General features: G+C 50.8%; 1 protein-coding gene and 1 long non-coding RNA gene across 8 annotated transcripts; one reads left to right on the forward strand and one right to left on the reverse strand.

The window, feature by feature from the left end:
• Positions 1–36326: 36326 nt before the first annotated feature.
• KIAA0232 (KIAA0232 ortholog) lies at positions 36327–117633 on the forward strand. Of its 7 annotated transcripts, XM_061420915.1 has the most exons (10): positions 36328–36486; positions 46868–46987; positions 67559–68057; positions 83464–83601; positions 94140–94206; positions 95421–95502; positions 98291–101600; positions 108128–108236; positions 112572–112669; positions 115079–117633. In XM_061420915.1, the coding sequence occupies exons 3-10, from the start codon at positions 67827–67829 to the stop codon at positions 115256–115258; spliced, it is 4215 nt and encodes a 1404-aa protein (XP_061276899.1). In that variant the 5' UTR covers positions 36328–36486; positions 46868–46987; positions 67559–67826; the 3' UTR covers positions 115259–117633. The 7 variants fall into 7 exon arrangements, with proteins under 7 accessions (XP_061276898.1, XP_061276903.1, XP_061276902.1 ...); XM_061420914.1 differs by lacking the exon at positions 46868–46987 and having other exon boundaries at positions 36327–36486; positions 108125–108236; XM_061420919.1 differs by lacking the exon at positions 46868–46987 and having other exon boundaries at positions 36327–36486; positions 67559–67620; positions 108125–108236.
• On the reverse strand, positions 71153–76513 carry LOC133249898 (uncharacterized). Its single transcript, XR_009737159.1, has 2 exons — positions 71906–76513; positions 71153–71361 (listed from the first exon to the last, which is right to left on the reverse strand). It is a non-coding gene; the product is annotated as an uncharacterized LOC133249898 (long non-coding RNA).
• Positions 117634–138784: the final 21151 nt, after the last annotated feature.

A 138784-nucleotide genomic window follows, 5' to 3' on the forward strand; every position in this document is an offset into this window, starting at 1 on the left:
TTCTCCAGGCAAGAATACTGGAGTGGGTAGCCATTCTCTTCTCCAGGGGGTCGTCCCCACCCAGGGATGGAACCCGCGTCTCTGGTGTCTCCTGCATGGCAGGCAGATGCTTCACCTCCGGCACCGAGACTCCATGGGGCCCTGCTGATTGTGCCTGAGGATGGTGAGGATCTGGGAAGTGCGCCCCAGCGGGAGGGGGACTCCAGGTGGGAGGCGGAGTGGAAGCAAAGGAAGGCGGCTGGACAGTGGGCAGCAGAGGGACAGCCCAGGGCCGAGGTGCCCCTCCTCTGGGGGCTGTGCTGGGAGCCCTGGGGCGGGCGGGGGGAGGGGAGGAGGTGACAAATGGCAGTCAGGCTGGCAAGCCCTGGGCATGCTGCTCGGTGCGGGATGCCTGATCTGACGGCTGCCCCAGGAGTTTCCTGGCCTGTCAGCCGGTCAAACCCACCTGGCTGCACAGGTCCAAAGCAGAAACACCCACGGGTCCCAGCTGAGAACTTCTGTCCTTTGCTTTTAGAATCACTTTCTCTCTGAATATAAGAGTGATACACTGGGGACTTCCCTGGTGGTGCCGTGAGCAGCAGAGGCTCTGCGTTCCCAATGCAGGGGGCCTGAGTTCCATCCGTGATCAGGGAACTAGATCCCACATGCCACAGCTAAAGATCCCACGTGCTGCGACGGAGCTCGAAGATCCCGAGTGCCAGAACGAAGACCTGGCATGCCCAACTAAATCCATAAAAATAAATATTTTCCAAAGAAGGGTTTCCGTGGTGGCTCAATAGTAAAGAGTCCACCTACGAGACAGGAGACACAGGCGAATCAGGTTCAATCTCTGGGTGGGGAAGGTCCCCTGGAGAAGGAAATGGCAACTGACTCCAGCGTTCTCGCCTGGAGAATTCCAAGGACCGAGGAGCCCAGCAGGCTGCAGTCCATAGGGTCACAGTCAGACACGACTGAGCAGACACACACGCGTTAAAAAAAAGGAGGGACACTTGTTTGATGTCAAACTTAAGTTGGAAAAGCTAGAAAGACACCAAACGCATCCAAAAAATCATGTAACCACTTGATCCGGCCGTCTAGTGACAAACCACATGAATATGTGGACAGTCAGCACCGTGGGCATTTCCTGTACAATTTTCAACATAGTGGGGATCACGCTGTACCTGGAATTTTGTGTTCAGCTCTTCTCACATAACATATAACATGCTATCATCTAAAATCATTACAGCTTCTTCCCGATCACAAAATTGCCACCTGCTCATGGCAAAAACAAACAAATCAGGCACCATCAGAGATGTGGAACAGAGAAAGTCCATGGGAAACGAGAAAGTGGAAGTGCCCCCACAGTCTCCAGCCAGGAGGTGACTACCTGGAAGTCACAACAGACAGCTGCGCACACTCCCCCCACCAGCGCAGGCCAGCGCCAGCTTCAGGATCAGGGCGGCTGGCTTCAGATCCCTCTGCCACAGGCAGCTGACCTCTCTGGGCGCACTGTTTTGTAAAGTGGACTTGTTCAGAGAGATCTACCCCATAAGTTTGCTGGAGGAATTAACGAACGAACGAAAAGCATCTCCATAAATGACTGAAAATAGGTAAGTGCTTAGAAGAGTACACAGTAAGCGCTCAATCAATGTCAGGTTGTACAGCAAACACCCAGCAGGCGCTGTGGTTCGCTGTCGCGGCATGCCAGGCAATAACTTCACATCCATAACTCATTTTGTCTTCCCAGAACCCACACACAGTAGATACGTTAAAAATTTTTTTAATTGAGATATAGTTGCTGTAGAATATTATGTAAGTCTCAGGTGTGTGATGTAGTGACTCACAATTTTCAAACGTGTACTGCGTTTATAGTTATTATGAAATACTGCCTACATTCCTTGTGTTGCACAATATACTATGTAGCTTATGCCTTGTGTGTGTGTGTGTTAGTCGCTCAGTCGTGTCCGACTCTTTGCAACCCCATGGACTGTAGTCCCAGATCAAAGCAACTAAGACGATTCTCCTGTGGGACCCACTTTTAGTCCACACCACAGAGCCCTTGGTTTATCAAGATTTACACCCATCACCCTGACCCCGACTTCTAGAAGCAGAGTCACGGGGTAACAGGTGCAGAGTGACGCATTTGGGGACGGAGCTTCACCCCGTGTGGGCACCTGGGTGGGCTGGAGCGAGGGCCACCGGCCTGGACTCCAAGAGCTCGGCCAGCGAGGGTGGTCCCAGAGCCAGGAGGGTAGAGGACGGGCTGGCCCTCTGGCCTGCACGTTCCGGTGAAGCCAGGGCTCTGGACACTCGACTCCTATCTGCCAGGGTTGTCTCTAACCCTGCTCTTGTCCAGAAACCAGGACTTGAGGACAGGGTGGCCTCTCACTGCCCATAGAGTCCCACATGGTTAGTCAGGACGTGGAGTTGCCTCTGGTCGCCGTGAGAACTCACATCCTCACTGTGCTTTGCTGGGCATAGGTTCCCCCTCTGAAAATCGAGGTAACAGTAACTCAACCATAGGAAGGTTTCAGTGGGATTCAGACAATTCTGGAAAAGGTCACGAAAAATGTTCTTTTTTTTTTTTTTTTTTTGGCTACACCACTCTGCATGCACCGTCTCAGTTCCCTGACCCCTGACCAGAGATCAACCCACACCCCCATAGTGTGAAGCCTAGAGTCCCATCCTTCTGCAATATCTTGAAGAGCTGGTTATGGATGAGGGAATATGTCTGAGAGATGTTCATTGATAAGAGTAAGCAAGCACCGTCATTGAGCCTGGACCTGAGGAATGCACGCAACAAGTGGCAGCTGTTGTTATCATTTGTGCCTGTCCACTCAGTCATGTCTGACTCTGTGACCCCAGGGACTATCGCCCGCCAGGCTCCTCTGTCCATGGAATTTCCCAGGCAGGAATACTGGAGTGGGTTGCCATGTCCTTCTCCAGAAGATCTTCCTGTCCCGTGGATCAAACCCGCATCTCTTGCGTCTTCTGAATCGGCAAGCGGACTCTTTACCACTGAGCCCTTTGGGCTTTTAACGTTTTGCCCACACAGGTTTCCACGAACATAGAGCATTTCTGGACGGCTACACAAGAAACTGTGGACGCCACGTACTTCCTTCTAGAATGAGCAGGGAAGGAGGCTTTGCACCCAATACCTTTCTGTTCTCTGGAAAGTTTTCATCGGGAGCTTGCGTTATGTTTTCTGTTTGTTTTTGCTGCACTGGGTTTTCATTGCTGTGCTCAGGCTTTCTCAGGCTGCAGCAAGCAGGGGCTGCTCTGCAGGTGTGGTGCTCAGGCTTCTCACTACAGTGCCTTCTCTTGCTGGGGACCACAGGCCCTAGGTTGCACAGGCTCACTAGCTGTGGTGCTCAGGCTTAGTTGCCCCGAGGCATGTGGGATCTTCCCTGATCAGGGACCGAACCCATACCGCCTGCACCGTCGGGTGGGCTGTTTACCACTGGGCCACCAGGGAAGTCCACGTATGACGTTTATGATACAAGAGTTTGAAATTTTAAAATTCTCCAAATTTTAAAAATGGTAGTTATTTTAGCCTTCTCAATTAACAGAAGAGGAAAATGGTGCCCCAAACTCACCTCCTCCAAGAAGTCCTCCTGGTGTCCAGGCACGCTGCCTCTCAGGAGGCAGGAACCCACTGCCTGTCACTGTCTGTGTCCTTGGCGGCCTCTCCCGTGAGACTGGGAGGACCTGCAGGGGAGGGCCTGTGTGACTCACGCCTGCGTCCCCAGGGCCCAAACTTGAGTACAGCTGAGTGAAGGGCTGAGGCTCTGAAAGGTTAAGGCATCTGCCCGAGATGACACAGCGACTGGTTTTGTCAGTGACCCAGGCCTCTGGACTTGGGCTCCACCACACACACACTCTCACGTCTCTGGGACAGGCCTCATCCTCCAGGTTGTAGGAACGCAGTTCCTGCCCACTCACCGTAAATTTCCCAAAGAGGACGCCTGGGAATCGTCCAAATGGCTGCCAGCCCTGGTGCAGCTGCTACGGGATTTGGGATTGGGAGGAAAGGTTGCTCAGGCTCCAAGAGGCACCTGGGGATGCCCCGGACGTGGGAAATGCCAGAATTCGCTCCCAGCAGAGCCGAGTAGAAAAGCCACAGAAACAAGGCTGGTCTGTCCTCCTATGCTGTATTATCTGACACTTCAAAACTGAGGTTTCAGCCTTCTAAATTTAGGCACAGACTTTGCATTTGTTTACCTGGCTGTGCTGGGTCTTAGTTGAATGCAGGGTCTTTACCTATGGCAATGCATAGGTAAAGATCTTCGGTCGTGGCGTACGAACACGTGGGATCTAGCTCCCCAGCCAGGGATCAGGCCCAGGGCCCCTGCACTGGGAGTGCAGAGTCTTCGCCACTGGACCACCAGGGAAGTCTCAGCTCAAGCTTTTCTGATTTAGCAGAGTCCTTCCTTGGGTTTCCCTGGTGGCTCAGTTGGTAACGCATCTGACTGCAATGCAGGAGACCTGGGATTGATCCCTGGGTCAGGAAGATCCCCCTGGAGAAGTGAATGGCAACGCACTCCAGCATTCTTACCTGGAGAATCCCCATGGACAGAGGAGACTGGCAGGCTACAGTTCATGGGATCACAGAGTCAGACACGACTGAGCGACTAACACTTTCACCTCACTTTTTCCCTTTCACGTCCTAGGCAGAGACGTTGCCCTAGCCTGGACCATTTTGCTGATGAGGAAACCGAGGCAGAGAGGCTTAATGCCTCACTTGAAGATCACAGAGTTGTAAGTAGAGGAGAAAAGACCCTTCGGAGTCCAGGACATGTGTGGGTTCACGCTGGCACCTGATACACAGTGTCCCTGGAGCTGAGCTGTCTGGGTCTCCAATCACTCCTCACTTACAGGCTTTGGGAGGATTCGATACACCCACCCCGCCGGTGGCTGTGGGTGCAGAGACAGAAGCTTGGGGTCCGTGCGTCCTTCCTGGTGATCTTTGCAGCATCTGCTCATCTGCCCTTTGGGAAAATTGACATTTCACCCCCCCATCGCAGTGAGAGTTGGGAAAGTGAAAGTCACTCAGTCGTGTCCGACTCTTTTCAACCCCAAGGACTGTACAGTCCATGGAATTCTCCAGGCCAGAATACTGGAGTGGGTAGCCCTTCCCTTCTCCAGGGGATCTTCCCAAACCCAGGGATCAAACCCAGATCTCCCGAATTGCAGGCAGATTCTTTCCCAGATGAGCCACACCAGCCTCCAGCTCTGCCCAGGAGGGCTGGGGGCCTCCAGGAGCTCTGCCCATCTCAGGAGCAGCGCCTGGCCTGGCTGCCGTCCTTAGCTCCTGCTGGCGACTGGCCTGCCTGCCCAAAGGCCAACAGCTGGCCCCTGGTCCATCGGCGCTGCCAGAGAGCCAGGCCTGTCCAGAGCAGGCTGACTTCAGCCTCCCAGTGTGCTTAGCAAACGTGTTCCCAGCGGACTGTCTCCCACCAGCAGGCGTCATCTGCCCCCACCGCCCCGACTTTTTTTTTATTTGGCTGCTCCGGGTCTAAGTTAAGGTATTCAGATTTTTAGTTGTCTGCATGAGAACTCAGTTGCCGCGTGTGGGGTTCAGTTCCCCGATCAGGGATCACACCTGGGTCCCCTGCATTGGGAGCACAGACTCTTAGCCACTGGGCCACCAGGGAAGTCCCTTATCTGGGTGCTTTAAAACAGAGACCCGTGAAACATGGATCACAGTCTGGACTGAAGAGATTTCAAGAAAATAAGTTCATCCTTCTGTGGTCGACTTTTGAAGAGTTTTCCTTTGAGTCGTGATTTAATTTTTTTTTCTTTTTGCTCATATAAAGCCTTAAAAAATTTGGAGGAGGGACACCCCCCTTCAATGTCCTCCTTTGTAAACTTGACTCTCAATTTTCTAGTCTTCAATTTACAAATAATGTAACTTCCAAAGTGTTGACAATATTGACATTTTAAAATTTGTTGCATCACTCAAATATAAACCATGGACTCTAAATTCCATAATTCTTTGATACCCACTTATCATCCACTTAAAAATTTGCGACAAGCTCTTTGACAATCAAATATATAGCATTGTTTCTTTTCCTCTGTGACTTTATATTTTCATCCTACTCCCTCCAGAATGTTATCCTAATTTAATAGAAGGTATTTGCATGCTTAGAGTAATTTACAGTTATCCAATCATTATTTTTTTCTAACAAAAAATCCTTATATAAATTGAAATTAATTTCCTTTCACTACAAAACTCTATGGCCTTAAAAAAAAAAAAAACTTACTTTTGGGTTGAGTTATCAATACCAAAATGCTTAATAAAAATGTCTTATGTGATACATTTTGATAAATAATTACTGAACATAAAAGTAAAATTTTGCTTTAAATTTGCTAAGGCTGAATTAGCTCATGATATCCATGGGTGAATATTACTTACAGTTAAAGTGGGACATGGTTCAAGGTAGGTTTTATTTCTCTTTTTTGAATTTATAGATATAAGCCTGGAAATGAGGAAAGCTGTGACAAAACTAGACAGTGTATTAAAAAGCAAAGACATCACTTTGCCAACAAAGGCCCATATAGTCATAACTATGGTCTTTCCAGTAGTCATGTATGGATGTGAGAGTTGGACTACAAAGAAAGCTGAGCACCAAAGAATTGATATTCTCGAACTGTGGTGTTGGAGAAGACTCTTGAGAATCCCTTGAACTGCAAGGAAATCAAACCAGTCAATCCTAAAAGAAATCAGTCCTGAATATTCATTGGAAGGACTGATGCTGGAGCTGCAGCTCCAATACTTTGGCCACCTGATGGGAAGAGTCAACTTATTGGAAAAGACCCAGATGTGGTGAAAGATTGAGGGCAGGAAGAGAAGGGGGCGACGGAGGATGAGATGGTTGGGTGGCATCACCGACTCAATGGACATGAGTTTGAGGAAAGTCCGGGAGATGGACTGGCATGCTGCAGTCCATGGGGTCGCAAAAGTCGGACACAACTGAGCAACTGAACAGCAATAGCCATCTGTGCTCTGGTCCTGCCTGCCCCCAGCTCCCGCCTCGCGCTGCACACGCCCTGCAACTGGGTGTGAGCTCACCCTCAGTGTGCGTCTGTAAAATGGGGTGAGAGCACATGCGTCCATCATCGGGTTGCTGTTAGAGCTGAGTAAGTGGGACATCCCTGGTGGTCCAGCAGCTAAGACTCTGTGCTCCCAACGCAAGAGGCCTGGGTTCGATCCCTGGTCAGGGAACTAGACCTCACACGCCACAACTAAGAGTTCACGTGCCACAGCTGGAAATTCTGCACGTTGCAACTAAAGATCCCAGAGCCGCAACTGAGACCCGGTGCAGCTAAATAAATACATGTATTGTTTCTTTTTAAAGAATTGAGTACATGCCCACAGTGCTTCCCTGGTAGCTCACCTGGTAAAGAATCTGCCTGCAATGCAGGGGACCCCGGGTCGATTCCTGGGTCAGGAAGATCCACTGGAGAAAGGATAGGCTACCCACTCCAGTGTTTTTGGGCTTCCCTGGTGGCTCAGCTGGTAAAGAATCCACCTGCAATGCATAAGACCTGGGTTCAGTCCCTGGGTTGGGAAGATCCCCTGGAGAAGGGAATGGCTACCCACTCCAGTATTCTGGCCTGGAGAATTCCATGGACTCTGTAGTCCATGGGGTCGCAAAGAGTCGGACACGACTGAGCGACTTCCGTGTTCACTTTCACTTTTCAGAGTGCTGGGAGACAAGGAACTCCCTGGTCAGAGTTCACACCCTCCTTCCCACCCTACCAACCCCTGCTTAGAGCCTTGAATGGATGGGCTGGTAAAAAGGAAGACAATTTACACGACACAAGGTCACTGAGGGACCAGACCCAATGTATGGCAGCCTGGACTGGACCCCTGAAACCACTGCTGTGTGAGTCCAGAAAAGACTTTTCTCTCTGGAGACCTCAGCTTACCCTTTTCAAAAGCAGAATTATTGCGGTTCAGTCACTCAGTTGTGCCTGACTCTTAGAAGCCATGAACTGCAGCATGCCAGGCTTCCCAGACTTTGCTCAAACTCCTGTCCATTGAGTCGGTGATGCCATCCAACCATCTCATCCTCTGTCACCCCCTTCTCCTCCTGCTCTCAATCTTTCCCAGCATCAGGGTCTTTTCTAATGAGTCAGCCCTTCGAATCAGGTGGCCAAAATATTGGAGCTTCAGCATCAGTCCTTCCAGTGAATATTCAGGACTGATTTCCTTTAGGATTGACTGGTTGGATCTCCTTGCAGTCCAAGGGACTCTCAAGAGTCTTCCCCAATGCCACAGTTCAAAAGCATCAATTCTTCGGTGCTCAGCTTTCTTTATAGTCCAACTCTCACATCCATATAAGACCACTGGAAAAACCATAGCCTTGATGAGATGGACCTTTGTTGGCAAAGTAATGTCTCTGCTCTTTAATACGCTCTCCAGGTTTGTCATTGCTTTTCTTCCAAAAAGCAAGTGTCTTTAAATTTCATGGCTAAATAGGGAGTCTGGGGTAGATGATGCTGGATATACCTAAGTATGGCTCAAGAGCTCTCCACCCACACCCACTCCTAGGCGTGCCTAGATGGCTGTGACTCCTTGTCACTGGCCTGCCTGTGACTAGGTAACTCCCTGTGGCTAGTGTTAGTGGGTCGTAACCTCCCTGTGGTTCTTGCCACCCCACTGTCCCCACCCTCTCCACTTTTGGAACAGGGAAACGCCACCCTGATCTGCACCCTGTCCTCCAGCCTCCGAGGGGCGGCACCTCCTGGCAGGCCAAGGACACAGGCAGCTCTGTCCCCCAGCCCAGTGGCTCCTCGGCTTCACTGCGCAGCCCTGACCTCTCACCACCCGGCCCCCACTTCCCACCTCTGGGCCTCGAGGCTGGGCTGAGCCTCGAACTCCGGCTGCTGATCCATTTCCTGCATCAGGAATGCACCAAGAGCCTTCAGAGTCTTCCGAGCCGGGCCTGGCAGGCAGCGGCGAGAGGGACCAGGAGGGGGACATACAGGCTGGCGGCTTGAGGCTCTGACTCATCAAGAGCTGGGCAGCCCACCCAGAACAGAGTGTCCTGCAGGGCAGGGCTGGGCTGGGCTGAGCTGGGCGGCCCCGGACACAGGCACACGTGGGGACTAGAAGGTTCCTCAAACACTATGTCACCATGACCAGCATGTCCAGTAGAGGAAGCGCAGTTCCTGTCATTTTTCAAAAATAATTGTACTCGTTTGTTTATTTTTGGCTGTGCTGCTGGGTCTTCGTTGCTTCACGGGCTTCTCGCTAGCTGTGGAGACCGGGGTCTGCTCTCCAGTTGCCCTGAACTGGCTTTCTCACTGCAGTGGCTTCTCTTTCTGCTGTGGATCGCAGGCTCTAGAGCACAGGCTCAGAAGTTGTGGCTCACGAGCTTAGTGGCTCCTCCGAACGTGGGATTCTCCCAAACCAGGGATCAAATCCATGTCTCCTGAGGCTCCTGCATCAGCAGGTGGATTCTTTACCACCGAGCCACCAGGGAAGCCCAGCTCCTGTAATTTGTATATGCATGATTTTACTTTTATATCTGTTTACTTTAAGTATAGTTGATTTACAGTATTATACTAATTTCAGGTGTGCAGCATAGTGATTCAGCATTTTTGCAGATTTTACCCTAATTGCATTTATTTATTTTAAATGTCAAATATAAATGTACATTTTATATCACATGATCTGTGTAAGTAGATTTAGCCCAGGGCCTGCCTCTGAGTGAGCAGGCAGTACAATTGTAGATATTTTTTCAGCAATCTAATATACAGTAGGGCTTCCCTGGTGGCTCAGAGGATAAAGTGTATTGAAGGTGGGAGGAGAAGGGGATGATAGAGGATGAGATGGTTGGATGGCATCACCGACTCAACGGACATGAGTTTGAGCAGACTCCGGGAGTTGGTGATGGACGGGGAGGCCTAGCGTGCTGCAGTCCATGGGGTCTCGAAGAGTCAGACACGACTGACAGATGGAACAGAACTGAAGCGTGGGTCAGCGCCAGGCTCAACAGGCATCCCCCTGGGATCCTGCCCTGTAGTGTCCACAGGCAGGGCTGCCCGTGCCCCTCCCTGCTCCTCACCCACACTTACCCACACCCCTTTTCCTGCCTCCTATGGGAACAACGGATGAGATGTTGGATGGCATCAGCGACTGAAAGGGCATGAATTTGAGCAAACTCTGGGGGATGGGAAGGACAGGGAAGCCTGGCAGGCTGCAGTCCGTGGGGTCGCAAACAGACACGACTGAGTGACTGAACGACAACGACCAGGAAACAACCCTTACACACACACACACCTTCTCCTACAATCAACTGTTCAATGAATCTTCACTGAGCGTGTGTGAGCACTGGGGCAAGCTCCGCCTGGACACATCTGACCTCGAGTGGGGGACACAGGTGTTCAAAAAAAAAAAATGAACACAGTGATATCATCACGATTGTGCCAAGGGCCCTGAAGGAAAGTTCTGGGTGCGGGGAGCATACAGCAGCCTGCGGGCGGTCAGGGGACGCTTCCCAGAGAGAAAGTGGGGCAGTGTGCTTGCGGAGGCCAGGAGCCCGGCTGGCAGGGAGGCAGAGGCGTGATCTGGACACGCAGTCCTGGGGGAGCCCGGCCTGAAGGATGCACTGGGCAGGCCGCGCGGTGCCCTTGGCTGACCATCCCTGACCGCAGCCCTTCCGCAGACACCCCACTGTTCCCCGTGGCTTTGGCCAGGAAACAAAAGAAGAGCCAGCCTGCATCCATGCATATGAAGTTCAGAAACAGACAAAACCAAACCCATGGGGCGGGAATCGGAACAGGGGTGGCTTTTGGAAAAGGAGGGTAGTCCATTAGAAGGGGTGTGAGGGCAATGGATTCATTCAGGTGGTGGAAACACTCTTTCTCTTAGGAGCGGAGGTTACAGAGTGCATATGTTTGGAGAGACTCATCAAGTAGTTAAGTTCTGTGCATTTTACTTGGAGAAGGCAATGGCACCCCACTCCAGTACTCTTGCCTGGAAAATCCCATGGATGGAGGAGCCTGGCGGGCTGCAGTCCATGGGGTCGTGAAGAATTGGACATGACTGAGCGACTTCACTTTCACATTTTACTGCATGAAATTATTCCTACAAAAAGAGAGAGCGGGGTGGGAGGTCGGGGGGAGGTTCAGGAGGGAGGGGACATATGTACACCTATGGCTGAATCATGTTGATGTGTGGCAGAAATCAACACAACAGTATAAAGCAACTATCCTCTAAGTAAACATGAATTAATTAAAAGCAAAATAAAAGGGAGAGAGATGGAAGCGGAGAGGGCGAAGGATGGGAGGGAGAAAGGAAAGAGAGACGGAAAGTAGGAGGGAAGGAAGAAAAAGGTAGTAATAAGAAAATGTGAGATGAAATATCAGAAAAATGAAATAGGGGCCTCCGTGGTGGCTCAGGAGTTAAGACTCCACCTGCCGATGCAGGAGACATGGGTTCAATCCTGGACCTAGAAAGATCCCACATGGCATGGAGCACCTAAGCCCGTGGGCCACAACTATTGAGCCTGTGTCCTAGAGCCCGGGAGCCTCAGATACCGAGTCCACACCCCACGACTACTAAAGCCCGAGTGCCTGGAGCCTGCGCTCGCAGCAAGAGAGGCCACCACATTGAGAAGCCTGCATAGCTCAGCCAGAGAGTAAGCCCCGCTTCTCTCCAGCTAGAGGAGGGTTCCGGCAGCAACGAAGACCCAGCACAGCCAAAATAGAAAAATAAATAAAAGAGAAAGAAATGGAAGGAGTCAGCCTCGTGACCTCAACTAGGCCATTTAGCCTCTCTGCACCCCAGCTGCTACATCCGTAAGACCTGATCCCTGCACAGAGTCTGGTGCCCAGGGCTCCTCCCGGGCCCTTCTGGACTCTCCCTCCCCTCCTCTCTGAACCACACCCTCCTCACCATGAATGGACGAGGGGCTGATGGCAGCTTAGAGAGGCCCCTGCGACTCCGCAAGGATCATCTGCCCCAAACCAGCTTCGCATCCCGCCGCCTGCCCCAGACACATCAACCCGGAGAACGATCCTTGTTCGCGCTCCACCTGCGCATTGCAGTTCACAGCTACCTGCAGCTGAGCCGTGTTCAGCTCCTGGGACCGTGCAGCCAGCAGCTCCTCCTTGGTCCAGGGCTCGTGGCTCGGTCATCCACTCCCATCACTCAGAGTCCTCTGCTTCCATCTGCAAGGGGGCGGGGGGAGGACCCCAAGGGGACCGTGGTGACAACTCCCCCACAGTGAACAGAACTGCTTCTTCCACATCACCAATAACCCGGGGCGCGTGCACTCCCTAGAAAGCACCTCCACACTGTTCCTTCTGTAACTTTGGCCTTGGCCTGCTGCCAGTGCCGGGTCAGGACACTGAAGATAACATGGAGTAACCGCACGGGACTTTCACCTGGGGATGAAAATCAGGCCCGGGGACAAGAAAAGTCCTAGGGAGAGGTGGAGCATGGCAGCAGAAGCCCGCCAGTGAAGGGCTTGCAGCTCTGAGCAAGAAGTCTGAATTTTGCATGTTCACACGAAGGGCAGGGGGGATGGTTCAGCCAGGGAGTGAGAAGGCTGTGGGAGAAAGACAGTGTTGCAGAGATGGCTGCATCCTTCTTCTCCATTCCAATGAAACCCTGATTTAAATCTGTCCCACCAAAGACTACATTTCCCAGCTTCCCTTGCATCCAGGTGTGTGGCCTGTGACCTAGTTCTGACCAGTGAGCCATAGAAGAATTTGGTCAGAACTCTGCAGAAAGCTCATTGAAAAGGGGACGGAGAGCTGGTAAAGGCTTATTTTGCCCATCCCCTCTTTCTCCTGCTTCACACCTGGGATGACGTGATGGTTGGCGTTCCAAGAGCTATTTTGGACCCTGAGGTGACACCCAGGCTAGAGGCCAGGACTCAGGCAAGCAGAGCAAAGAGACATGTCAGTTGTTCCTGATCCCAAGCCAGTGGCCAGCAGTCCAAGGCTGTTGGGCAGAGTGGTGGCTTAACCCTTCATCTGCCTCAAGCAGAAAAGCATTCAGCTTTGCCCAGCTTATTCAGAACTCTTGATGCCAGTCTCATATCCCCTCATACCCTCCCCATCTCTGTCAATGTACCGTCATCCCTCAGTTTCTTGTGACAGAAACAGGTGGCATCCTCCACTGCTCTTTCTCATCTATAAGCCCCTCAAGCAGTCCTGTTAATAAATCTCTAATGCAACCACTTCTCTTCTTTCCCGTCATTGTTCATCTGACCAGGTCGCAGCTCCTCCCCCCTGGGATGCGACAGGTCTCTTAGCTGCTCACCTGGCTTCCGCTTACCTCCCGGCAGCCTCAGTGCTGCTTTACAAACATTAATCAGATCGTGTCTCTGCCTTGTGACTTCTCGCTGACCTTGGGAAAGAACCTGCATGCCTTACCTTGACCTCAAGCTGATCTTGGGCTTCCCTGGTGGCTCAGCTGGTAAAGAATCCTCCCGCAATGCGGGAGACCTGGGTTCGGTCCCTGAGTTGGGAAGATCCCCTGGAGAAAGGCTACCCACTCCAGTATTCTGGCCTGGAGAATTTCATGGACTGTATAGTTCATGGAGTTGCAAAGAGTTGGACATAACCGAGTGACTTTCACTTTCTTTCTTTCAAGCTGATCTTTCCACTCTCAGCTCCTGCCATTCTCGCCCAGGTTTCAGTCGAGGAAGCTGGGTGTGATGATGAGACCAAGGTCACCTAGCTTAGCATAGCTCCGCTGGGCACCGCAGGCTCCCTGCCCCTGCCAGGAGCCTCCAGTCTGGAGGGAAATGCAGATGAGAGAGACGGTGACGAGACAAGGAAGCTATTTCTCGTCTCAGGGTCTCCTCGCGTGCTGTTCCCTCTGCCCAGTTGCCCTTCCCTTCGCTCCCCACCTAGTTTAGTCCCAGTTAGCCTTCGGGCCTCACTCAGATGTCAGTCACTCTGAGAAGCCTTCCTTGAGTCCCCCAGCCCCTAATCTAAGTTGGTCCCTTGTCGTATTCTTACAGTCAGCGTTGCACCTGTGAGCAGGCAGGACAGGGGCCGGGTGGGAGAAGCCCTAATTTGCACCACCTGACAATGTCTGTGGTGCAAATACTCGTTCAGTCAGGAAGTCGTGTCTGACTCTTTGTGACCCCATGGACTTCAGCAGCCCAGGTTGCCCTGTCCTTCACCATCTCCTGGAATTTGCACAAATTCACCTCCACTGAGTCCATGGTGTCATCCCACCATCTCATCCTCTGTCGCCTCCCCTTCTCCTCCTGCCTTCAGTCTTTCCCAGCATCAGGGTCTTTTCCATTGAGTCCGGCTCTCCATATTAGGTGGCCAAAATATTGGAGCGTCAGTCCTTCCAATGAACGTTCAGGGTTGGTTTCCTTTAGGATTGACTGGTTTGATCTCCTTGCTGTCCAAGACACTCTCAAGAGTCTTCTACAGCACCACAGTTAGAAAGCATCAGAGCAAACCGCAAAGTTTCTATAAATGACCTCATCCTCCACAGAAAGGATATCGAGAGCCCACCACAATATCTGCTCAGAAATGGGGTCCACTGTGTATTAGGGTTGTGTGGTTAATATGATTTTAGTCTTATCTGCTGGATGCTTTTACCTGTACCATCTGATTTTGCCCTGCCCACAACCCGTACAGTAGATTTTATTAATTGCATCTTGCAGGTGAGGAACTGAGACTCAGAGAGGTTAAGCAGCTTGCCCAATGTCACACAGCTGGTAAATGAGACAACTTGAATTCACAGAAGTCCGGGACATCCTATTGTGGAGGGAACACGATGTTACAGGATTTAAACACTCTTAGAGTTCTTATTTTATGAGTTTAAGGTTCAAATCAGCAATACCTAATGTTAGGGGAGTAGGAGAATTCTTTCGTGCACCCATCCAGCCTGGTTCTAGGCCCCGTCCCAGGAGTCCTGGCATGGGCAGGGTGGGGATGGGTACCCACCATGAGGAATAAGCTGTGGGTGGCCCTGCCTTCCAGAAGTTTAGGGTTTAATAAGGGCACCTTAGATGGGAACCAGAGTCCCAGTGATGCTTTGGGGGTGCTCTGATAAGGCATGGGTGAACACCTTTCCATACTGGTGTTGATTAAACACTTCCCGTATGACAGGGCTGTTCAGGGCCTGCCCTGCAACCTAGTTCTGGGCTTGTCATTCCCTTGCTATGTGACTTGGGGCGAGGCTTTGTCATCGCTGGACGTTTGGGCACCACAGGGTGTGGGCTGCCTGGCATGGGGCCCTCCAGCCCGACACTGGTGACTTCAGGAGGAAGGTGGGGCCCATTGGATGTGTGGGTGGCTGGGCAGACACATTCCTCCCTAAAGCTTGTCCAGAGACGTGGGGCCCTCACAGGGACAGCCTGGGTGTGCCTGACACTCTTGGAGCCTGGGACACTTGCCTGGAGCCGGGTCACCAGAAGCCAAGTGGCTCTGAGCACTAGGTTTTGGAGTCAAAAACCAGGGCTGATTCCTGGCTCTGCCATCAGCCAGCTGTGTGACTGTGTCAAGTCACCCAGCCTCCCTGAGCCTCCGTTTCCTCATCCATAAAACGGGAATATTTTCAGGGAACCCAGCACAGTGCCTGGTAGGTGCTCAGTCCATAAAGAGTAGTTGACACTGACAATCCTGAAGCTGGTGATGTCAGAGGGTGAAGCATCAAAGCTAACATTTACGAGCACAACTGTGTGCCAAAGCGTGTGGCAAAGAATAGCTGCTCCAGTAACGAGGCGTGCGCGTCGCTGCTGTTCAGTCGCTCCGTCGTGTTCAGCTCTGTGACCCCAAGGACTGCAGCACCCCAGACTTCCCTGTCCTTCACCATCTCTCAGAGTTTGCTCAAACTCATGTCCATTAAGTCGGTGATGCCATCCAATCATCTCGTCCTCTGTCGTCCCCTTCTCCTCCTGCCTTCAATCCTTCCCAGCTTCAGGGTCTTTTCTAAGGAGTCAGTTCTGTGTATCAGGTGGCCAAAGTATTGGAGCTTCAGCTTCAGCATCAGTCCTTCCAATGAATACCCAGGATTGATTTCCTTTAGGACTAACTGGTTCTATCTCCTTGTAGTCCAAGGGACTCTTAAGAGTCTTCTCTAGCTCCCCAGTTGGGGCTTGTTTACCTGTGTATAGAGATAAACATGTGGATTCTCATAACAACTCTGACTCACTCTCTCTGTCTCTTTTTCCCCCTCTTTTAGGCCACGTGGTGCAACATGTGGGATCTTATTTCTGCAACCGAGGATCGAACCCTTGTCCCCTGCAGTGGAAGTGCAGAGTCTTAACCACTGGACCACCGAGGAAGTCCTTCTCTGCGCCTTTCTATCTGTCTACCTATCTATAGTTCTCTATCTAACTATATCTGTATATCTATAGAGAGACAGAGAGAAAAGGAGAGAGGGAGAAAGGGAAAGAGGACTTTAGGGAAGGTAGCTGTGTGTCTGGGCACAAGGTCTGGACTTGGGAGTAAATAGCCCTTTCTATATTTTGAATTTTGAATCATGTGACCATTTTGCCTATTTAAAGTCTCATTCAAATTAGACGTATCTGTTTATCATTCTGTCCTCCGGATGACCTGCAAGAGAGAGAGAGCAGCTAGGCTCCCGCCCACCTGGCAGAGGAGGGCGGTGCCGTGACTTGCTCAAGGTCACTCAGAGAGGGCATGGCTAATCCAGGCCCCGAACCCAGCTCCCTGTTACAGGACTCTCCTGGGGCCTCGGGTCGGCGGCTCGGAGCCTTCAGTCTCCGGGTTGCTTGCGGTCGCTCCGTCCCGGGAGGGGCCTCCCCGGCGGAGGGAGCAGCGTCTTCGCCGGGTCCAGCAGGTCTCGCGGGTTCTGTTTGAGAACCTGCCCCGCCGGCCTCAGCTCTGCAGGGGAAGAAGTAAAAATAGCCGGGCCGAGCGGCCAGCCACCGGGCTGCGGGCAGCAAGGCATGCCTTTCCCATGACTTGGGTTCTGCAGAGCAGAGTCCTTCCTCGAGGCCGCTGTGTGCCAGGCCCCAGGGCCGCGCTGAGTCAGGCCCAGCTGCCCGGGGGCGGGCCACGTCCGGGGCAGCGCCCTAGGGTGGGGCGGGGGCCCGGGAGGGGCCGGCATTGGCCGGGGCAGCAGACTGTGCAAGAGAGGCCTCTGGCCCAGCCCCGGGGGTGGGGCGGGAAGGCTTCCAGAAGTAGGTCATGTGGGTGAACGCGGGGATTAAGGAGAGGTGTGTGGACGGGAGGCGGGGAGGCGGTGGGGTGCGGAGGGCGCGTTCCAGGCAGTGGGAACAGCGTCTGCAAAGGCCAGAAGTGCTCTTAGCCACAAGATCTAGAGGGTGGAGGGCCTGCTGGGGGTGGGGCCCCACGACAGGGACCAAACGGGACTGTGGGGAGTAGGGAGCCTCGGGAGGACGTGCAGCCAGGGGAGGAGACGTCAGATCAGCATCTTAGAAAGGCTGTGAGTTCAGTGAGGCAGCTTCACAGAGGCTGAGACTCCAGTGTCCCCTACCCGTCCCTGGTGTACCTGCCCCAGGGTCTACGGAGGCCTCTTCTGGTTCCTGGCACCTGCAGCTCTTGAGGCTTCCCGGGTGGGACCAGTGGTAAAGAAGCCGCCTGCCAATGCAGGAGACAGACACGGGTTCGATCCCTGGGTTGGGAAGATCCCCTGGAGAAGGGCATGGCAGCCCCCTCCAGTGTTCTTGCCTGGGAAATGCCTGGGACAGAGGAGCCTGGCAGACTGCAGTCCATGGGGACACAAAGGGTCTGACACGACTGAGCCACTCACACTTTCACTTTCTTTCAGAGGCTTCCTGAATTCCTTGCCTCGTGGCCCCTCCCTCCATCATCAAAGCCAGCGGGTCAAGTTCCTCTCACTGACCCACTCTTCTGTCTTCCTTCTTCCACTTTTTAAAGGAAATATTCATTTTTATCTATTTCTTTGGCTGCCGCAGGGTCCTAGCTGCAGCATGCAGAATCTTCCAGCTTCGTTGCAGCACACGGGATCTTTCTTTGTAGCATGCAAACTCTTAGTTGTGGCACATGGGATCTAGTTCCCTGACCAGGGATTGAACCCAGGGCCCCTGCATTGGGAGCTCGGGAGTCTTAAACACAGCACCACCAGGGAAACCCCCTCCCTCTGGCACTATTTTAGGACTCATGTGATTAGGTTATTGGCCAGATAATTCAGGATAATCTCCCCCTCTCAAGGTCCACACTATATTCACATCTGCAAAGTTCCTTTTGTCGTGAAACCTAACACATTCGTAGGTTCCTGGGAGGAGCAAGTGGACACCTTTGGGAGCCATTATTCTACTGACCCATCTCGATACTAAGCCACTTGCACTTAAACCCCTGCCCCAAGGTCTGAAATGGGGGCCCTCAACTAAGGATCCCAAACTTTACTTGTGGGCCCCTGGCCCCCTTCCTCATACCCCAGCTCTAGTCGGCATTGCTCCCCCTTCTCTGAGAATCTTGGCAGTTCAGCTCCAACAGACACTGGGTTTAGCTGACCTTTCACCATGAATTGCCTCCTCCAAGTCCACACCCCCCTGACCAAGGCCTCGGCCACAGCCCTTGGAGGCTCTCTTAATCTAGGACAACCGAGGTGAAAAGCCAGGCAGAGAATTGGAGTCACACCTGGGATGAGAAAAGGGCTCAGGGCTGGTCACTGCCAGCTGTCGTGTAGTGGCTAAGTCGTGCCTGACTCTTTTGCAACCCCATGGGCTGTAGTCCTCCAGGCTCCTCTGTCCGTGGGATTTCCCAGGCAAGAATACTGGAGTGGGTTGCCATTTCCTCTTCCAGGGGTCTTCCCGACCCAGGGCTTGAACCCATGTCCCCTACATTGCCAGTGGATTCTTTCCCACTACCAGAGCTGGGTTCAAATACTGCCTCTGCAGCTTCCTTGCCCTGTGGCCTTGGGAGAGTCACTGGTCCTCACCAGGCAAAGGAGGGAGGGGTCTCAAGGGGTCACTAAGTAGATTAGAGAGTGGAAAGTGCCTAGGGCACAGCGGGCTCTCAGGAAACAAGAGCTGTTGTCAGGGACCAGGTGGTTCTAGACCTAGGTGGTTACTTTCTCCTTTACAGAAAATAGCAATGATAAATAAGCAACTGCTTTGCTACCATCCTGAACTGCCAATCCGATTAGGGGCCTGAAGAAGTGTGTTAGTTTCCTGGGTGCCAAGAACCAGCTGATTTCTCCAAGCTTGGTGCAACTGGCAATTATCCCAGAACAGATCAGAAGGTAGCTGAAATGTTGGGCTAACACAGGAGAAGGAGAGGGCTCTTCAGAGGACCCACAAGCACCTTTGCCCTAAAAGTGGGCCCTGTGCCAGCCAGCAGGGTAATTAGGCCAGATGCTGTTGAGGGAGGAATCCCAAGCCTCTTCTGCTGTATGGAGCCCCAAATGGGAAGGATGTCTGACTGTACAACAACTTTCCCCTTCAGGTGAGTCGTCCCTGGAAACGTGTGCTCTTCCTCCCATTTGACAGTGGAAATAAAGTTAGATGATAGGGTATTATGTTTCTTGGCATTAAATTAATGTGCTGTTCCCTAAGAATATTGTTAGATATTCCCCTTGATGATGTCAACTAGATGGAATGTGGTTTTTAGCCTTTTATTCCAAGGAGCTGTATGAAATAGGAGTTTCTACAGGATTCTGGAATGTGTTTTGTTGTTGTTTTGGTTTTCAAAAGCTGGGTTGAGGGACTTCCTGGTGGTCGAGTGGCTAAGACCCTGCACTTCCAACACAAGGGGGGAAGGTTCAACCCCTCGTGGGGGAATTGAGATCCCACATGCCACGTGGCATGGCAAAAAAATTCTTTTTAATTTTAATTTAGAAGAAAACTTGGGTTAAAGGAATATCTTAATGTCTTCTGCTTCTGTCAGCTCCATACCACTTCTACTTTTAGGAACATCTGGGTGTGTTTCTGCTGACTAGATGGTCCACAGAGACCTCTGGTGCTTTTCCCCATCTTCCTTCCCAGGACTGACCCCCTCAGTGACTTGCTCCCGCCACCAGGAATGCTTGGGATGCGTCAGGGAGTCAGCAGCCAGGGGTCATGAGGACAGTTCCCTGTGAGTTTGTGAGCACACTGCCTTTAGGCACCTCGGACAGGAAAACCTAGTCACGTGGGAGAATACGTAATTGACAGATACCTGACTTTGGAGCCTGTGACTTTCTGTCTCAGTTCTGCCACTTCCTTGCTGCAACCTTGGGCAAGGTCACTGCTTCTCTCTGCTTCGGTAAAATGGGATAACAGGGGCACCTGCCTTGCAGGGTTGTGAGAATTTGATGAGTCAACACACGTAAAGTCCAGAAGGGCACCGGGTAGGCAGAGAGTACTTGGCAAATACAAGCATTTTTACCCCATTTATGAGACCTCCGTGGCTTATTAAGCAAATGTCGAGGAAATTAATTCATCTAAAATATCAGGACAGGGACACCATTTTCCAAACGAGGAAAGAGGCTTAAAAAGAAATGAACCACTATTCACAGTAGCCAAAAGCGGGGAGCAGCCCAAGGGTCCATTGAGCTGTTTGTTGTTCAGTTGCTTAGTGGTGTCCGACTCTTTGCCACCCCATGGGCAGCATGCCAGGCTTCCCTGTCCTTCACTATCTCCCAGAATTTGCTCAAGCTCATGTCCATCGAGTTGTTAATGCCATCCAACCATCTCATCCTCTGTCATCCACTTCTCCTCCTGCCTTCAATCTTTCCCAGCATCAGGGTCTTTTCCAATGAATCAGTTCTTTGCATTAGGAAGCCAAAATATTGGAGCTTCAGCTTCAGTCCTTCCAATGAATATTCAGGGTTGATTTTCTTTAGGATGGACTGGTTGGATCTCCTTGCAGTCCAAGGGACTCTCAAAGGTCTTCTCTAACACCACAGTTAAAAAAGCATCAATTCTTCAGCTCTCAGCCTTCTCTATGGTCCAACTCTCACATCTGTACATGACTACTGGAAAAGCCATAGCTTTGACTGTATGGACCTTTGTCAGCAAAGTGATGTCTTTGTTTTTTAATACTCTCTCTAGAATTGTCATAACTTTTCTGCCAAGGAGAACCCCATCAACAGTCCGTTGAGGATGAATGGATAAACAAAGCGGATCCGTACAATGGAATGCTACAGAACCTTAAAAAGGAGGGAAGTTCTGACACTCGCTCCATGGATGGACCTTGAGGCCATTTTGCTAACTGAAATAATCCAGTCCCCCAAAGAGAAACTATGATTTCACTTCCACGAGGTCCCTAGAGTAGTCACCCTCATAGAAACAGAAAGTGGGATGGCTGCCAAGGGCTCAGGGGCCAGGGGCGGGGGATGGAAGTTATTGTTTAATGCATGCAGTTTCGGTTTTGCAAGGTGAAGATTATGGAGATGGTTGGTGGTGAAGGTTGCACAACATTATGAACGTATTTAATGCCACTGAACTGTGTATTTAGAAATGGTTAAGACAGTATAATTTACGTTATGTGTATTTTACTACAGTTAAAATTATTTGTAAAACTGTACCTCGCCTGGCTCCTCTGTCCATGGGATTTCTCTGGCACTAATACTGGAGTGGGTTGCCATTCCCTCCTCCAGAGGACCTCCCCGACCCAGGGATTGAACCCAGGTCTCCCACATTGCAAGCAGCTGCTTTACCATCTGAGCCTCCAGACTTAAAAAAAAAAAAAAAAAGAAATGACCCAACTTTCCCAGGTCCCTTCCTCTTCTGAGAAGTGTGAGAGGCAGGGTTTGGACTCAGGACAGAGTGACCCCCTACCCAGCCAGTGGCTCCCCAACACAAAACCTCCCTGCCTTATGTCTGATCAGTGGGTACAATTCAGGGGAAGAGAGTGGTGCCCAGACAGACTGCTGAATATATTACTGAGGTAAGACAAGAAAAAGGCGACCTGGGAGAGAGGAGCGGTCAGGGGGCATGACATCAGGAGGGTGGGGTGTCAGGCGACTTCTGCGTGAGCTTGGGCACACCCCTCACCCTCTCTGTGCTCCTGGATGAGGGTTAGGTCAGAGGGCATCCTGATGTGTCCAGCTCTAAGGTCTAGGGAGGAGTGAGATGAGACACCCAGGGACATGCTGACAGATCCAGCAGGCCTGAGTGCCCACCCCACCTGAAGGTCCTTGCTGGGTGCCGGAGACTGCCTTCCCCCCTGGGCACCTACCATGCATTAATACCAAGCACCATTCTGGGCCAGGTCCCTGCCCTGGGGCTGATGTCCTATTGCGGAGGACAGGTGCTAGAAAACAAATAAACAGAAATCGAGGCTATGAAAAATAAAGATGAATAAGACGGCAGGTGTCTTCATTGGCGGGGCCAGCAGAGCTCCTGGGGAGGGAAGTGGCCCTCCCTAGGCCCCAGGGAGGCGTTCAGGAGGAGATGGCATTTGGGCCCCCAACTTTGAACCCGGTTCCACAAGCCCATACTGAGCACAGACTGTGCCAGCCAACTGGACGTGCAAGAGATAAAGACGTCGGGGCCCAGTGTTGCGGGGCAGACAGACATGGCAACAGACACATTCCCGCTGCGGGGTGGGAATGGGGGAGGCAGGAATGGGGGGAGGCGGGAATGGGGGAGGCGGCAGACCACCTGATGGGAGAGCTTCCTGGGCAAACGGACACTTGAGCTGAGCTTTGGAGGATGGATGTGCTCATCAGAGCTGAGAAGTGCCTGCCTCCCCAAAGGCTTGGGGTCAGGACAGGCAGGGCTGGTGGACCTCCTGCTACCGAGGTCTCCCAGGTTGAGCGGAAGGGGCCTAGGGGATCTGCCGCCCAGTCCAACTTGTCCACGTGGGAAGCAGAGGCTCTGAGATGCAGAGCCTCCCCCCGCCTCTGGCGGCTTGCTCTGTGGCAGGCTCTGTGCCAAGCGCCTTACCTGACGTGTCTTCTCACCTCAGGTCACCACTTTCTGGAAGATGCCAGCTTCTGCTAAGGGTACTTAAGCATTGTCATCAGACTGTGACATAATTATGGCACACAAGCCGTTAATATTGTATCCATTTTAATAGGCATCAATTACACCTGTTTCCCCTGTAAACACCATAGTATCATGGGCTGTGAGGGATTGACCCGAACTGGTCTGTAAATCTTTGGCATCCTCTGATCTTTATTTATTCACTCAACTGGTATTTATTTTGAGCACCTGCTGTGTGGGAGGCCCTTGGCTAGGGGCTGGGAATGTAGTTGTGCTCAACATAGACAGAGCCCTGGGGACTTCCCTGGAGGTACCGTGGTGAGGGCTCCATGCAGCCCTACAGGGGCATGGTTCAGTCCCCGGTCAGGGAACTAAGATCCCCATGAGCCAGTCAAAAATTTAAAAACAAAACAAAGAAAAAAAGCGAGAGACACACGTATCCATATGCAGGAAAGCACATGTGATTAGCGCTGTGAAGAACAAAACCAGAAACACACCTGGAAGGAAAAGGGGCTGTGCTATTTTGTGACCATGAAGCATTTTTAGGGCCATAGTGTAGTGGGTTCAATGGTGCCCCCCAAAGATATGTCCATCTGGAACCTGTGAATATGACTGTCTTTGGAAAAAGGGTCTTTGCCAATGGAATTAAATTAGTAATACAAATATCAAGATGAGTTCATCCTGGTTTATCCAGGTGGGCCCTAAAGCTAATAACAAGTGTCCTTATAAGAAGAAGAAAAGACAGAAAAGGCCATGTGAAGGCCCCATGTGACCACAAAGGCAGAGACTGGAGCAATGTGGCCACAGGCCAAGGGATGCCTGGAGCCCCCAGAAGCTGGAAGAGACAAGGCACTTGTCCTCAGAGGCCTTGGAGGGGGCATGGCCCCCGATGACACCTTGACTTTGGACTTCTGGCTTCTGGAACTGTGGGAGAACCAATTTCTGCTGTTTAAAGCCACCCCATTTGTGATCATTTGTCACAGCAGCCACAGGAAATAAACACACATCATTTCTCTTCTTTTCCTTAGAATTTTTTTCTTTACTGAGCTGTAGTTGATCTGTAAAGTTGTGTTAGCTTCAGGTGTGCAACAAAGCGATTCAGTCGTGTACACTTGTGTGTGTGCGCATATGTTCTCATGCAATTAACTCTCGTTTTTTCAACCTTTCATTTGATATTGGCATTTAGCCAATTAACCACGTTGTGATAGCTTTAGGTAAATAGCAAAGGGTCTCAGCCATACACATACATGCATCCGTTCTCCCCCAAACTCCTCTCCCATTCAGGCTATGACAGTGAGCAGAGTTCCCTGCTCAGTGGGGACCTAAGGACAGTAGGACCTTGTTGGTTATCCACTTCAAACACAGCAGAGGGACACACATAATTTCTGACTGAGGCTCAAAAGCAATGAGGAAGTAATCACACAAGTGTGGGGAAGGAAAGTATTACAGGTCAAAGGAAGAGCAAGTGCGAAGGCCCTAAGGCTGACTGTGCAGAATCAGGGAACAGCAAAAAGCTGATATGGCCACAGCAGAGGGCGTGGGGGGTGCGGGGGGGACGTCAGAGCAGGTCAAAAGCGGCCTGGTGGGGAAAGGACTGAGATTTACTGTGTGACGTGAGAAACTGCTGGGGAGTTCCGGGTAGGAGGGGTAACATGACCTGGTATGATTTGTAATCAGACCACTCTAGCAGCTGAGATGGCAGTAGACTGAGGGAGTGGGGCTGTGGAAGCCCCCTTGACATGAGCTCCAAGTCAAACACAACTCCAAAAGCATCGCAAGGCCTTATGGCTTACGGAAGGTTTGATGGGAAAACAGGGCAGTTACACGGCACAGCGTCCAGCAAGGCTCCTGCTTTCCTCCTTATGCTTCCCAGTTCCCTTCTGAGCTTCCCTGACAAACTACTGAATCTCCCTCTCTCCAAAGTCTCTTACGGCCAAACAAAGCCTCCTGCAAACCCTGGGAAATGACCCCAGCCTTCCCGCGTATCATTGTCCTCGTTACCTGCTTATGGTTCCGACGGGGAGCCAGACCACGAACAGGCAGTTAGTAGATGATCTGTCTCCCTCCAAACTCATAACACCCTAGAAGTGGAAACAACAGTCCTCATACCTATTTTACAGATGAGAAAGCTAAGGCTCGGAGAGGGCCAGGGACTCTGCCCGAGGCCATGCATCTGACAAAGACAGGAGTCAGCCCTTTGAACTTGGGCGAGAGTGTCAATTTAGCTTCAACTGGACAGAGGCGGGGAAGCATCGATACGTATTTGCACAGGCGTGAACTGGCAAAGGCGTCCGCCCGCCACCCTTTTCACTGAGTTTTCACGGTGGCTTTGGAAGTGACCAAGTGCAGCCGGGAGACTCGACAGTGGCCTCTCTGATGTCAGAAGTTTCCAGGCCTCCGGCTATATCCCAGTTGACTGGGACTCAGGCCTCCAGACTCCAGCTGTAACCACCACCCTCTCTGCCTCCTCCCCAGGCTGTAGCTTAATTGACGCTCTCTTTAGCCAGTCTTCAACCCTATTGTCCCAAACTTGGCAGGATTGAAGGAGCCCTTGGAGCTCATTCAGCCCAGACCCCGTACCAAATTCTCCTCCTGTAGGATCTCAGCTGAGTGATAAGACCACACACAGATACTCCACTTAGAAGCTTCTCACCAATCCTCAGAAGCTCAGTCCCATCTTGGGACACCCATGCTGTTTTTTTCTGTGTTTTGTTTTCTGGCTGTGCTGGGTCTGAGGTACAGCATGCAGGATCTTTGGCTGTGGTACGCAGGATATAGTTCCTGACCAGGGATCAAACCTGGGCCCTCTGCATTGGAAGCATGGAGTTTTAGCCGTTGGACGACCAGGGAAGTCCCCCATGGCTATTTAAAGTGAATGGAACGCCAGGAGGGGGAAGACGGGTTATGATGCTTGGTCCAGTCACCTGGGACCAGTCACTTCATTTTTCTGAGCCTCACTGTCCTCTCCTGTAAAATGGGGCTTTCGTGGGGCAGTGGGTGAGACTGAAAGGAAATAGCGCAGTCGAACGGTCTTTGCACAGACCGTGCACATGGTAGGTGCTCAGTAAAAGCATCCATTGCCAACAATCCAAATATGTACAGCCTTCCTGGAGGTAATTCCAGGCGTAGCAAGCCTTCTGAATGCTCGTTCTCTGCACCAGGCACGTATTATTAAGCCTCTCTTACAGAAGAGGAAACTGAGGCTCAGTGGTCACCCAGACAGCATTGGCCACAGTCTGGCCCTTGGCATGACACAAACTTGCCACTTCATGTGAATCTGAGATACGGTTAGAAGTCAAGGGCAGGGGGTCACTGAGAGGAAGCTTTTCTTTCTCTTTCAGAGGTTCTAGGAACACACACTCCACAGACAGCTCTGCAAGGGAGGAGGTAGGAGCCCCAGGAAGGGACATAACTCATCCAGGATCACCAGCAGGTGAGACTCGGAAACCTGGCTCTTTTTCCCAATGCACAGCTCCTGAATGGTGGCCTTGTCTTGGGGGCATTTTTGAACTGATACTTGAACTGGCATCTGGGAGAGCAGAAACTCCTCACAAACCCAGGAACTAGTCTTTCTCTGCTTTAAACCCCCCATAGCACGAAGCATATAACATGGGCTCAATCTGAACGCGTTGAAAAGGTGAATGAATTATTCCATAGCACACTCATCACAGAGTCATGCACTATGAATAAATTCCAAACTCTTTGCCATAGCTTACAAGGCCAGGTTTGACCTGCACTCCCTTCATACACACACACACACACACACACACACACACACACACACCTCCAGTGTCTTCTGGAATCCTCCAGCCATGCCAAACTGCTTTCACTCTCTCATTGCTCTATGACCTGCCCTGCATCATGACCTTTGTATTTGCTATTCCTCTTCCTGGAATGCTCCCTTCAACCTACCTTCCCATACTGATCACAAAGAAAGACCTGGGTCCTCTTCATTTTCCAAACCTCAAACTATATACCACTTCCTCATAGAAGCCTCTTGCTGATAAAAGGCTAAGTAGATTGCCCCTATTGGTCTCTTCTTGTTGCATTTATCATGTTGTTGCTGTTGTTCACTTGCTTAGTCGTGTCTGACCCTTTGCGACCCCATGGACTGCAGCACACCAGGCTTCCCTGTCCTTCACCATCTCCCAGAGCTTGCTCAAACTCATGTCCATTGAGTCAGTGATGTTATCTAACCATCTCATCCTCTGTCGTCCCCTTCTCCTCCTGCCCTCAATCTTTCCAGCATCAGTGTCTTTTCCAATGAGTCGGCTCTTCACATCAAGTGGCCAAAGTATTGGAGCTTTCGCTTCAGCATCAGTCCTTCCAATGGACATTCAGGATTGATTTCCTTTAGAACTGACTAGTTTGATCTCCTTGGAGTTCAGGGGACTTCCAAGAGTCTTCTCCAGCACCATAGTTTGAAGGCATCAATTCTTCAGCCCTCAGCCTTTTCTACTGTCCAGGTTAGTAATGGTATATTCATGAATTTTTCTTTTATAGTTGGTTTATCTCCGTCCTTAGATTGTAGGCTTCATGGAGCCATGCTCGCCTTACTTACCAGTGTCTGCCATCAATGCCTGCCAGGCTTGCTGACTCAGTGGACAGAAAGATGAGAGGGAAGAGAACTAGATTTGGGTTGATGGGGACCTACTGTTTCCTGGTCCTGAATCTGAACCAGTGGACCAGTAAACTGGTGAGAATTACTTCAGTTCCCTGAGCCTCAGTTTCCCCATCTGTAAAACAAAGATAATAATAGTTCTTCCTTTCTTATGAGAATTAAATGTGATAGTATGTGGAATGGGCTTCCCAGGCGGCACAGTGGTAGAGAATCTGCCTGCAATGCAGGAGCCACAGGAGATGTGGGTTCCATCTCCTGTGGGTCGGGAAGATCCCCTGGAGAAGGAAATGGCAACCCACTCCAGCATTCTTGCCTGGAGAATCCCATGGACGGAGGAACCTGGCGGGCTACAGTCCATGGGGTCCCAGAGAGTTGGACACGCCTGAGCATGCACACATGCCCGGTGCGTGTAACACACAAGTCCATGTTATGCGTTGAAGTGTGTTCCCTAAAAAAGATAAGTTGAGATCCTGATCCTCAGCCCCTCAGGGACCTTGTTTGGAAGTAGTCTTTTCAGATATAATTAGTAAAGATGAGCTCATACTGGAGCAGGCTGGGGCCCTACTCTAATACGATTGGCATCCTTATAAGAAGAGAGAGACGTGGAGAAGATGGCCACATGATGTCCAAAGCAGACACTGGATTGTTGGGTCTGCAAGCCACAGAACACCAAGAATGGCTGGACAACAACAGCAGCTGGAGGAGGCAAGAGAGGATTCTCCCCCAGGGCCTTTGGAGGGACACAGGCCTGCTGACACCTCGATTTCAGACTTCCAGCTTCCACTGCTGCAAGACAACCGATTTCTGCTGTGCTTTTTACAGCAGCACTAGGAAATGGACACAGTAGGCGCTCACCCAGCGTCAGGTCAGCGTGCCCTCCTCCTTTTTCTCTCTGTCATGTTCTGGTACGTACACGGAGGCCCAGAGAGAGGGTGCAGTCCTCAAAGCGTCTTAGTGTCTGATCCTCGTCACGGGGCTCTGACCCCAGAGTTAGGAAGTGGGAGTCAAGCACACCAGTGCCCTCGTAAGGGCCCTGTGCCCTGAGTGCTGGGAGGTCAAGGGCCCATGTCCTGTTGGGCTTGCCTGGCTGGGAACCACCTCCCCATTGTGCACTGACAAGAACGGTGCCGAGCTGGGCCGGCCCAAGACCTGGAGGTAAACGGAGAAAATCTGGGTTTGCCCAGACTTCCCAGGGGTGGGACCTGCTCTTCTGAACAGCATCCTCTCTTATGACTTCCCAGACTCTCCCCCTGGGACAGCAGCTGGGGAGCCCCTCTGATGAGATGACTACCTTCCTGCTCACCTGCTCCAGGCTCTTAAATATCACCTGGATGGAGCATCCTCTCCTATAGAAGGCCTGGGTGCTGGCAAGCTGCGGTAGGCTATCCTCACAGTTTAATTGCTGTTTAGTCGCTAAGTCGTGTCTGACTCTTTGCAACCTCATAGCCTGTAGCCCGCCAGGCTCCTCTGTCCATGGAATTCTCCAGGCAAGAATGCTGAAGTGGGTAGCCAATTTCCTTCTCCAGAGGAGCTTCCTGACCCAGGGATCGAACCCAGGTCTCCTGCATCGCAGGCAGATTCCTAACTGCTGAGCTAATCCCTTGATTAAGAATCACCCCCAAGCCCTTTGCGTCTCAGTCGCCCAGATGCAGGGTCCTGCTGAGCATGGAAGAGCAAACCAGTGTAGAAGCAGCCCCCATTATTAATAACAATAACCTTATTATTACTGTGCTGAGGCTGGGAGTGCAGTCAGTGTCCAGCCTCCAAGCTGCTGGAGAGGGATATCAGCCTTTCTTTTCCTAGACTCACAAGGTGGGGGGTTCCCCAATCTCAGGATGGGCTTCAGATCCCGGGCAGCCCCATCAAGAGACTGGTGCTTGCTCCTGGAGTGTGCTTCTATTTTTGAGGTTTGAAAGCCAGCTCAGAGAGAGGAAGTAACTCACTTAGGGTTGCATCGTGGCCAAACGGCAGCATTGGGCTCCCACTCTGGTCTGCTGGACCTCGGAGCTGGACTGCAAGGGCATTGCCAGAGCAAATTTAATAGGACTGTGACAGGCTGGGGGAAGAGGCACTGGTTGACTGGGGAAGGCGATGAGTCAGCCGCGGACACGCTGGGGTGGGGGGGCCCCACCGGCCAGGCGACAAGTGCAGGGTGCAAGTCTGAGGCCTCAGGCAGAGATCAGGGTGAGGAGAGAGACACACGAGTCCTTCATCTGCATAAAACTGCCCCAGGGGTGTGCTGAGCCTTGGCGTGAAGCAGTAGGTGGGGCAGGGGCGGGCAGAGAAAGAAGAGGCCAGAGCTGGGACAGGCTGGCAGCAAGTGAAAGGGCCGGTGTGGGCATTGTTTCCTGTGCTCCAGGCACTATCCTGACCCTCTCCATGGATTCGCGCATCCCCCACACAACAGCCCTCCCAATTGGGTATTTTATTACGAGACCATTTTGCAGATGAGCAAATTGGTGAGGCTAAACAGCTCATGCATGTCAGAAAACTCCACTAAGCGGTGGAGCACAGCTTCAACCCAGTCGGCTTAATCATTGTGGTCCCCGACATCTGCACTGGACGGTCCCTGGTACCGCTGCTGAGGTTCCCTGTGGATTGGGGCAGAGGGGCGGGAATGAGGGAAAAGCCAGCAGCCATTGGACCAAATTTGGAAGCATATGGACTTGACATTTGTACGGTATCTTAGAGTCTGCAGAGGACACCACATCATGGATTCTGTTTGGCTTTGAACATAACCAACAGCTGAGCAGGGCACGTCCATCTTCTCACAGAAATGGAAGCCCTGTGAAGTCCGTGGGCTCCGCAAGGTCGTACCAGGAGGCTGCGTCAGAGGCTTAATCTCAACTCTTCAGACGCTGGAAGGGTGTCTGCCACCTCTAAGAGGAATGCAGGGCCACTCAGAGGAGGGATGGCTGGTCGGGAGGGGCTGTAGGCCCAGCGGGCCTCCTTGACTGACAGCGTCCGAGCTGCAAATCTTATAGGAAGGAAAGGAACACAAGGGGGAGTCCACGGGGAGCTTCTCTGGTCAGAGATCATTCAGTCAAAAGCTGACTCTGTGGACTCCCCTAGTGGTCCAGTGGCTAAGACTCTGCACTCCCAATGCAGGAGGCCCCAGGTTCGATCCCTCGTCGGGTAACTAGATCCTGGATGTTGCAACTAAGAAATTGAACTAAAAAAATAAATAAAAGCTGGCTTGGGGTGGACTCACAGGACAGAGTGAAGTGCAAGGCAAAGAGCAGGCTACAGTCAAATTCCAGCGCTCGCCACACAGCAGCAGCGTGACCGGGGGCCACCTAACCCCTCCACAGCCCACGCGTCTCTAATTGTGTCTTCCTCTGCCGGCTGGGGTGGGGGTCGGAATGCTGTGAGGAAGGTACCTGACACATGGCTGGGGGTGGGGAGGCGTGTCAGCGAAGGGACCGCTGGTGTCAGGGTTGCACCCAGCTGAAGTGTGTACACATTCTTTTATTTTTCAAACCAGGCTTTATTTCCTAGAGCAATTTAAGGTTCAGAGCAAAATTGAGCGGGAAGGTCAGAAATTTCCCATACACCTCCGGCCACTGCTCCCCAGCCTCCCGCTTTCATCAAAGTGGTAGCTTGGCTGAAATTTTCCAAAAGTGAAAGTCACTCAGTCCTGTCTGACTCTTTGCAACCCCATGGACTATACAGTCCATGGAGTTCTCCAGGCCAGAATACTGGAGTGGATAGCCTTTCCCTTCTCCAGGGGATCTTCCCAATCCAGGAATTGAACCCAGGTCTCCCGTGTTGCAGGCGGATTCTTTACCAGCTGAGCCACGACGGAAGCCCTTGTTTCCAAAGTTCACAGGAAAAAGTTTTAAAAAAAGGAGACTTTTGAAATCTTCTTGCGTAAGTCCCCTTGGGAAGGGGAAACTGAGGCCCAGAGCAGGAGATTACACACCCAAGGTCACAGAGCCGAGGAGGACCGGCCCCTGCTCTCTGTCTGTCAGCATGGGGCAGCAGAGCATCACCAGGTACTCTGGGCTCAGCCTGGTCCCCACACAGGCTGCAGAACCACTGCACCAGCTGGCATCCTTGGGAATCCTTGCTGGCATCCCGAACATCTAAGTCAGAGGGCACTTGGAGTTGTCACATTCCACTCTTGCTGACTTGTCCTCACGCAGGGGTCAGAGAGCCCAGGCAGGAGGTTTTGAGCCTGGTGAAATGAATGATGGCAGCCAGACACAGAGGCCTGCATCGGGACCACTCCGTCTCCACACCAACTGTGCATTAATGCCAGAGTCCTCGGCCCCCCTCTGCACTCCCTGGGGACCTCAGCCCACAAGAGCAGAGAAGCCACGGTAATCCCCAGTCTGTCCAGGCTGATTTCTACCCAGGGGCTGTAAGGAATGTCCAGGGCGGGCTGGCACACTAGAGTGTGGGTTCGTGCTTGGGAACACGGTTCCCGACCACACCCGTGAACACAGAGCTGTTTTCTCACCTGTGTCTGCTTGGACCACATTACAGATAATCACTTAGTCCTTCATCTACAAACTGGCAGAGCCGGTGGCGGGTCGGTGAGCACCACGGACAAGCTAACTGCTCTCTGAGGATACGAGGATACGGGTCTTGGGCAGAAGGGAGGCTGAGCTTAAGGACTAAACACACATACAACCAAGATAGTTTCAGATACTGACCAGCGCTGTGAGAAAACACCAACACGAAACATCGTGACTGGGGAGCTGGGTTCTCTAAACTAGGGAACAGGGAAGGTGTTTCTGAGCAGGTGACATTGTAGCTGAGCCTTGAGCAAGGAGGAGAGAGGACGGATTTTTGAAGAGGAAGCATCAAGTATAAAGGCCCAGGTGACACTGTAGCTGAGCCTTGAGCAAGGAGGAGCCAGCTGTGCAAACATCTGGGGAGAGAGCGTTCTGTGAAGAGGAATCAGCAAGTGTTAAGGTCCAAGGCTGGAGTCACCCAAGTCTTCTAGGACTTTTATTAAAACAAATAATCTGAAGGCACGGGGGCACTTCTGTTAAGGAAAAAATAAACAAGATGCTTTCATTTTCTCACCTGTAATCTTCCCCTGCCACCTCAAAATCATACTTAGTCCTAGTTCATTCCTGCTGCGGCTGCTGCTAAGTCGCTTCAGTCGTGTCCGACTCTTAGCGACCCCGTGGACTGCAGCCTACCAGGCTCCTCCATCCATGGGATTTGCCAGGCAAGAGTACTGGAGTAGGGTGCCATTGCCTTCTCCAAGTTCATTACTCAGCTTAAACACCTTTTCCACCAAAGAAGACTTCTGGTTCTACTAGTTCGTGGTTTATAAAAATTTGTCTGTGGCAAAATGAGAAAAATGTCAGTAAACCCTGTGTGTGTGTGTGTGTGTGTGTACAAAGTTGCCAACCATGTTGCCTTTCTTCTGAGAACCTCTGAGATTTATTGTTACTACCGTCATCCCTCTGTTCAGCCACGGTTGGTTCCAGGACCCTTTCGATACCCAAACTGGAGGATACTCAAGTTCCTTATATAAAATGGCACAGTATTTGCATATAACCCATGCATATTCCCCTCCTCCATACTGTAAATCATCTCTGCTGCTGCTAAGTCGCTTCAGTTGTGTCCAACTCTGTGCGACCCCATCGACGGCAGCCCATTAGGCTCCTCTGTCCCTGGGATTCTCCAGGCAAGAGTACTGGAGTGGGTTGCCATTTCCTTCTCCAATGCATGAAAGTGAAAAGTGAAAGTGAAGTCGCTCAGTCGTGTCCGACTCTGTGCGACCCCATGGACTGCAGCCTACCAGGCTCCTCCGTCCATGGATTTTCCAGGCAAGAGTACTGGAGTGGGGTGCCATTGCCTTCATTACCTATAACCCTTAAGGCAATGTAAATAGTTATTACAATGTAAATGTTATGTAAATAGTTGTGGCAAATTCAAATCTTTTTTTTTTTTTAGAACAATTTATTTATTTATTTATTTTATTTTTAAACTTTACATAATTGTATTAGTTTTGCCAAATATCAAAATGAATCCGCCACAGGTATACCTGTGTTCCCCATCCTGAACCCTCCTCCCTCCTCCCTCCCCATACCATCCCTCTGGGTCGTCCCAGTGCACTGGCCCCAAGCATCCAGTATCGTGCATCGAACCTTGACTGGCATCTCGTTTCATACATGATATTTTACATGTTTCAATGCCATTCTCCCAAATCTTCCCACCCTCTCCCTCTCCCACAGAGTCCATAAGACTGTTCTATACACCAGTGTCTCTTTTGCTGTCTCGTACACAGGGTTATTGTTACCATCTTTCTAAATTCCATATATATGCATTAGTATACTGTATTGGTGTTTTTCCTTCTGGCTTACTTCACTCTGTATAATAGGCTCCAGTTTCATCCACCTCATTAGAACTGATTCAAATGTATTCTTTTTAATGGCTGAGTAATACTCCATTGTGTATATGTACCACAGCTTTCTTATCCATTCATCTGCTGATGGACATCTAGGTTGCTTCCATGTCCTGGCTATTATAAACAGTGCTTTGATGAACATTGGGGTACACGTGTCTCTTTCCCTTCTGAATTTCACAATTTGTATGGAAATACAAAAAACCTCGAATAGCCAAAGCGATCTTGAGAAAGAAGAATGGAACTGGAGGAATCAACCTACCTGACTTCAGGCTCTACTACAAAGCCACAGTTATCAAGACAGTATGGTACTGGCACAAAGACAGAAACATAGATCAATGGAACAAAATAGAGAGCCCAGAGACAAATCTTGCTTTTTGAAACTTTTTGGGAAATTTTTTTTGACCCATTGTTGGTTGAATGTGTAGAGGCAGACCAATGGATACAGAGGGCCGACGGTATTTTTATTTTTTACTGTTAACAAGTCCTTTTCACTAAATACTGAAGATGTCGTTGTTGTTCAGCTGCTGAGTCATGTCCAATTCTGCGACCCCATGGACTGCAGCATGCCAGGCTCCCCTGTTCTCCACTATCTCCCGGAGTATGCTCAGATTCATGTCCACTGAATTGATGATAATAAGTATAGATGACAACAAAGTTAACAATGTGGCAAAAATTAAAAGCTGACCACTCTGCCAATCCCTTATATTGGTAGGGAATTTCAGAGGTCTGTGAAATCCCAGGTCTGGGGGCACCTAAAAACTAGACTCCATTATTTGCCCTTTCTTTGCACCCAAGTCATCCTGGATTTCATACACCCTTTCATCCTCTCCCTCTTTCCAGAGTTTGATTTCCAAGAGGGCAGAGCCACCCGGGCTTGGCCTCCAGCCAGACCCAGAATAGGTGCTCAGAAGATACTGGCTGAATGCACTGTGATTCATGTTGACACACTCAACTGAAATAAAAGGGTGAGCAAGCTGATGAAGGGAGAGAGCTGTGTAAAGGAGCAGACAGACCCCAGACCTTAGAGCCAGGCACCTGGGTTCAAATCCCGCAACAGACTGCAGTTCAGGGGAGCCAGAAGACCTCATCTAGTCAGAAACAGTAAAAGTGAGAGTCGCTCAGCCGTGTCCGACTCTTTGGGACCCCATGGATTATACAGTCCATGGAACTCTCCAGGCCAAAATACTGGAGTGGGTAACCTTTCCCTTCTCCAGGGGATCTTCCTAACCCAGGGATCGAACCCAGCTCTCCCACATTGCTGGTGTATTGGTTACCAGCTGAGCCACCAAGGAAACCCAAGAACACTGGAGTGGGTAACCATCCCTTCTCTAGCGGATCTTCCCAACCCAGGAAACGCAACGGGGGTCTCCTGCATCGCAGGCAGATTCTTTACCAACTGAGCTATCAGGGAAGCCAGAAGTTGAGGTGGAATCCTTTACTTTCTCAGAGCCTCAGGTTGAAGGATGATCATGCTTGATCCAGCATTCTTCTCAAGAACACAAGACAGGTGTACAGAGAAGGACTTGGTAGATACTTTGCAGATATCAGTAGCTCATGGTCACTTCTCCAGCACCTGCAGCGCATAGTGTCCAGTTTCGCGTCCCAGCCCGCAGGTCAGCTTCTCCCCCAAGGAGCTGGTTTGGGAACCTGGCCTTGTAAGTTCTGAACAGTAAAGCTCAGAGCCCGGCACCCAGTAGGCGCTCAACAAATCCATCAGGGCACCATAACATCTAGGCAGGTCACCCTCCCTCCGAACTTAAGTAGGTAACCTCTCAGGCTCCTTCCTGTCTGGTGCCTTTTTTCAGGACAGGTCTAGGAATCACATTTAGGAAAAGTAGGTGGGTGTGAAGAGAGTCTGCTTCAAAGGTTAGTGCCTATTTTTGGTTCCCACTTCCGAATCTTCCAGAATTTATTTTTGCCTCCTTAATAAAAAGAGCCCTGTAGCATTTCCTTAGCTTGTCTTCTGGATTTTTTCTTTTCTTTTTTTTTAAACCGGTATTTTAAACCGCCCACTGCAGCCATCCCAGGACGCGGAGAGGAGGTGGGGGGAGAGGGGGGTGCACAGACAGGTGGAGCGTGTGCCCGCGAGGGCGGGGACCCGGGCGGCGGCAGCCCGGGGGCGGGGAGGGGCGGTGACGGAGTTCAGGAGCCCCACGAGCCCCTGCACCCGGGGGCGGGGGGAGGGTGTGCATCTCCGCTCCGACGCCCCGCACACCGGGGGTGGTGGTGGTGGGGGGGCTCCCGCCTGCGACCCCAGCACCCACCCGCGGCTGCCTCGCTCCCACCCGGGAGAAGGCCCCTCAGCGCGCGCCCGCGCGCGCCCCCAGAGGCGCCCCTGAGTCGGCCGGAGGGGCGGGGCCGGGGCGGGGCGGCAGCGCTGATGTAATCCCGGCGCCTGGGCGGAAGGATATGGAGCACGGCCGGCTGGCGGGGCGCTGAGGCCGGTTGCCGGGTAACGGAGCGGAGCGGCCGCGGTGCACCGCCCCCCCCCCCCCCCGCCCTCCGCCGAGTGGCGCCGCCGCCGCTGCCGCCGCCGCCGCCGCCGCCGCTTTACGTCAGGCGCCCGCCCCGGCCCGCCCGGCGCTCGGCAGCCGCTCGGAGCCCGCGGAGCGAGGAGGCGCCCCCGCCGCGGCCGCCGCGCCGCCCGGCCGCTCGCTCGGCAGGTACCGCGGGCTGGGCCGGGGCCGGGGCCGGGCCGGGGTTGGGCCGGGGCGGGCGGGGCCAGGCCCCCGGCGTGCGGTGCGCTCCGGGCGCGGGGACCCCGGCGCCTGGGGGGCGCGGGCGGCGGCGGCGGCGGCGCGCGGGCCGGACGATGAGTGCGCACAATGGGCCGCGCTGGGAGCGGCTCTCCGGGGAGGCGAGGCGGGGCGCGCGGGGCCCGGCGGGCCGGGCCGGGCCGGCGGGGTGGGCACTCGCGGCGGCGCGGCCCCCTCCCGTCCTGCATTGTCCTTTAGGGGCTCTCCCCCGACCCCGGGAAGGGAAGCGGCCGGCGGGGGCGGGCGGGCGCGCGGGCCTGTGGCTCTTTGCGCGTGCGGGGCGGGCCCTGCGGCGCCAGGTCCGGCGAAGGTTATACGGCCGCGCGCGCGCGCGCTCCGGAGGGCCGGAGCCGGCCTCCTGCGCTGGCCTCCAGCGCGAGCGTACCCCCCGGCGCCACCGAGGAGCGGGCTGGTCGCCGGGGAGAGATGCCTGCGCCCCGGGACCCCCCGGCGCCCCGAGCAGCGGGGTGGTCACCGGAGAGAGAGATGCCTGCGCCCCGGGACGGAGCGGGGCGGCGCGCGGTTGTACTCGGGCCTGCCCCGGCTCCTGGAGCAGACCACCGAAATCGTGGCAGAACCCGGGTTTTCGATTTCTCTCCTTCGCCACCTTTCAGTTTGTGTCCTCTAGAGGCAAGCTCAGGAGAGCCAACCCCCCTAGCCAAAAAAAAAAAAAAAAAAACTAGGAGATTTAGCGGGTTGGGGGGACAGAACTAAATATGGTTTCTGCTAATCACTTGCGGGTGGATGCTTGGATGTCTAGCCCGTGCGTGTGTGCTGTGATCAGTCGTGTTCTGACTCTTTGCGACTCCCCATGGACTGTATGTAGCCCGCCAGGCTCCTCTGTCCATGGGGATTCTGCAGGCGAGAATACTTGGATGGCGTTGACATGCCCTCCTCCAAGGGATCTTCCCGACCTAGGGATCGAAACCGGGTATCCCGCATTGCAGGGCGATTCTTTACGGACTGAGCCACCAGGGAAGCCCCCTGGATGCCTAGGATAGTTGGATATCGGATACTTGGTCCAGGTACCTAAGAGTGAGTCTGGGTCTTTGCTTGTTTAAAACAAAAAAAGTGGTAGGAGATCGGTGAAGAGTTGGGGGCAAGCAGTTTTGATAATAGGTGATGTCCGGGGTAAAACTAACTATACAGTCAAATCCTAGAGCTAGCTAGGTGCCAGAGCACCTTGACCATTTCATAAGACTTTGAATCCGATGTGGGGAGTTCTCCCACTTTGCAGCCTGAAGGTCAAATATTCTTCCATCGGTTATTGTGGGTTGATCCATTCATAAGTGCCTTTTAGGCTCTTGATGACATTTCTTTGTGATAGAAATGATTCCTGAAATTGTGTCTTTACATGCCTATATGTGTGCGTAGGTATACCCTATTGGGGCTTCCCTGGTGGCTCAGTGGTAAAGAATCTGCCTGCAATGCAGGAGACCTGGTTCGATCCGTGGGTCCGAAAGGTCCCCTGGAGAAGGTAATGGCTACTCATTCCAGTATTCTTTCCTGGAGAATCCCATGGACAAGAGGAGCATGGTGGGCTGCAGTCCTTGGGGTCCGAAATTGGACCTGACTGAACGACTAACATTTATACTTACATGCAAGCTTCTTGCAATGAATGCTTATTGTGTTCTATAGTCAGTTACTGTACTTGCTAAATAATTTTTAGTAATTCAAAAAATATTTACTGTTTCAGTTTGGGCACATGTATAACAGTTTTTACGTAAGCCTGTGTCATCTAGTTTGGCCACTGAAACATTGAAGGAAGTAGAGAGTATTGCTCTTAAATATTTAATATTGCAAAAGATAGAAGTAGAGGTACAGATGCATTGTTTTTCAGGAAAAGTACAGGTCTTTACCATGAGGCTAACACAAGGCAAATCTGTAACTATTTTAAGGGTAATTAGCTTATTTGTTACACAAGTTGCAACCATTTAAGAAAAGTAAATGGAATTTTAGCAACTCTTAAAGATGTCATAGATCACTCTGTGCTTTATTTTGCAGTAGCGTTTTCGAAAGCAGTAAGATTGTTTTTATTTTGCTTTGTGTGGAGCAGTGGGGAGCCTAGGTTCTCCCTGTTGTAGCAGCATTTGACTTGGAGCAGTTAATGGCCCTCTGAGCCAATTTTCTCATCTGTAAAATGGGGAGAGTAATGATACCTGTCTCACAGGATGGTTGGAATGATCAGGTGAGGGGAGATGTGAAGTCGTTCTGTCAAGATTCAGTCCCGTTTAAAATATTAGTTGGTGCTAATGTGTCAGGGCTTCCGATTCCTCTTCTGGCTTACAGCTTTCTTAGGCTCCTCCCTGACCCTTCCTACCTGCACTTTGCCCGGCTGTCAGGCCATGTCTCCTAAACACAGATTGGATCTTGTCAGTGTCTGGCTCAGAAAGCTTCTAAGCCTGCCTGTTGTGTGGAGACCGGAATCCAGACCCGGCAGCACCGCGTTTCAGGCCCCCGCAGTCTGGCCCCAGCTGCTCTGAACCTCACCTGTCCTCTTGGTTCCCTTCTCACACTGCCCCTCGAGAGGGCTCTCGGTTCTCGAATCAGCCTAGCCGCTTCATCCCTCTTGTAATCTTTTTCTCCGGTTGGAATGCCCTGTCTCACTTCCACCCACTCCACTTTTTTAAAAGTCCACATCTGATTTTAGGTCCTCTCTGGAGCCCTTTGGAAACCCTATCAAAGTGAATTATTCATTTCTGCAGTCACAGTCCTCTATTTTTACTTTCATTATTGCCTGTGTCACGTGTTGTGCTTGTTAAACTCTGGCTGTGGTGACCGTGTCATTGTTTTATCACCTACCTGAAAATGTCTAAATGTTTGCTGAATAAAGCCAAAGTCTGTAATCCACCTTATGAAGAATATTATTATTATAAAGTATTTTAATAACAAACATCAGTACCAACCACGGCACTGGGAATCTGGGAATGAGGTTTTAGGATGTTGAAGATACTGAGCATATTGCTTTTCAATTATTTTTGATCTCTCATAAAACACCAAGTGGTATTTTTATACAAAAATAACAGCCACTTCTGCCCTGTGTGTTGAAACTTTGAGGGTTCACAAAGCCAGCACTGCCGACTGAAGCCAGTCTCTTGGGAGAGGGGATCGGAGCACACGTTTTAAGACATTCCTTACCTTTGAAATAAAATTGCATTCCCAGCAGATTACCAGCTTTTTGTTTAAAACATTTTTGGTGGGTTTATTTTTTGGAGATTTTTATATTCATAAAAAGTAAACTGCTTTTGAGTGTGCTTGTTTAGAGTCCGTCAGGTCCGGATTTGGAAGACTCAGGTTTGTGTCAGCTCATCCCTCACCCCTGGGTCACTGTAGGCAAGTTAGCTGAATCTCTCTTGAACTTCTGTTTCTTTATTTCGTGAGAAGTCTGTGCTATTCTTGCTTTGCAGTGTCACTTAGGGTGGCTGTTCTTTGTGTACCGTGTGGCCTCGTTCAGATAAAAGGTAAGAGGATGGCATAATTCACAGAACGTTCGTCCTCCTCGTCCCCCAGCCTGCAAACTTTCTTGAGTCTTCTTTTTCTTGACCAGATTTTTACCAAGTCTGCCTCCGTGTGCCTTTTCCATCAACCTTTTTTTTTCCTTCCCCCAGTAGTTCCTCTGTCCCTGCCGTCCCTGGCTCTTGTCTGTCCTTGTGGAGGTTGTTCCTGTAGGTAGGCCTGCTGACCGGCCTCCCTTTCTTGAGTCCTCCTGTGTTCTGTTACCAGAATTATTCAATATGTAAAATCAGGTCATATCATACCTGCCTCCCCCCAACCCCGCCCCAGGCATATAGCAGAGGTTCTTAACATTTCCCTCCATTCCATCACACCTGAGGGTTATGACCTAGTTCTGTTGGTAGGCTTACTCCCACAAAGATTTTCACCTTGGAGGCATCACCACCTGGCCAGCTGAGAATTAGTGTTAAAGGGTTAGGAAATCATTGAGACCTGTGCCATCTGGCACCATTGTAACTTTCAGCTTCATCTCTCACCACCTGGTATTTCGACACTTAGACCTCTGGCCACTTCCATGATTATTTGTCCGACTTCTTTACTCTGGAATGGCTTTTCTGCCTTTTTTTTTCTTCTTAGCAGAATCCTTGATACCGAAGGCTTGACTTCAGTGCCGCTGCGTCTATGAAAGAAGCTTCCTCTGACTTTCAGAATCAGCTCCTCACTGTCTGCTCACACGGTGCTTGAGGCTGCCCCACTCAGCTGTTTTTTCTTTCCGACTTTTTAGTTTATTCGTTCCATGGATTACAAACTCCTTAAGGAAAGAGAGGAAGTTCTTGGCCGTGGCTGACTCTCCCTCTACTGTGTCATGCCGTCTCTCACACAGTTCTTGCTGGTTAGAATGCTGGGTTGAGTGCACGCGAGCAGGCTCTGTTCCCTGAACTAGGCAGAAGGGGCGTGGGGTTGGGATGGCTGCACGTGCGAGCCTCATGGATCCACGTGACACTCGGAGCAGGGCCCAGCGCGTGGTCAGTGCTCAGGGAGTGGCAGCCTTCACCTGGTAATTGCAGCAGGTATAGTGGTTGGGTAGGTGTGTCGATTGAGTGTATACATTGGTTACTGTAACAGTGTTCCCAGATTTAGTTCTGGCTCCTGTGTAAAGGAAAAATAATAATCATCCGGTCTCCCCACCTTCACTCTTCCATTGGTTTTGGGAAGAAGCGAAACAGTGAGTGTTGGGTTGGAGGGCGCTTTTACAGAAGCAGATGCATGGTGGTGGTCCGGAGTCGCTCTGAAGACCGAGTACGTCTTTCTGTCGGTGAGCTTAAGAGAGTGGAAGAGGGATTGCCGTGTTTTCTCCTCTGTTGTTCTTTGGTGTTTTTGTTGTAATCTGGCAGTAGAATCTTACACCTATGTTTCTGTTTTCCTCTGCGGCTGCGCGGGGTCTGGTTGCAGCACGTGGGGCCACTCCGGTCGCAGTGCCCAGGTGTCTCCCCAGTGGGGCTCCTGCTGCGGAGCGTGGGCTCGAGGACTGCGGCTTTGGCCTGTGTGGTGCCCAGGTTTATCTGCCCCTCAGCATGTGGACTCTTCGCAGACCAAGGGTTGAACCCACGGCCCCTGCACCACGGGCAGCTTTTTAACCACTGAACCAGAGGGCCGTCCTCCTTCTGCAGTATCTGTCATCACTTGAAATGGTGTTGCTGCCATCACCTCCGAAGCGCCTTCCTGTCCCTGGGGCTTCTCCGTAGTTCTCTGTCGCTTCCTGTGTCTGCTCAGCAGTCTTGCTCCCGGGCTGGAGAGGGAGAAGCTTGGTGCTGAAAGCCAGCTGTAATTCTGAAACTTTTAATTAAACATTTAGTTACTGTTTTTAAGATTATACGTATTACTGCTTGACAGGTTGTATCCAGCGTGGTGTCTTTGATTCTAACGTAATATGAAATTCCCTAAACTTGCAGCAGCATAAGAGTGTGTGTCGATTGCTACTTTACTTACGTTGACCTTACTTATGATTATGAACTTAAAAAAAAAGAATCATTGGAAATCTATATATTCCTAATCAGTCTCTCTTAAAACCCGCCCCAGAGAGTTGAGGGCGACAGGCCTATCCCAGGGGAGGAGCCTAGCGTGAGTTAGAACTAAAAGCAGTGGGACAGTTTAGAAGGTGAATGATCGCAAAACCGTCTGCAGGCGTGTGGCTTTGTGTCCGTGCTCTTCGTTAAGGGAGTGGTGGGAGAATGTGCGTTCTGTGAGCGCGGGCTGTGTGTGTGTGCGTGTGTATCTGCATGTGGTTATGTGACAGGAAGCAAGGCCGGGCTCCGTGTGTGTGTGTGTGTGTGTGGTCTCTAGTACCGGCACAGGCAGTGGTCACTCCGCCCAGTGCACCCCCTGAGCCAGTCACGTGTGGAGGCGGCGGCGGGCCTCGGCACGTCTTCAGATTTCTTTTTCGGTGATAAGCGTTGCTAACCTCAGTAACGGGGTGAGGTAGAGAGCAGACAGGGATTTGTTTTCCCTTCCAGCCAGGGGTCTGTTTCTAGCCCAGTTACATTTCCCAAAGTACCTGTGGTGTCTTAATCCCAGGACGCAGGACTGTTTCACAACTGTTTGCCCAAGTTTGGGCATCTAGTCAGACTTCTATTTATCTATTTTTCCTTCGGTTACTAGCCTTTTCTTAGGTGTCTGATAACCTTTTGCTCCTCGTTAGCATCTTCCTTGAAGATTTTCACAGTGAGAAAGTTGAAAACAATACTTCATTGAAGTATAGTCTACTTACAAAACTGGATTAGGTTTGGTCTCACGACATACTGATTCAGTTATTTTTACACATCGACAGAATGTCACCAGGAGAAAGCGGAAATTGAATAGACGCGTTTGTGGCCCTTTATTTGGCGATGGTGGTGGTGGTGACTTGCCACTACTTCCTTTGATTACCACCCTAGATAATGATTACTGATCATATTGTTAATTTTTTGTTAGTATTATCAAAGCTGTTTCTTATTTTTGTAAAATATAAAACTTAATTTATTAAAACTGTATTTTGTATGGTTTACCAAAACACTGTTTTGAATACGCGTGTGTGCTCAGTCACTATGTCGAGTCTGACTCTGCGACCCCATGGACTGTAGCCCGCCAGGCTCCCCTGTCCATGGGATTCTCCAGGCAAGAGGACTGGAATGGATTGCCATGCCCTCCTCCAGATCTTCCCGACCCAGGGATTGAACCTACAGTCTCCTGCTTATCCTGCCTTGCAGGTGGATTCTTTACTCACTGAGCCACCTGGGAAGCCCCTGTTTTGAATACAGGCAACTCTTTTAAAACCTGTTTATTTATTTATTTTTTTAAGCCAATTTTTTTTTTTTTTTTTAAGTACATGTTGCAAGGCGATCCAACCAGTCCATTCTAAAGGAGATCAGCCCTGGGTGTTCTTTGGAAGGAATGATGCTAAAGCTGAAACTCTAGTACTTTGGCCACTTCATGGGAAGAGTTGACTCATTGGAAAAGACTCTGATGCTGGGAGGGATTGGTGGCAGGAGGAAAAGGGGACGACAGAGGATGAGATGGCTGGATGGCATCACCAACTCGATGGACATGAGTTTGGGTGAACTCTGGGAGTTGGTGATGAACAGGGAGGCCTGGCGTGCTGCTATTCACGGGGTCGCAAACAGACACGACTGAGCAACTGAACTGAACTGAAATCTAAAAAAGCAGTAAGTTTCAGTTGATTAGACAAGCCTCCTCTTTCACTCCCTGCCCATCCTGTACTCATCTTAAAGAATGACTGATCAACTTCTTGGATGTCATAGAAGAAAAATTATGTCTCTACTTGTAACTTGTGGAGTCATAGTGGAGAGTGTGATGTGCAAACAAACACTTTGTATCTGGAGTGCTTTCCGTGTCAGCATCTGTATCTTTACTGCTTGTGTAGATCCACTTCACTGTTTTCTTTGATGTGCCTGGTTTTCTGTGGTATGGATGTGCCAGAATTTAGTTGATGGAGCAGACTTCCAAGTTGTTATTGTAACACAATAACAACATTTTTGTACATAATATTTTGGTGAACTTTCATGAGAAACCCCCTTACTCTAGGCAGCCTAAAAAAAGAAAAATGAACCAGCAAGTTTCTAATTTCTTTAAATTATCATTGATAATGATTATGATCATATTAATAATTGTCATAATCATAGTATTAATGATTGCAATCAATTGATCAATTAATGTGCTCGATTAAATGATGATATTAAACATTTTCTTGGTGGCTTTATTAGTTTTAATAATTTTAGGACATCAGCCTGGGCATTTTCTTCTTTAAAGTAGTCATGAGGATTCAGTTCGGTTCATTCGCTCAGTTGTGTCTGACTCTTTGCAATCCCAGGGACTGCAGCACGCCAGGCTTCCCTGTCCATCACCAAACTCCTGGAACTTGCTCACACTCATGTCCATCGAGTCAGTGATGCCATCCAACCATCTCATCCTCTGTCATCCCCTTCTCCTCCCACCTTCGATCCTTCCCAGCATCAGGGTCTTTTCCAAGAGTCAGCTCTTCACATCAGGTGGCCAAGTATTGGACCTTCAGCTTCAGCATCAGTCCGTCCAATGAATATTCAGGACTGATCTCCTTTAGGATGGACTGGTTGGATCTCCTTGCAGCCCGAGGGACTCTTAAGAGTCTTTTCCAAAACCACAGTTCAAAAGCATCAATTCTTTGGTGCTCAGCTTTCTTTATAATCCAGCTCTCACATCCATGCATGACTACTGGAAAAACCATAGTTTCAAGTAGATGGACTTTTGTGGGCAAAGTAATGTCTCTGCTTTTTAATATGCTGTCTAGGTTGGTCATAGCTTTTCTTCCAAGCAGCAAGCATCTTTTTATTTCATGGCTGTAGTCACCATCTGCAGTGATTTTGGAGCCCAAGAAAATAAAGTCTGTCACTGAGGATGACAGTCCTTAGGGTACTTACGGTCATTTGGGGCTTTATTTAATTTACAAGTGGTCAGAGTTGGTGGTGAAGGAGGAAGGCGAGGGATTCTTAGAAGCAGCTACAGAGGAGAGTGAGCTCACGCTTGTTAAAGCACTTCCTCCACATGAGGCCTCTTGTTGGGGACCTTAGGTGAACCGTCTGTTGTACTCCTCCTGACAGCTCTTGAGAGAGGTGGTGGCGTCTTCATTTTACAGATGAGGAAGCTGGAGCCCAGAGGTCTCAGGACACTTCCCTAAAGTTAACACACGACACATGGCAGAGGAGGAGCCCCAGCGACTGTCTCTGTAACTTAAAAATGGATGTCCTGTCCACGGCCTGGCTCTTCTGGAGATTCATTCATTTCCACAGTACTTGGCTGTGCTCACAGTGTCCCAGGCGTAGATGCCGAGATGGTTAGACGTGTGGGAGACTTCCACGAGGGGCCGAGGGAGGGAGTGGGGTGCTGGGAGGAGCCCTCGGCTTCCCCCTGACGCCATCCTGCTCATGCAGGAAGGAGCGGTGGCAGAGGGCTGGGCAGTCTGGAGACAGCCTCGGCCAGGCTTTGGGCTCTGTTGGAAGATGAGGGCTGGCACCCCCTCTTGGTCAGCACTGCTGGGAGCAAGCAGCCCGAGGGACACGTGGCCTGATGTCTTGGCCCTGGAGACGCTGCATGTGCAGCGGCCGGAGGCTCTGGTCAGCTGGGCTGCCCATGGCAGGCGGTCTCAGGGGGCTGTCTGACCACCCGTGGCCCCCCACACCATCCTGTGCCAGTGGGTGGGGGTGGGGGAGAGTCAGCAGATGGACACACGAGCCATGTGAAGACGTAAGGCCAGAGGGCTGCTGTGTGTTTAGGGTGGACAGGGAACGGCTCCCTGGTGAGAAGACCCTCGAGCGGAAACCTGGGGGAAACGAGACAGATGGAGAGCCATCTGAGAGGCAGAGCAGCGCTCGGGAGGGCAGAGCAAGTAGAAGACCCCCATCCTGGGTCATCATGAAGGCAGGACCAGGAGGACTTGCTGATGGGTTGGATGGTGTGCAATGTGAGAGGGACCGGAGGAGTCCAGGCTGATTCCAGAGCCTTTGGCTTGAATAGCAGGAGCATGGACTTGCCCTTGATTGATGTTGGGAAGGTCATGGCAAGGATGCTGGTGGTGGTGGTGAGAATGTGTGGGTTTTTATTTTTTTTATTTTTAAGAGACGTGAGTTGAGATACTGATTAGACACCTGTCTGGTAGCTTGATGGCTCTATAATTTTGGGATTCAAGAGAGAGGAGGAGGTGAGAGGAAGTGCGGAGTGATCTCTTTGTAGACATATTTACAGTCATGAGAGTGGAGGTCAGCTAGGCCTAGCTGTTTAGTAAGGTAGCCGCCTGAGCCACATGCAGCTTCAGAGTGCATGAAATGGGGCTAGATTGACTTGAGATGTTCTGTGTCAAATATGCACCAGATTTCAAAGACTTAGTATGGGGGGAAGAAAGTAAAATAAGTCAGTAATGACTTGTACCTTGGTTATATTTGGAGTGATATTTGGGGTCTCAAGTTATAAATATATTATCAAAATGAATTTCATCTGTTTTTCTTCTTTAATATGGCTGCTAGGAACTTTTAAATTACATTGGTGTGACTTGGGTTTTGCTGCTGGATCGTGCCAAAGGAGGAAGTGAGTGTAAATAGAGAAGTGCCAGTGAGGCCAGGGCAGAGGAGGGGTGGGGTGGGGGTGGGCATGGTTGTAGTCTCTGCAGCTTGAGGGAAAGAAAAGTGCCAGGGACCAGGGAACCCTGAGCCCCTCTCCCAGACGGGCGTGATTCCAGGAGGGAGCAAGGCTTGGAGCTGGGCTGTCGAGTGGGCTCTCCCACTACCTTGTTTTGTTTTTGTGTTTTAAGTGTGTCTCATCAGAACAAGAAGGCACCTTTCCCACAAGAGCTATAACATAGCCTCTGCGGACGCAGCCCTCGGCAGCAGGGAGGAGCCCACATTCAGAGGACTGGACGCAGTTCACACAGGCAAGTGACTGTAACCCTCAAAGCCTTGCTCCCGAGGCTTCCCCTCATCTTGCAACCTTCCCCTGATGAAACGACCGTGAGAATTCGTTGCCTTCCTTTTCCCGTTCTCAGCCCCGGAGTGAACCTTGCTACCGTGTTACCGTCCGCTGCCTAAACCTCTGTTTGGTTTTCTGGTTTACAGGTAGCTCGGGTGGTTGGTACCTACTCGGCGTGATTTCCACCCAGCCCCATTCCCCGCCCCCAAGCCCACTTGTGGCCTGCCCAGGGCTCTGGGGCTGCAGGCGTGCCTGGGCCTTGGCTGGCAGCATGTGGCCCGGGGGTGCCTGGTGCCGCTCGGGGCTGCTGTTTAGCGTGTCAGGAAGTGGACCAGGCGTCCCTGGTGGCTCGGGGTCAGCATCTGCCTGCAAGTGCAGGGGACCTGGGGTCAGTCCTTGCGTCAGGAAGATCCCCTGGAGAAGGGAGTGGCAACCCTCTCTAGTGTTCTTGCCTGGAGAATTCCATGGACAGAGGAGCCTGGCTTGTAGCGTTGTACAGGAGGCAGTGACCAAAACCATCCGAAAGGAAAAAAAATGCAAGAAGGTAAAGTGGTGTTCTGAGGAGGAGTCAGACACGACTGAGCAAGTGAACTGAAGTGAGGAGGCTTTACAAATAATTGAGAAAAGAGAAGCAAAAAGCAAGGGAGAAGGGGAAAGATATAGCCAACTGAACGCAGAGTTCTAGAGAATAGCAAGGAGAGATAAGAAAGCCTTCTTAAGTGAACAGTGCAAAGAAATAGAGGAAAACAAGAGAATGGGAAAGAGTGCAGATCCCTTCAAGAAAATTGGAGGTATCAAGGAAACTTAACGCAAAGACGGGTATAATAAAGGACAGAAACAGTAAGGACCCAACAGAAACAGAGGAGGTTACGAAGAGGCGGCAAGAATACATGAAGAGTTATGCAGAAAAGGTCTTAGTGACCCGGGTAGCACGACGGTGTGGACACGCAGCTAGAGCGGACATCCTGGACGGTGAAGTCAGTGGGCCTTAGGAGCATCGCGGCAAACACAGCTAGTGCAGGTGATGGAATTCCAGCTGAGCGATTTCAAGTCCTAAAAGATGATGCTGTGAAAGTGCTGCACTCAATATGCCAGCAAATTTGGAAAACTCAGCAGTGGCCACAGGACTGGAAAAGGTCAGTTTTCATCCCAGTCCCAAAGAAGGAAGGTGCCAAAGGATGTTCAAACTACCGCACAATTGCACTCATCTCACGTGTTAGTAAGGTTATGTTCAAAATCCTTCAAGCTAGGTTTCAACAGTTTGTGGACCAAGAGCTTCCATATGAACAGGCTGGGTTTAGAAAAGGCAGAAGAATCAGAGACCAAATTGCCAACATCCACTGGTTCATTGAGAAAGCAAGGGAATTCCAGGAAAACACCTGCTTCACTGACTACGCTAAAGCCTTTGACTGTAGATCACGACGAACTGGAAAATTCTTAAAGATGGGAATACTAGACCACCTTACCTGTCTACTGAGAAACCTGTATGCAGGATAAGAAGCAACAGTTAGAACCGGACATGGAAGAACGGACTGGTTCAAAATTGGGAGAGGAGTACGTCAAAGCTGCGTACTGGCACCCTGTTTATTTAACTTCCATGCAGAGGACATCATGCAGAATGCCAGGCTGGATGACTCACAAGCGGGAATCAAGATTGCTAGGAGAAAGGGCAACAACCTCAGATATGCAGGTGACACCACTCTAATGGCAGCAAGTGAAGAGGAACCGAAGAGCCTGTTGATGCGGATGAAGGAAGAGAGTGAAAAAGCTGGCTTAAAACTCAGCGTTCAAAAGACGGAAGATGATGGCATCTGGTCCTAAATTCATGGCAAATAGATGGGGAAAAAGGAGAAGCAGTGACAGATTTTATTTTCTTGAGCTCCAAAATCACTGTGCACGGTGACTTCAGCCATGAAATTAAAAGACACTTGCTCCTTGGAAGGAAAGTTATTGACAAACCGAGACAGCCGTATAGTCAAAGCTATGGTTTTACCAGTAGTCACGTGTGGATGTGAGAGTTGGACCGTAAAGAAGGCTGAGAGCTGAAAAATTGATGCTTTCAAACTGTGGTGCTAGAGAAGACTCTTGAAAGCCCCTTGGACTGCAAGGAGATCAAACCAATCAATCCAGAAGAAATCAACTCTGAATATTAATTAGAAGGACTGAGGTTTCAGCTCCAGTATTTTGGCCACCTGGTGCAAGGAGCCAGTTCATTGGAAAAGATCCTGATTTGGGGAAAGCTTGAGGGCAGGAGGAGAAGGGGGCAACAGAGGATGAGATGGTTGGGTGCCATCACTAACTCAGTTAACATGAGTTTGAGCAAGCTCCGGGAGATTGGTAAAAGACAGAGAGGCCCGGTGTGCTGCAGTCCATGGGGTCGCCAAGAGTCGGACACGACTTAGCAACTAAATAACAACCTATATCAGGTGAATGTTTGTGCTCTTAGATGTTATACGTTTTTTTCCCCTTCATTTCATTCTCTTGTTTCCAGAAAAACACACTTGCAAATCGAAGAACAGTATTTCTAAGCTTTTTCACTGACCATGTGATAGACACTGTCACAGAACTGAAACGCGTCTGAAGTGGAACGTATCCGGGCCCTGCCTGTGCAGGCCGGTGGTAGCCTTGAAAGGGCTCAGGGAGCGCCCTGCCATCTCTGTGGCTGCACTGGAGCAGGGCCCATCTCACTTTCTCTCCGGCTCGGGCCTCAGGTCTCCCAGCTTCTCAAGATGCCTCCAGACCTGTGGGGACAGTGAACCGTATCCAGAAACCACGATTAAGAAAGATATGCTGGGGGTGGGGTGGGGTAAGAATCTGCCTACCCACACAGGGGACACAGGTTCGATCCCTGGTCCAGGAAGATCACACCTGCCTTGGAGCAGGTAAGCCTGTTCACCGCCACTAGCTCAGCGTAGTCCTGGAGCCTGTGCTCTGCAACCAGAGAAGCTGCTGCAGCGAGAGACCTGGGCACCGCAGCTGGAGAGGAGCCCTCGCTTGGCTCAGCTTAGAGAAAGCCCAGGCGCGACAGTGAAGATCCAGCACAACCAGATGAGCAGATTAATAAAAAGAAGGATGTGCTAGATGTGAAGCAAAACGGCTTGTCTTTGACTTCAAAATCGTATGCCAGCAAGGCTGCAAGTCAGATGAGGGGTGAGCGGTATGGCAGAGAGGGCACAGCTTTGGACCTGGGCCCACAGTGACCCCATCCTGACCCGGGACCTTGAGTGCTCGCTTCAGTTTCGTAACCCGTAAGATGAGGAGGTTTGGCTGAACTCAGTGCTTGTTGATGGCTGTGAAGGCAGGATCTGCACAACTTAGGGGCCCAAACGTTTGCTGAATGAATGAATGGGGAGAAGAATTCTTAGCCCAGGGGACTTACTGCATGAGGCAGTGGGTGGGGTGACGGGCAGGCCCCCCACCCCTCCCTTGCCTGTGCCCCTTCAGCCCCTCTCAGATTTAGTCCTGGGATCTACCACTTGATAGCTCACATGGTAAAGAATCCGCCTGCAATGCAGGCGATTCCGGGTCGATTCCTGGGTTGGGAAGATTCCCCTGGAGAAGGGCTAGGCTACCCACTCCAATATTCTTGGGCTTCCCTGGTGGCTCAGCTGGTAAAGAATCCGCCCGCAATGCAGGAGACCTGGGTTCGATCCCTGGGTTGGGAAGATCCCCTGGAGAAGGGAAAGGCTACCCACTCCAGTATTCTGGCCTGGAGAATCCCATGGACTGTGTAGTCCGTGGGGTTGCAAAGAGTCGGGCACAACTGAGCGACTCTTCCTTTCACTTTCTACCACTTGGAGAAATGTTTGAACAACCCTGGGTTAGGTGACCCCTCTCTGAACGTGAAGATGGTGTGCTTCCAAGGCTTCCCCTGTCACTTCCCTGGACACCTTTTACCAGGATAGAAGTTGCAGGAGAATAAACGCAGTTGAAGTCACACGTAGGGTGGGCTGTGCCGCAGACATGTTGTTTCCTGGCGCAGCTGAAATAGGGTCCCACTGCCCCGGCGGCTGTGAACCACAGATGTTTGTGCTCGGTCCTGGAGTCAGCAGTCCCCTGTTGTCGGCAGGATTGGCTCCTGGAGACTCTGCAGGACGACCCTCTTCGTGCCCCTCTCCTAACCTCTGGGACTGCATTTCTCGGTCTGCAGGCACACCAGTCTGGTCTCTGCCTCTATCTTCGTGTGACGCCCTTGAGTGTGTCTGCCCAGATTTCCTCTTCCTTCTGAGGGCATCAGTAGCTGACACAGGGTCTAAACAGGTAGATCGAATAATGAATAGTGGTTGGTGGGAGAATGAAGAGGAGTTACTAACGGAAAGTGATTACGTTGCCTAGAACTTTGGTTAGCGCACTCGAGTTCTTAAACATAAAACAGCGTTTCCATAGAGCGGAATCGTGGATTCTGCCTCTTCTGCAGAGCGAACGATGTGCAAGCACGATCGTTCCGTGCATGTGCTGAAGTCACGCTCTCTGAGCTTTTAAACCACTGGGCAGCACGCCACCACTGCCTTCCCGGTGAAGCCGCCTGTGCCCCCCACGGTGTCCTGCACGAAGTAGACTCACCCCAAGTGGCGGCTGTTTCTGATGTTTCAGCTGAGGGACCTGTGACTCCGATGGGGCCTTCGATTCCTTTGTGAGTCCTTTGGTGGGCGGGTGCTCTGGAAAGCAGGAGCAGACAGTTCAGCATGCAGAGTGGGGATTCGGACCTGCCCGAGGGGGCCGCACCTGCACGCGGGAGGGAGCCGTCGGGCTGCCAGGCAGGCCCCAGCCCAGCCTTGCTCCCCTCCCACCACGGGGAGCCGTGTATGCGCGCCAGTCAGTCAACGCTTGTGGGGCAGTCCTGGGGAGGGGCACAGTGCGGCCAGTGGGGTGGCGTTTTTCTTAGAATGTTTTTTGAGTGACTTGGTTTACTGGTTGACCTTCTGGAGAAATGCAGGATAGGGCTGTTCCCCTTTGTCTCTGACTCCACTCAACTCTGCCCCCCCACCGTCTGTGTGACATGTACATATGTGTGTAGGGGGGTGACACCCCCTGTGTATGTAATGTGTACGTGCGTGTGTGTGGGAGTGACTCCCCTCACTGTGTGTGTAACATGTACATGTGTGTGGGGGGAGACAACCTGCATGTGTGTAACATGTACATGTGTGGGGTGACACCCCCACTGTGTATGTAATATGTATGTGTGGGGAGGGACACCCCACCATGTATGCAACATGTACGTGTGTGGGAGTGACTCCCCTCACTGTGTGTGTAACATGTACATGTGTGTGGGGAGACAACCCGCATGTGTGTAACATGTATGTGTGTGGGAGTGACTCCCCTCACCGTGTGTGTAATGTGCATGTGTGAGGGGGGGTTGGGTGGTGAACAGAGTGATGGTTCACATTAAGCTTTTCTTTCCCAGATTAAACACACTGGCTTCCTGAAACTTACATTATTTCACGTGTTATCTATGCTGACCCACTGTTTTCTTGGTGTGGTCTAGACTTCCTTGATTTTCTGCGTGTTTTCAGATATTTATCAGTCGCATGGAGATCCTTGGAGCAACAGCTTCTCAAAAATTTGAAACCGTGTATGCTTCTGCTGCTGCTAAGTCGCTTCAGTCGTGTCCGACTCTGTGCGACCCCAGAGACGGCAGCCCACCAGACTCCCCCATGCCTGGGATTCTCTAGGCAAGAACACTGGAGTGGGTTGCTATTTCCTTCTCCAATACATGAAAGTGAAAAGTGAAAGTGAAGTTGCTCAGTCGTGTCTGACTCTTAGCGACCCCATGGACTGCAGCCCACCAGGCTCCTCCGTCCATGGGATTTTCCAGGCAAGAGTACTGGAGTGGGGTGCCATTGCTTTCTCCAGAAACCCTGTATAATGTGGATTAAACTCTCATCTCATTTAATCCTGCCTCTCTCTTTCCCCTGCTGGTTCAGCCGCTTTGATGATCATTGGGTCTCTTATAGAACCTGTGGTCCACTTGTGCTGTGTTCATGCAGGACGGGATCCCTGGAAAGCCAGACTTAGATGCAGACCAGCGCCTGAGGTCACCCCCTTTGGGGCCAGAGGACCCTCTTGGGTTGTTGTGAGTCCTTACAGGATGGTCTGCATCGGTGAGGAGCTTGACTGACTCTGGCGTCAGCTCAGCCTGCTTTCAAATCCCAGCTCTTCCTCTTTTTTTCTGGGGAAATTCATCTTCTCAGTTTCAGTTTCTTCATCTGTAAAAAGGGGACGCTTAGGTGGTAAGGCTTAAGTAAGCATAAGCTGCTTCTGCTGTTGCTAGAAGAAAACCATAGCTTCTGCTATAAGGAAGAAAGGATCTTTGCTCACTCATTCTGGATACAGGTGACTGAGCTGTATCTATGATCTTAGATGTCAAGTAGCAGGAAATGTGCTTAACCAATAAAGAATGTTTGTGGAAAACCTAGACAGACATCCTTCTTAGTGAGGAAGTGTGGAAACGTTTCCTGAATAATCACGTACATGACACAGGACGCCCCGCTGGGGCTGCTGCCCTTCTCCGAGCTCCGCAGCCCAGACCATGCGTCAGTGGGGGCGGGATGCGGGGAACAGAGCCGCCGGCCTGCGCAGATGACGGCCGTGGAGAGGACCTAGGAGCATCTGGAACCTGGTATCTGGGAATAAAGCTAACAGCCATGGTCCATGTAAAAAACTTAACGATTTGAACACATCCATGAAATCTTAAGGTTTTGACCTGTATTGGGGCTCTTTATATAAATCATTTCACTCTGTCTTTTGAGGGAAGGAGTTACTTGGTTTTGTTTTTTACATTTAAAAAGAAAATTTTTTTTGGCTACCCCTTGTGGCTTGTGGGATCTTAGTTCCCCAACCAAGGATCCAACCCACGCCCCCTGCATTGGAAGCATGAGTCTTAACCTCTGGGCCACCAAGGAAATCCCAGAGAGTTTTAATTAGTGTCAAATTCCAATCCAAAATGTATCACCTTTGTTGAGTACAGTATTTTAAATACATATTTTTAGGAATGTTGTACTGTTAGTCTGTCTTTAAAGTACTTACATTTGGGGGGTTTTGGAAAAGTATATCTGTTTCACTGATCTAAGGAGAATTACATAAGACAAGTAGGAACTTGGGCTCCAAGTATCATCGGGCCTCTCAGGGTGTTTCCCAGGTTCAGGAGTGCCTCGAAGCACACTGAGTCAGTAGCATTTCTGAGGTTTTCCACACATTTGTTGGATCAGGTACTGTACTTCTAGCCCGCGTCTCCACCAGCCCCAGAGTGTACCCTCTGAGAATCATCCTTTTTCCTCCAGTGTGGATCCACTGGCCAGCTGGATCACTCTTGGCATCGTGTGTTAACATCAGGTGCCTGCCTTGATCCCCTGAAAAATAGCTTGGTGGTTGTGTGAAATAGAAGCAGACCCGAGACCGTCTCAGTGGCTGTGGGCACTCCCACGGTGTTCAGGTGCCTGCCTGCCTGCTGTGCTTGTCTTCTGCGCCAGTAGATAGTCACAGCGCGGAGGATTCGGGCATCAGCTGGTGGCCTCTACGTGTATGTCATCAAAGATAATAAATGAGGACCCAGGCATGCCTGGGGAACAGGGAGACTCTGGAAGTTTCCGATACCACAAAGGGGTGCTGATTGATTTTACTAAATAGAATAGTACAATTTATGCAGATTATTTATAGAAAAGGAGAAGGATACACCTAATGATCTCATTCCTAAATTAATCTTCAGTTTTCTTTTTAAAAATTTTTTTAAATTGGAAACTCTTGAAAATTATTGTTTTGGCTGCGCTGAGTCCTTGTGGCTGCTTCCTCTGGGTGCAGAGAGCGGGGACTGCCCTGCACTTGTGTTGCGGGGGCTTCTCATCGCGAGGGCTTCTCCTGTTGCAAAGCACAGGCCCTGGAGCGCTCGGGCTTCAGTAGGTGTGGTGCACAGACTTAACTGTCCCGCAACATGTGGGAGCATCCCAGACCGGGGATCGAACCCTTGTCCCCTCCACTGGCAGGTGGATTCCTAACCACTGGACCGCCAGGGAAGTCGCAGGTTAACTTTTCAGCCCTCTGGAAACTGAGGCTGTAAGGACCTTAGGTGATCTGTGTCTTGCTTACAATGTGGGCCTTAGAGAAAGTGTTAATTCTTTGTGGTTAGAAGATTATGTTTACCAAAGCACATTCTGAGGAACACAGAACCAGTCGGTCTTCAGCAAGCGTGGAGATGCAGCTTTGTCTCCTTCCTGGAGGCGCCACAGGCCTATTACTCCCATAGTAAAAGTTTCAAGGTGTCCTAAAATTAAAAAAGAAAACACTGCTTTTATTTCAGCCCTGGTATTTTCCTAACTCATGCAGAAAGGAAGTAGTTCCATAACAGAGGTGATACATTTTTATGCCACCTAGCAGGCTCTCTCTTAAACCTTGACACTGTTCATTTAAATAGCTTCCTAGGGGCTACACTATGGTGTCTCAAGAGTCGCATCTAAACCTTGGTTTAACCTTTGAAGCATGTGATCAGTGGGCGCAGAATGGAAGTGTGTATAGCAGCCCTGTTCTGAGTTCTCAAATCTATATCACTTTGCAAAATCAAATAGACAGTTTTATTTTGATTCTTTAAAATTTCTGACTAGTAAGATACGAGTCAGATAATCTGTATAAAATTTTTATACTGAATTAGGTATCTCTCATTGACAGACCTAAAACATTACCAAATATTGTTTATTACCTAGGTTCATTTTAGAGAACTGTAATATGTATTAGTACTACTGTTCATGGGGTTCTCTCGGCAAGAATCCTGGAGTGATTTGCTGTTTCCTCCTCCGGTGGGCCACATTTTGTCAGAACTCTTCACTGTGACCTGTCCATCTTGGGTGGCCCTGCACGGCGTATTTCATAGCTTCGTTCAGTTAACACAAGCCCTTCTTCCATAACAAGTCTGTGATCCATGACAGGGGAGCCTGGCATCTGCATTCCACGGGGTCACACAGAGTTGGATGTGACTTAGTGACGGAACAACAACAATACGTATTGAGTAATACAGTGGCTTTTAATAGTAACTACCAAAAAATTGGCTCACTTGTCTTACTCTTAGTGAGTTGTAGGATTTCCGGCCATTTTTCTCCCACTCATTGAAACTCAAGATAGATGACTTTGTAGTTTTGAGATGAGTAGTTGAAAGCTGTAAAATTTCTGTACATAGACATTTTGACAAGCAGCAAGTATTTGAAAATTTACTGTAATACACAGTGATCTGCTCTTTTACTTGATAGAATGTTTCATCCTTGACAGAGTAGTTTTCACTATGTTGGAGCTTTTTGCATTTTTAAAAATTCCAAAAATCTGCCTTTTTTTTTGTTTGTTTTGTTTCCAAATAAACTTGCTTTTGAAACTTCACCGGGGTCTAGTGGTTAGGAATCTGCACCCCACTGCAGGGGCACAGTTGCCATCCCTGGTCAGGGAAGATCCCTGTGAAAACAAAACTAATAAAATCACTTTAGGTTTGTGAAAATATGCATTTCTTAGAGTAAGATCAATTTAACTTGCTCCTAACTGAAGTTTTTAGGTTCCTAAAATTTAGTTTGTCTCTTTTCCAACATTTTTTCTAAAAGCTGTCTAGAATTTCATAGTAGTGAACTTTGTTTGAATTTTGGGGTTTTCTTTGATAGCTGCTTTGTAATCTTTGAGACTACTTCTTCACTTCATATATATTTCCATCTCCCTTCCCTGGTGGCTCAGACGGTAAAGCGTCTGCCCGAAATGTGGGAGACCCGGGTTCAATCCCTGCGGTGGGACGATCTCCTGGAGAAGGAAATGGCACCCCACTCCAGTACTCTTGCCTGGAAAATCCCATGGACAGAGGATCCTGGTGGGCTACAGTCCATGGGGTTGCAAAGAGTCAGACATGACTGAGCAACTGCACTTTCCTTTTGACCCAGATGGCTTCATGTATGTTTTTTAATCCTAGGAACTGTATGACATGAAATTTGCCCCTTTTAGGGGAAAAGGGGGCATTTTTCTAAATCTCTATAAAGACTTTTTTAAAGGCATAAAAACTACCATTTTACAGCCCTGCTAAAGAATTCTGATGTCTAAGCTAAATACCTCATTGGTTACTGTACTGTGACAACCTGCAAATAAATTATAATCCTTGAAAAAGCAGTTCAACTTTTCAGACCGGAAGTATTAAGTGGTGAGTAGTGAATCAGCAAGTAACTGCCAGTCAGGTCAACACTTAGAAACAAAGCAGGGTTACTTGATGTAAGCAGTTCATCTCCTTCATATTTAGCCCAGGTAAAGCTATCAGAACATAAAGGCTGGTCTGGACTTTGGTTTCTACAAGCATTTGACAACAGCACGGTCAGTAGAGAAGAATCCCCCCAAGTTGGACAGTTCTTGCCTTTTATTCATTCCCATGTCACACTTGATCTGCGCCTCGTCTGTTTGCTTTAATGGGAGTCTGTTCGGTGCTTCTGGTTCTTACGCAGAGCGGAGCGCTTTCACCTGTACCTTACCTTCATGTAGTCGGTTCTTCCTCTTAAACAGACACTAACCAGGGTCTGCTACGAGCAGCAGTCTATTCAGGCATTTGCTGGTTACTTTTGCTATCAGGTGGTAGTCTTATTTTACCCCACTCCAGTACTCTCGCCTGGAAAATCCCATGGATGGAGGAGCCTGGTGGGCTGCAGTCCATGGGGTCGCTAAGAGTCGGACACGACTGAGGGACTTCACTTTCACTTTTCACTTTCATGCATTGGAAAAGGAAATGGCAACCCACTCCAGTGTTCTTGCCTGGAGAATCCCAGGGACGGGGAGCCTGGTGGGCTGCCGTCTACGGGGTCGCACAGAGTCGGACACGACTGAAGCAACTTAGCAGCAGCAGTAGTAGTCTTATTTATAAGAACTATCTTACATTCATGAAAAAATTCATTTTGTTTGTCCCTGAAGAATCTACACTGATCATTTCTGGTTACCTGGCTAGTAAAAGTGGAATTTCTTAATCTATTATGCAGTTCTTCCTGTTTGCACAGAAGGAACTCATGTCCTGCACTAGATTTGTTGATTGCGTTATTTTATAATGGAACCTTATTTCCTAGGTCTGGACACACTTCTAGATGGGAAAGAGACTGTAGATCTGATTGTCCATTTCTATGTAGTTTTCTAGTTACATGGCTGAATAGGTGTACATGACCAGCTTTTAGCCCCTGATCCTGTCCTCAGTGACAGAGCTGTGGGGTAGAATCCATAGATTCTCTGTGGGTTTTCCCTTCTAGCCATACATTGGCTCTGGAGCCAGGCTACCTACTAAAGAGAATAAGCTGTACCTTGTGTTCCAAATCTGTGCACTGAGATATGAAAATAATTGGCAAGGATTAGATGTATATGCTTAACTCACGCATTATATGAGTGCCCTCTCTGGTTTCCTGGCAAAAGTTATTTAGGAATTTTGTGAAAGTGGTAGAATATGAAGAGTCAGTGTTTCAGACGTCTATCTCTTTATTCTCGTTTCTGTGTTCTTTTTTCTATTTTATACCCTTTACCCTTCCCCTTCAAAGGCTTTTCAATCCTTTGGACACCCAAATTGAAAAATTATGAAAAGATAGTCTCAGGTAATATAGGCCCCTTTGATGAATACTGAGCACTTTTTAACAATTTTTTGATGAAACTGGTAGTGAAAAGGACCAGTTAAAAATAGAGTGAAGGCATGAATTACCCCATACTAGGCCACAGGGAGGGCAGTGGGCTCGGTGGGGAGAAGTCTGCACCATGCCTGAGACGCGGTGAGCCCCTGGGAGGCGTGTGTGCTTGGGGCTTCCCAGGTGCCCCTGAACACCCCCTCCCATGCCAGTGTATGAATATTGTTTTCTCTCCCAGACTCTCTCCCTCAGAATTCATTCCCCCAGTTAGATTGGGGAGTATTTGGCCAGACAGTTTTGATCACCTGCCAAAGGGCTCAGCACTCTGCTGTATAGCACCTGGACCATGTCAGGCTAGGCCCTGAAGACCAACCTCATTTGGAGGGAACCCCCGCACAGGAGGCGCTTGCAGAAGCATGTGAATGGGGGGTCCCTGAAGGACGAGGCTGCTGAGGACAGTGAGAGGCCTCAGTGTCGCCAGAGAGCACAGATCGCCCTGTGCGGAGAAGGCTGCTTAGGGGCCCAGGGCGGGACTCCACCGCATTACCGCCTAGCTGCTCTTATCTTTGCAGTGTTCATGCCTGCCAGAAACCTTCCTGAGTGTTAAAATGAGTCTCTTGTATGGATTCTTTTTGCAATGTTTTAATTCATCCTTGGCTTTGAATATTCCATCTGAATATTTACCAGATGGCTGGGGTCAATGTTTGGAGAAGGCAATGGCACCCCACTCCAGTACTCTTGCCTGGAAAATCCCATGGATGGAGGAGCCTGGAAGGCTGCTGTCCATGGGGTCGCTGAGGGTTGGACACAACTGAGCGACTTCACTTTCACTTTTCACTTTCGTGCATTGGAGAAGCAAATGGCAACCCACTCCAGTGTTCTTGCCTGGAGAATCCCAGGGACAGGGGAGCCTGGTGGGCTGCCGTCTTTGGGGTCGCACAGAGTCAGACACAACTGAAGTGACTTAGCAGCAGCAGCAGCTGGGGTCAACGTTAGACTTACCATGTCAGACTGTAGAGTTGTTTCTTGTCGAGCCCCCTATTTGTTGCCCCTTGAAGTAACAGTGAGGACTGGGGCTGTTGACGCCTGTTGCTGCCCGCCCTTCTCCTCCCTGGCACCCCCACCCACCCACCCACACCCCTTGTGTAAATGAAGTGAGCCCCTGAAACTTGGGTTGGTTGATGAGGTGGGAGTGACTCGCTCCAGGAGAAGCTTTCAGAGCTCGGGTACACACTTGGGTTCAGATAGTCTGTTTTTTCTCTCACTTCTGGACTGGCGGGGTTCAGGGCTGGCGGCCAGGGTCGTCCTGTGTCCCAGAGTGGTTCTGCTCAGTGATCGTGCCAGGCACCCGTGCCTGTCCAGGACGGACACGTAGCATGAGCAGGATACTGGCACTGGTGTTCGTCTCCAGCCATTGGGAGTGGTTTCTGCAGCACACCCACTCCTGGACTAAATAACCTTCCTCCCAGATGTTGCCCTTGGCCCCCCTGTCCTGTGTATCCTCAGCTTTCTTTTGTCTTTTATTTTTGCTCTGTTCAGTTCAGTCGCTCAGTCTGTTTGCGACCCCAGGGACTGCATCCCGGAGCCTGCTGAAACGCATGTCCATCACGTCACTGATGCCATCCAACCATCTCATCCTCTGTCGTCCCCTTCTCCTCCTGCCTTCAATTGTTCCCAGCATCAGGGTCTTTCCCAGTGAGTAGGTTCTTCACATCAGGTGGCCAGAGTATTGGAGTTGCAGTTTCAGCATCAGTCCTTCCAATGAATATTCAGGACTGATTTCCTTTAGAATGGATGGTTGGATCTCCTTGCAGTCCAAGGGACTCTCAAGGGTCTTCTTCAGCACCACAGTTCACTGCATCTCTTACCATTCTCTACAGTCTGGCTTTGTTGTTCCATAATCATAACTGTGTGCGTATGTTCTGCTGTAATGGAGTCTGACTTGTTGAGATGTTTGAGGCCTCTCAGACCTAAGGGTGACGCTTTGCCAGGTCCCTCACACAGCTCCTCTGGGACGCAGGTAGGCACCCCATCTTCTGGTACAAGGAGGAGTGTCAGTGCAGTTTGCAGGCACGTGAGGGGCGTGGGAACTCTAGAAAAAAGAGCTGACGGTTCTCATTTAGCCCAACAGAGTCATCTGCTGGAGAGCGTCAGAGCCAACCTTGTCAAGTAGAACTTCTGTGATGAGAGAAATGTCCTGTGTTCCGTATTCACAGGGTCACCGCTAGCCACATGTGGCTGTAAGAGCACTTGAAATGTGGCTGAGGAACTGATTTTTTTATTTAAATAGCCAGTGTGACTAGGAGCCACTATTAGACAACGTAGTAAGGCTCTGGAGCAACACTGGGGTGACATAATGTTAGGTGAAAAATGCAGAATATGAAAGTACATATTCATATTTAATAAGTAGAAGTGATGAAAGCTTTTAAGTTCTGTGTGAAAATAGTCACACAAACACTGACAATCATACCAGTATACTAACAGTGAACTACACTAGAGTGGAGAAATTGTGTATGTCTGCCCTTCCGCTTCCATATTTTAAAAAAATCCTTTAAAAAACCTGTACAGTAAGAATTACAGTGTATTATAAACTTGCACATAAAGAAAAGGGCTCCGAGACCCTAAAAGAATGCTTCAGCAAGTGAATATTTGCTTGAGCAGAGCTTCAAAAGATTTACACCTGACCCAAAGAAGCCACGTTTACGACTGGTCATGGTCCAGTGCTCTCTGCGATCGGCTGTGCTGTGACACAGCTAAGTTGAGAAGACAGCCCACAAGTAACATGTATGTTCCGTGTCAGAAAGAGAGTGTGCTTTTTGAAATAATTTTTATGAGTCTTCGAGCAAACCTAAAAATATGTGTGTCACCAAAAAAGAAGTGGGGGGGAGCACCTTAGTATGTTTTAGTTTCTGCCGCGTGTCTTTTCCACTTGAGCACTAAGGAAGCTGAGCTGCAGAGAGTGTCTCCTGTAGATTTGAGAACACTGATGGGAACTGCCGTTTGAATTCTTTTCATCACTGTTTGTGGTGCTGCAAAGAGTGTAAGAGGAGGGCACTGTGTTTCTTACAACATTGTTACACAGGGGAGGAAAATTTGAAAGGTCAGTGGACTTCTTCAGAACCCCCCATCAGCACCCCCAGCCCTGCAGGAAAAAAACCGAAACTGCTTCATCATTAAATTACTCATTTGAAGATTGTGGCATTACCATGTTTTGTCTGGCAGTTTGCTGAAAAAATTCTTACGTAATGACTTAGGTACTTAGACGTGTTTTCTTTTCTTCTAGATAGAGAAATCATTTGGGACTAATTGTATCACTCTGAAAACATGTGGACCAGATAATTAAAGAATTAAATGCTTTCATGTTTAGGATTCAGTTTGTGGTTCTGGTTCCCTGTCTGATCGTAATGTGTCACAGGCCCCAGGGCCCTGACTGCTGGAGACGGAGGGTGACGTGGGGTTTCTTGTGTGGGGGGCGGCGGCGACGTGGGAGTGAGCAAGGCTTGACGGACGCTACCCCCCCTGCCCCCCACTCCACCAGGCTCACAGTAATAACTTGGCCTGGAGGCTCTCTTCAACCCCCAAGTGTTCGCGGGGTGATGTTCATTCACTGCCAAGACTATTTTTAATTCTAGAGCCCTTGAAACACGTGGAAATGGTACAGTGGGCCGCACAAGGAAAGTGCTGTGTGCTGAGCGCCCGCGTCTGTATTACTGGGGACAGTGTGGCCTAACAGTGCATCTGCGCATGGTCCAGACCACGGGAACCGGGCCGAGGGGTCCTCGGTGCGCCTGCGGATGCGCGCGGTCCAGAACACGGGAAACGGATCCAAGGGGCCCATGGCGGTTCTGCGGCTGCGCACAGCCCGGAGCACGGGAAACGCGGCCGAGGGGTCCATGGCGCTTCTGCGTCCATCCTCTGCACTCCACCACTTGAGCTCTTCACAGTCCCATTGGAACTTGTGCTAGAGACAAGACTATTCCTCACAAAAGCAAAGACTCTGCTATGACTAGAACTAGGTTATTGTAAACGAAGGTGATTTCATAGTTTTTTTTTTTAAGGATAGTGAGGTAATTGAGTATTTTTTGTACTAAAAGCTTAACGTATTGTACATAATTACTGTTCTTCAGATAATCTTATTAGTGAAGAATCCTGTAAGAGTAAGCAGACAGTTGACAAGGGGAGTTTACAATAATACCCCCTTCCACGGGTGTGACATTTGGTGAAATGCAGAGGCCACAGATACTTGGAGGCGTTTCTCGATTGCTCATTTGCAGCAGCCTTGTGAGAAGTTGAGGGGTCGGGAGAGCAAGGATTTACTATTCTCTTTTCCAGATAAGTTACGGGCACCAAACCTAGGTTGGTGCGCTTTCCACTCGTCTGTCTTGCCTACATGAATTAAAGAAGGCGCATCCTTCCATGGGCATTTGATTAGCTATATATGTATTTTTTGGTTTCAAACCATTTAAAATTTAAAGTAAAGACAAATTCTAAAATGAGTATTATTGTTGGACCTTTAAAATGATCATTTATGCAGCTCACTCTTTAGGATGGTTTGGGTTAATTTTGCATGGGAGAAGGATGCTCAAGATAATTTGAAGGCCCTTTTTTCTCAGTGTAAACCTTTGTAGAAGAAAAAGTTGGAAAAATGGGACAAAACAGCCTGTGAATATATATGGTTGTGCTTTTTCTCCTGGAGAACTTTAACTAAATGCAGTTTACCTTCATGCTAACTAAACTTCATGTTCTGAAATGAGTGTGAAGGCAAATAGACAGAGTTTGGCATTTTGGTGTTTGCCAGCTGTGTTCTTGAACTTGCCAGGTGAATAATAAGTGGGTTTTGCATATGCTTGTTGCTGCTGCTGCTAAGTCGCTTCAGTCATGTCCGACTCTGTGTGACCCCAGAGACAGCAGCCCACCAGGCTCCCCCATCCCTGGGATTCTCTAGGCAAGAACACTGGAGTGGGTTGCCATTTCCTTTTCCAGTGCATGAAAGTGAAAAGTGAAAGTGAAGTCGCTCAGTCGTGTCCGACTCTTCGCAACCCCATGGACTGCAGCCTACCAGGCTCCTCCGCCCATGGGATTTTCCAGGCAAGAGTACTGGAGTGGGGTGCCACTGCCTTCTCCAATATGCTTGTTAGATCCTGGCATTGTTTTGGCCAAGTGGTTAAGCAGGTAACTCTCAGTTCAGAACTAGAATATAAAGGCTTCCATTGGGTCAAATGTTTGCTCCTTTGCCAAAGGCTTGCAGCTTAGGAGAAGGGAAGCTTAGTTAACAGCCCACTGTTTATCGCTGGGTCACCTGTTAACAGTTCAGGTTCACAGCGAGGAGCTTCAGGAACGTTTAGACCTGTCACTGTGGTACTGGAGTGCTGTCTCAGACCCTTGGTGTTAGGGTCCTCTCCCCGGCACTGCTCCGCTGACCACGTAGTCTGATGCCCCTCCTCCCTGACACACTGGCCTTTCCTCTCTTTCCTCCAGTCCTCTGAGTCTGTTCTGTGTGGACAGTAAAAGCAAACTATAACCCCTAATGACTATAAGGATACGGGCAATTTAAAATTTATATGAAATTGACTATGAACACATTACGGCAAGACTCTCTCAGGGGTAATGATGCAAGATTTTAACTGGCTTTGATGAGATTATGGGCACTCGGTGTGTTTGGCTTTATTTTGTCTCTCACCTACTTCTTGGATCCTTTCCCTTGGCTAAATCTCTTAATGACAACAGAGAGAATCCCACAACCATTTTAAAATAAACATAGTACACTAAATAGTTTTTGTTTTGTTTTGTTTTAATCAGTCTTTACAGTGAACCGAGTCTGTTGTGTGAATTTTTAAAGTCTTTATGCATTTAAAAAATGGAGAAAAGCCTTCCACTAAGTTGCTCGAAGTGAAACAGATTTGTAGACGTTCTCTGGCCAAGACAATTAACATCCCCTTCATTAATGGTGTTTTTCTGATTCCACTGTACTCTGGATCTGACGTATATTGTTGGATTCGGGTTCCTAAACTTTTGTTTAGAATTTTTTGCATCTGTGTTCATGAGCCATCAGTTCAGTTCAGTCGCTCAGTCGTATCCGACTCTTTGCGACCCCATGAATCGCAGTACGCCAGGCCTCCCTGTCCATCACCAACTCCCGGAGTTCACTCAGACTCACGTCCATCGAGTCAGTGATGCCATCCAACCACCTCATCCTCTGTCGTCCCCTTCTCCTCCTGCCCCCAATCCCTCCCAGCATCAGAGTCTTTTCCAATGAGTCGACGCTTCGAATGAGGTGGCCAAAGTACTGGAGTTTCAGCTTCAGCATCATTCCTTCCAATGAACACCCAGGACTGATCTCCTTTAGAATGGACTGGTTGGATCTCCTTGCAGTCCAAGGGACTCTCAAGAGTCTTCTCCAACACCACAGTTCAAAAGCATCAATTCTTCGGCGTTCAGCTTTCTTCACAGTCCAACTCTCACATCCATACATGACCACTGGAAAACCCATAGCCTTGACTAGACGAACCTTTGTTGGCAAAGTAATGTCTCTGCTTTTGAGTATGCTATCTAGGTTGGTCATAACTTTCCTTCCAAGGAGTAAGCGTCTTTTAATTACATGGCCACAGTCACCATCTGCAGTGATTTTGGATCCCAAAAAAATAAAGTCTCTCACTGTTTCCCTATCTATTTCCCTTGAAGTGATGGGACCGGATGCCATGATCTTCGTTTTCTGAATGTTGAGCTTTAAGCCAACTTTTTCACTCTCCTCTTTCACTTCCATCAAGAAGCTTTTTAGTTCCTCTTCACTTTCTGCCACAAGGGTGGTGTCATCTGTATATCTGAGGTTATTGATATTTCTCTCGGCAATCTTGATTCCAGCTTGTGCTTCTTCCAGCCCAGCGTTTCTTATGATGTACTCTGCATAGAAGTTAAATAAACAATATACAGCCTTGACGTACTCCTTTTCGTATTTGGAACCAGTCTGTTGTTCCGTGTCCAGTTCTAACTGTTGCTTCCTGACCTGCATGCAGGTTTCTCAAGAGGCAGGTCAGGTGGTCTGGTATGCCGATAGTTGCATCCTATATTTTTAATCTCAGACATTGTAGTTTTCATCTTTAGATATTTGATTTTTATTATCTTTTTTGAACTTATGGAATATAGTCATAATTGCTGTTTTAAAGTCTTTTTCTCCTCCTTCTAACTTTTGTGTCAATTCTGGATTGGTTTCAGTTCATTTTTCTCCTCATTTCCACTCCCTTTGTGTTCCATTTCTTTGCATGCCTCCTAATTTTTTAATTTTTTTGGCCACACTGTGCAGCTTGTTGGATCTTAGTTCCCTGACCAAGGACTGAACCCAGACCCTCAGCAGTGAGAGTGCAGACCCTAACCCCTGGACCGCCAGGGAGTTCCCACATATCTGCTAATTTTGATTAGGTGCCAAATGTGGTAAATTTTATCTTCTTGGGCGGTGGATATTTTTGCATTCCTGTAAATTTCTTGAACTTTGTTTGGGGGCCTTAGTGAAAATAGTTGGAAGCAGTGTGGCCTGTGGGGCCTTGAATTTTAAGATGTACTAGGCAAGTCCAGAGCAGTGTTTACTGTAGGGCTAGTGACTGCCCATTACAGCGTCGAGACCCACTGAGCCCTCTGCCTGATGTGGCCGGAACTGTGAGGTTTTCCAGCCCCGACTGGCGGCAGCAAGCAGTGCCCCCGGCCGTGCTGAGCCCTGGGCCCATCTCCGCCTGTGCTCTGTGATGACCCTCTCCTGTGTACTGGCCGGGTCCTCGCCTGCGTGCCCCGATCAACACTCTGTGGAAGGTGCAGGAGCAGCCCTTGCCAGTGTCTGCTGATTTCCTCTGGGCAGCTTTCCCCTCCTGGTACATTTTCCCTGTGATCTTCAGCTGCCTTACCTTCTCTCACCTCCTAGAGCCCCTGCTTCAGGTCCCCGCCTCGTCGTGGGGCGCCGTCATTGGATGAGCACTGCCTCGTCTACCTGCTTCAAGTGGTGTCCTGATTGAATGTATTGTTTAATTGGTGATCCTCCTGGCATCCTGAGATCCACACATGTTAAAACAATTTCGGAATATGTTTTAATTTTGAGAGTCAGCTGGAAGAGTTTAGCAAGTAAAAACAGAAAATCTTTGCTTTGATTTATCTAGTTTTTATAATTCAGAAAAGACAGTATGGTAAGGAAGATTTTAGAAAGTAGCAGAAGCCATATGACTGTGTTTGCATGGTCAGTCGTGTCCAACTCTTTCTGACCCCATGGACTGAAGCCTGCTAGGCTCCTCTGTCCATGGAATTTTCCAGGGAAGAATACTGGAGTGGGTTATTATTTCCTACTCTAGAGGATCTTCCCGACCCAGAGATCAAACCTGCCTCTCTTGTGTCTCCTGTGTTGGCAGGTGGGTTCTTTACCACTGTGCCACCTGGGAAGCCCAGAATACATTAACCTAGTAATACATTAATCTAGTGATATCGTCCTGGGGTGGATTTAAACCTGTATGTAACATCTAATGTGTAGTTTGAGATGAAATGCAGGAAGCTGAGTCTTAAATTTTTGGTAAGGAGGGTCTGTCTTTCTGGCTTGATGCTCTTACTAGAAATAACTATTGATACATTTTTTAAAAGTCATTTTTGGTAGCCCTCTGATTGTCTGCCAAAATTCCTATAAAAGCTGATCCAATGAGATTTACCTATTACTGTTAGTCTTCATTTTCTAGTGGCATAAATTAATCAGAACTCTAGCATAAAGCATATTATGACTTAATAAAGCCATTGTTAGATTAGTTTGACATGTTGAAAGGGTTAATTTAGTGAGAAAAGCTATTAAAAGAGTGGCCTGTATCACAAGTGATCAGAGAGTCAAACAGGAATCGTTTATTTGGATTTTTTTCAAAAGATCAATAATTTATATCTGTACATAATGCTACCTTTTTTCTCTCTTATTTTTGTAGGTTCTGCTGGAGACTTACATTTGACCTCGATGTGAAATTAAAGTAGAACATCGTATCTAAATGTATGTTAATATCAGGATGTTGATTCATTGGTCATGCCTGCAGAGGGAAATTCAGTTGTAGATGGCTGACTGCCAGCAGAAATAAATGTTTACCCTAGATGTCCAGCATCTCTCCTTTTTACTGGAGTGAAAATCCCCTCCAGACACCAACAGAACGTCACTGCAGAAAATGCTTCGCATCTTAAGGATGTCAGCCACCTCAGTTCATGCGCCCTGTCTGTGCAGTTGCTGTGGACGATTTACCATCTGAAAGCTCCTCCAGCTCTTACCCAGGCCCCGTATCTGTCTCTGAAATGTCTCTGCTTCATGCTCTGGGTCCCGTGCAGACCTGGCTGGGACAAGAGCTAGAGAAATGTGGCATTGATGCCATGATTTATACTCGATACGTCCTCAGTCTTCTGCTGCATGACAGCTATGACTACGACCTGCAGGAACAGGTATTTACGTGCTGTGAATGTTTTGTGAAAGCTCATGATTGTGTCTGCATGTCTGCATTTTCCTCCCGAGAGTGCTTTCGTACTCTGGAGCAGGTAGACGGCTGTGGTCCAGAAACTTTTAAGCTGATGAGCCAAGTCACCGAGCATACTGGTGCAGTCACTGTCTCTGAGACTTGATCGACGTTCTGGCAGACTCTGGATCTTCTCATGGATGGTAGTAGTTAGGTGACCTGCTGCCTTGGAGTAGCACTGCTCCAGAATGTTGGTTTAGGAAAATGAGACATGATGATAACAAGTTTTAATCATTGTGTCTATTAATACTGCTTAACGTTTCAAACTTGAATATTTCATCTCCAACAGTGATGATAAGCTGCTTATTAATCCAAGTGTGTGTTTTGAATCAGGAGAGTTAAAATTTTGATAAAGCATATAACTTTAAATACTCAGTGGATATGAATTTGAGGAAACTCTGGGACATAGTGGTGGACAAAGAGCCTGGCATGCTGCAGTCCCTGGAGTCGCAAAGAGTTGGACACGATTTTGCGACTGAACGATAACCAAATGACCTTAAATGAGCCATTATACATATTACTTGACTTAGGTGCGTAGGTGAATAAAGCAAACAAATCTGTGTTCTTGACAAAGATCTCAACTTTGGTCTCACTCACCAGGAGAAGCTGCTGAGTATGAGGCTTGCTGAAAGGGAAGCAGAGCTCTCAGCACCGAGCGGGTGGTTTCTGAGTGACTGCGGGGCACAGATTTCACCTAAAAGGGAGTGGTTGGGGACTTCCCTGGTGTTCCGGTGGTTAGGACTCTGCGCTTCCATTGCAGAGGCCGCAGGTTCAATCCCTGGTTGGGGAACTAAGATCCCACATGTGGCGAGGCGCAGACAAGCCAAAAAAAAGAGTTGAGTGTTTTGTGGGCAGTTCTTAGTTGTTGTTTTAAACCATTGTTAGGAACACTGAAAGCAGGAACAGACTTTCATTGACACCAGAAACTGGCTTTGACGTTCCGAACCGCAGAGGAGTCTCATAAACACGGGGGCTTCACGGCAAGCCCCGCCCATCACGCGTTGCTGGTGCAGCGTGCTCTTCACTGCTGGGGTTTGCTCGTTCTTTCCACATTTTCCTCGCTTCCAGATTGGCTACTGGCCTGTCTGGTGACAGTTGGGTCAAGTAAGGTTTTGAGGGAGTTGACGTGTAAAAACCTAATCATCAGAAAATGTGTTATTTTGGTGGTCAATAGTTTGTATGATTTTCTTGCCGAAGCTCTATTATTTTCCATCATCTTTCCAGTAAATGTAAATATACTTTTTTAGGGGCAAGTAAAATGTTAAATCCACCAAATAGACTAGAGATCTGTTCAAGAAAATTAGAGATACCAAGGGAACATTTCATGCAGAGGTGAGCACAATAAAGGACAGAAACTGTATGATTCTAACAAAAGGAGAAGGTATTAAGATGTGGCAAGAATACACAGAAAAACTGTAGCAAAATGGTCTTAATGACCTGGATAACTGTGATGGTGTGATCACTCACCTAGAGCCAGACATCCTGAATGTGAAGTCAAGTGGGCCTTAGCATGACTATGAACAAAGCTAATAGAGGTGATGGAATTCCAGCTGAGCGATTTCAAATCCTAAAAGATGATGCTGTGAAAGTGCTGCACTCAATATGCCAGCAAATTTGGAAAACTCAGCAGTGGCCACAGGACTGGAAAAGATAAGTTTTCATCCCAGTCCCAAAAAGCACTGCACAGTTGTACATATTTCACATGCTAACAAGGTAATGCTCAAAATCCTTCAAGCTAGGCTTCAACAGTATGTGAACCAAGAACTTCCAGATGTACAAACTTGATTTAGAAAAGGCAGAGGAACCAGAGATCAAATTGCCAACATCTGTTGGATCATAGGAAAAAAACAGATAATTCCAGAGAAACATCTACTTCTGCTTCATTGACTTCACTAAAGCCTTTGACTGTATAGATCACAACAAACTGTGGAAAATTCTGAAAGAGATGGGAATACCAGACCACCTTACTTGCCTCCTGAGAAACTTGTATGCAAGTCAAGAAGCAACAGTTAGAACTGGACATGGAACAACAGACTGGTTCATAATTGGGAAAGGAGTACATCAAGGCTATATATTGTCACCCTGATTATTTAACATCTATGCTGAGTACATCATGCGAAATGCCGGGCTGGATGAAGCACAAGCTGGAATCAAGATTGCAGGGAAAAACATCAATAACCTCAGATATGCAGATGACACCGCCTTATGGCAGAAAGTGAAGAACTAAAGAGCCTCTTGATGAAGGTGAAAGAGGAGACTGAAAAAGCTGGCTTAAAGCTCAACATTCAGAAAACTAAGATCATAGCATCTGGTCCCATCACTTCATGACAAACAGATGGTGAAACAATGGAAACAGTGACAGACTTTATATTCTTGGGCTTCAGAATCACTGTGGATGGTGACTGCAGCCATGAAATTAAAAGATGCTTGCTCCTTGGAAGAAAAAGCTATAACAAACCTAGGCAGCATATTTAAAAGCAGAGACATTGCTTTGCTGACAAAGGTCCGTCTAGTCAAAGCTATGGTTTTTTCAGTAGGCATGTATGGACGTGAGAGTTGGACCATAAAAAAGGCTGAGCACCAAAGAATTGATGCTTCCGAACAGTGGTGTTGGAGAAGACTCTTGAGAGTCCCTTGTATGGCAAGGAGATCCAACCAGTCAATCCTAAAGGAAATCAACCCTGAATATTCACCGGTAGGACTGATGTTGATGCCGAAGCTCCAGTACTTTGGCCACTTGATGTGAAGAATCAACTTATTGGAAAAGACCCTGATGCTGGTAAAAATTGAAGGCAGGAGGAGAAGGGGTTGACAGAGAATGATATGGTTGGATGACATTATTGACTCATGAGTTTGGGCAAACTCCTGGAGACAGTGAAGGACAGGGAAGCCTGGCGTGTCACAAAGAGTCAGAACTGACTGAGCGACTGAACAACGAGCAACAACCAAAGTACAAGAATTAATATTTCCAGAAATGAGGAAGGTGTTTCTGTTAACTTAGAAATCATATACTTCAGTTGTAAATATATACTCATGAAACAAGTCAGAAGTATTTAAGTGTTAGATGCTGTAGGACATTGAAAGGGAAAAAACGCAGGACTGCTGCTGAGATTCCAGTTGAACACTTAGGTGATCAGAGTTGTCTGTGAACTCCTGAGTTCTTTCTTCACTGTAGGAAGCTGGGGACGGGTCCTGGCCGCCATCAGCACGCTCCGTGTTTGCTCCTCCCTGTTCTGGTTCATGTTTAGGACACAGGACAGATAAAGGTCAGTGGAAACAGAGCATGCCGAGAATCACAAGGAGAATCCACTGGGAACCAGAAGGATCCTGAAATCCTTTTCTGCTTGTCCCAGGCTAGCACGGTGCCAATAAGTCTCATGCTGATGGGGAAGGTCATATTGGAAATGTCCTTTCATAGGAGAGGACCCAAGGGTCAGCCAGCCCCTCGGTAACTTTTCCGATCCTCAAGGAGGAGGAGGATATGCTCAGAGTCAGGGCAGGGAGCCACGGAAGGCGCTGAGCTGACCTCCTGTGGCTCAGTCTCCGGCCAGCAGGTGTGCTCGGGAGCCCGCTGTAGGCGACGAGGCATGCCACCTCCCTGGTCCCTGGGTCACACCCACGGTGGCCTCACCCCCCCACCCCCGCCCTGTCCATTGGAGGTCAGGTGACTCCGCCTTGGGGGTGTTTGTTTTCTCACATCTTTTCTCATCCCTCAGTCCTTGAATTAGCCTGACCTTGAAGACGACTAGTTTTAAGGTCATGGCTGCAACTACTGACCGTATTTGTCATGATGAATTCATGGCTTTCTCAGTTTTGGTTAAAAGAAACAGAGCTCCTGAGGTCTAAGAAACAGGTCTGTGCTTGTCCCACCCTCCCTGGACCACCGGGGAGGAAGTGCAGCTGATCAGGCCCTCATCTAGGTCGAGGCTGACAGGCAGCCAGGGTTTTAAGTGTGACCCTCTGATCTGGGCGGGGCTGGGAGTACATTGTGGCATCAGCTGATGCCTGTGTAGTCCTGGGCAACAACCGCCTTCTAATGTGTAGATACTGTAGTTGGGTCACAGTAATTTTACTTCCACAAGGTTTTCTTCGTTTTTTTTTTCCTTTTTGGTTACGATTACCATATTCTGATAAACGTATGCTCAGCTAAACCAGGTATTCAGTATAAACTACTTTTAGCTGTAAATATAAACCACTTTTCTAATGCATCCTTTCGAGGCCCAGATCACCTTTCTGTGAATGCACTTCTGACAGCTCCTGACGAAAACAGTGTCTTCCAAACTTGACCAGGTTTCTGCTCTTCATTATGGTTATTTGAATGTCTCTCCCAGTAATTTATACGGTGTTTAATGGCAGAAATCATATAATCATCTTAAAAATTTTTTGAAATGATTTCAAACATCCGAAGAATTGGAAGAATAGAGCAAAGACTTTCAGTCAGCCCCTTATTGCTAACACGTTCCCACTTTTGCTTATTTCTCCCCTCTGCTTTTGATGCCCATCTCTCCTACATGAATCAGCCTATTATTTGTTGGTTGCATTTTCTCTAAGCCACAGGACAATTATAAAATCCAGGAAATTCACTCCAGCACGTTATGGCCTAGTACACTGCTGATGCTCAGTGATGTCCTCCACTGTAGTTTTTTCCTCGCCTAGGGTCACGCATTGACTTTCGTGGTCACGTCTCTTTATGATTTCTTTTAACCTGGAGTGGTTCCTCCTCTTTCCTTTGTGTCTCATAACGACATTTTTGATGCGTACAGGCCAGTTATCTTGCAGAGTGTCCCCCTATGGGTGCGTCTGCTTCCTCTCATTTAGAGTCCGCTTACACCTCAGTGGGGAGAAGGCAGTGGCACCTCACTCCAGTACTGTTGCCTGGCAAATCCCATGGTCGGAGGAGCCTGGTGAGCTGCAGTCCATGGGGTCACTAAGAGTCAGGCATGACTGAGTGACTTCCCTTTCACTTTTCACTTTCATGCATTGGAGAAGGAAATGGCAACCCACTCCAGTGTTCTTGCCTGGAGAATCCCAGGGACGGGGGAGCCTGGTGGGCTGCCGTCTATGGGGTCACACAGAGTCAGACACGACTGAATCGACTTAGCAGTAGCAGCAGCAGTATGCCTCAGGGCAGTGGCATTACACAGGCGGCGAGCCTCCTTCTTGGTGCGTCACGGCAGACAGCACGCAACACCAGTCTGTCTCACTCTGGTGGACGCTGACTTTGGTTCCACTGGTGGCCGCCAGGTTTCTGCACTACGAAGCTGAGCCCCTCGCTGTGTGGTTTTCAGGTCACCAGTTCAGAGGAGACTTGATGAGCTTACGTCCATGGATGGCTCCCACCTGGATCCGTTGTTACTCTGATGGTCACGAAATGGTGATTCTTTGTCTGACTCAGTTATGCCTGCTCCTTCAGTCGTCAATGTTCTGCTTGCAAGGGCCTTCATCTTCTTAGCGTTCGTGTTCCTGTGGTGTAGAGAGCAGACCTCAGGCCAGGTGCAGTGCCGCCGGCCGCTTCCCGCCATGTCTTGAATTGGTTTACTTTTTAAAAGAGGGTATTTGTTTGTTTACCTGTTTAGTTAGGTGTTTATTTGGCTTGTCTTAGCCTCAGTCTTTCTTTGACCACCATATTTAAAAAGAAACCTCCCATTCTCAGTCTTGTTTTCTGCTTTATTTTTCTTCATAACACTTGTTTAACCAGTGAAGTTGCTCAGTTGTGTCCGACTCTGCGACCCCATGGACTTTGGCCCACCAGGCTCTTCCATCCGTGGAATTTTCCAGGCAAGAATACTGGAGTGGGTTGCCATTTCCTTCTCCAGGGGATCTTCCCGACCCAGGGATCGAACCCAGGTCTCCCGCATTACGGGCAGATGCTTTACTGTCTGAGCCACCAGGAAGCCCGTGACACTTGTTACTGCCCAGAATTGTGGGATTGTTGGCCGTGTTTTCTGTCTGTCTGTAAGCCTCCTCCGCTGGGATATACAGTTCACAGAGCTAGGGACCTTGCTTGCCATGTTTTCTGCTGTATTCGTAGCCCTTGAGACAATTCATGGGATGCAGGAAAGGCTCAGATGTTTATTAAAGAAAGGAACAGACGTGTGCTTCTTTCTCAGGCGTGTGACTTGTGTGTGGGTCGGGAGGGGAGCATGGTGGAGGTGAGTGCAGAGGCCGTAGCTGCACGCTGGGGCCTGCCCTTCAGAGAAGCTACTGAAGTTTCTTCCCTCCTCAGCACTGCCATCTCTCCCATCTTGAAGTGTACACATTTCCGTGGTATCATATGCACTCATAATGTTATGCAGCCATCATTCGTCTCTGAACCCTTTTCATCTCATAAAATGGAAGCTTTACAAAATTCCCCCTTCCCCCAGCCCCAGGCAACCACCATCATATCGGTTGGCCAAAAGGTTTGTTGAGGGTTTTTTCCCCAAAAATGTTAAAGTAAACTCTAGTGAACTTTTTGGCCAACCCAATGCTTTCTGTCTTTATGATTTTTGACTACTCTTAAGGACCTCTTATCAATGGAGTCATGTGATATTTATTTGTTTCTTTGTGACCAACTTATTTCACTGTGCATCACGTCCTCAGGGTTCATCCGTATTGCAGCAGGTGTCAGAATCTCCTTCCTTTTTAAGGCCAAGTAGTAGTCTATCATCGGAGAAGGCAATGGTGCCCCACTCCAGTACTCTTGCCTGAAAAATCCCATGGACGGAGGAGCCTGGTGGGCTGCAGTCCATGGGGTCACTTAAGAGTCGGACTCGATTGAGCAACTTCACTTTTCACTTTCATGCATTGGAGAAGGAAATGGCAACCCACTCCAGTGTTCTTGCCTGGAGAATCCCAGGGATGGGGGAGCCTGGTGGGCTGCCATCTATGGGGTCACACAGAGTCGGACACGACTGAAGCGACGCAGCAGCAGCAGCAGCAGTATTCTATCATACGGATATGCCACATTTTGCATATCCATCCATCCAACAGTGGACACTCGGGTTTCTCGCATGTTGAAGCTACTGTGAGCAGTACTGTTGTATGAACGCAGGTGGGCGAATATCTCATCAAGACGCCGCTTTCAGCTTTGAGAGGTATTTGTCTGGAAGTGGAACTGCTGGACCTGTGGTGGTTCTGCTTTCACGTGAGCTGCACTCTGGTGCACTCCCACCAGTGGTGAATGGGGTTCCGTTTCTCCACATCCTCACCAGCACTTGTTCTGTCCTGTTGGTTTGTTAGTTTTTCACAGTAGTCATTCTAATCGGTATCTTGTAGGTTTCACTTACATTTCCCTGATGAGTAATGATGTTGAGCATCTCTTCATTTGTTTATTGGCCATTCGTGTATCTTCTTTGGAGACTCTCAAGTCTTTTTCCCGTTTTTGAATCTCTCTTTGTTGTTGCATCTTAGGTATTCTCTACAGGTTTTGGATACTAACCCCTTACCGGATATGTGGTTTGTGGATATTTCCCCCTCCTTGGGGTTTGCCTTTTCACTCTGTTCATAGTGTCTTTCGTTGCACTAAATTTAAAAAACTTAATGAGCCCAGTTTGTCTGTTTTTTCTTTTGTTACCTGTGTCTTTGGTGTCATATCCAAGAAATCTTTGCCCAGCATTTCTAAGTTTTAGCTTTTGCGTATAGGTCTTTGATCCGTTTTGAATTAACTTTTATATACGTTGTGGGTTAAGAGTCAAATTTCCTTCTTTCGCATGTGGTTATCTAGTTTTCCCAGCATCATTTGTTGACAAGACTGCCCTGTCCTCATTGAATGGCCTTGACACCCTTGTGAAAAACATTTTCAGCATGACTGTAAGGGTCTGTTACTTGGCTCTCTGTTCTAGTCATTGGTCTGTATGTCTGTCTTTATACCAGTACCTCACTGTCTTGATTTCTGTCTCTTTGTCACAGTTTCTTGTCTCTTTTTTGGCTTCTCCATGTGCTATGTGGGATCTTAGTTCGCTGACCAGGGATAAAACTCCAGCCACCTGCATTGGAAGTACAGAGTCTGCACTGGAAGTACAGAAGACCACTGGACTACCAGGAGAGCCCCAGTTTCAGTTTCTTTTAAATCCCTTAATTAATTGTATCTTCTCCCTCAGAGTCCATCATTCTACAAATGTAGCTGGATTACTGCATTTTCTATTTTTGCCTACAGGTTGAGAAAGAATAATCCTAGGACTAATTGCTCGTTGAGATGGATCATTTCTGTATTCAGCAGAACTTTTTGTTCTTTTAGCCCACTTGTAAAGTACTTTGCAGTATATCCCCATTAGCTTAGCATTTCACGGCTTGGAAAGGCTAGCATTTGCAGTGTTTTCCTTTACCATAATCTTTAACAACAGCAACTGACCCATCCTGCGTTCCTCAGGCGTCTTGCTGCATATACTGTATTTCAACAACCATTCACTTAACAGACATTAAATTAACTTTATACATAAGGAGTAGGAGTTAGTAATAATGGTGGGTGCACAAGTTCATGTCCGCAAACTCCCTCAGATACCATAGTAAAAAGGGTGGGGTTTTTCAGTAAAATCTTTTCATGCAATAGAGAAGATGGTCTGACTAGAAATGCTGCATTTAGTGCACATTTATAGGTTTTTACTCACCACGTGAGTGCCCATGACATGCTGGGCATTGATGGGGGCAGGATGGTGGAGATGACTGGGGATGGGCCCTGAAAGACAGCTGCCAGGTTAGGGGTCCCTGCCACGCTCTGGCTGCAGAGTCTGGAGCAGAACAGTCTTGAAACAAACGAGCGGTCGAAGAGGCAGCAGGGCCTGATGCTGGGAGCCCAGGGAGGGGGGTGGGGTGGTGGGGGGGGGTGCAGTGAAGGGTGGGAGGAGATCAGCCTGAGAAGGGTGAGCAGGAAGCAGGTTCGCAAGAACCTGTCATTGTGCTCCACTGGGGGATGGATATTTTAGTCCCAGAGACAAGACCACCTGCTGCTGTATTTAGTCAGCAGTGCCAAATGGCAGCATTGTGGTGGGTGAGCTGGGTTGGGCAACTGAAAGCAGGAAGGCCAGTGATGAACATGTTGTCTGATGACCTAGTAGGAAAAAAAGGATGTACTTAAGGTGACATTATGCTCATTTAATTTGTGCTACTCACTGAGAGGCAATTTACAGTTCCTTTGAGCTGTTAGAAGTGAATTTATTACTGAGGCCTCTCTTCAAATTCTAGCTGCGTCTTTCATTCACACGCAGTCACAAATCTGGCATACATTGGATTAATTGGGAAGGAATGTCATATATCTAGAAGTCCGGAATCAGGACTGCCCCCGCCTGGTTCAGCAGAGCTTCCCTGGGTGTCCTCAGGGCATCTGCTTGGCGCCCCTCCCCGCCCCCGCCTCCCCTTGGTTCTGCAGCTTGGTTCTGCAGCTACTCCCCAGGGCTGGAGGGCACAAGAAGGTGAGCATCACATTTGGCAGACGTCCTGTGCACACGCTGTGGTTTTTCCAGTGGTCGTGTATGGATGTGCGAATTGGACCATAAAGAAAGCTGAGCACCGAATAATTGATGCTTTTGAACTGTGGTGTTGGAAAAGACTCTTGAGAATCCCTTGGACAGAAAGACAATCCAACCAGTCCATCCTAAAGGAAATCAGTCCTGAATATTCATTGGAAGGACTGATGTTGAAGCTGAAACTCCAATACTTTGGCCACCTGATGCAAAGAGCTGACTCATTCAGACCCTGATGATGGGAAAGATTGAAGGAAGGAGGGGAAGGGGACGACAGAGGAGATGGTTGGATGGCATCGCCGACTCAATGGACATGAGTTTGAGTTCACTCCGGGAGTTGGTGATGGACAAGGAGACCTGGCGTGCTGCAGGCCATGGGGTCGCAAAGAGTCTAAGCGACTGAACTGAACTGAACCACAGGCTCCAGAGGGTGTGGTCCCTGCGTTCCCAGCAGAAACCTTTCTGGGCAGGGGAGGTGCTTTATTTAAACTGCTCACTTCTGATTGGTCATCTGCCTCTCAGCCAATCCTGTGGCCAGACGCATGAAACGAGCTTATTACTATTCAGCCAATCAGGGCGCAGAGCTGGGAGGAGCCTTAGTCCCATTCAGGCGCTGGTGGTTCTGGAGTTCCAGGACTGCTAAGGGGAAGCAGTGGGCGACGACAGCAGACATCAGTGATCCCAGCTGTATTTCAGAATGTTGTATTCTTTTTCTTCCTCCAGCTCTCAATTGCCTTTGTGATAGAAGACAGCAAGACAAAGTCAATCAAAACTCTAGCTTTAAGTTCCCTCGCGATAGTGTCCAAAGAAGTACCTAATAATAGGTTCTCGGCCGTAGCTTCTTTGGGGACTTGATAATTGCGTTTTATCTTCAGGGTTATGACTTTGAAAAATCATAAGTTGGTGTAGTGAATTCATTGTTGATCAGTCGCTCAGTCATGTCCGAGTCTTTGGCGACCGCATGGACTACAGCATGCCAGGCTTTACCGAGTCTACCTAGTGCATGTTCTGCACACGCTTAATGTTATATGTTCGTGTCCAAGTGGACTTTTAATGAGTTTGCAGCATAGAAAATATAACAATAGAAGTATAGAGCTTCTTTTACACTGTTCTTTTAAAACCTGATTGCTAGTTTAATTCTAAAGGTTAATAAGTCATAATACATTCACAGAGTACATGAAGCCCGAAAATAGAAAAAGGGATCTCTCAAATATAGTAAGTGGAAAGAGAATACAGAACAGTTATCGCATATGCTAGCGTGTGTATAGCTTTACCTATATAGACTTGATGCTGTTTCTTCATGAATTCAGCCTAAAATCACAAGGCAAAATAGCACTTAAATGAAAATTTGTAATATGGTAGACTCACTCTGGAGAAGGCAATGGCACCCCACTCCAGCACTCTTGCCTGGAAAATCCCATGGATGGAGGAGCCTGGTAGGCTGCTGTCCATGGGGTCGCTAAGAGTCAGACACGACTAAGCGACTTCACTTTCAGTTTTCACTTTCACGCATTGGAGAAGGAAATGGCAACCCACTCCAGTGTTCTTGCCTGGAGAATCCCAGGGATTGGGGAGCCTGGTGGGCTGCCGTCTATGGGGTCGCACAGAGTCGGACATGACTGAAGCGACTTAGCAGGAGCAGCAGACTCACTCTAACAGCTAACGTTGCTTGAGTCACAATTAATGTCAGGTTGCATCATTCATTATGTCAAAAGTTAAAACAAGAAGCAAAACCTCCATTCCCGCACAAATCTGCACTGGGTATGTTGTGCAGTTCCAGCAGCATCTTTCATGCCTTAACACAGTGCAGAGGAAAATGTCTTATTTTGGAATCTGTAACGGTTCGATGCAAAGCTCCCACTTCACTTTCACTTGGGAGTGATTGATCTGCAATGTGATAACACGTTGAAAAGGTACATATCAAGAGAGGAAGCGAGCAGAATTTTATAAATGCCTTCTAAGCAACAAATAGTTTCCATTAAACCCATGCCTGTTGAATAATACCAGTATTCAGCAGTATCTATTTGTGTGAAAAGGCATTTTCAAAGATGAGATACATAAAATCTTACAAATCAGCATTAACAGGACAGTTAGGTAAGGGGGGAAAAGTCATCAGGTTGGAAAGGAAGAACGAAAACTCTTTCTAATGACTTGATGTAGTGTTATATAATAGAAAATCCTAAGGAAGGAAATTAGAAAAATTCCATTTACAGTAGAATCAAAAAGAATTAAATTACTAGGAATAAGTTTAACAAAAGAAGTCAAGACTTGCACAGTAAAAGTTACAAACATCATTGACAGAAATCAAAGAAAACCTAATAAATAGAAAAGCATTCCATATTCATAGTCGGAAAGCTTAATAGCTCACTAAGCTGATCTGCAGGTTCAAGGCAACCCCTGTCAGAATCCCAGCTGCCTTTGTTGCAGAAATTGGCAAGCCAATCCTGAAATTCATGCAAAATGCAAGGGATCCAGAATAGCCAAAAGAATTTGAAAAAGAACAAAGTTGGAGGACTCACACTTCCAATTTTAAAACCTACCTCACGGCCCCTGTAAGCAAGACGGTTTGATCCTGGCCTGCATGTGACTGGGTGTATGTAACAGAACTGAGAGTTCAAAAATAAACCTTTGTAATTTCCAACTAGACCCTTCAGTGGGCAAAGAAACGCCTTCAGTAAAAGGTGCTGGGACAACAGGGCAACCGTGTGTAAAAGAATGAAGTTGGACTCCCGCCTCATACCACATGTAAATATTAAGTCAAAATGGGTTACCGGCTGAAATGTAAGAAATGAAACTGTAAAACTTGGGAGAAGACATGACTTGGGTTAGGCAGTGATTCTCTAGATAAGGTACCAAAGCACAAACAGCCAAAGAGGACATCAGTGAATTGACTTCATCACAGTGAAAAGCTTTTACACGTAAAAGGACATCATCAAGAAAGTGAATAGACAAGCCTGGTGTCTCTTCAGAAGGTTGAACCCTAGAGTTAACCATGTGACCCAGCAGTTCCACTCCTAGATATATCCCCAGCAAGACTGGAAATGTATGTCCCTAGAAAAACTTTATTTGAATGTTCATAGCTGTGTTATTCACATTAGCCAAAAGGTGAGAAGAATTCAGATGTCCCTCAGTGGATGAATGGATAAACAAAATGTGGTGCATCCATGCACTGAAACATTGGTCATAAAAGAGGATGAAGTACTGATGGTATGCCACAACATGCTTGAGCCTTTCAGGTATTACACTGAGCAAGAGCAACCAGGCAGGAAAAGAAGTGGATTGTGTAATTTCATTTATACGAAACACCCAGCACAGGAAAATCCATAGAGACAGCAGGTTAGTAGTTACCAGTGAGCTGGGGGAGAAAGGAGATGGGACCTGACTGCTGGTGGGTGCAGGGCTTCCAATTGGGGTGATGAAAAATGTTTTAAAATAATGATTTTGCATTACCCTGTGAATTATACCCAAAACCCCTGAATTGTATATTTAAAAAGTAAATTCTGTGGTATGTGACAGACGAAGCAAGTACCAGACACTTGTTCTAGGCGAAGAGCTATAGGAACTCTTTTCATTTCTCTATTTTTGACTTACAAATTTTCCATTTAAAAAAAAAAAAAACAACTTTTGACTGTTCAGGGAGTCTGACCTACAAGAGAAATTGTAGACTCCTCTTCTGTTCACCAAGAGTCAGGCTCCTTGGTGGTCTCTTCGTACATTTTTCTCAGACATTTGAATGCACATTAACAGGTGTGTGTGTTTACTTGAACCAAAAATGAAATCATACTGTTGTATGAACACCTTGTCTCATATATGTTGGGAATAGCTTCTCATGTCAGTGGGTGTGCTTCATAATCTCCTTAACGGCTGTGTCTTACTGCCTGGTCAGTTATAACTCGTGCACCAAGTCCTCCTCGCTTGACATTTAAGTTGTTTGTCCATGTTTGCTGTTGAGAACTATATGATGAACATCACTATAGCAAAATCTGTGCACATTTTGGTGTGGTTTTTTTTTAGGCTAAATTTCCAGAAGTAGAGTTATTGATCAGAAGTGCATATTCATGTTTAAGACATTGGATGTGTATTGTCAAACTGCCCTCCCGGAGGACTGTGTGTCCATGTGAATTTTGAAAGTCCCTCTGTCTGTCTATGAAAACTTTATTTGGACCTTTAAATGTGTTATTACTCCTGCTGAGCTTAAATATGGCTTCAGTAGAGAAACGTGTTCATAATGCTCGGTAAAGGGAAAGCCAGTCTCAGCAACTGAAACAGAAAAGAGCTCTGTCCTGAGTAATTACACAGAAGTTTTCTGCCTTTATACACCCTGAGCAGCAGAGCCAGATTATGACGGTTCTCTGCCTTCAGAAGCTTTGGCTCTCCATTGTCATGGGTCTGTTCCCATTCTGTGAAAGGACAAGCTCTATCTCCAGAAGATATCACTGATAAGAAATGTCAGTGTCAGGCTTTAGATGTCATGTAGCCAAACATTAGATAAGCTGGAACAGACTTGAGAGCTCTCACTTGGCCATCAGGCACATTTTCCCTTGGCAAATGGAATCGACACCACTCAGCCAGAAAATGGTTTTTGGATTCATGAGATCATCAGACGTGCCCAAGAAATTACGTAAAAAGTATGTTAATTACAATGTGTATGGAGAGAAGGGTCCTCCCACTCTTTACCTGGTGTTAGAAAAGTAATTTTTATGTATTTGATCAAAGTAAAGACTAGATAGACAGTTGATGGTATATAAATTTGATCCTTAAAGATCTTTTGAATTAATTATTATTGTGCTTTTCCTTCTTTATTCCAGCTCATTCATTAATTCATATCCATTTCCTGAGGGCTTACGGTAGGCCAGATATTCTTTGGAGTAGTTTTCTTAATTTGCCTTAGTCTTTCTTTCTAATCTTTTTTTTTTCCTAACTTGTTGTATGTCCATTGGTTTTAATAATAACTTACCAAATGAAAGGCAAAGTGAAATAGCCGAGCAATTAAAAATATTCAAGTCCCCGTTTAGGGAAGTAAAGTAAACCTATTGGAATATTATGTAGCCAAAGAATTTGTAGTAACATGCAGGTAATTTTTACAATATAAGTTAAGTGCAAAATTATACAGACAGTGTGAATTCAATCATGCTTTTTCTTTTTTAAGTGTGTGAAAATTGTTCTAATTTTCACTGGTGGTAGGATCATGGAAGATTTGCTTTCTTCCTATTTTTCAAATTTTCCTTAGTTTTTATAACAGGCATATATAATCAAGGGGAAAATAAGAATACTAACATAGAATATTTTATATCTGTTGCTTTCTGAACTGCAAGATATAGAAATAGGAATGAACCATCCAACTGTTAAATGTTAAAATCTGTTAGTAAGGGACTTCCCTAGCTGTCCAGGGGTTAGGACTTTGCCCTTCTACTGCAGGGGGCCATGGGTTTGGAGATCCCGCATGTCATGTGGCATGGCCAAAAAAAAAAAAAAAAGCTAGTAATATGAACACTTGCTATTGACAGGTGGGAAGTACAGAAAAGAGGACATTTGTGTGTATAGTTTTTTATACTGAAATTTAAATAACACTGATATTTGCATATGAATGTCTGAGTTGTTTATTAGCATTTCCTACAAACATAAATGGGTGAGATTTATTGAGATCATAAATCCTAAATAATAATCTAATACTAATCTCAGTAATAGGTATTAAAATGATGGATTATCCTGAATAGTCTGGTTGATTATTCATTACTGTTCTGATTGACATCGTTCTATGGCCTCATAATTTATTAATGTGTACCAACTTGTGAATGAAGATATTTGTAGAGGAAATGTGTATGTAAGTATGTGGGAAATAATAAGTGTTTGAAACTATGTTGATCATTGAATCTGGTCTTAATTTTATTTCAGGAGAATGACATCTTCCTGGGCTGGGAAAAAGGAGCTTATAAGAAATGGGGAAAGAGTAAGAAGAAGTGCTCAGATCTAACTCTTGAAGAAATGAAAAAACAGGCCGCTGTCCAGTGTCTTCGATCTGCTTCTGATGAAGTGAGTTTACATTTGGTTTCTAATACTTAGGGGAGAAAAAGGGGGGAGGTGTTTCATAAAAGTTTATAAATAATAAATCTTGACAAAAAAAAAAAACTTAGAAAAATAAAGTACTCATTATCTTACCACTGTTATGTAAATATTACCATGTTTTCCTTTGTAGTATTTTTCTGTATGTATTGAGTTTTCTATGATGTGTTTTTTTTAAGTACTATTGTGATTAGAGAATACCTCATTTTATATCTTTTCCCCACTCAACATATATTTCATTTTGTTATTACATTACCTTTTAGTGGCTAAGTTGCATTATCCAGTAATATTCCAATAGCCATCTGGTATTGGCGTGCTGCGATTCATGGGGTCACAAAGAGTCGGACACGACTGAGCGACTGAACTGAACTGAACTGATGCTCTTTGTTACTGGATGTGTAGATTGCTCTTTATTTTTTGTTACACTGTCTAGAATATTTTCATGTGTGCTGTTTCCACGTCTCTATTATTTCCTTTGGACGCATTGCTAAAAGTGTGATAACGACTCTAACATTTAAGATCACTATATTTGCTTGATTCATAACTTTTTGGTTGTTTTTAAAGAAAATACTGTAGGATGATGTTATTGCTCTTTTAACATTTCATGTCAAATATTTCTCATGTCCTTCAGCAACCTGAAATAGAATCGTTTTAGAGTATAATCACCTATTTAAATTCATGCAACGAGTTCTTACTTTATTACTCACTATAAGATGTAATCTCTAAGATCATAACTACTTAGAAAATTATTTTGCTTTTACCATGCTATTTGACCTAGGCGCTTTAGGTGCCTTTATAATACAGAGTTAAAGTGAGAAGATTCCTACAGCGTTTCTATTATAGAGAGGCTTCTGGCCTTCAGAAACTTCCTCCCTAAATTATCTCATGGTCTGACGTTGGGGTAGCCAGCTTCGCTGCACTTGATAATCCGCATATTCTGTCTGACTGCTGCCTACCATATGTGTATTTCCAAGCTCGTTCAGCACTTCCCAGCTGTGTGTTCTCATCCCGCTCGGAGCCGTCTGTGGGAGCCCTGTCTGTGCGTTCCTGTCTTCCCTTCACAGCTGTGCCAGGACTCTTGCGTTCCCCTGCTTTGCATCTCTGGGTGCCAGCAGAGTGCGTGCCTGTCACGTAGAAGGTACTGGCTGTCTCTCGAGCTGAGTGAACCACAGTCTCTGCAGGAAGAGTTCCGCGTTCACCCCGTCCCCCTCTTCCTTTCCCTCCCCCACTTCAACTTTGTTAACTTCAGGTTTCTTGAAGCTGTTGCCTCATAGACTGTGGGCTAGGAGTTTGGAAATACCGCTCAGGTGGCTGTCTTAGGAACCTTTTCGTTACAGAGCGAAGAAACGTAATGAATCTCGTTTAAGACAAAGTGGAAATATACCTGAAGGAAACAAGGGTCTCTCACTGCAAATGCAGCAGCCTGAGCTGGGAGCCCAATGATTGACAGCCAGAGTTATTGTGTCTAATGACCCACAGTCTCTCATCTGCTCCTCTCCCTGTTTCTGGGTCATTCCTTCTCTACCTGAAGTCTGGTATCCAAGCCCGTTCAGTTAGAGGGAAAATCTGATTGGCTGGACTCGGGCCATTGTCCACCTCTGGTTTGATAATCTGCATCAAGGGGACAGAGCCGCCTGGAGCAGGGACTGAGTGACAGAAAGTCCTCAGAGAAAAGGGGGTGGCTGGACAGTTACCCAAAGAGTGTTTCCTGTGTGACCCTGAAGAGGGTAGTAGATTGGGAAAGGAATTCAGAGCTTTTAAAGGAATTCAAAATGCAGACGGCTTTTGAGTGAGAGGTTAGTTCAGGTAAATTCTCTGGGCCAGACCCAAAGGCACTGCTGCTGAGTCATGGCTGGGAGGAAATCTGAGTAGGGGCTTCAATCTGGGAAAGGATCTTATTTCTGCTTTGGACCAAAGTTGCTGAGAAATGACTCTAGCCTTTAACTCGTGGTGAAGTGGAGCGAAAGATGAGGAGCTGAGGTCAGTGGGCGAAGGGGGAGTAGAGACAGCTGAAGTGCAGGACAGGACCCTGTCCTCCTGCAGCGAGGAGCCGGTGGGGGGTTGGGGGTGCCCACGGGAGCTTGGTCAGGCAGAGAAGACAGCTCTTTAGCCTGGTTGTCAAAGGTGGGGTTTCTGTTTTCAAAACCAATGAAGCATATATGTCTTCTTTCCTCCTTTTATTAAAAACTGTTGCATTGCTTTTCCCTAACAAGGTTTTTTTTTTTTTTTTTTCCTAATCTTATCAAATGAAAGTTGGCTGAGGAAGTGGACGTGCCAGGCATTCACCAGGAGCTTGGTGTAGGCCGTTTGCAAGTCCCCTGGTTTTTCTTTCTAGACTCTGCTTCATTGAAAAGAGCAGAGCAGAGAAGGCCCCGTGTGGGTAGTTTCAGCACAGATGTCTTCTATTTTGGACACAGTGTCTGTTGTATGCGGGTGTGTTGTTCCTTCCCCAAGTACCGAGGACGGTGATATCTGCGGTTTTGCGCTTTGCTCTCTCCCACGCAGGTTTGATACCAGCTTCACGTCCTTCTCCGTGCAGCTCTGTGTGGTCACGGCAAACTGATGAGGGCCAGAGCCACTGACAAGTTTACAAGCTGATCGACTGCAGGGTTAGTGGCGCAATCGCGAGACAGGGACGCAGGTGATGCTCCTGCTGTGTTAGGTAGGTAGATAGGTAGCGGTGACGTCATGTGTTACGTGTGAGATGAGTCTTGTTTCTTGCCTGTGTGTGCGTGTGACCACTGCAGCTGCCGCGCTGGCCGTTCCTATAAAAGCACCCACCGTCTTCAGGCTCTCAGCCGCACCGTGGTTTACGCAGAACGGCGGCCTTCTCTGACTGCACTCCGCATCCCTGTGATGTGATGCTCGTCCCCATTCAATCCTGGCACCAAGCTGTCCCCACGCTGGAGCGGGCCTCTGGACCTGCCCCCCCGTGTAGTCCTCTGAGAGGAGCTCAAAACCGCAGGCGGGTCCAGTCATGTCAGAACCTCGTACGCCGGCTGGTTTGGTGGCACTGTGAAGCGGCGTGAGCCGCGGCTCACTCCTCCAGGGGACCCTGCTCTGGAATGGGCTTCGTGGTCGTCAGGTCCAAGCTGAAACTGCCTTTGCTACACTCTTCATTCGCACATGCAGACAGCATGGGATTCTCTGGTACTCGTTGTTCTCTGTGACGTTTCGCATTCGCTCCAAGTGCAGCTGGTCCCGGGGCCGTAGAGAGGATGGTGCTGTGACTCGGTGATGGCCACTGGACGTCCCCAGTGGGCATGTCTCACACGTGATGTCAGCCTGAGCTGCTGTGGACGAGGGCATGTGCTGCTGTGGTTAAGTGGGCCTGGACCCCCTTTCGAGAACGTAAAACCGAAAGTTGAACTGTGCCAGTGATTGTTTCTTGAATCCTCAAGTTTACTTGGTTTTGTTTTCTCTCCGTAGAGTTAGAGCTTTTCGTATCGTTTGGTTTTGTCTTTAATAATTATATTTCTGTTTCATTTTTATTGAGCTAGTTAAAACTGAATCAAAGCTAGTATTTCATCTCCCATTTGGGGAATGATTAGGATATTAGAAACTCAACAAGGGCCCTGTTTGGGGAAGAAATAAAATTAGGATGCAATGATCACTTATTGAAAGTTATTTCTGTTAACTTAGTTTTGAAAGTAACAGCATGCTGCTTACCCGGGGTCCCTGACTCGATCTGGTTATTTAAAGACCAGAGCCTTGTAAAGAATCTATGTCTTTGGTACAGGGGAGTCTCATTGCAGTTGCTCATGTTTTCTCAGTGAGCTAAGTTCACCAGTGACATTCTTTTTGCCAGTGAAAGTTCACAGTACATCTCAATATTTCACATACGTATTGTTTATGTGCTCTACAGAGATGTGTATAAAAAAACACGTAAGGTTGTTCATGGCGGTTTACTGTCAGGGTGAATTTTGACCAGGTCCATTGTTCCTTTGCCCGCCAGCATCTGAACTTAATTCATTCTGGATTGCAGAGCGTCCAGTGATAGCTGATACTTACCGAGCCTTTGACTGTGCAGGGCCCATCTGGGCGCCCTGTGTGCACCGCGAGGGGTGACGCCGTGCTCCCTCTACAGGCCAGACCCCCGAGAAGCCAGCGGGTTTCAAAGCTGAGATGGTCCCAGTCGCTGTGTTTCACAGCCAGCCCTGCCCGCGGAAGCCCAGGCCTTATCTCCTTGGGCAGAGATGGAGCTGGGCTTTCAAGGAAGCCTATAGGTCCTAATGAGGGCTCCGGCTCTTCCTCGGAGAAGCCTCGAGTGTTGGAGAGCTGGGAGCAGAGGAGGGATGCCACTTGACTCACCTGCCAGCAGCGTGCCGTTGGCCGTTACGTGGAGTGCACCGGCCGGGAGAGGCTGGGGAGGTCGCCGGGTCACCTGCCAGCAGTGTGCCGTTGGCCGTTACGTGGAGTGCACCGGCCGGGAGAGGCTGGGGAGGTCGCCGGGTCACCTGCCAGCAGTGTGCCGTTGGCCGTTACGTGGAGTGCACCGGCCGGGTGAGGCTGGGGAGGTCGCCGGGCAGAGGTGGACCCAGAAAGCAGGTGAGAGGCTGTTACAGGAGTCCAGAGGCTGACGACGATCAGGCCTGGTTGGATTCTAAATACATTTGGAAGCAGAGCTGACAAGCTCGGGTGTGGGGTGGAGCCGCAGCCCCCAGCCTTTTTGGTACCAGGGAACAATTTAGTGGAAGACAGTTTTTCCCTCTGATGGGATGGGGGGCAAGGGGGATGGTTCAGGCCGTCCTGTGAGCCATGGGGAGGGCAGATGAAACTTTGCCGTCCCCCCCAACCTCCTGCTGTGCGGCCCCAGCCCTGGGGGGGTGCACCCCCTGCGAGGAGGGCAGAATCAAGGAGGACAGCCCTGAGCACCTGCAGGAGTGGACGCGTCCCTTACCAAGGAAAGGGAGTTCGGGAAGGGACACTAGCTCTGAGTGGATGCGTATGAATTAAGACTTGAACGTGAGGTGCCTGGGAGAGCTGGCAGAGATCTTGAAAACGCAGTGGGATACGCGTGTCTGGGGTGCAGGGGCTGGTGGTCTGGGCCAGGAAGTCATGTAACAGCCCACCTGACGCTGGTCTGGCTGGGGGCTGAGTCTGTGGTCTCGCGCGTCTCCAGGGGCTGAGCCGGCTGCTGGGAGAGGAAGACATTGGGGAGCGCAGTCCTGGGGGTGTCGGGTCTTTTTCTCTCTTTAGGAAAAGGTGGGGATATTTATAGGAAATTTCCTGAACTCTTAAGCACTCTAAGCGAGGGTGTGAAAAAGGAAACAAATGGGAGGTGCCCCCCTAACCATCTGAGGGTGAGGGCATGAAAAGAGGCGTACGGGGGCTATGGTGTGAAGCCCGGAGCAGCGTTGAGCCCCTGTGGACACGGCCGGGGAAATGCGGAGCTGTGAGCAGGGCTTGAGTGGCCACGTGCCCTCCCTGAGCATGCCCTCTCTCTCTGTGGGCACCGCCACTCAGAACCCACCGTTCATCTCCTGTGCACGTCCGTGTCCTTCTACTGAACGTTCTGTGAGACGGCACCCAGACGCGGGACTGTTCTGCATGTAAACTTTCGATGAACGGTATCGTCCTGTATGTGTTTTATAACTTGTTTTTAGTTAACGTTTTGAACGATTTTATCTATGTTGATAGTATGACCTTTTCACTGCTCACTGTCCATTGTAACACTTATAAAGCTGCTTCTTCTCCGGGTCATGGCCCTCTCGGGGGTTTCCCAGTTCTGACCGTGGTAAAGACCCCAGCAGGGACTGTTTCTGAGGCCCCATCCTGGGCAGTGCTTTTCCTCAAGGATGTCCTCTGTCGTCAGCCTGCTGAACTCAAGTCGGCTGTTTTTCACCATTTTTTGGCATCACAGGCTGAGTATCTGATGAAAGCTGTGGACCTCACCGGAAAGATCGTCTTTTCTTACACACCTTTGGCCCGTGGTAGGCTCTTCTCTCCTCCTCTGTAACGCAGACTAGAGAGTGCTCAGCAGTGAGAGCTGGGGACAAGGCCGTGGGCGGGTGGGTGTCAACACTCCTGTGTTCAAGGATGGGACTCAGAGCCCTCACAGGAGGGCAGAGACAGCCTTAAAGTTACTTACCCTTGGATGTGTTCTCATCATCGTGACCACGTGTCCCACTGCTTCCTGTGGCACCGTGCGTGTGACAGTCGCCACGTGCTTGTATGACTCCCTGGCCACCAGAAGGCCTGAGTCTGTGAGCCCTGGAGTACATTCTCGGCGCCCTCCCTGCTCTCCCGTCTGTTTCTTCCTGAACGGTGCTGTGGGCCGGGCTGGGCCCCTGTGTGAGGGCTCAGCCCGTTGCCACCCACGGAGCGGGGACCGGGCCATCCGGGCTTGCCTTCCTGGCTTGTCCGGTGCCTCCACAGGGCCAGCTCGGAGCCGAGACCCTCTCCGCACGAGGCTGAGGCTCTGCTGATGGCAGATGGAGCCAGGAGTCAGCACCCCCAGAGGACAGGCGTCGCCCCTGCCCGTGTCTCGCCGAGGAGTCCCTGCAGACCCGTGGGGCGAGTGCCCAAGACCCGGTCCCCAGAGCGCATGGCGAGCAGCTTCCCCGTCCCATCAGTACTTCCGGAGAGGTGGGAGCCAGGCAGGAGTGCAGCAGCCAGCGCCTCTGCGGGAAAGTGTGAGATCTCACGGTGAAACCCGGAGGCTGATGGTGGATCCGCATGGCCCTCTTCTCCCTGGCTGCCACAGCTCTGAAGCCTGGGGAGCTCCTCACTGAGGAGAAGGTTGCTGCAGAGAAGAAACAGTCAACTGGCAAGATGGTCTCCTGAAAATCCTAAACGTCATGATGGAAATGAAAGGCTGGAAGAAGGATGGGAAGGTGTAGCTGAGGAAGTCTCCCAGGAAGTAGACCCACAAATGAAGCAGCGGCAAATAGAAAAGATAAAAGAAGTTGGGGATCAGTACAAGAAGTCAGCTTCCCTGGTGGCTCAGAAAGAATCTGCCTGCAATGCAGCAGACCCAGGTTCGATCTCTGGGTTGGGAAGTTCTCCGTGAGAAGGGAATGGCTACCCGTCCAGTATTCTTGCCTGGAGAATTCTGCTGACAGAGGAGCCTGGTGGGTTACAGTCCATGGAATCGCAGAGTCGGACACGACTGAGCAACTGACATGCATGAAGTGAAAACCCCGCTATTTGGAAGCGGTGCTCTTACCATTCCCAGACGTGGAAAGTAAGGCTGCAGTAGGTGGATGAGTCACAGGCGGCCACGTGGCTAACCCTGAGGTGAAATTCAGACCCACGTCTATCTGACTGCACCCCCCAGCCCCCGGTCCTGCATGAAACAGGCAGTTGAGTGTCCCTGCGTGTCACACCTGTCAGTGATCACAGGGTTGGTGTGGGGCTATCTGTCCAGCACTTAGGGGCTGTCCAGTCCAAAAAGGTTCTCCATAAAAGGTTAGCCTTTGAGATGATTAACATAGCCACAGAAACCTTTGTGGAGAGGAGGGATAACCAGGCAGGACAAGTCAAGACTGCCTTTGTTTTCTTGATGCTAAAGATTAAAATCCTTAGCTGAGAAGGATGGGAAGAGAGGAGGAAGAAGCACCGTGCTGTGGGGTGGGAAATGATAGAAGTTTGTTGGGAAACCAATGAAAAAGCTTTCCCAGAAGCAGGGGGACAGTACGTCGCTGAGGGTCTGACCGGGGGCTCCCTCATCCAGGAAGTGCCCCGGGTCCGCCCTGAAGCCTGGGGGGAGTGAAGGCAGCAGGGCTGCACGTGCCGTCCAGGCAGGACCCGGAGGACCTTGCGTTCTCCGGATCAGGTATGTTTCTCTTTCTTAATCGTCCAACCTCAGACTCAGAGCAAAAACCCCAAGTGTTGGAAAAGCTATGAATCAAAAAATGAGACTCTAGGAAATGAAAATCATATCCACTGTCTAGAGATGGCACCAGTATGCAGGTGACTTGAAGTGACAGGCACGCTCACCTTGGTTTACTCTGGGGAACCTTGAGATGGGGGCATTCAGAAACGAGGAGCGGGCCTGCGCTCGGGGACCCAGGCCCAGGTCCATTGCTCCGGGCTGTCTCCTGGGACATGGGAGTTGGTGGAGTGTAAGCTCCACGGGGACGAGGGGCTCATCTCGCAGGCTGTTCTGAGTGACGGAGGAATAAACGAGTGAACGGTCGTTATGGAAGACTGCCTCCCAGACCTCTCCTGAAAGCACCAGGCTCTGTGTCTGGTTTCCCAGTGTAAAGATGTGGATACTGTGATTTCCATTTTAGAGTGATCCTATAGCCTGCAGAGAAATTTTTCATGTTGGTTTGATACTGGGTATTATCCATCTTGCAGCCAGAAAAGTGGTTCTTGAGTTGAGTGGTAGAACGTTAGTGTTTCTTTTTTTTTATCTACAGCATTTTTCTCCCTTTGAGTTATCCCTAAAGCATGAATATAATATACTTCTTTTTCCTTAAAATACTGTAGGCTCTGGGTGTTCTTGAATGCCCTTGTGGATATGCTACGCTATTAAAATATGATAATTAAAATTATCTAGTTAATATAATTGGGAAGCAGGATAAGATTTCTCATTAGCAGCACCAAGTCCACGCTTCAGAACGCCTGCTGGGAGATGACAGGGTCCAGTACAGCTTTTGACGCCCTTTTTGTCTCTCGGTTTGCTCATGTGATAATCCATGGTCTAATGATTGTGTGTGTGAGTGTGTGCGTGTGTGAGTGTGTGTGTGTGTGTGCGTGTGTGTGAGTGTGTGTGCGTGTGTGAGTGTGTGTGTGTGTGTGTGCGTGTGTGTGAGTGTGTGTGAGTGTGTGTGTGTGTGTGTGTGAGAAACTGTAGTTAGGATGCTGCAGGAATCAAGGAAGGAAGACAGGCCTGATGGGAGTGCCTGTCCCTTGTGGAGCACGCATGTTGCTTCTCTCCCATTTGCACTCCTAAGCTGCATTACTGTCCAGAGCAACTGAATTTTACAGTTGCTTGGAAGGAATTTCCAAGACAAAGCCAAAAAGTGAGTAGTGTCCGGTGACTGTTGTCATGGCTGGCCTGTGGAGGACAGTACGTGCCCGCCGGCTCAGAGCCCTGACCGGAGTGGAATAAGCGATCCCTCGGGCTCGGTGTTCGGCACTGGAGGCTGGCGCCGGGTTTAGGAACGGCGACACAGGCTTGCTGTACCGAAGAGCAGCGTGCCGCCGGCAGTCAGCTGACACTGGTGTTAGGTTCATGGTCCGGAGGAAATGGAATAAAGCAGCCATACTCATCCCACCTTGAACACTATGGTAAGCGAGTCTCCCCGGTGGAATTGTGTAGTTGGAGCTGTGTTTATGACTTAGTCCCTGCCATGGTTTCTAGGGCTTCTTCAGGAAAGGTCAGCTCTCTCCTGGCCTGTTTCCCCTTTTCTCCTTCTGTCCTGTCTCCCGTCAAAAGCTGTGCTGTGATGTGGATAGCGTGTAACTTAATCAGTGTGTACAATTAGCTGTTCTCATTGTGATCCTTCTCGCTGCTCAGACGGTGTGACTGTGCGGTTTCTCCTTTAGGATATCTCTAATGCTCGTGCTGAGTCATTTTGAGGGACGCAAATGGGGTAACATTCTATTTTTAGCTCCTCGAGGCCCCGAGAGGGCGAAGGGCATTGGGATCCTGTGTGTCCGCTCGGGTCATGCCCACCTAGAGGGATTCGGTTCCAGTTTAAGTAGGACTTTTCAGCTGCTGAGTAAACACAGAGCTCCTGGGAAATGCGTTCACTTTTCCGGTACCTTGTGAAAGGTTGTTTCCTTTTCCTCCCTTGAGAGAGAGAGAATTTTACAAGTTTAAAAGTCCGCCTAGTGAAAGGTTTGCTCACGCCTGTTTGCATCATTCATTTTTCCGTCGAGTGAGGCTCTTATTCTCCCCCCACCCTCCCACCAATTTCCGACTCTTCCACGCCCTCTCTTAAATTTTACCCTGATTCTTCACAGAGGCCAGTACCCTATCCATGACCCATGCGGTGCAGCTTCACATTTGTTCACAGTGATGACATATGTTTTCCATCTGCTCTTTCTGTTCCAGTCATGAGTGTTCACTTTAAAGAGAAAAAAAGAAAAAGAAATCACCTGTTTTCTTTAGACCGTGAACTGCTAAGAGGACCGGAAGGCGATTTTTGTGATTTTTGTGATTTTAATTTGTATTGAGCCCCGTACAAGCTCTTTGCTCACCAGATGTTACAGATGTTGGATAATGTTTTTTTGATAGTGACGGACTCTTAGCTGTAAGACAGGCATTTAGGTCCTGAGGCTCCCCTGTGAGCAAGCTGCTGTACCCGCCGGAAGACAGAGCCAGTCCGGGAGTTTCCTAAGAATTGTTACATTCTATCGGCAAGTGCAGGCGAATATGCTTTATTAGTAAACTACGTCTGCTGGGTTGAATCTACTGTGTTCATTTAAATATGGATGGTGTATTTCTTTTGAAACGTGAAAGATTTCTAAAGCTTTCCTGTTAAGACGACAGTGTACAAACAGCTTGACTCTTCCGTACCTGGCAGTTACCATGTGCGTTTCTGTCCCCACAGAGCTCTGGCATTGAGACTTTAGTGGAGGAGCTCTGCTCCAGGCTGAAGGACCTGCAGAGCCAGCAAGGTGAGAGCGCTGTCCCCGCGGGCTGTCCACATCCACCACGCAGGGCACAGGTCTCAGAACTGATCGGAAAGAAAGAGCACGGAACCACAGTCTTCATACCTGGTGTGTCGCCAGGCCGGTGTCCTGCCCCGTCTTTGGCTGTGGGGGGCTGCTGGTCAGCCCATGGCCATCCTCTGCAGAGAGGTCCCTGCTCTCAGAGGAGTGACTTCATCCGCCGGAGCACTCCCGGAGAGGAGATGAAGCTCTGGATCGGGAGCAATCATCTCTCGTCTTTTCCATCCTCCTCGCTCCTCCCCATCATCCCAAACTAACTCGCCCGTGTGGCAGCGAGGCCTGCAGAGGTGTGTCGCCTGTCAGTTCAGGTTTGCCGCAGGAATTTCTGCCTTGCGTCTTGACGGTTTGGGAAAGGCAGACTCGACAGGCCCATCGAGTCATTGTGATCTGTGAATGCTCACAGCTTCTTTCCCCAGCATTTCTGCATGCCCGTAGAATGAGAATTACCTGTTAAGGGTGTTTCTTTTGCTTGTCCCCTTCATGGTCATCTTGCTGTGCACCCCCAAGTCTCGAGCCTTTTTAAAGGCACAGTTTGTTTCTAATCTGAGGGCAGGATCGTGAGCTAAGAGTTGAAACACGGCCCTTGCTCCCCTAGATGCTAAGTAACAAAGCTAATTGTAGTAACTTTCTTTACATATCAGTTTTAATCAGGAAGAGGCGATATAAAGTCCGTGAGTGCGGAATCTTGTGAGAAAGTATTTTTGGAATCCAAACAGATGTTCTGTTCTTGCAGTGTAATTAATAAGCACCCAGGGGATTGCAGTCTTGTAACCAAGTGCCTCTAGCGTGCTCTGTCAGGGATGAGGTCAGAGGTCTCAGTCCAGTGTTAATGTGGCTGAACAGAGTTTTCCCTGGCTCACTGAAGAAAGAGGTTTCTTTCTTTTTGGCCGTGCCACAGAGCATGTGGGATTTTAGTTCCTTGACCAGGGATGGAACCCACACCCTCTGCAATGGAACCGTACAGTCTTAACCCCCGGACCACTAGGGAAGTCCGTGAAGAAATAGATTTTTATTAAAAAGATAAACTGGTGTAGAGGTCTTTTTAAGCCACAGAAGCCTGTGTGATTTCTGATTAAATTTACTTGAGAAACTTTTAAAAATACGAGCGTTTACTGACTTGATACAAGACAAATCTTTCTGAATTTTTGTTTCGTTAACAGAAGAGAAGATTCACAAGAAGTTAGAGGGGTCTCCCTCTCCAGAGGCAGAATTATCGCCCACAGCGAAGGATCAAGTGGAAATGTACGTCAGGTTGTTCCGCGATAAAGCCGCGCTAACGACTGCCCTGCTTCGTGGTTGACAGGTTTAGTTTGCCATCTTCGGTTTAGTTGCTATTTTATGACTCAGGAATCTATTGAGCACTTACTGTGTGCCTGACACAGAGAGCTCAAAGGTGAATGAGCTGGTCTTATCTTTTTTTCACACACATTGAATCAATATTTGTGAAACTGATAAAATGAACAAGGTTATTATTTATGGTCCGTTCACACATGACCTTTGAAATCCAACGCCCGTCCTTTGAGCCAGCTGTGGGAATTAGGATTGTCCTTGTTTTACACACAAGGAAGCCAGCTTCCCACTACTGATTACCGAGGGAACCTGGGCAAGTCATGAACCCGCGTCAGACTCGTTTCCTGAAGATGCTTTTCTGCTTTTTTCATAAATGGTTTGTATTTAAATTGGCCTCATTGTAAGCAGACTTCCTTATCATACAGGTCATTGGAATCTTCCAAACTTGTAAATCTTAAGCGGAAAGCAGGATGTCGTTGGTCGTGTGGTGTGTGCTATCCGGTGTGGCGCGTGCTGTCCAGCGTGACATGTGCTGTCTGGTGTGGCGTGGTGTGTGCTGTCCAGCGCGGTGGCGTGTGCTGTCCGGCTTGGCGTGACATGTGCTGTCCAGCGTGGTGGCGTGTGCTTTCCAGTGTGGCGTGGCATGTGCTGTCCAGCGTGGTGGCGTGTGCTGTCTGGCATGGCATGGCATGTGCTGTCCAGTGTGGTGGTGTGTGTTGTCCGGCATGGCGTGGCATGTGCTATCTAGCATGGTGGCGTGTGCTGTCCAGTGTGGCATGTGCTGTCCAGCGTGGTGGTGTGTGCTGTCCAGCGTCGTGGCATGTGCTGTCCGGCGTGGTGGTGTGTGCTGTCCGGCGTGGCGTGTGCTGTCTGGCGTGGCTTGGTGTGTGCTGCCCAGCATGGCATGTGCTGTCCGCGTGGCAGCGTGTGCTGTCTGGCATGGCGTGTGCTGTCCGGCATGGCGTGTGCTGTCCAGCATGGCATGTGCTGTCTGGCATGGTGTACTCTGTCCGGCGTGGCGGTGTGTGCTGTCCAGTGTGGGTTGCATCCCGACCCCTAAAGTCCAAAGATTTCATATAAAAAAGAATGTAAAGCATTACATTAGTGTTTTTACTATTGCATATATGTAAACTGATCATGTGGATATATTTGGCTGAGTAAAATACACTGTCGAAATTAATTTCATTTGTTTCTTTTTACACTTCTAACGGGACTCCGAGAACATTAAAAATGACTTACAAAGCTCACAGTATGTTTCCATCAGACAGGTTGGTGTAGACTGAAAAGGAGAGTCCAGCGTAGGCCCTTGAAAACCCGGCCCTGCATCACTCTGTGTGTGACCTTGGCTGGCCTCCGCGATGACAGTCCCCACTCTGGCAGCCAGTCTGACTCTCCTGAGTCTTCCTTGGCCAGTCTAGTCTGTCTCGCTCTGAAACTTTCCGTGGCTACCAGTTTCCTAGCAGACTGAAACCCTGTCTCCAAACGCTTCCACGCCAGCCTCCTGGTTTCCCGCCCCATGTTGCAGGAGCCACTGCTCTCCCGAGGCGTGGGGCCAGCGTCTTCGTATCCTCGCCCAGGTTCCCACGCCGCACAGCCGGCGCTCACCAGACTGCAGCATGCCTGGAGCATCAGGCTCAGGTGTGGTCCACCTCATCTGATTCTTTCGGGCCTCGCCAGAATCCATCCCCTTTCCCGAACCCTTAAATCCCACGATCGCTGCCATTTCCGATGGCCTGCTTAACCAGCGGGGCGTCGCACTTGGCTTCTGAGGAGGAGACACGGTGGCAGTCAGCGACTCACTGTGCATGTTAATTCCTCCCCTCTTCACAGCTCTGTGAGGTAGGTACTGTGTTCAGCCGTTTTCTAGGCCACGGGTTTAGGACCTGTGCCTAAGGTCACAGAGCTGGCAGAGAGCAGAATGAGGACTCGGGCCCAGGGAGTGTGGCTTCAGAGCGTGTGCTCGCAACAACTTTACTCTCCAGCTCTTCACCCATATGTTTCTAGTGCGTGCGGCAGCCGTGTAAGAGAGGCCCCGGTACCCCCGTTTTCCAGGTGTTCTGTGCGTGCCAGCCGTGTGAGAGAGGTCCCGGTACCCCCGTTTTCCAGGTTTTCTGTGGGTGCAGCAGCCGTGTGAGAGAGGTCCTGCTACCCCCGTTTTCCAGGTTTTCTGTGCGTGCGGCAGCCGTGTGAGAGAAGCCCCGGTACCCCCGTTTTCCAGGTTTTCTGTGCGTGCGGCAGCCGTGTGAGAGAAGCCCCGGTACCCCCGTTTTCCAGGTTTTCTGTGTGTGCGGCAGCCGTGTGAGAGAGGCCCCCGTACCCCCGTTTTAGGAGATGGCCTGTGCCATTGCACGCGTAGCTTAACGTCACAAGCGGAGGAAATGAGCTGATTCACGTTCAGACAGTCCTCATCAGAATGTTAGCATTCTTCCCACCGTATCCCATTTGTACTTTGTGACTTTACGAAAATCCAAAGTTTAAAGTCGTCAGCTTAACATACTCTCTAAGTATTCCTGTAGCACTTATCTCGGTGTTGAACTTCGAAGGTGCTTGATCCATGGACCTAAATTTAAAGGTTTTACTGTATTGTCAAATTTTTTTTTTAAGTTGCTCACTCATGGATGCCGTGTAAACACTGACTCTGTTGAAATGAAATACCCCATTTCTAGACGGGTGACATTGTTTTTCTATATTGGGTAACGCCCTGAGCGCCCACTTCTGAAATCTCTTGCTGTTTTTCCAGGTACTATGAAGCGTTTCCACCGCTGTCCGAGAAGCCAGTTTGCCTGCAGGAAATCATGACCGTGTGGAACAAGTCCGCCGTCGGCTCCTACTCGAGCTCGTCCTCCTCGTCCACAGCCCCTCCAGCCAGCACAGACACGCCCTCCCCCAAGGATTGCAACAGCGAAGGCGAGATCATCCGGGAAAGAAGCGGCGACGCGCCGCCCGCCAGCCTGCACGAGAGAACACAGAGCGGCCGCAGCCACAGCGAGAAGGAGAACAGGTTCAGGAACGGGCCCAGCGAAGAGCGGCCCGCGCCGCCGCCGCCGTCCAAGAAGCAGAGCCGGCACCGGCCGGACGGGAAGCCGCGCCCGCGCTCCTGGTCATCCGGCTCCAGCGAAGCCGGCTCGAGCTCCAGCGGGAACCAGGGGGAGCCCAAGGCGTCCGCGAAGTGCGTGAAGTTGAGGCACAAGGTGCGGGAGATCCGGAACAAGAAAGGAGCGCGCAGCGGGCAGAGCCGGCTCTCGCTGAAGCGCGGCGAGAAGGCGGAGAGAAGCCCACACGCCGCCGGGAGCAGCAGCAGCAGCGGCGGTGGCGGTTCCTTCCGACAGCTGTGCAAGCGGGGCAAGCGGCCGCTGAAGGAGCTGGGCAGGAAGGAGGCGGGGGGTGCCGAGGGCAGAGACCTGTTCCTGGAGAGCAGGACGGACAGGGAGTACAAGGAGGAGCCGCTGTGGTACACCGAGCCCATCGCCGAGTACTTCGTCCCTCTGAGCAGAAAAAGCAAGCTGGAGACCACGTACCGCAACAGGCAAGACGCCGGCGACGTGACCTCAGCGGCCGTGGAGGAGTTGTCCGAGTCAGTGCACGGCCTCTGCATCAGCAACAATAATATTCATAAAACATACCTCGCAGCAGGTACTTTCATCGATGGTCATTTTGTAGAAATGCCTGCAGTCATAAATGAGGACATCGACCTCGCTGGGACCTCATTCTGTCCTCTGCCAGAGGACGACAAATACTTGGATGATATTCATCTGTCAGAACTAACACACTTCTACGAAGTGGATATTGACCAATCCATGTTGGATCCCGGTGCCTCAGAAACCACGCAAGGAGAAAGTCGGATTTTGAATATGATTCGACAAAAAAGCAAAGAGAAGACAGATTTTGAGGCAGAATGTTGCATAGTGTTAGATGGAATGGAGTTGCAAGGGGAACGTGCAATATGGGCAGATTGTACCAGCTCTGTGGGCGCCGAGGGCTTTCTCCTGCAAGACCTTGGCAGCCTGGCCCAGTTCTGGGAGTGCTGTTCGTCCAGCTCTGGCGATGCCGACGGGGAGAGTTTTGCGGGAGACTCCCCGGTTCGACTCTCCCCGACCTTAGACAGCACAGCGCTCAATCCGCATTTGCTGGCCGGCAATCAAGAGCTCTTTTCAGATATTAATGAAGGATCTGGTATAAACTCCTGTTTTTCAGTGTTTGAAGTGCAATGCAGTAATTCTGTTTTACCATTTTCTTTTGAAACACTCAACTTGGGAAATGAAAATACAGATTCTAGTGCTAACATGCTTGGGAAAACACAGTCTAGATTACTAATATGGACCAAAAATAGTGCCTTCGAGGAAAATGAACACTGTTCTAATCTTTCAACAAGAACTTGCAGTCCGTGGTCCCATTCAGAAGAAACACGTTCAGACAATGAGACGTTAAGTGTCCAGTTTGAAGAGTCCACACAGTTTAACGCAGAGGATATTAACTATGTAGTTCCTAGAGTCTCATCCAATTATGTAGATGAAGAACTCCTAGATTTTTTGCAGGATGAAACTTGCCAGCAAAACAGTAGGACTTTAGGAGAAATCCCAACGTTAGTTTTCCAAAAAAAATCTAAACTAGAATCTATCTGTGGTATTCAGCTAGAACAAAAAACAGAGAACAAAGCCTTCGAAACTACGCAAGCGTGTAGTGAAGGCAGTCCGCGTGGAGATGGCTACAGCTCAGGGGTTATTAAAGACATTTGGACAAAGATGGCAGACAGAAATTCTGCAGCTCTACTAGAAATAGAAAGCGTTGATGATGAGTTGTTTCCGACAGATGTAAATAACTACTGCTGCTGTTTGGATGCTGAGGCTCCAATGGAGCCCCTCCAGGAGCCAAACAAGGCTGTGCAGAGATCAGAGTACCACCTGTGGGAGGGCCAGAAAGAGACCCTGGAGAAGAGAGCCTTTGTGTCCGGCGAGCTGTCCAAGGTGGATGGCGGGGACTACACCACCCCGTCGAAACCTTGGGATGTGGCCCAAGACAAAGGGAACTCATTCATCCTGGGAGGGGTTTACGGGGAGCTCAAAACGTTTAACAGCGATGCAGGGTGGGCAGTCGTACCGCCCAGTCACGCCAAAGGGAGTTTGCTGCAGTGTGCCGCTTCTGACGTGGTGACCATAGCGGGGACAGATGTCTTTATGACCCCCGGAAACAGCTTCGCTCCTGGTCACAGGCAGTTATGGAAACCCTTTGTGTCCCTGGAACAGAACGACCAGCCGAAGAGCGGGGAAAACGGATTGAATAAGGGATTTTCCTTCATCTTCCATGAAGACTTACTAGGAGCTTGTGGCAACTTTCAAGTTGAAGATCCTGGACTCGAGTATCCCTTCTCTTCTTTTGACTTAAGCAATCCGTTTTCACAAGTTCTCCACGTAGAGTGTTCCTTTGAACCCGAAGGGATTGCATCTTTCAGTCCAAGCTTCAAACCGAAGTCAATCCTCTGCTCTGATTCCGACAGTGAAGTTTTCCACCCCAGGATATGCGACGTCGACAGAACACAGTACCGGGCTATCCGGATCTCCCCCAGGACTCACTTTCGCCCCATCTCTGCATCTGAACTCTCCCCCGGAGGAGGAAGTGAGTCAGAATTTGAATCCGAGAGAGACGAAGCAAATGTTCCCATTCCTTCTCAAGTCGACGCATTCGAAGATCCACAGGCAGATCTCAAACCGCTTGAAGAGGACGCAGAGAAAGAAGGCCATTACTATGGGAAGTCCGAGCTTGAGTCTGGGAAGTTCCTCCCCAGGTTAAAGAAGTCTGGGATGGAGAAGAGTGCCCAGACATCCCTGGATTCCCAGGAGGAGTCGGCCGGGGTCCTGCCAGCAGGAGAGCGGAACCCGTGTCTGGAGTGCAGCATGAGCGAGCCTCTGGAGATCGACCTGGAAAGCCCAGAAGCAAACTGTAAAATAATGGCACAGTGCGAGGAAGAAATTAATCATTTCTGCAGCTGCAAAGCAGGTTGTCAGTTCCCTGCTTATGAAGATAATCCAGTTTCTTCAGGACAGCTGGAAGAGGTATGTGTCAGTGGGGATCGGTACTTGGTGAAAGGATTTGATCAGACTTTAAGAACAGCCATTTCAGGCAAAGAAAAGATAGAGTTAAATTATTGGGAATTTAGCTTGAACGTCTTAAAACTTAGCATCCTTGGATTTGATGTTTATCAATTTGAACTAGACAATTGACATTTTTAGATAAATCAGAGTATGAGGTGTTTCTGAGTGGTTTAACATGCATGTGCTATGCTTAAAGCAAAGCTTTCCCAACTGATGAATCCAGAAGTGGCCGTTCACTCTTCGGAAGGCCCCTTGCTCCTCAGAAATGGCGGCGAAAGGTTTCTTGAAGTAGGAAGCCTGTCTGACTGTCTCTGCAACACTGATTAGTTTATAAAAAGTTAACGTTTTACATGTAAGATAAATTACATCTCTGTAGAATTCTCTGAAATTTTTTGTGGTACATGTAGAAATTAACCCTCAATACAAATGTAACAAAATAACTTCCACAGAATCCCTGCAGGTGTACCCTTGCTTATTACAAAGTATGTGTTCCTGAAGTTACCTGAACTGTATGGGTCAGTCGGTCAAATGAGGTTAATAGGAATAGTGTTTTAAAGGAGTCATTGTGCCGTCTGACGTTGCTGAGAAGTGATCTGAGGGTAAACTGTATAAGAAGAAACAGTGACACTGATGACCTGTGCCCAAGGAGAAGCCTGGGGCTCTGCCCCCGCCCCGGCCCTTTTCCAGGTGCAGCTTTTTAAAAAGTCAGGTGGAGGTATCGAGAAGTCAGGCCACCTGTGGCTGGACAGCCGCTGGGTCATCCCTTCCTCGCCTCCGTCGTCCTGCACGCTCCGCCTGCCTGCCCGCCCTCCACGTGGTTCTGTCCAGCTGGACCCAGGAGGCGCCCCTCCCTCTGCTAAGTCGCTTCAGTCATGTCCGACTCTCTGCGACCCCATAGACGGCAGCCCACCAGGCTCCCCCGTCCCTGGGATTCTCCAGGCAAGAACACTGGAGTGGGTTGCCATTTCCTTCTCCAGTGCATGAAAGTGAAAAGTGAAAGTGAAGTCGCTCAGTCGTGTCCGACTCCTAGCGACCCCATGGACTGCAGCCCACCAGGCTCCTCCGTCCATGGGATTTTCCAGGCAAGACTACTGGAGTGGGGTGCCATCACCTTCTCCAGAAATCATTTCTGCTTCCTTTTAATTTTCATGTGCTTTATGCCTTTCCTCTTAGTTGCATTTGCCATTTTTCATGAGTCATCGGTGTCCTTTCTTTGTTAAGTTGTGAGCTCCTGAATCCTATGGATTCAGATGCCATATCATTCATGTGTCCAGTCAGTGCACAGGTGTGGCCCTAAGCGCAGGTGGTGGTGGGAAGCCCCCACAGCAACCCAAGAATCACTCTCGGAGGCACTTGCCTGGGGATATTTAGCCAGGAATTGAATCCCACCGAAACACTGACATCTGAGTTGCTCAGAACAGCAAAAAAGTATAACGCTGTTAGCCTTCATCTGTTTGCTGGTCACCCCACCTTTCATCCTTAAAAGTGTCCTCACGTACTTTGTGTCTCGCCTGGCTCCAGACGGGGAATGAAGAAAAAGAGTGAGAGCGAGTCCGCATCACAGCCACCGCTACAGGCCTCCACCTCCTGGGTGTTGGCATCTCTGTGTGTTATCAGAGCTCTGGCTTGTCTGACAGGTCTGTTCAGTTCAGGCGCTCGGTCGTGTCCGGCTCTTTGCGACCCCATGGACTGCAGCATGCCAGGCCTCCCTGTCCATCACCAACTCCTGGAGTTTAATCAAACTCATGTCCGTTGGGTCGGTGATGCCATCCAGCCCTCTCATCCTCTGTTGTCCCCTTCTCCTCCTGCCCTCCTCTTTCCCAGCAAAGCTGACAGGTCTGGGGCGCCAGCTAAGTCCTCGGAGGACCCTCGCCGTCCCGGGTCCTCTCAGCCCTCGTCTCAGCATCGTTGCCTACAGCTCCCACCTCGTAGCTTCATCTGAGCTGCAGAAAGGTTGAGGGTGGCCCAAAAGGCCCCAGTTTGGGGCCAGGATCTTGCCTCTTCACTCTCACGCTGCCTGTCCGTCTCGGAGATCTCCAGCCAGGTCGTCTCCCCGCCACTTCCCTGAGTGAGGGCAGTCTTTGCAGAGGGCAGGGCTCTGTTTTTTTAAAAAGTCACTAGTTGCCCATCTGTTTTAGAGCATAGGTGGTCTAGAATGTAGGGTTTCTGGTAGAATTGGTACGCAGGAGCCTGAATTAATGATGCTTTTCAAAAGGTTAGTTGAGTTCAGTTCAGCAAACATTTATTAAACACTCGCCTGTCCTGGGCACATCCCTGCGGCAGGTGCCCTGAGTGAACCAGAGGCTGTCCTTGCCCCGGGAGAATTCAGCCTGGTCCTGAAGACCAAGCGCGAGCAGCTGATTTGCTCTCCGTCACGCAGGTCATTGTCTGCCGTGGTTCCGATGCGGGCGCTCCGGGAGGGCGTGTCCGTGGCACCAGTCCCCTCCTCGCCGCGACATGAGTCCCAGCGTGCTGCCCCTGAGGACCCTGCGTGCTTGTGGAAGCACATACATGCGCGTGCACATGTGTTCTGTCTGCTGTTTTTTTTGGTCCCACTTTTCTTTTTTTTTTTTTTTGGACTGAAATGACACTTTATTTAGAATCACCCTTCTTTATTTTCTGCATATTATTTCTGCACATTCTGCATTTTCTCCATCATTTGGAGGTACTATAATTTCCTAGCTGGTTCCTTACATTTGAGGGTGTTTGTGTGTGTGAGTCACTCAGTCGTGTCCAACTCTTTGCGACCCCATGGACTGTAGCCTGCCGGGCTTCTCTGTCCATGGAATTACCAGGCAAGAATACTGGAGTGGATTGCAATTCCCTTCTCCAGAGGAACTTCCCAACCCAGGGATCAAATCCTGGTCTCCTGCTACAAGGAAGTCCTTTGAGGGTGTTCCGGCCCACATAATTTGAGGTGGCAGGGATGACAGCCTGGGGAGGGTGAACACAGGAGGAGTGGGAACCCAGAGGAGGACCGACCCGGCCTGAGAGTGCAGAGGAGGCTGGTGCACAGACCGGCGTGTCCCGGGGCGGAAGGGAGGAGGCGGGGCCCGCCAGGCAGAAGCAGCAGCAGTCGCACCGGTGAGCGGCTCACCTGTGCAGGGTGGCGGCCAGCACGCGGTCGCGGCAGCTGAGGTGTGAGGGAAAGGTGAGGACAGGTGAGCCGTGGGCCTCGGTGCCCAGCTCTGCGTGCCCTTGTGGCAGGAGCATCTGCTCTGTCGTGCCCTCGAAGGCGCAGAGCAGCAGCAAGAGGCTTCATCGTGCCTCCAGGAGTTTGCAGTCCAGGAGGGGAAGGCGTCCCTTGGGACAGGCAGCAGTGCCATGGGGGTCAGGGGCTCTGACCAGCGGAGGGCGTGAGGGCCCAGCCCACCTGCGCCAGACACTGTGCCCTCTATTACCACCACCCCCCTACCGAATGCCCGCAGTGACATTCCCCACCCCTCCCCAGGATGGCTCAGGGCACGTGGGCCCGGAGGGTGGGCCACCCGCCCCAGATCCCTGCATGAGAGCCAGAGCCAGAGTTCCTTCCAGGGAGGGGGCCCGGACTTCAGTCTTGTCACCAGAAGCAGGAGTGTGCAGTGTGGATTTAAAGCAGCAAGCATTTACCCAACTTTCATCTCCTGGAGAATTACTGACCGTTACATCTCCTGCTACAGACGTTTTCGATAAGGCTTTCTGGGTAGTGTTCACGTCTTCCCTCTTTACCATTTCCTTCATCCATCACACGTTTGTTAAGAGCCGCTCTGTCTGGGCGCTGCTCTAGGGGCCAGGTATAAAGGAACAGAGAGAGATGGCTCCTGCATCCTTGGACGTACGTTCCGTGAGCAGCGTGAAGCTACGCGTACGTTAGAACGCCTGTGCCGTGGGAAGGCAGAGCGGATGAGGACGTGGCGGGAGGGGGTGCTCAGAGCAGCGTGCCGCAGTGGAGCCCCGCGTCAGGGCAGGCCTCGTGGCCGAGGCGCGGTCGAAGAGAGGTGTCCCAGTAGCCAGTCAGCCTGGAGCGGCCTGGAGGCGGGGGAGCAGAGCTGAGGCAGAGGTTCCGGGACCGCCCAGGGCTGTGCCCCATTCTGTTCTCCGTCTCCTCCAGCATGTCTTCATTATTTCATGCTCAGCCATGGCAGAAGCTGAATTAATACGTTAAACAGACATTAGTCAAGCAAGGCCTCCTGGTCATCTTTGGCGTGCAGGCTTCAACGCTGGAAATAGCTGAGTGGAAAGATGTCATAATGTAATGCATATTCACTGACCACATATTCAACGTAAACAAAACAGAAGAAATAAGTCCTCGCCATTGGAATTGACACTCAAAGGAAGGATGCAGGAAAAAAAACTTAAGAGACGATGGCAGAAACTGCATGACCCAACCAACAGTGGTCTCAGCAGGCCGTGGGAGCAGCGTGCTGGGCCGTCAGGGCCTCCGGCTGGGAGGGGGGCTGTTCTCAGGCCAGCGGCCGTGGTGTCCCCGCTCTGTGCCAGCCCTCCCCCTGCAGGGGTGCCCATCAGTGAGACGCGGCTCCTGCCCTTGCACTCACTGTCCGGTCGGCTTGTGTCTGTCTCATCTCCTCCTCCTGTCCTTGCTGACCCAGCCGCCTGTCTGTCCCTTGACGCCCTCTAGCCTGCTCTTCCCCACCTGTCCTGTCCGTCCTGATGGGTCCTCTCCCTCTTCCTCTTCCTACTCTTTACCCCACGCCCTGAATCCCAGGAAAGGATTAAAGGATGAGCAGTCCAGCTGCGCCCACCTGAACAAACACTCGATCGTCCCACGGCCGCCCCAGGTGTTTTTCTTCGCAGGTAGGAGCTGGTCACCTTCGAATCCATCGCCCCTCGGTAGTGCCTTGGGTGACGGAAACGCGTTTGTCCAGGGAGCCGTCGTTAGCACTGAGGCGCTGAGGAGGGCCGGGGCTTTCCAGCGAGGCCTTCCAGTGCTGTGAGCTGAGTGCCCAATGCAGGAATCATCACCTCGAATTAACCGCAGCCCTGGCACATTGCTGGCTTCATCTGCGAGCCCTGGCCTCCTCCGTGCAGTTGACCTTGGTGTCTGCTTGTCTAATAGCTTTGCTAATCGTTGTTGTTAGGATACGCTGCAAGAGAGAACGGTGGCGGTTGAGTGGCTGCTCTGGGTGGACAGAATGAAGTCCTCTTCAGCTTCTGATTGAAGAGTATTTCTAAAAAGTTAAATGAAAATCAGGATCTGACATACATTTGCCATTTAGCTTAATAAACACACATTCCTGAGTCCAAAAAGTTTTTGATAAAGTGATTTACGTTGTTTGTTTAGAATTTAAAAAATCCTATCAGAGAATTGAAGATCATTGGTTGCTGAAACAGATCAGGTTTTAAACTTGTGATGAAACACCTTCTGAAACCAAGGTCTATGCAGTGTTCATAGAGCACGTGCATCGGTCCAGCAGACCCTTGTTGAGGCTGTGAGGGGTGGTGGGAGGTGCGGATTTGCCCAAAGCTGGCCTCACCCTGGAGGGCAGGCCGAGCAGGAAAGGAGCAGGGAGGGGGGGTGCCCTGTCCCCAGCATCCCGGGGTGCACCTGTGGTGGCCGCGGCTGGCCCCGCCCAGGATGGTGGGCAGGTCCTGCTGGAGCTCAAGAGCTCTGCCAGTGAAGGGTGGGGCCTGGGCTCGGACTTGGTCCCCGTCCCCGGCATGGGCGCCTTCCGCTGTGCCGGGGCCTGGGGCCTGCACAGGATGTGGGGTCTCTCCTGTGCTCCAGAGTCCCGCTTTCCTCTCTTTTTCCATGTATGTTTCCTGTCTTGAAGCTGAATTACTGTCTGTTTGGTTATTTGGTTTTAGTCTCAGCTTCCTTCTGGTTCTCACTGAAGCAGATCATTGCTGTAAAGACCATTAGGTTGGTATTGCTTCTTTGACTCCCTCCTGCCTGAGTGTGTGAAGAAGAGAGTCCTCCCCACACTTGAGTGGGGAGGAGGGGCTCAGGGCCACATACACCTCCCCCCGCCACCCCCGCTAGGTCTGCTGTTCCAAAATCTGGAAACTTGCTTTCCTCAAGGCTGTTTCCTGTTGTTTTTGTCTTGTGATAATCTTGTTGTACTTTTCGTATTCCATTTCCAGTATCAGTGCTTTTCTTAAGAAAAACTTCCTTTATGTGCTGTGAACGTGGCTTTTTTTTTGTTCACCTTGTCTAGTAGAACAGTGAGAGTGAACATCGCTCAGTCGTGTCTGACTCTCTGCGACTTCATAGACTGTACAGTCCGTGGAATTCTCCAGGCCAGAATACTGGAGTGGGTAGCCTTTCCCTTCTCCAGGGGATCTTCCCAACCCAGGAATGGGACCCAGGGTCTCCTGCTTTGCAGGCGGATTCTTTAGCAACTGAGCTATCAGGGAAGCCAGTAAAATGGTAAAAAATAAAACCAATTAAAAAAATCCTGGGTTTGCAGTCACTAGTTTCTAATGCCTGAATTTTCCCTTTTATCTTGAAAGTTTGTAAACTTGGTCTGTGTTTGGTTTACTCTAAGCAGTTCCCTGTACTGAACACTGACGTGCATGGAATGAACCGGAGTCAAGAGAGACAAACCTGGTGGGAAAAAGCCTTGTACTCGCCTCTCTTCCCCGCCTCGGAGTGTGAAGGTAAGGAGGCCTGACGCGGTCCTTCCCCTGCTCAGATCTCTTAGCTCCGTAAAGAGCAGTCTGTTCCTTTTGCCGTGAATATCGGTCCAGGAGCATTTGTGTGGCAGGCGTTGGTCAGGGGCAACTGGGGACACAAGAGGTGAGCACGGGCTGGACCCCACTCTTATGCCCACCAACAGCCTAGGGCGGGGTGGGCCGTGGAGACACGTAAGCCCCCAGTGAGGGGGGCAAAGGCGGGAGGGGTGGTGGCCAGTCAGGGTGGGAACCAGAGGTCCCCCCAGGCCCAGCCGAGGCTGGAGAGACCAGCAGGGGATGAGCCGAGTTGGTCAGCAGGCTCGTGAGTTCTGCCGCGTTAGGTGGAGTTTGAACAGGGAGGAGAAGAGGGCCGCTTGCAAGAGCTCACCTTGGAGGGTGTCAGGTCAGGTGCTTTTTTTTTCTAAAGCAATTCTAGCAATAGAATCAGAGTGGGGAAGGAATGGAAAGACTGGAGGACACCTGCCGGGGCTCTTGGGCTCTTGCTGTGGTCTGGGATGACAAGATAAAGGCCCCTGTTGGGGAAGGAGAGCAGAGAGCAGCCCTGGGGGGCTGTGTGGAGGAGGCCAGAGTTTGCTGAGTGCCTTTCTGTGACAGCGAGCCATGGGAGAGCACTTGGGCAGACCAGGGAGAGGGACATGGGGGCAGACTGGGGAAGGGCTTCTCGAACCTCCCGGCAGGGGCACCTCCTCGGAAGCAACAAACAGCCCAGGCCTGCCATTCTGGGGGAGGAGAGACCGAGGAGGTGGTCAAGCGGTCAGCTCGGCCTGACCCCGTGCGGCCAGCCGTGGTCGCCTGGGCTCCGCCGGCTGCGGTGCTGGTCTCGTGGTCTTTCCGCTCAGGGCCCTGGGAGGAGGCCGGGCTCCGGTTGGTATTCACGTGTTCACGTGTGCGTCCCATCTCCCCTCCCCGCCCGCAGGGCAGTGCCCTCGCAGCCTGGCCTCAGCTGACAGGGGGACCTGGGGTTGTCCACGTCTTCGTCCTGTGGGCACAGAAGCAGCTCCCCACCTCTGCCTCCCCAAGGGTCATCAGGGCAGCAGAGTCTTCATTTCCAGCATCTTTTTTATTTAACAGCCTCTATTGAAGGCCGGCTCCTTTGCCATTAGCTAATATTTAGCCACTCTTCATTATTTCCAAGGTGCTTCAATCTTTACAGCCCCCACAAAAAGCCTGGTTTTGCCTCAGATGGTGCACCCATCTGAATGGGTCCAGCTGTTCGGCCCAGGCCTGAGTGCTGGCCGTAGCCCTGAGGTCCAAGCGTGCTCTCTCTCCAGCGGCCTCTGCACACTGCGCTCTGGAGATGCAGGGATGATAGGAGTGCAGACTGGACCCTGACCTGAGTCCAGTGGGAGCCCTGACTGAGCAAGTCCCAGTTGCGGTCACGGGGAATGCAGATGGGGAGGGCCAGGGGGCCCCACACCCAGGAAGTGCCGCCTGGAACGGGGGCGGGTAGGGGCCTGCACGGGGTGACTCCCAAGCACCCTGGGTTGGCTTCATACCTGGGCCGCGGGGGTGACCCCCAAGCACCCCGGGTGGGCTTCCCCTGGGCCGCGGAGACGTCATGGTGGCCTCGGCCTGGTTTCCTGTCACTAGCGAGGCAGCTGCTCCAGCTCTTGGCCTGTGGTTTTCCGTGCCGTGCCTTGTAGGTGCTGCACCGGCTCGTGGCACACAGAGCTCTTTGTAATTGCCGTGTGGCGTGCAGGAACGTTCTCAGTGGACAAAGCACGGTAGCCAGGTTTTCAGATGACCTGCCACTCTCAGCTACCCCTGGTGGTTGCCTGGTGGTGATGTCATGAAGCCTGGTTCTTCCAGCCCGGGGTAGGGGGTTGCCGGAGGGCAGGGTGCAGTCTGAGGAGCAGCTCAGCCCGGAGAGCAGGTGGCCTCACCGGCTCAGCAGCCAGGCCTGCCGACTCCCCTCTCTCCTGAAGCTTCTGACGCCGCTCACGCCTCATAAGAAGCCTGTGCAGCTCTGAGTCAGGGCCTGACTGGAGAGCCCCAGCCTCCCTGTCGGGGAGGAGGAAGTGTTCCTTTTTCCGAGCAAGTCGGGAGATGGAGGCCCCAGAGGGCAGCAGCACGACCCTGGAGGGCAGCGAGGGAACGCCCCCTCCCTTGCCCTGCTGTGTGTCCACACACACACTCCTTTGGTCAAAGCCTTCTTGTACACTCATCTCATGCCAGGCGCTGTTCTGGGCGCTGGGAACACAGGGACCCCAGGGAATCAGGACCCAAGCCGGGACTACCTGCAGGCACGGTTCATGCAGGGACCGGGGCAGGTGGCATGTGACAGCCGAGAGCATGTGCAGACAGGTGCCCGCAGGGGCGCCCGCCGGGGGAGCAGGAGCGCACTTGCTGTGCCCAGGGCGCCCGCCGGGAGGGCAGGAGCGCACTTGCTGTGCCCAGGGCGCCTGGCCACGAGGGCCGTGCAGACTGTGCCTCCGCTGGGCTGTCCTGAGCTTCCGCCTGCAGGGCCCACGCACTGGGTTCGAAAAGTGTGCATGTTCTTTTGGTCTCACAGGGCCCTGCAGGGACTCAGTGCAGGTGATGGTTAAGGGTTCAGCAGACAGAGCTGAGCTGGAACCCAGTGCTTCCCTTCACCAGCTGCTAGACCTCTGGCGATGACAGGCCTTTCTGTGCCTCCGTAGTCTGTATTTGTAAAAAGAGGCTAAAAGTGATGGCTCCCTTAGAGAATAGTTGTAAAGACTGAAATGCCCAGAACTGGCCTGGCCTGTGGTCACCAGGGACGTGAAGAACCCTGACAGCAGTCAGCATGGCCCTTTCCTGATGCCTGTGGCATCCACTGACCCCTTCTGTCCGCATAGAACCCCTAAAGCAGGAAGAGAATGGGACGGCAGTGGGGTTGGGAGAGACCTGCTCCACCTACTGGCACGTCCCAGCCAAGGACATAGTCACCTTCCCACCTCATCCAAGGGGTAGCCGAGTGCCGTGGGGCGCCAGGATGATGAGAGCTCGGCAGGTGAGCTGAGAAAAGCTGAGGCCTGGGCCGGGTGCTGGGTTCCTGCCTCGGTGGAGCCGGGGTGTCTTCACCAGCTGTCCCAGGGCGGGTGGGCCCAAGGCCAGGCTATGGGCAGCAGCACTCGAGAAGACGCTTACCGTGTGTGCCAGCCTTGCACTTGAGGCCGCGCGCCTGTCTTAACTTGCACAGAAATCTCTCTAGAGATGAGAGCACTGGGGCTCTTTCAGTAACTTGCCCCCAGTTACAGCACAGTTAAGTAGAATCTCCCCGAGTCAGCTGACTCACGAAGGAGCACCAGGGAGGTTGAGGGCCCCAGGCTGTTGGAACTGAAGGTTGCGGAGAGTGCAGCCTTTTGTGGGGAGGCCAAACAGGGCACACAGGCCCTCCCCTGGGGGTGGCGGGAGGGAGCAGTCCTCAAGCTGGCCTGCCGCCGCTGCCGTGGGCCCCATTTCATCGCATGCAGCGCAGTGACTGCAGGCAGCCAGATGATGACTCACGTGACGTCAGGTCTCCTCCCCTGCACCCTTCCCACAGAGCGAAGGCGCCTGGGGGCTGATCTGGGTTAAGTTGGGCCTCAGTCTAACCCTGCGTCAGGATCGCGGGGAGCCCCGCCGGAAACGGCTGAGACCAGAGCCTGACCAGAGCCTGACCATAGCCTGCCCCAGAACGAGTGCGCCGAGTCTCAGGCGGGCCTGGGGCTTCCAGGCTGGTCTTAAGGCTCCCCAGGTGATCCTCACGCAAAAGCAGGGTTGAGAACCACAGGGCCAGGTGACTCGCGCTTGATGCCTTGAGTCCCAGCGTGCAGTCCCGAGCCCCGCCCAGTCAGCCCGCGAGCCCCTCCCCGCACACCGCGCCCCGCCCCGTCAGATGGCTTAGTTTGGTGCTGAGCTGAGATGCGATGCGTCTGTCCCCTTGTTCCAGGAGCGTGTTCCTGGAGCATCCTCCGTCTCCCTCCACACCACGTCCACCCCCGGGGCCTTGCGGGCCTTTTTTATTCTGTGTTCCCAGGGCCTGTCACTTGAGAGGTGCGAGTGTGTTGTTGAGAGAGCGTCTTGTGGTGGGATTAACAAGACTGTGAGGTTATGTTGGCCTCTTTTTTTTTTGTTTGTTTTTACTCCATGAACAATTCATTAGAAGCATTTTTTTTTAAACTGGCCTAACGTTTTCCTGGCGCACACCTGGCTAGCTGATGCTGACCATGTCTGCTTTTAGTGATCTGACTGTTCAGCAAAGAAAAATGAAACAAGAATGGTACGTTTCATGACTGTGTCTTAATGAAATCTCCCCCCCTTTCCCTCTTTTCCCTTCTCCATTCAAAATGATTTAAGAATGTTATACAAATGCCAAGGGAGAGAATGGTATAGAAGAGTATCCAGATGTTAAAGAAATGCCCAGTAATGAAGAGCGTCTGTTAGATTTTAATAGGGTAAGTGGACTGTCCTCCTCCTTACTACTAACTCGCAGTGGCCGCCAGCGCCCCGCACAACCCGGGAGTCTCGCGGCTGCCTCTCCCGTCACCGAGCTCTCTCGGCTGCGACCCTTTGGTCTGCCTCGCCTCCCACTCACTGCCAAGGCCTCCCGCCGCCCCCCTTCTCCTTGCAGTCCGTCCCTCACTCCTGCCAGAGCGTGTTTGCCCCACACACGTCTGACCCTGTGGTTCCCCCTTAAGATGCTTGAGTGGACACCCTTTCCATCTTTCAAAATGCGCAGCAGGAAGGAGCCCCTCCAGTCACACCTGCACCTCCCGGCCACCACCCCCCTTCCCAGGGGTGTGCCCTGCCCGCCCCCTGCCCCCATAGAGCTCCACTGTGGCCCCCCAGCAGCAGCTGAAGGCACCGTGTGTCCGCCGCCCCCCGCCTTCTGCCCTGCCCGAGCTCTTGGGGGGCCAGCTCAGGAAGGGCCCGGACCTCGCCTGGTTAAGCAGGCAGCTGAATAAATCCAAAGGAGCCCCTCTGGCTTCTCTGCGTGATTTGTCAGTGTCAGTGGAAGTCTGGTGAAAGTCGTCCGTCCCCCGCCCCCGCCCCCGCCCCGAGCGCCCCCGGGGTCTTTGTGTCCGTGGACCTGCTGGACGTAACGCATCAAGACAGGCGTCTGGGGCATCCCCAGCGTTCTCTGCATCCAGCTCCGTGACCGTTCTGACCCGACCGCCACCCCAGCTTCAGTCCCCAGACCGCCTGGCTGCTGGTCCCTCCTCCTCACCTCCGCACACAGCCGGTGTGCCCGTCCCGTGCACCCACCTTGCAGCCGACCGCAGTCCTCCGGGCTCCTCCGGGCTCTCCCGCCTCCCCCGTTCACACTCCCCCGCCCCCTTCGCCGCCCCGCCCCGCTGCCGTGCGCTTCGCCGCGGGCTTCCTGCTTCCACCCGCCCCTCCACCCCCCAACAGTCTCTCTCACACAACAAGGCACAGCGGCCGCACTGTTACTTCACTCCGTCGCCCAGGAGGTGGGTGCTGTTCTGCCAGTTTGCAGACGAGAAAACTAAAGGCCCGGAAAGATTCTGAGGGCCTTCGCCGCTGGCTCAGGGGGTAAAGAACCCGCCTGCCAGGCAGGAGACGCAGGTTCAATCCTGGGTCGGGAAGATTCCCCCCTGGAGGAGGACACGGCAGCCCACTCCAGTATCCTTGCCTGGAGAATCCTGTGGACAGAGGAGCGGGGAACAAGAGGGGGGGCTTCAGTCCATGGGGTCACAGAGAGTCCAACACGACCAAGCACACACGAGCACAGATTTTCCAAACACGCCTCTGAAGTCGCACAGCCAGAGCCTGCGCGTCGACCGAGCCGTGCCCTCAGCCCCTGAGTTCAACGCCCCCGCCACTGACCGCGATGTCCTTCCGCCCTTGTGCACGGAGTGGGTGCTCTCTCCCTGCCAGGCCTGTGTGTCCGCCCTCGCGCGCCTCTCTGCTCCCATGCCCTCCGCTCCCCGGTTGGTGTGGCAGTCTTTCTGTGCTCCTTCCTCGGGGGGCTCTCAACCACGGACAGTACTGCCATCTGGAGATGGGGGTGGGGGCGGGGTGGGTGTTGCTAAGCCACTGTGACTGGCGGGGGGGCATTGCTAGTTACTGTAGTAAGTACGGGGTGCTGGTCACCACGAGGGAGGGGCTTTTTGCTAGCCACTTGTTAGTTATATGAATGAGGGGCACTGCTCATCATTGGGGGAACGGGAAGAATTACCCAGTCACTGTCAGGGGAGGGTGGCTTGGCTAATTAACCGTGATGCAGGGAAGCACTGCTGGGCACTGTGACGGGAGGGGCCGCCACTTGCAGCTAGAGTCCCGAGGGCCGGGAAGTTGCCCGTCTGCTGGGTGGGGGGGCAGTCCCACACAGCCAAGAGTTTCTCTAAAACGTCCCCCATGCCAGTGGGCCCCCCATTCAGAAGCACTGCCCCCAGGGTCCCTGCCAGCTCTGCTTTTTCTGTGGCCCAGCTCTCTTCTCAGCACCTCCTCAAAAGAACTGCTGTCCCCGCCACTCCTGTCTGGACCCCCATCAGCGACCCCCTGCCCGCCCCAGCTGGTCGGCGCAGCAGGAAGCCGGGAGGAGTGTGGGTGGGTCTGTCTGCTTGCTGTCCGCCCCTGGAATGGAGCCCCAGGAGGGCAAGGCGGCGCTCAGAGACTCCAGAGGGCGGGAACGTGGAGAATCAGGGTCCGGGGTCCTTTACAGGTCAGGAGGGAGAGCTTGTTCGTTTTGCTTTCAAACAGGAAAACTTCAAAGTCTGGTAACTCTCCACCGGAAAATATCCACCAACAGTGTGTTCCTTAATCTCTGTATGTGGAAGAAAGCGTCTCCCCGGCCCTTCTGTGGCCTTTCGAAAACTCGTTCCTTGTCCCTCTCCCCTCAGGTGTCTTCTGTTTATGAAGCGAGGTGCACAGCAGAGCAGGACGCCGGAGCCCAGCCCAACGGCTTCCACCGCACGCCGCGCTGCAGCGCCGGCTCCGCCGCGGAGGACTCCGGCTCGGAGGGTGGAGGCGAGTGGGCGGACCCCGGCGCGGAGGCGCTCTTCTCCCGGACTCATCTCTAACCCCGCCCCCCCGCAGAGCAGTACAAGTGTTTTTTTTTTTTTTTTTAATTGCTATGTGAGGGGGAAAGTACCCTTTTGTGAGGCCTGTTAATCTAAAACAACAACTTAGGTTTCTTCTTCAATTAACTGGTTCAGATCAGTAATTCTCTTTCTCTTCTTGCTTATTTTAGAGTTGAGGACAGCTGTCCTGTTGAAGATTTTCTTTCTTTTTTTTTTTTTTCTTCTTCTTCCAAGCTGTTAAAATTCTTGGCTCTCTGAACTAGACTAGAACCGGTGTGCATGTGCTCGTCTTAGAAGCATCACTGCCTTCCGCGTCCTCTCGCTGCCGCAGCCCTCCCCACCTCCGGCCGCAGTCCGTCACCGCCCCCCCTTGCTAGCACCGCAGCGTCAGCGCCCACGTCCACTCCTCAGAGACTCTAGCTTCGGGGACACGCAGGCTCTGTCCTCTCCGAACTGGGGTGTGAATGCTTACCCCTGCGGCGGGTCAGTGCCTGTCTCCGGAGGCCAGAGGGCAGCCTGGGTGACTCATCCCCGGTCTCCATTCAGTAAAAAAAATCTCATGTACATTTAACGTAGGAACTGCAAGGGTGTGCTTTTAGAGACTTAACAAAAATACTGTGTTTTCTATCTTAGGATCTTCCCCTAGAGAATGTACCATGGACAGTGCCATGGTCGGTGACCTCCTCGCTAGCTGAGGCAGCCAAGGACTTGGGGGTATGGGGTGGCATGTAAGGCCAGGTGGGGCAGAGGGCGGGGCAGTGCACCCCAGCCTGCTGTCGTCGCAGTCTCTTTGCCCGCCCCCGACACCGGTCAGGGTTTGCGGTGAGTCTTGGCAATACTCGGTGAGGACCTGGGTTGCAGGTGAGATTCTTGCAGTGACCGACATGGAATCCAAGCCCCTCCCCCCGCCCTAGAACTTGAGATTGTAAACGTCTGACCCGAAACAAAGGCCACCTCACGACCCCAAAGAGACCTTGGCTGCAGCAGCTGGCTGCGCTCCTGGCTCTGACTTAGAGTAGCTTAGATCTCCTTTTGTGTTTGAGAGAATGTTCTGGGCAAGTTCTGTGTGGCGGGTCTGAGAGCAGAGTCCTGGTTTCTCCCGTACCGGTGTGAGGGCTCCACGGGGCCACTGGCCCGTGTCGTCGGGAAGCCAGGGCTCGGTCAGTCTCGTCCAGGCCCATCCGTTTCACGACGGTCACTTCCTCAAGCTTTTCACACCGCCGCGCAACAGGCTGAAGTTAGAAGGAGCAATATTTGCAAAACCTAAATGTTTAAAGTTACTTTTCTTTTTTTAACCGACGTGTGAGATCAGTTGAGCGTGTCTGTAACGTCGGGAAGTCTTAACTGGATGAGACAGCTCCACCACTGATTCTGGCAGGCACTAGACACTTAATATGTTCTAGCTGGGAGCTGAGCTGGCCGAGAATATGAGGTTTGCTTCAAGCATTGGGTTTCGTTGCCTTGCCTTCATGATGACACAGGAAACTCCCTCCAGGGCTGTGGAGTCACCCCCTCCCCCGGCACTCTCTGTCCTCACTGTGGGAAACCTGATGGGCCGTGGGGTTTGGTCTCACCACACGTCAGGGTTTGTTTTTATACAGCACATCTTTGACACTTTAAAGTGGGTTTGTGTGTGTGTGTGTGTGTGCGCGTGTGTAAGGTTTTTATGTTGCTGTTATTTATTTATAGACTTTATAAGGGTTTATGTATTTTTCTTTCTTCCAGAGCTTCCTAAAAATTGATTAGCATCTGCACTGAAATATAATTTTTAACAGCAAAGGCAAAAAAAGAATTGGAAGTTGTAAAATTCCTTAAAAAAAATCACTACAGTGACGATCATCCTAGAAATCGTTGCTCGTGTAGCCGAGACCAAATAAATAGATTTCAGACACAACCTTTAGCTCGGTGATTTCGGACAGCTGCTTTTTTTTTTTTTTTTTTTTATCATGAAAAGGCTCCAGGTGGTCACGTGCAGACTTCCTCACGCTGGTGGGAAGGCGACGCACCTCCCACGGGAACGGGAAGGGATTAGAAATGGGCGAGGGAGTGAACAGATTACTTATTTATTTGTTTTTGTAGCTAAGTGGCTGAAGCCGGAGGCGCTCAGCGACAGAGTTGAAAGTTGTGGCTTTCAGGTTTGTGAGTGAGTGATCACAAGGAAAAAGCATCTCTTTAAAAAGCTGGCAAAACGCCGGAACACACTGTGGTATGAGGCGCGCTGCACGTCTCGGCGCTGAAGCGCCCGTTCCCCTCCTGGGCCGAGATTCTTTTCCCGTGGCCGTATCGTTCTGATTTCACGTGCACCACAGTAACCGATTTTTTGTTTTGTTTTGTTTTCTTGTGGAGTTAACACCAAATAAAAAAGTTAAAAAGCCGTTGGTTGTCTTTGTTTATCACAGCAAAGATTCTTTTATAAAAGAACACCAGCCTCCTCTTAGCAACTTACTGACCAAAAGTCATGTCGATATTCACTTATGTAACAAATCACCTTTCGTAACACCCACTTACCTAACACCCACAGGTGTTAATTTCTGCAAAGATCACCCTGAGTCAATAATGTGTTAAATTCCAGATGAAGGTTATTTAGCTCTTCCTATGGGCACTGTTGAAAGTCCTGGCGTCTGCTTTGCTGGAGAAGAAAGTGGGTGGGGCCTTGCTGAGAAAAGAACCTACCCCGCCCCTCCACCCCCCATTCCCACCTCTGGGAACTACTGCCTGAATCCTGCTGAGAAAAGAGGCTACCCCCACCTCTCTGTTCCCACCCCTAGGAACTACTGCCTGAATCTTGCAAAGAAAACACCTTTTTGTCCTGTGGTGGTAGAAAAAGCTTAGTCTTTTTGTTCGTGGCGGGGTGGGAGGGGGGTAAATGTGTATTTATATTAACATAATGACTGTACATTTCAAGAAAGTAATATAGTATTTTAAAAGTATAAAAGAAAACTCATCCATACTTCCATCACCCTGAGAGGATAGCTTCTAAGCTTTGTGCGAAACACCTTCCTAGACAGCTGAGTGCATATGTGAATATATGTATAGAGAGAGACATTTACAGTAAGGGTTGTACTACGCTTGCTCTTCTGTAGCTTCAGAAATAGGTTTTTCCTTAAGAGATCTTCACATTGTCAGTAATGATCTGCATCACTTTTACAGCTTATGACTCTATTACATGGATTTAATAAGTTCTGCCAACATGGAGAAAGTTCCCCTCGTGTCTGTTCAGTACCCTAAGTCACATTTCTCTGCTGACGACCTTTAACCATGGGCGTCCTTGGGCAGTGGCTCTGGAAGGCCAGTTCCAGCTTTCGGGACGCCTGCTGCTGGACGGACATCCACACGGACGCGTGGTCTGTGGACCCATGTGTGAGCCCAGACATCCTTTTCTCTCACCATCCGGACGCTGGGCACTCGCCTTCCATGGGCACAGAGGGTTCGAGCTGTGTTCAGCCCGTCCTTTTGGCTTCTGGGATGTGCAGGCATGTTTTTACACGCTTCCCAGTTAGTGCAGTGGTCAAGAATCTGCCTGCCAATGCAGGAGACACAAGAGACTCAGGTGAGAAACCTGGGTCAGGAAGATCCCCTGGAGTAAGAAATGGCAACCCACTCCAGTATTCTTGCCTGGAGAATCCCATGGACAGAGGAGCCTTACAGTCCATGGGGTTGCAATGAGTCGGACACAACTGAAGCGACTTAGCATACATATATTCATCTCCCTCTGAAGAGGGTAGAGCTGCTCTCCCACATTTATGGGGGGTAGATCTCTGAAGCATGCGTCTCATAGACAAGCTAAAGGGGTCAGCCTCACTTTTCCCAGCCCGCCTCAACCCCGCTTTCTGTGAAGTCCGTTGGCAGCCCAGGCTGAGAGCACATCTGTAAGGGGACGCCCAGGGCCCAGCTCCTGGCACCAGGTGAGCCCCTGAGCGCCAACTTGCAGGCCCAGCACCGGGCGGCATTGCTCCGGCATGCCCCCATCACCTTCGCCGGCCAGACCGTACCTCTTCCCGTTTGGCCCCGGCACTGGCTGGGTGGTCAGTGCGGCAGGGGCCGTGTGTCCGCGGAGACGGGCGGTGTCCCAGGAGCGCGCCCTCCACTGTGTCCAGGGCTTCTCTCGTCCATCACCTCCCGGCACAGATGTGTGCCTTACGGCCACACCAGCCATCAGCTCCACCTTTTCACAAAGTATCGTGAGCTTCACAAGGGCACCCACCTGCCAAAGTAGGGTTGGGGAGGGGGCGCCCTGGGCACGGTAACTAGTCACCTGGAGACTTTCTGTTCCCGGGAATCGAGGCGTCACAGCCAAGTGGACGGCGAAGGTGTGGCGGCCCGTGTGGGTGTGTGCCTGCAGAGCTGGGGTTCAGTGGGTACCACTGCAGGTGCCACCCGGCGGCCCGGGCACGTGGGCTGAGTGGCTGAGCGGGGGCCTGGAGGCCAGCTTGTCTGCACACTGGTCTAGGGGGGCAGCAGGCGGGGCCCGGCTTCCCCTGAGCGCTGCAGGTGGGCGGCCTCCCCAGCTGGGCTGTAAGAAACACAGAGACCAGGACGTGGGCTGCTGCCTTTAGACTGCAGCTGGCCTTCATCGCTGGTGGGGAGTTAACAGCTTTTCAGGGGCAGTTGCCTTGGTTTACCGAACTAGTGGCAGCACCTGGCCACGTGGTGGGGGCGCAGGGATCACCCTGTCTGTACCAGGAACACTACCAGCCAGCACTGGGGGCTCGCCACGTGCCAGGCACTCGTCTAAGCAGGGTTTACTCACAACCCTGTGAGGTAGGTACGGTGGCCCCAGTTTACAAATGAGAAAACAGACACAGCGATCGCTTGCTAAGGTCTCACAGCTTGTGACACGGCTCAGATGATTAAAGAATCCGCCTGCATCGCAGGAGACTCCGGATTCAATCCCTGGGTCGGGAAGCTCCCCCGGAGAAGGGAATGGCTTCCAGCATTCTTGGCCCGGAGAATTCCACGGATGGAGGAGCCTGGGGGGCCACAGCCCATGGAGTCACAAAGAGTCTGATGCAACCGAGCGACTTAACATTTTCTTTTCCCTCTCTTCACACCTGGTGGACGGTGGAGCCAGCATTCGAAGTGGACTCTGACCACAGAACCCATCCCAAAGAAAGCCTATGTCTCGCCAAAACCCCACTGTATGAAGCGTGTGGGGCCAGTCGCTTCCGGCAAGCGGTCTCTTTCTGGTCCTGTGCAGTGAGGCCGTCGGGGGCCAAGTCCCGGCCTAGCCACCTGCCCCCTACCCCAGCCCTCTCTGGCCACACACTCCTGGGTGAGCGTCCACTCCTCACCACCCTGGCTGTCAGTGGAAGCTGGCATGCCCAGCCTGGGATGGCTGGGTACCCCTCCTCCCCTCCCTCCACCCAGTGGCTACCCAGCCCTGCCTCAGGGTGAGGCCCTGCAGAGCACGGGGGGCTGGGTGCTCAGTGTGGTCACGTGGCCTTCAGGCGGTGCCCTAGCCCTCCTCTCACCTGTCACGAGATCACCGTGTCCCTCCTGGTGGTGGGGGGGCCGTGGGTAGCAGCAGGACCGAGTGTGCCCATTGGTTCAGGGCCACCAGGTGGGCAGGAGGGTTCCAGGTACCCGGCCCTCTGCGGCTCAGACCTGGAGCTGGCCACTTCCTGCCACAGCCCAGGGGTCATGCGGGGGCCCCCCAAGCGGGGGAGGTCTGTTTCAGGGGGAACCAAGGAGGCACCATCCTCTGGGCCGCCACCCTAACAGGCCCTGGCTGCCCTGGACCACCCCCAGCCTCGTCCCAGAGGGGGCTACGTGAGGGCCTGCGGACCTCCCTTCTGCTTGTCCACCCAAGAAGGGGACTGGCCAGCCTGTGACCCTAGGCTGGGCACCCTCTCCCTGACCATGGATTGAGGACGCCCCCCTCCCCAGGCTCCCAGAGCCAGGCTGGGCCACCCCGGTGACGGGCAGGGAACCCTGCCTCCTCCTCACCAACCCCTGGTGTTGGGGGGACAGGCCCCGAGCCCACCTGAGCCCCCTACCCACCCTGCTCCTCCCCTCCACTCCTCTCTGTCCCTGAGGGTGGGGCTACTGTTCTGAGCCGCCCCCTCCAGCCTTGGGAAGGCTTGGTAAGTCTAGGGGCCTGGCATGGAGCATCACCCACTCGCCCGAGTGAGCAGCTGTGAGGTCACCCCTGGGTGGGGTTCCCGCCTCTACCCCGAGCAGCCTTCGCACTGCCCCCCTCCCACCCCACCCCCCCAGAGCGGGAGCTGAACTGACTGCAGAGCCGTGGGCTCAGGGAAGCCTCGGGGCCACAGGCTGTGAGACCAAGGGCGGCAGCACAGGTCCAAGCCGGGTGCCCAACTTCGGGGCAGGCCCTCCCTCTGCCCAAGAGGAAGCCTGGCTATGTGCTGAGACCTCCAGGCTAACTGAGGGTCAAGTACCGCCACTCCTCCGGGCCTGCCTCCCAGCTCTTCTCCTCCCAGGCCTGGGGCCCCTCCCGCGGCCCTGCTCAGGACCCAGCTCCTGCCCATCACACACGTCCGACGTGACCGAGGCGTGCTCCCGCATCCCGAGAGCTGCTCCCCAGCAATCGCAGGCAGCCCTGCTCAGCCAAGGCTCACCGGGGCCCTCGGGTTCCCCCCGGTAGCCGTCCAGGCCCCAGGGTGGCTGGCTCAGAGGGACTGGGGACCCTGGACAGACGCCCTCATCGTGACAGACCGTGGCTCTGTGCACTGGTCACCACACACACACACACACACACACACATCTGTTCCTATCTCCATGCCCAGCCTCGGGAGCCTAAGACTGCCGGGCACTCCATCCAGTTGGCTACCCCTGCCCCAGTAAGGCCCTACCAGGGTGCTAGGTGAGTCTGGCCTCTGTCCCAGGATGCAGGTATTTGTAGCATCTCAAGGATCCTTCTCGGCGCCTCACTGCTTCAGGCTCGTCCCTCACGTGGACCTCGCCTTCCCGAACTGGGGAGGAAGTGGGGAGACCTGAGCCTCTGAGTCTTGTCCTCATGCTGAACTCTGGTCCTCACTCGAAAACGATTTTCCCAGGCCTGGTGGCATCGCGCTGGGAGGGCCTTTTGTTAGCTGGATGAGCCTGGTGAGCAGAGGACCCTGGAGTCCACGCCTGGACCTTCCTAAGTCATCACGTGGAAGGAGGGACAGTCTGGGGCCTTCTGGGGGCCACTGTCTCTTCATGTAGGCATTAAGCTACCAATTAGGAAGAAAGGGACATCTCTGGGTCTTGGTTGCAAAACTAGAGTTTGGAAACTTGCATCCATTCGTTTGACAAACACATTTAGAGCCTGTGGTGATGGTGGTTTAGTTGCTAAGTCATGTCCGACTCTTGAGACCCCCTCCAGGCTCCTATGTCCAAGGGATTCTCCAGGCAAGAATATTGGAGTGGCTTGCTTTTTCCTTCTCCAGTTTAGAGCCTACGATGTGCCAGACCCTGAACCTGATGCTGGCAATAAAGTTCATTTTTCTAAGCCAGTCAGCCTCCCTCGGCCCTACTTGTGCAATGATTCAGTTCAGTTCAGTTCAGTCACTCAGTCGTGTCCGACTCTTTGCAGCCCCGTGAATTGCAGCACGCCAGGCCTCCCTGTCCATCACCAACTCCCGGAGTTCACTCAAACTCACATCCATCAAGTCGATGATGCCATCCAGCCATCTCATCCTCTGTCATCCCCTTCTCCTCCTGCCCCCAATCCCTCCCAGCATCAGAGTCTTTTCCAGTGAGTCAACTCTTCGCATGAGGTGGCCAAAGTACTGGAGTTTCAGTTTTAGCATCAGTCCTTCTAAAGAACACCCAGGACTGATCTCCTTTAGAATGGACTGGTTGGATCTCCTTGCAGTCCAAGGGACTCTCAAGAACCTTCTCCAACACCACAGTTCAAAAGCATCAATTCTTCGGCGCTCAGCTTTCTTCACAGTCCAACTCTCACATCCATACATGACCACAGGAAAAACCATAGCCTTGACTAGACGGACCTTTGTTGGCAAAGTAATGTCTCTGCTTTTCAATATGCTGTCTAGGTTGGTCATAACTTTCCTTGCAAGGAGTAAGCGTCTTTTAATTTCATGGCTACAATCACCATCTGCAGTGATTTTGGAGCCCAAAAAAATAAAGTCTGACACTGTTTCCACTGTTTTCCCATCTATTTCCCATGAAGTGATGGGACCAGATGCCATGATCTTCGTTTTCTGAATGTTGAGCTTTAAGCCAACTTTTTCACTCTCCTCTTTCACTTTCATCAAGAGGCTTTTTAGTTCCTCTTCACTTTCTGCCATAAGGGTGGTATCATCTGCATATCTGAGGTTATTGATATTTCTCTCGGCAATCTTGATTCCAGCTTGTGCTTCTTCCAGCCCAGGGTTTCTCATAATGTACTCTGCATATAAGTTAAATAAGCAGGGTGACAATATACAGCCTTGACATACTCCTTTTCCTATTTGCAACCAGTCTGTTGTTCCATGTCCAGTTCTAACTGTTGCTTCCTGACCTGCATATAGGTTTCTCAAGAGGCCGGTCAGGTGGTCTGGTATTCCCATCTCTTTCAGAATTTTCCACAGTTTATTGTGATCCACACAGTCAAAGGCTTTGGCATAGTCAATAAAGCAGAAATAGATGTTTTTCTGGAACTCTCTTGCTTTTTCGATGATCCAGCAGATGTTGGCAATTTGATGTCTGGTTCCTCTGCCTTTTCTAAAACCAGCTTGAACATCAGGAAGTTCATGGTTCACATATTGCTGAAGCCTGGCTTGGAGAATTTTGAGCATTACTTTACTAGCGTGTGAGATGAGTACAATTGTTGCGTTTCTTTGGCATAGGAGACCACAGTTTCCTCTTCCATCTCTCCGAGATAAACTTCTGAGGGTCTTTCCAGCCTGCCTGAGCTCTGAACATCTAGAATTTTTCAGCAGTTTGAAAGAAAGTGGGGAAGACCCCAAGCCCGGGCAGCCATGCCATTAGAAGGCTGGTTCTTCTTCTTGCCCCACAATGTCCCTGCCTGGCAGCCCCTAAACTCCACCCCACTCAGTGGCCTCGGAAGTTGGCCGGCTGGGGCGTGTTGGGTGAAGCATCGGGACCCAGTTCTGCCCTGGATGGCCTTGGCAAGGCCACGTGGTGTCCCTGAGCAGGGCAGGTGGGGCAGGAAGGAGATACAGTCCTTGACTTGACACCCTCAAAGGGCCTTCCTATGGAACGAATTACCCATTTCATCTGGAAGAAGCATTCGGGGCTCCGTTTCCACCACAGGACTCTGCAGACCAGCCGTTAACAACGTGGTTTCCTGCTTGGCGGTGATCCGCCCTCCAGGGCTGCTGCAGATTACAGGAAACAGAGGCGCCTCCCTGAGAGGTCTGATAGGAGTGTGGCGCAGGGGGCCTCCGCCTCCCTCCCAGCCCAGGGCAGGACGGCTGGCCGAGGGCCGTCGGGGGAGCCCAGGATGGGGCCAGCCCGCCGGTCTCCCCCTGGCCTCCACCGTGCGGCCTTTGAAGAGATACTCAGTCTCTCTAAGCCTCGGTTTTCTCATCTGAAAAAAGTGGAAAGTGAAATCCACGTCCCAGAATTAAAAAGAATAATGTGCCTGCACCTGTGGGTGCTGAACAGGGGCTAATCCCCCCACTTAGGGCCCACAGGGTCAGAACAAGAGTCCAAGTTCCCTGTCCCAGTGGGTTTGGCTGGGGTGGGGGCAGTGAGGTGGGAGACAGTGGGGAGAGGGCCTTGAACGCCCCTTGAGAGGGTCTGGATCTCAGCCTGGAGGCGGCAGGGAGCCCGAAGGGGGGTGATTCGGGCACCCCTGTGTCCTGGGTGAGCAGTGGTCTCCGAGGTTGGAGGGGGATTTTAGAGAATCTCTTAGAACTTTTGTAGCTTTTTTTTTTTTTTTTTCTTTAAAGAAAATCACATGGGAGATCCTGTATGCCATGAGGCTTGGCAAAAAACTAGAAAAAATAAAAAGATCACAGACCGCTTCCTCCATACCCTGCTGCTGGGTGAGCTCAGTACATGTCTGCAAGTGGCCCTCTGGGTGGTCCCACTCAGGCTTAGCCTGGTGCTCTTACTGAGCCGTGGGGTCCTGTGTCACTTCCTTCCTCTAAGCTCAGTCTTCTTGTGTGCAGAAAGTTATTAGAGGTTTATCGTACCTGCCTCCAGCAGAGCAGTGAGAGAGCCTAGGTTTTCCATCCTGGATGGGAAAGCCCTTTGCAAACTGTACATGAGAAAGTGTTAAAGTCATAATGGTTGTTGTTGAGTCGCTCAGGCATGTCCAACTCTTTGCGACCCCAGGGACGGCAGCACGCCAGGCTTCTCTGTCCTTCACCGTCTCCCTGAGTTTGCTTAAATTCGTGTCCATTGAGTCAGTGATGCCATCCAACCATCTCACCCTCTGTCGTCCCTTCTCCGTTTACCTTACACACACACACACACAAAACAACAGGTCTCACCGTTCTGCAACCCTCATGGCTGCAAGACCATGATCACCGATGGCTGCAGATTCATCAGCTCACATGCTATCGGCAGTGGACTGACTGGTCCAAGGTGACGTCGTCACCGAGACAGGGGATGAGCCGTCCACTCCTGATGGATGCGGAGCCAGTGCCCACGCGTGGACGCTGGGAGTGACCCCTAGAAGTGACCCCTCCCCCGGGCCTGCTCCCGTCTCCAGCTCAGTGCCTCCTAAGGGACCCTCTTCGGAGGACACTGCAAAATGTTCCCCTGGGGGCAAAATTGAGACCCACTGCTTGAGATGAAAACCAAGTTGAAAGGGAATCCTGGGGCTAGAGGAGGAGCTTGTTGAACACCGCCACACATACACAATCCACTAATCCATACTTCAGAAAATTCTGCAAGACAGATAATGCAAGGTCATCAACAAATACACGGCTCAGGAAAAACCACGGGAGAGCCCTTCAGAGTGAAAGAGACAAAAGGACTCTTCTACCAAAGACTTCCCTGGCAGTCCAGTGGCTAAGACTCCACACTGCCAACTCGGGGGCCCAGGTTCCAGCCCTGGTCAGGGAACTGGATCCTGTGTGCTGCGACAAAACTCGGCACAGCCAAATAATAAATAAATACAAATGAATGTGTATATATGGACCTGTTTGCCGAGAGCAGTGTGTCACCTTTGGAGCTTGATTTGGACAAACTATAAAAAGACATTTTTAGAGATGATTAGAGGATTATAAAACATAGAGGAATTGTTAATTTTATTAGGTATCTGATGGTATTGTGACTATGCCTCAAAAAAAAAACAAACCCACTTACCACTACAGATGTGCGTAGAACAAGCTGAAGTATTTTCATGGGCTCTGATATATCAGAGATACACGCTAAATGAATCCAGGAAAAATAAAAATAACAAGAGTGGAGGGAGGGAACAGGAGGGACGGCATACAGATCTGTGCTGAGATGGGCTCGCCGGGACCCCTGTACCACTCACTCTACTCTGTGTGTGTGTGAAACTTTCACAATAAAAACACTCTCAAGAGGTAAAAAATAATAACTTAGTGCAAAGAGAGGTTTTCGGTCAGCACGCGTGCTAAGTCGCTTCAGTCATGTCCGACTCTGCGACCCCATGGACCGTAGCCTGCCAGGCTCCTCTGTCCATGGGATTCTCCAAGCAAGAACACTGGAGTGAGTTGCCATTTCCTCCTCCTGGGATCTTCCCGATCCAGGGATCAAACCTGCATCTCCTGTGGCTTCTGCATCGCAGGCAGATTCTTTACCATCCGACCTGCCGGGAAGCTCTTTGGGGCAGTGGGGGAGCCTAATTCTGGAGTCTGCCTGGACCCAAGGGAGGAGGAGCTGTGACATCTGGGCCTCCATCTGGGCCTCCCTCAGAGAAGGGAGCTCTGCTGGTTCTGTCCGGGGACCCTGGTGAATTCGTAGGCCCCTCTGCAGCCCCGGCCCTCAGCTCCCAGAGCCCCCACCCCACCGCACAGGAAGACACAGGGAGGTTTGAGCTGCGTGCATTCCAGGGGCTCTGCCCAGGAAGGCAGGATTGCAGGCCCCTGTGTTCTCTTCTGTGGACACGTCTGCATTTGCCAGACTTTCCACAACTGGAGTTACTCTCTCACATGGAGATAAAGTAAAAGTTTGAAAAAATGCAGTATCCTTTTACACACTTGTCTCCTCCGTAAACTGAGAAAGGATTGTTCCTGAATCATTCCTGGGTCCTTAGCTTTGAGCAGATGACTGTTGGGGGGCAGAGTGAGGTACTCCGCCCGTGACAAAGGTCATGAGGAAGGAGGCTCGACATACGCAAAGGCGGGATCGAGCCTCAGGAGTCCCCCTGGAAATCCTCGAGCATCTACCCCCATAACCAGAGCCTGCCTACTTTACTACTTTGTGCTCACCTACACCTCTGACTTTACGGGGGGCTGTCCCCCACCACCTCTTTCGGAGAAGGAGTTAACTTAGAGCTCCAGTTAATAATAATTCCTGGGCGTGACAAGAGTGTTTTAACCTACAAACTCCTCTGAAGGTTCTCTAGCCTGCCTGACAGGCTTGTCCGGCCACACGTGATTGCTCACGGCCTCCCAACCATGAGAGGCACGAGATGCTTTAAACCTTCTAAAAACAGGTTCCTTAGAAAAGTTAGAAAACTATTAGTATAAGTATAGTGGGCTGATTAGAAATTGTATTGGTGAAGGGTTTTTCATTTGTTGAGCCAATGTTTGTTGCTAAGTCTCCACATCCCCTGCCCTTACACACATTAATGAATATATAGAAGAAACAAGTATTAACCTTTGATATTAATCACGTTAGACCTTAGGCTAAGTAAATTCTTTCCTTAACTAAAACCCACTACACCCTCACCCTGTAGGAATGTAACTTTATTTGGGTGGCGTCTGTTTTGAGAATAATCAGCCCTAGAGAAATAAGTGTCCTGGTTGACTGACCGCTGTCACAAGGAGAGGGTCGTAAATTGTCAGCAGGCCCCCTGGCCAGAAGATGATGTAACACCCCTAAGACCTCTGTATACATTTGTATGAAGCACCTGACTTTGATAAAAGTCAGGACTCCTGACCCCGCGTGACTTTTGCATAACATCTCAGTGTATAAAAGTAGACCATGGAAAATAAAGAATTGGGATCAGTTTCTCAAAATACTGGTCTCCCCATGTCGCTCTCTCTCTCACTCTGGTTGAGTCTCCATCTGGAGCGCGGAACCCGCCATGCTTACTAATTATGCCTGGGCTTCTAAGATCCGACCAGGGAGGCCTCAGTGTCTCCTCTCCTTCGGGAGAACGGAAGGACACCTGCGGCCTACGTAAGTGGTGCAAACTTCTTGTCTTGAAGTTTTATTGGTCTCCCGCGTAAACCAAGCTACTCAGCCTCTTTTCTCCACTGAATTTTCCTACTGAGCTATCCTCATCCTATTACTCTGTATATCTTTGATAAAATATTTAAATAAATAGGTCGCCGACGCTGTCCCTGCTTCGAATACCCTGGATCAGCCGGGGCAGGACCCCGGCACATGATCTGGCATACAGGAGATAAATTTTAAGTAAGTAAGTCATGTCCGACTTACAGTCGTGCCCGACTCTTTGCAACCCCATGGACTGCAGCCCACCAGGCTCCTCTGTCCATGAGATTTTCCAGGCAAGCATACTGGAGTGGGCTTCCATTTCCTTCTCCAGGGGATCTTCCCAACCCAGGGATCAAACCTGGGTCTCCTGCACTGCGGGCAGATTCTTTACTGACTAAGACCAAGTTTCTTAACCCATAGACGGTAGGCAAAAATCACACCACCCGCCGTAAGCCGTAAGCAGAGGCCCAGACTACCTGGGCCCTGGACCCATCGAGGGCCACTCAGGGTCTCCAAGAAGACGCTTTATATTAATAGCTTCTGCAAATGGAAGGCCAGCCTTTTCCACTTATTTCCATTTACTATCTAAAATGCAAAAAAATGTAAGCGCTTATCGCTGTGCCTCTAAAATCACCCTTGTGGGAGTCTAGCTCATCTCACTCCACACGCATATGTTAGAGTTTTGTCTGTGCCACATACTCCACGCCTCAGGAAAATCCATGCTTTTTTTTTTTTTTTGATTGTGGTAGGTTTTCATTATAGCGTGCCAGCTTAGTTGCTGGGTGACATGTGGAATCTTAGTTCCCTGACCAGGAATCGAATCCACAACCCCTGCATTGCGAAGCGATCCTTAACCACTGGACCCACCGGGGAAGTCCTAGCCCCACACCGCTTCATGTGCCCGTTTCACAGATGAGGAGACCAAGTTCGGGCACATTAAACGCACCAACCCCATCGTCACGGGGAACCATGAGCACCACACCCGGGATGGGGACCCTGGTCTCCTGGCTCTAAGCCTGGGCCTCTTTCTGGCCCTACATTGTCTCCCCGAATAAGACTCTGGAGAGGCTCAGGGAGGCTTCTTGGGCCTTTCCTATAATTTCAACGTAGACGTCTGCTGGGAGCCTTGATGGATCCCGGGTCAGGGCCCCCCGAAACCCACCCACTCACCTCCTCTGGGTGGTGCTGCACCTGCCCTGTCTACACTCAGCTCCGGCCTCTCCCTAGAGACACAGTTACCCAAGGGCTCCCAAGAGCCAGGGGGAGTGGCAATGGTCACCCCCATTTTACAGATGAGGAAACTGACGCTCAGAGAGGGGCAAAGTCCAGACAAACCGGTGCCAGACAGGTGCCTCCAAGCCCCGCCGTGTGCTGGGGGCGCAGCGGTGAGGAAGCGCGGCTCTGCCTCTCACGGGCCACGAGAGGGCGGGAGGCAGCGTGGACAGCAGCGTGTGGACTGCTCTTTCTGGAAGCTCTGTCGGGCCGGTTTGGTGGCAGCTGGAAACGAGCCTTGGAAGAGGTTTGTCTCCTGGGGTGGGAGCTGCTGAGCCACATGTGGGCTGGGGGGAGGGGTGGACCTGGGGGCTAGGGGGCCTGCAGGGAAGGGGCCTTGTGGACCCTGGGGAGGCCAGGTGACCAGCTTTCTCTTTCCTGCCCTTGAAGCCCAGACCCAGCTCTGCTCAGCATCCCGGGGCAGCCCCAGGTGGGGTCTCCCCTGGGGCGGTGGCTGTGCTTGGTGGGCGAAGCCTGGATCTCCCTGGAGGACTGGGCCCCCTGGGATTGGGAAGGCTGGAGGTGGGCCCCTGACCTCCGAAAGAGCCGCCCTCCAACCATCCTGAGTTCTGCCTGTGTGCTGGGGTCGGACTCACAGCCTAACGGGGAGACAGATGGACAGACAGGTCTAGAGACTGCTGACCAGTTCTGAGGGTGCAGGGAGGGGTCTCCGGGGCGCTCAACCTGGTACCCCGGCGGCTCCGGACAGCACCCTTCACCACCTTCGGTTCTTGGCGAATCTCTTGGCCGATTTTAGATTTTAGGAGTGGTCCTCTCCACCCCAAACCTACCCCTTACCCCCAGAGATGGGAGGAGGAGTGGACCGGTTGGCAGGTGTTCACGACCCAGCACTCCCCAGGCCGAGCTGTGTGGGGTCGGGAGGCCCTTAATTCGGGGGCCACGCTCCTTCGGAGAATCTGGTTCACATGCCACGTCTCCACTGTGGAGGGCCACAGGGCGTGAGTAAGGGGCTCCCCAGCCTCTCAGGAGGGAGAGACCAGCTCCACCAGGCAAGGGCAATGGGGCGGCTGGGGTTGGCACATGGCCGAGGGGCACCTGGGTCATGACAGCTGAAGAAGGCACGAAGGGGGTCCAGGCAGAAGGAACAGGACAAGCAAAGGTGGGGTTTGTGCAGCCAGGATTGTGACCTGTCTAGAAAATGCCAGTCTGGATGGGAGAGGGCAGGCGCGGGGCTGAGAGGTCAGGCTGGAGCCAGATTGGGAAGGGAGGGGCTGGAAAGTCAGGCCAAGGGAGACACTCTGGTGGCTGTTGGAGGCTGGACTTAAAGGAGCCGCGCTCTGTAGGTGCGTCTGCCCATATGTCTACTGGGTTGCCCCGGCTGGCCTCCTGGGACACTGAGCCAGGCTCCACTTTGCTTCTCCCGAGCCCACCTGCTCTCACCCTCACCTCTCCAGGCCCGTCCCTGGGAATCCCCCTTGCCCCTATTCAAGCAAGAACAAAACCTAGCAGCCAACTCTCCCAGCCACGAGCTCGCCCTCCACAGGCAGTGGGCAGCCAGTGAGTGCCCAGAGGATCACCGTGATTAGCAGAGTCTCAGGGTCTTTCTTGGAGACTTCTGAGTCCATAAGATGGACCTGGTTTATGCATTCACCTGGGTGTCAGTTGGACATTGGAGCCTCGCACAAGGCCTGGTGCAGAGAGGGTGCCTATAAGGTCTGGGGCTTGAGGGTGGACTGGCAGTGGGAGGGACAGGTCTCCTGATGGGTGATGCCTGCCAGGGAGGGGGGTCAGCAGGCTTGGGGCCCCTCAGGGCAGAGACCCAGGGTGGGGAGGCTGAGGTCTTGTTGTTGTTCTATCGCTAAGTCCTGTCCAACTCTTTGCAACCCCTAGGACTGCAGCACGCCAGGCTCCCCAGTCCTTCACCATCTCCCGGAGTTTGCTTAGGTTCATGTCCGTTGAGTCAGTGATGCCATCCAACCATCTCATCCTCTGTCGTCCCCTTCTCCTCCTGCCTTCAATCTTTCCCAGCATCAGGATCTTTTCCAATGAATTGGCTCTTTGCATCAGTTGGCCAAAATATTGAAACTTCGGCTTCAGTGTCAGTCTTTCCAATAAATATTCAGTGTTGATTTACTTTCAGATTGACTGGTTTGATCCTCTTGCAGTCCAAGGGACTCTCAAGAGTCTTCTCCAGCACCACAGTTCAAAAGCATCAGTTCTTTGGCACTCAGCCTTCTTTACGGTCCAACTCTCACATCCATACATGACCACTGGAAAAACCATAGCTTTGACTAGATGGACTTTTGTCGGAAAGGTGATGTCTCTGCTTTTTAATGCCCTGTCTAGGTTTGTCATAGACCTGCTCCCTCCCTAAAGAGGTGGATGGGCTGCTCTGGAGAGGGAAAGACAAGGAGCCTCCAGGAGTGTTTTTGTGAGACCTGGGAACACCTGCCACTCCAGGTGTAGGACAGAGGAAGGATGGGAGCTGGACTCCACGCTGGGACATTTAGGAAGCTGATTTCTATAGATAGGATGGGGCTGGGGCCAACTGTGTGCATGTGTGTTTGTGTGTGTGTGTGTGTGTGCATGTGTGTGTGTGTGTGCGTGTGTGTGTGTAGTTGTTTATTGGTGAGTGGATGGATTAGAAGGAAATAGGGGCTGAGGTCTGAGAAGAAGAGGAATGTGGGGTGCATCAGAGAAGGTTCCTCTAAGGTACATGAGACCTCGGGTTGTCTCAGGATGGTGGAGCGAGGGAAGAGGCTAAAGTCAGTGGGTCAGGGCAGGTGGATGCATCAGGAAGACAGACAACACATATCAAGCACCTCCTTTGCGTGACATCCAAACCACTCCCCCACCTGAGGTATGTGGGGCACCCCTTCCTCTGAAAGAGGAAACCGAGGCTCAGAGAGGTTAAGAAACTTGCGCAAAGTCACACAGTAAAAACATGAAGAGCTGTGACTCCAGCCTAGACCTGCCTGGTATGAAGGCTCACATCCTCTCCTATCATCGCCTTCTTCTCAGGGGCTGGAAAAAGTGGGGTCTCGGATGGAGGAACAGCGGGGAAGGAAAGGTGGGGAGGGTGTGGAGGGGGCAGGACCTCAGCCCGGGGTCCCGTCAGTCACCCCCAAACAAGCACCCCAGCTGACGTTACCCAGAGCCAGAGGGCCTGGGTGCAAATCCTGCCTGTATCCTCGGCAGCTGTGGGGCCTGGGCAGGAAGGTTTCTCCCCAGCCTCAGAAGCCTCAGGTCCTCTGTGCACCCCCGATGGCTGTGAGGATGAAGTGGGGGGCCTCCGTATGGGCCCTGGCTGCTACTGGGGACCTGGGGACCGCACAGAGACCCAGCAAGGCGATAAGGCATATGGAGAGTGGCTGGAGGTGGGGGTGCTGGAGCCTGGTACAGCTTGGGGATGGGGGTGGATTAGAGTTGGGGATGCTGTTCTTAGGGTGGGAGCACCTGGAGCACCGTTCTGGGCCACACCCCGCCAAGGGGACCAGGAAGTATAAGAGTGGGGAAACTCAGGAGGTCCAGGCCCCGGGGCGGAGGGCAGGGCAGGCGCAAAGGTGAGGATGTAACAAGAGTCCAAGATGCTTCTGGGGAGCCCCTGGACCCGAGGGAGAGCCTCACGCATGCAAGGGTGCTGGGAGGGTCTCCCACGGCAGATCATCGGGCCTGGAAGCGTTTGCCTCCCCTGCCCCCACCTCACGTGGCTCCCATGGGAGACCCGATCCCGCAGCTTCTAAATTGGGCTTAGCTTCCCGATGGTGGAGGCAGCAGCAGGCGACTGGGCGATGCCTTTGAAAAAACAAGGCTATTTGGAAAATTCCACTGTGGTGCACTGCAGCGTGGAGCCCACCCCCTCGGGCTCTCTGCCGTTTCTCAGTACCCGGAGCCTTCAGGCCTCCAGCCCCAGGCACCTCTTAAGCATCAGGGGGCCGCGGGCCACAGGGGGTCCCCTGCAACACTCCCTGCCACCACGTCCCATTGCCAGGCTGGGGGTTCCAGGCTTTTTGCAGAGTCTATTGGTTTCTTTATAATTTCCTCTTCCGAGCAATTACATGCGCTACCCTGAGATTTAGTGACCTTTGAATCCACACCCACCAGGAGTCAGGTGTCCCCAGTAAACAGGGCTGCTAGAGACGCTGTGACTGACCCTGGGCTACACACCACGGTCGCAGGGCTCTGTCATCGGCCATCCCGCCACAGCAAGTGTGTCTGGCTGAGCACAGATTACCTAACCCCGTGGAGCAGGAGTGTTCCCTCTCACAAAGTGCTAACAGGACTTGTCTTGCTCTGGGGAGAAGGGTCGGGCGGCAGAGCCCTCGTCTGCTGGCCCGGGCGCCTGTGCCTCTTGAATTCTATTGGTTACCCATCAGTTGGCATCTGAACACATCTCATCACACAGCACGCATTTGTTGCGGGACATCTAAAAGTTTCAAAATACAGAAGAAATACCAGAAGAAATCACGTGTGTTCTGATATCATTTTGGGGTATCTTCCCATTTCTTTTTGTGGATATTTCATAGTCTTCTATTTTATTTAAAATTCAGTGTCACTCTTATAACAAGCATTTCCTGTTTGCTATGATAAACTTGTTTAAAACAGAGTTTTCAAAAACATTAATTTGTTTGTGGCTGTGCTGGGTCTTTGCATGGGCTTTCTCTAGGGGTGGGGAGTGGGGGCTACGTGTTAGTTGCAGTGCATGGGATCCTCATCGTGGTGGCTTCTCTTGTTGCGGAGTACAAGCTCCAGGGCGCGAGGTCGTCAGTGCTTTCAGCTCACAGGCTCTAGAGCACAGGCTCAGGAGTTATGTAACACGGGCTTAGCTGCCCCACGGCACGTGGGGTCTTCCCGGATCAGGGATCGAACCTGTGTCCCCTGCCTTGTCAGGCAGATTCTTAAGCACAAGACCACCAGGGAAGTTGTATACTACACTATTTGGAAGGCTTTAAAATAGCTGCGTAGAAGTTTCTTTGTTTAGTTAACCTTTCCCCCCTGTGGATGGACATCCACATCACATCCATTTCCCTGTTGTAAGCGACACTGCAGGGAGCATCTTTTTACAACAGTTTTGGCCTGAAACTGGGGGTAATTTTATTAGTTTCCCTTCAAGTGTACCATTAAATAGTATTCATTGTCTTTATAATCTTCTTTTCTGCTGCAGCCATGCCTTCTCCCTCTTATAAATGTGCTATTTCTGGGAGTTCCGCCTCTCTGAAGCCTCTGATTTTAATCTCTGATGGTAAGAAACAGGTAAGCTGAGTAAATGCGAGCTGATGGCCTGGGGTGAGGGTCGGATGCTGCTTCTAGGAGCAAGGTGCAGAGGCTCGTGGTGGCCACCCTGTTTGTTATGACTCTTCTGCATCTCTCTGTCTCTGTCCCTGTCTTCTACGGGCCTGAGGTTACCAGAAGGCTTACCTCCAGCTACCTGGACTACTCCTGACTTTGTTGTTGTTGCTGGGTTTTTTTCTCAGTTTTCAGAAACAAGAGAAACCCAAGTTCCAGGCACTGTGTCCTAAAAACGAGAACGTACAACTCGATGGTGATTTCCCGTATGCCAAGGAATAAAGACAAAAAGGATAGGTTTTCCTGGATTTCTGCAAGCCCCGGGCCAGAGGAAAACTCTTCTGAAATAAACGGTGGTTGCACAACCTGCTTCTGCCCGGTGGGGACGGGCCCGCTGCCAGCCTGAGGGGAGAGTTACTGTCGCAGATACCTTCATTCACACCCTGCCCCCCACCAACAGTGGCCCTGACCGGAAGCTGTGTGGGGGCAAGGCGGGTGGGAGGGGGGCGAGTGGGCTGGAGCTTCTGGACAGTGGGGGGCGAGTGGTGAGACCCGGGCTGAGCGGCCTCGCTTCCCAGTGCGTTTCCTCACCTGTGAAGTAGGTGCGCCAGCTTGGCAGGTGTGGGGCTCACCTGGCAGGTATGGTGAGAGGGTGAAACAGCAGGCATGGCACAGGCTACCTGGAGGGCTCACGTGAGTGCAAGTATGAGAAAGGCTTATTCACCCATTCAACAAGTATTAAGGAGCTCACCTTTGGGGAGGGGTGCTGGGGAAGTCAGGGTAAAATATGCATTTGGGAGACTGGATCCCCACACCTCCTGAGAAGCGATGCCAGGGCAGTTTGGCAGGGCAGGGCTGCTAGCCTGGGTCTGGTGCCCACCTGCTTCCCCACCTGAACTCAGGCCCCTCTGCACATCTCTCTCTGAGCCTCCGATTTCCCGCTAAATAACAATAGGGGTGGGCTTGAGGACTCATAGGGGTCCCGTCAGCTCCAACACCCTCCTTGTGACCTTTCTGGGGCCTGCACCTGGTCAGTTACCATTTTCTTGGCAAGGGGACGTGGCTGCATTTACAAGTTGCCACGTCGGTCTGGCCCTGGGGCTCTGTGGGGCAGGAATCGTGGGCTGTGGACTCCTCTGGTGCTCCTGGAGCCCGGAAGGCTGGCACAGAGTGGGCTCAGGCCTGGTTTCCATGGGTATCAGACAGCCTGGGAAGGGCTTCCCACTGCTGCTGAGCAAGTCTGGGGAGGTTCAGAGGTCAGGCTTGGAGAAAGAAGTCCCTCCAGGGGGCCCCTGGAGGGGGGTGGTCTCAGTGTCTCTCTCCTCACCTTGGCAGTTTGACAACACACTTTCTATATACATTATACTTCTAGGAAGGCGCCGACAACTCCCCAAACATGCCAGAAACCAACAAAGCCAGACAGCTGTTTTACATTTAATCACCACACAGCTCAGGAGGTGGAGATGCTATGAGCCTCGTGGAGATGGGGAGAGTTGGGGAGGGGAGGTTTCGGGGCTTAGCGAGGCCTGGGCCCAGAAAGGAGGCGAGGGAACGGCAGGCCGGGAGCTTCTCTACATCAAGCAGCAGCTCCACAGTCCCCAGAGGTGGGACCAGGTGAGGATCAGTCTGGGACCCGGGCGTTAGGTCTGCACGGGGTAACTGCGATGGCTACCCACCCTCCTGATGGGCAGCGGTGAGCCAGCAGAGTGGCACAGGGGGCTGACCACCCTCATCCAGTTGTCATCTCCACATTGGAGATGGGGGCCGGGAGGTGTGAGGTTCTGAGAAGTGACGTGAGTGCCTGCTGCTACGTGGCTAATCTTGTTCACTGTAGTTTTAATTGTTAGACTGAAACTGCAATGAGGATTTGTCTAGAATGTTTGTGGGTGCTGGTGACAAGGGGTGAGACGGGGGTCAAATCACAGAGGGTATGAGTGACACATGGGCTCCGGGGAGGCGCTCTGGGCTGGAGTGGGTGGCCGCACGGTGGCAAGAGAGGGAGGAGCAGGCAACAGAGGGCGCCCAACACAAGTCCGTGGACCACAAACAACTTTCTTGGCTCTGGATTTAGAACAATGGTTTCTGTCGTTGCGAGCTTTCAAAACCCTAAGACTGAGAATGAGGGCAGGTAGGAATTTGGAGAGTCGCATAGAACACTGTAAAAGCAGATTTATTAATCTGAGGTATTAAATTGGGGATTAAGTCAGGCCCAAAGCAAGTCGGTAGTTCTCTGGTAATGTTTTCTTAAAATAAGCTCGGGAGGGGACACTGGGCTTTGGAGGAGCCCTGGTATTAGCTTTCCTTAAAACATCCAGAAATGCAACCATTTATAAAGCTTCTATTATGCCCTAAGCACTGTGAAGGGTGTTAATGTATTCTTTTAACAGATTTCCTTTTTGAAGCTCTCACTCCTCCTGCCGTCATGACTGCAGGCACGGAGTTTTTAGAGCTATGACCCCGGCAGGAGAAACAAGCCTGGGCTTCTCAGGACCAACACTATTGACTACAGCCAAAAGCAGTCTTCACTGTACGCCTCCAGGTGTTCCGATGGACAGGTCAGCCTTCCTGTCCCTCTGAGGTTTCTTCTCTGGTACTTCTGCCTGGGGCGATCCTCAGCGCTCCTGGCAGTCAGGCGCCAAGCCTCGCTTGGAAGCCAGGCCTTCCAGCTCCCAATCTCTGGAGTCTTTTAGGCTCAGGGAACATACCAGTAAACAAGATAAGCCCATTTTGGCTCAGGCAGCCCACATTCTTGGAGGACAATGAGGAATGGGTCAATAACTAGCGAACAAGAGCTCTCTTATTCCGGGGCTTTGCATGATCCTAGAGGCGGGGCATCTGGCCTCCGACTTCTCTCAGCTACTGACCAGCCTTGGACCTTGGGCAGGCGACTTCATCTTTCATCTTTGTTGTTCAGTTGCTCAGATGTGTCCAAATCTTCGCGACCCCATGGACTGCAGCACGCCAGGCTCCCCTGTCCTTCACCATCTCCTAGAGCTTGCTCAAACTCCTGTTCATTGAGCCAGTGATGCCATCCGACCATCTCCTCTGTCACCCCCATCTCCTGCCTTCAGTCTTTCCCCAAATCAGGGTCTTTTCTAATGAGTCAGCTCTTTGCATCAGGTGGCCAAAGTATTGGAGCTTCAGCTTCAGCATCAGTCCTTCCCATGAATATTCAGGATTGATTTCCTTTAGGATGGACTGGCTTGATCTTACAGTCCAAGGGACTCAAGATCTTCTCCAGCACCACAGTTCGAAAGCATCAATTCAGTGCTCAGCCTTCTTGTCCAACTCTCATATCCATACATGACTACTGGAAATACCATAGCTTTGACTAGATGGACCTTTGTTGGCAAAGTAATGTCTCTGCTTTGTAATACTCTAGGTTTGTCCACTCTCTACCACCTATGTTTTTTTTGGGGGGGGGGTGTCGGGGGAGGGCGCCTGCATGTGGAAGCCCTACCAGGGACCCGCGCCACTGCAGTGAAAGCGGCTTAAGCACTGCACCGCCAGGGAAGTCCTGCGTGACGGTTTTGATCACAGACCGTGTCTCTAGATTCTGCAATACTGACGGAAATAATGCAATGAACACTAGGCCAGCGGTTCCTAAACTTGTCTGCACATTACGCAGCTTCCAAAACCGTATCTTACCTCCAGAGACTGTGATTTAGTTGGTCTGAGGCGTGGCCTAGCCTTTAAAATTTTCAAAGATCTGCAGGTGATAGAGAAGTGCAG

The sequence above is a fragment of the Bos javanicus genome, chromosome 6 (assembly GCF_032452875.1).
Source record: "Bos javanicus breed banteng chromosome 6, ARS-OSU_banteng_1.0, whole genome shotgun sequence".
Lineage (NCBI taxonomy): Eukaryota > Metazoa > Chordata > Mammalia > Artiodactyla > Bovidae > Bos > Bos javanicus.

What these genes read in the sequence shown, in the direction of transcription:
- KIAA0232 (XM_061420914.1), top strand. Translation starts at nt 67,827, where the DNA reads ATGCGCCCTGTCTGTGCAGTTGCTGTGGACGATTTACCATCTGAAAGC. An exon ending in TTCGATCTGCTTCTGATGAA is followed by an intron (nt 83,602 to 94,139) that starts GTGAGTTTACAT and finishes CTGTCCCCACAG; the next exon opens with AGCTCTGGCATTGAGACTTT. An exon ending in CTTCAGGACAGCTGGAAGAG is followed by an intron (nt 101,601 to 108,124) that starts GTATGTGTCAGT and finishes GTTTACTCTAAG; the next exon opens with CAGTTCCCTGTACTGAACAC.